At 50.0% G+C, this 116,008-nt stretch overlaps 5 protein-coding genes across 12 annotated transcripts; 1 reads left to right on the plus strand and 4 right to left on the minus strand.

Moving 5' to 3' along the window:
• The first annotated feature begins 7,968 nt into the window (after window positions 1-7,968).
• On the plus strand, window positions 7,969-65,217 carry FERMT2 (FERM domain containing kindlin 2). 8 transcript variants are annotated; one of them, XM_065063175.1, is made up of 17 exons: window positions 9,532-9,633; window positions 10,367-10,535; window positions 28,879-29,112; window positions 43,501-43,635; window positions 47,138-47,170; window positions 47,620-47,845; window positions 47,989-48,091; window positions 48,424-48,531; window positions 51,170-51,304; window positions 53,332-53,381; window positions 56,070-56,194; window positions 58,343-58,449; window positions 58,953-59,174; window positions 61,511-61,531; window positions 61,955-62,079; window positions 62,259-62,400; window positions 63,889-65,217. In XM_065063175.1, the coding sequence occupies exons 1-17, from the start codon at window positions 9,568-9,570 to the stop codon at window positions 64,060-64,062; spliced, it is 2,175 nt and encodes a 724-aa protein (XP_064919247.1). In that variant the 5' UTR covers window positions 9,532-9,567; the 3' UTR covers window positions 64,063-65,217. The 8 variants fall into 8 exon arrangements, with proteins under 8 accessions (XP_064919252.1, XP_064919247.1, XP_064919249.1 ...); XM_065063180.1 differs by lacking the exons at window positions 47,138-47,170; window positions 61,511-61,531 and adding an exon at window positions 7,969-8,294 and having other exon boundaries at window positions 9,568-9,633; XM_065063177.1 differs by lacking the exon at window positions 47,138-47,170.
• Window positions 65,218-80,421: 15,204 nt separating this feature from the next.
• LOC102098976 (inositol 1,4,5-trisphosphate receptor-interacting protein-like 1) lies at window positions 80,422-83,301 on the minus strand. Its single transcript, XM_005510286.3, has one exon. It carries the CDS (start codon window positions 83,178-83,180, stop codon window positions 81,069-81,071), a length of 2,112 nt encoding a protein of 703 aa, XP_005510343.2. The 5' UTR covers window positions 83,181-83,301; the 3' UTR covers window positions 80,422-81,068.
• Window positions 83,302-89,631: 6,330 nt separating this feature from the next.
• On the minus strand, window positions 89,632-92,491 carry LOC135579506 (inositol 1,4,5-trisphosphate receptor-interacting protein-like 1). The gene has a single exon (XM_065063181.1). It carries the CDS (start codon window positions 92,371-92,373, stop codon window positions 90,292-90,294), a length of 2,082 nt encoding a protein of 693 aa, XP_064919253.1. The 5' UTR covers window positions 92,374-92,491; the 3' UTR covers window positions 89,632-90,291.
• Window positions 92,492-98,838: 6,347 nt separating this feature from the next.
• Window positions 98,839-101,797, minus strand: LOC135579507 (inositol 1,4,5-trisphosphate receptor-interacting protein-like 1). Its single transcript, XM_065063182.1, has one exon. The coding sequence runs from the start codon at window positions 101,564-101,566 to the stop codon at window positions 99,485-99,487; it is 2,082 nt and encodes a 693-aa protein (XP_064919254.1). The 5' UTR covers window positions 101,567-101,797; the 3' UTR covers window positions 98,839-99,484.
• A 6,429-nt stretch (window positions 101,798-108,226) lies between these two features.
• LOC135579684 (inositol 1,4,5-trisphosphate receptor-interacting protein-like 1) lies at window positions 108,227-110,880 on the minus strand. Its single transcript, XM_065066511.1, has one exon. It carries the CDS (start codon window positions 110,757-110,759, stop codon window positions 108,678-108,680), a length of 2,082 nt encoding a protein of 693 aa, XP_064922583.1. The 5' UTR covers window positions 110,760-110,880; the 3' UTR covers window positions 108,227-108,677.
• Window positions 110,881-116,008: the final 5,128 nt, after the last annotated feature.

The following is a 116,008-nucleotide window of genomic DNA, read 5'->3' on the forward strand; positions in this document are numbered from 1 at the left end:
CACATCCAGCTCCTCAAGCGCTCTGATACTCTGCCATGTTTAAACGATCGTCACTTACAGTCAGCTCTCAATGCAGCGGGTTATTTTCTGGCTGATTTTCTTTTTTTCTTAAATTCTTTTCCAAACCCCAGCTGATTTCTGCAGTTTCTTACCCTAGTAACAGAGCCTGAGTCTTCACACTGAGTGCCTGCTCTGTGCATGCTGCACGGGAGCTGCAGCTTTAACCAGGCTGAAAAACATGCAACACAACCACATCTTGGCCTCTCTGTTCCCTGGGGAGCAGCAAGTACAAGATGTTACTGATCTTCTGCCATCGGTATCAGTCGAGGCTGGGGATGAAGGGCTGGAGAGCAGCCCTGCAGAGAGGGACTTGGGGGCACTGGGGGATGAAAGGTTGGACATGACCCAGCAATGTGCACTTGCAGCCCAGAAGCCAATGGAATCTTGGGCTGTGTCCCCAGCCCTGTGGGCAGCAGGTGGAGGGAGGTGACTCTGCCCCTCTGCCCCACTCTGGTGAGACCCCCCTGCAGTGCTGGTCCAGCTCTGGGTCCTCAGCACAGGACACACATGGACCTGCTGGAGAGGGGCCAGAGGAGCCACAGAAATGACCAGAGGCTGGAACAGCTCTGCTGGGAGGACAGGCTGAGAGAGTTGGGGTGTTCAGCTGGAGAAGAGAAGCTCCGGGGAGACCTTATTGTGGCTTTTGTGTAATTAAAAGGGCCCATAAGAAAGATGGGGACAGACTTTTTAGCAGGGCCTGTTGCAAAAGGACAAGAGGTGATGGTTTTAAACTAAAGGAGAGGAGATTCAGGCCAGGCTTGAGGAAGAAATGTTTGACACTGAGGTGGGTGGTGAGAGCCTGGCCCAGGTTGGCCAGAGAGGTGGTGGATGAACCATCCCTGGAGACATCCCAGGCCAGGCTGGACGGGGCTCTGAGCAACCTGAGCTGGTGAAGATGTCCCTGCTCATGGCAGGGGGCACTGGGGGAGCTGGGAAGGTCCCTTCCAATCCTAATAATTTGATGATTCTATGCCCATCCTGCTGCCCTCAGGAGCAGCTCCAGAACATCTTCCTATGGCACAACCCAGCAGTAGGGACAAAGGGTCCTCCTGTGTAAGCAATGAACTGCTGAAAACTTTCACTCATCAGAGAAGGTGAGAGAACCTCACTGGCACAGAGCGAGCACATTGACCATCCAGGATGCGTGTTTTCTGTCTCAGCTTTAAAAACCCCTGACGATGGTGATTCCCCTTCCTCTGCAGTCTTTTTCTCCCATAAACAGTCTCCCGAAGGAGCCAGCCTTAACTGTTTTCCAGGTCATTTGCCCATTGTTTTTTGCCTGTCCACTGTGGAAACGGGGGACAAAGCATTTGCTCCCTCTTCTCTTCCTCCCTCTTCAGAAAATCCCTGTTTTATCTACTTGAAGATGTTATCAGCTGTTATCTTTCTCCAGGGTAAACAGCCTAGATTCTTATAACTTTTCTTCATCAGTCATCATCCCATCTCACCAAAAACTACTGAGAAACCCAGAGCAGGGGTCCCCAGAGGGGATGTGATAGGGCCCATCTGTCCCCAGTTTGCAGGGGACAGGGAGCTGCACCAGAAACTGTGGGTGCACAGAAACACCCTTGGCTATAGACAACTTCTAGGGGCTCGCAAGTCACTGCTATTTCATGCTTCAGCGAGGATTTGGAGAAAGTCTCCCCACATTGCCCATTCCTGGCCAGCTGAGAGCCCAAATCTCCTTCCTGCAGGAGCTGCCCATCACTCAGACCACTCTGCTCGGAGGTGAAGTTCATCCCACCCGGCTGATTCAATAACATCTACCTTATTAAACCACTCTGCTCTGCTCTGTCTCTGTTTTTTCCAACACTAACTGCATTACCATCCCACTTGCATCTGACCTTTCCGGTGAAGAATGAAGCCGAAAAAGCACAAAACCATCCAGCTGTCTGGGCATCATCCGTCTCCAGCTTCCCCCGACACAACAAGCTCCCAAATGTAGCTGTTGCAGCTACACTAGGCATCTCATGTGTCTGAGAGGCAAGTAAAAGGTATCAACTCCCATCCCCCTTTAATAGATGTATTTGTTTTCTGTTTGATGTCCCACAGATCTCTTTATTCAGCTCAGAAAACTTCAGTGTATCACCAACAACCAATCCATAGCAGAGAGACATGCGTGTGGCTGGGAAATCCGAGCCCAGCATTCACCGGTTCACTAACCCTCCTGTTTCTCTGGAGCCTCCCGGTGTTATTTTCCCTGCAAAAGGAAGCAGTTTGGGGCTATTTTTGACCCAAATCTGCACACAGGGGCTGCTTTACTTTTCCACTGTATCACAACTCCAGCGGGGAGCTGCATCCTCAGTGGTTGTAAGTCACTGCCGTGTGTCCGGCCTCAGCCTCTGCACCAGTAAAATGGGGAGAAAATTATTGCAGTTTCCTTGGCTGCAGCTGTTTGTACCCACATTTGACAAGGAAAGTCCAGCAAACACTACAAACCCAGCAAGAAGAGCCAGGATACATTTGTGTTTGGTTAAAAACAAGACAGAGGAGCAGTCGGGGCGGCTGTGGGGAGCCCCACGGATGCCCAAGTGAAACAGTCATAGGAGATGATGCTGGGTCACTCCACCTGCACCCACAACCTGCAGTCTGGGGCAAATTTGAGTGATTTGCACCAGACGAAGTTGCCCTGCATGACAGCTTCATCAGGCCGTGCAGCCAAATGTGCCGCAGATGTCCCTGGCACCCACGTCATGTCGGTGCCTTTGCTCAGGTGCCTGTTATCAGCCTGGCTTTCACAGAGCTCTGATGTGTGTATCGATAGAAACGCTTGTTTGGGGCTTTTTGTTCTCCGATAGCTCATGAGCAAAGGCGGCCAAACCCCAGCGGCTCCATCCTCGGTGCCACTCTCCTCCTCCTCATCATCCTCCAGCCTTTGCAGCTTCACGCAGCAGGGCTGGGATTTATGGGGAGGGTGTGATTTATAGGATGGGTGTGATTTATGGGGCTGCTGCTATTCTTGTTTGGCCTTGGGGGCTTTGCAGCCTTGGGGAACTCCTGGCTCTCTGCATCAGCACAGCTGGCTTCGAGTCCCTTATTCTGCAAGATTTGGATGCTTTTGGGATCAGACAATGGGAATGAAGTGAGGGTATTTCTGGAGTGCTGTTGCTGATGCTCTTTTCTTCCTTCTGGCCAAGCTTGGGGACATTGGGCTGCTCCTCCCTGGGGAGCGTGGGGCCATGTGGCTCCTTCTTTCGATACCACACGAAGGGTGGGTATGGGGCTTTGGGGGCTAACTGATCCGTGAGGGTGTCCCAGCTGCCCACTGGTGTTTGCTTTCCACGTTGTACAAGGGTGTCTGGGTTTCTGCTGTTGTATCCCTGGTCATGGGAGATTAAGAATAAACCCATCTCCAGAGCATCCTTCTGAGGATCGTTGCCCAGGCTGGGATTTCTGGGGTTTCCACGGTGGGAAAATCATCTCAATCCCTTCCCACCCTCATGTCCCTTGAGCACTGCTGTACATCCAGTCCACAGGGCTGGATTTCCTATTCCATTTCACAATTTGGTGATTTTTGCAATGCTGTAGAGTCAAACAGTGCCCTGGGGAGTCCATCTTATGCTGAAAAAAATTTGCACAGGGTGGGGGGATTCAAGTAATGCTTGCAAAGATAAACTGGTGTGCTGGAACCCCAGGTTTGGGCAAGACATGGATCTGCAAGAGCTGGACTTTGCTTCTGATCCCTGCATGGCACACAAGCAGCTGAGAGACCGGGGGGGTTCAGCCTGGAGAACAGGAGCTGAGGGGAGACCTTCTGATCTCTGCATTGCCTGAAAGGAGGTTGGAGCATGGAGGGGGTTGGTCTCTTCTCCCAGGTAACAAGTGACAGGATGAGAGGAAATGGCTTCAAATTGCACCAGGGGAGATTTAGATTAGATATTAGAAAGAATTTCTTCCCAGAAATGGCTGTCAGGCATTGGAACAGGCTGCCCAGGCCAGTGGTGGAGTCACCATCCCTGGAGGGACTGAACAGATGTGGAGATGAGGTTCTTGTGGACATGGGTTAGTGTCAGGGTTGGGTTAATGGTTGGACTCAGTCTTGAGGGTCACTTCCAACCAAAATGATTCTATGATTCTATGTCTTGAGTTGATTTTGACCCCACTCCAGAGCACATCCATAGGGCTGGGAATGGTCCAGCATGCCTCGGGGATGCCCTACACCTCCACAGCCCTCGGGCCCCCTAATGAAACGCGACAGACGAGCTTCGCCTTGCTGCTCCCTGCACTGATAGAGGGAAAACCCATGGGCTGGGAGCCAGTTTCCCCAGACCGTTGGGGAGGGGAGAGCTGGGGCTGGAGAGATAACGGGAAACGCCGGTGCCAGGGCCCGGGGTGGGGAGTTGATGCTGGAGCGCTTGGTGATGCCGGCCACGAGGCTGCCGCTTTGCAAACACACAGGACAGATCTTAAAGGTCTTTTCCATGCAAAATGATTCTAGGACGGGGCTACACAGGGTGCGAGGTGCATTTTTCCTCCCCTCCTTCTCAGGCTGGGGAGATGTGCTGGGTGCCAGCATAGGGTGCTTTCCCGCAACTCCGCTTCCCAGCAAGCGGCTGCCCTGAAAGGGCCTGAATAGCAGCTGTGAATAATTGATGGTGTGATTTGGGGATTATTTTTTTTTGTCTCCACTGCTTCCCAGTAAATCACTTCCAAATAGACACTTTCTACTGTCTGGCTGGCTCTGCAGACGATGGTGTTGGAGCCATTGGATGAATTATTTGGGACTCTTGGGTTTTTTCCTTCTTGCTGACTAGCAGTGGATAAATGATAGTGGGTGTTTCCTCTAACAGCCCAGAGTCACCAGCTCCAGGGATGGTGATTGAGCATTGCGTGACATTTGGGTTTTCTTCAAGCCCCAGCTCCATGGGAGAAATTCAGCCTTCCAGCCTGTACTTTGTACTTGTAAAGGCAAATGAATAGGAGATCTTCTCGATATGGAGAAAAGCCAGAATGGGACCAGCAAAAACTAAAAAAATCTGATGGACAATAGAAGGCGGTTTAATATGTTGTATATTACAGGAGAAAAATGAGGATGTGAGATATTTGAGCCTTTGGGATGGAGTTACCCCCTGTCTCTTGGGCAAGTGCAAATCAGTAGTGTGGCAGCATAGCCTTTGAGGTCAGTTTCAGCCAAAAAACTCTACAGATTGATCGTGTTCAGGGATTAACTCATCAGAACATAGGATTTTCCATCTAGAATATAACTTAGAGTGACTGCTTGCTGACAGCACCACGTAAAGCATCCACATGTGAGCACCCTCTGAGAGCTGGTGTAAGTGGTCAGGGAAAGCTGCGTTTGGGACAGGTTTTGCTGAAAGAATTTGCAAACCTGGGCGGTGTGCTGGATGGAGGAATTGATCCGACATCCCTGGAGGTCCTGGGGCTGTTTGAGAGGCTGATGGGGATAGCAGCAGCTGAGATGGACATGTTCCTGCATCCCTGTGCAGCATTTCTGCCCCATCTTTTACTAAAACATGGGCTGTGCAGAGCTGCGTGATTTGCTGCTGGAAGTCTCCAGGTGACATTGAGTCCAAGGTGAGGATGACGAGTGGTACCAAACCCATGAGCCAGGCAACGGCGATGCAGAGGAAGATCAGGGACAAGAGTGGGGGCCTGGGCACAGCTGTTGTGAGACACTCAGGCACCGGGCAGGGAGCTGGAAGGAGAATTTACCTGGGATTTATCAAATTCTCCATCACATGGATTCAAACCTTCTGCTTACAACTCCTTCTGGCTAAAACAGATGTCAAGAGGGTGCTCCAGAACCCACCAGCCCCTTCAGACACAAAGTTCAAGGATCCTTCTGACCTTGGGGATGACTGGAGGCTGACTTGGGGCACGTTGCCTCCCTTTTGGGCCAAGGCAAGAGTCACGCTCAGTGGAGGTCACTCCTGGCAGCCGGAAACATCAGAAGGACAAAACTGCATGATAGAAAAAGGATAAATGATGGCGCAGGGAATAATGTCAACGGGAAACTAGTGCCTGATATGCCGAGTCAGGAGAGCCAGCAGAGTTATTTGTTATGAAGAGCTGATTGCAGAGGAAGAGGCTGGGGAACAAACCTCCCAGCCTGAGGCTTCCAGAGCTCAACTGAGCCCGGTTCCTGGAAAGAAGGGGACAAGGGGACAGAAAAGAGCCCTGCAGGGAGGTTTGCCCTGCAGCATAAGCCCAGCAGGCTCCAGCACACCGCAGATGATGACAGGCACATGCAGAATGGAAATGAGATGTGATTTTGTAGCTGTAGGGCAACAAAACCTTGGCTTGACTTAACAAGGGAGGAGCAGCTTGCTCTGGCTCCATGTCTCTTATCTGAGCATAGCTATCTCTTGCAAGCTCGGATTTCTTCCAGCTGCAGGGATGTACTTTATAACCTTTGAGCATGAAGGACCAAGCTGGATCGTTGTGATATAGTCTCAAATCTTGGTTCCTGGCTTCATCGCATGTGTCCTGGACCATCAGGAGGAGAGATCTGGACACTCGATGGCTCTCGCTTTGGGTAAGGATGCCCATCTTGGCACCAGTACTGCCAGATGTGTTTCCACATCAGGTTGCCTGAACTTCCCTTGGAGCAACCAGGACAAATGTCCCATCCTGAAGACGTGAGGACTTGAGCACACAGCCGTGTTCCTAGTCCTCAGACTCTGTGAGGATACACAGTGCTGCTGTATGTGTCCAACCCCGGACTCTACATACCACCCCAGCTCCGATACCTGCAGTCATCTCCTTTCTCCCCACAGCCGGTGGTACAACCCTAAGGCACCACAACAGCTATGAACAGCCCAAAGATGAGACAAACCCCTGGGAATTTCTCTGACCTCACTCACCAGGAGCAAACATCACATCCGGCTGAGACGATAAGCCTGGAGTAAGACTACGCACGAGCAAAGTAATGCAATTGCATCGCTGGAGTTGTGTCCTAAGGGGCATAAGCAAATTTTATGGAGGTATTAGTAAGGTATAGAAATGATGAATAATCTTTGGAAGATCACAAGATGGAATTACTACAGTCTAGAAAGACTGAACCTCCACATCTCAAGTGCTTCTTCAAAAACTTGATCCCAAATATGACCCGCCTTTTCATTACAATGATGCTGAATGAATGCACATTTGTACAACATGTAGCTGTAACAGCTTCATTACTCTGCATACACATTCAGAAAAATGAAAAAGCCAAGTCACACGGACATTTCCGAAATGACAAAATCAGGGAAGAATGAATGTGGCCGGGAATAAACAAGGAAGCAGAGTTACCCGGCATATTTCCTCTGCTGGGAGCGTGACCTTCTCTCTGCTGGGAAATGGTCATTTGTGACAAGCAAACCTTGGTGACATCCAAAAGTTGTTTGGAGGTGGAAGGAGATGAAGAGACACACAGGAAAAAACACCCAGGTGGTTTGGACCCCTCTCACCTGCTGTTGTGTGATGCTGGAGATGCGGGAGCGGGAGAGAAGTGGTTTGTGGTGTCCAGTCACTGACCAAGTTTACTTCTAGTAATGCATTTTAAAGGGACTCAAATAACGCTCCAGGTTCCACGTTGCTTAAGGGATGTATGTAAAGAGCTCAGAGTAAAACTGAGAGAGGAGTAAAGAAGCACGTAGGCAGGGAGGTGTTAGACCCAAAAAGTGCTGGGGAAAAACAAGCATCTGCATTTCTCCTTTTTTGGGGTTTTCTTTTGAAACTTTGCCCTTGTTAAGGAAGAAGCTGCAGATGGGGAATATCGAGACCCGGTGAACCCAAGGGGTGACAGGGGCTGAGCAGGGTCTGCCCACCCCCGGGTCAGAGCACACCGTGCTCAGCCACGCTGGAGCATTTGAGGAAACGGAGCTTTTGTTTACGTGGAGGTTTGGGGAATTTCTCTGCCTCTGCGTGTGCAGAGGGGCCCAGTGCTGAGTCCTGCTGTTTTCCTGCTCCAGTCACCCAGCTGAGGCACCCAAATGCACAGAGCAGATTTCCATGGCCGGTCACCCTGGAAAGAGCCAGTCTGACCGGCTTGCCCGGAGCAGCCGGGCAGGAAAACCAGCTGGTTCCAACAACCGCACAGTTTAAAAACCAAAAAAAAAAAAGGCAAAACAAGTCGAATAAACCCACGACAGGGAAGGGAAGGAGCCTCTCAGCTTCATCACTGATTTCCCAAAGATGCCCAACTGAGTCATTTCATCGGAAAAGCATCCTGGCTTCCACGGAGCAGAGGCAGAAGGAGCGTCGGGCCGGGAGCTGTGCTGCCGGCAGATCTGGTAGGTATCATCCCCGTCCCGATGGAAGCGGCCGTGTGTTTCGGCACCTTATTTGGCTATTGCTGCTTGTGCGGAGCGAGGACTTCTTGCAAACAGTGGGAAGAGCCGTGGGGATGCTTGGCTGCCTCTGACGCAAGAGGCTTGCCGGTGCATTTTTGACCTTGCTTTGAGTCTCAGCCGAGCGTTGGAGATGACGCTGCCCGCCTCTCCGCACACCCACCGCCGAGCCGCTGCGCTGGGAGGGACGGAGAGCCCCGGGGACGGCATTGCCCGGCCCCAGCTGGGACAGAGAGCGCCTTTCCCCATCCTCAGTTAAAAAGAAACTCCGCGAATGGTTTTAAGAGCATGAAAAACCAGTAGCTTCTACCCGACAGCGTGCAATCAGCTGTACTACAAGGTTACTAGCTCTGGAGGAGCCGTGTTGAATTGCATCAGCTGGGAACCTCATCCAAACCGTTTGGGTTGAGAGTAACCCTTTCTATTTATTGCCCTATTGTTTTGCCCTGGAAGAACACTGAGATACAATCTCTGAAAGCTTTATTGTTACAGATCAGCTTTTCCCTGGCCTCCCAAGTGGTCAACCTGTAAATTACACTCCTGCTTCCAAGTCTGAGAGGCTGAAATGGGGGTTACATTGACAGGGATTAAGGCCCCGGGAGGATTTGGTGGGAAAGGTCATCTGCTGCCCATCCTTCCAGCATTACCTAATTTCCCTATAGCAGCGTCAGCCACGCTAGCTCAAAGCCTCTGTGCTGTTTATATGTCAAACCTGGCTTATTGTGCTCAGAGGAACTTTTGGAAAGCTTTATTAATGTGTATGGGAAGACAGAGGAACAGCCCTTTATAAGTATCTCCATTATAACAGCAAAAGTGAAAAGGTGGCAGGACTTTAACATCCCCAGTAAGACGTTTTTGTTGTCTCCATGACGGCAAAGCTCCCGCTGCCATTCGCAGCAGAGAATGCGGGAATGGTGCTTGTGAGAAAGCTCTGGGCTGGCAGAGCCATCCTGGAGGGCGCAGTTTTGTCGGGATGTGGCTTCCCAACGCCCGGCACAGTATGGGACACATCCTGCCCACTGCCACCGACCACTGTGTCGGTCCCCAACACGCAGCTCCTCCTGCGTGACGGTTTTTCAGGAAGCCCGGTTGCCTTGGCGGGATGTATGTATCATTGGGTGGAGAGCTACAGGAAGCGGATAATACTTTTTTTTTCTCCATTTGTGCCGGTTCAGACTCTTTATTTGAAGACAGTTCCCATTTCCTACACTCACAGATGATACGGATGGAGGGAACCAGCCTCAGCGCGGGCACGGCGCAGGCCATGAACGGCGATGCTAAGGTAAGGGGGTTGCCTATGGAGAAATATTTTGCTGATGAATATGGGGCTTTTAAACACCCAGTGTTTCAAGAAAAACACCGTAAAGGCAGCAGAGTGGGCAAGGCTGCCACGGAAATGTGCTCGCAGCATCCACGCGTGTTCGGGACACGAGTTTTCACGGGACCTAGAGGATGCTGTGCGGGCCGGATCGGGGGTTCCTCCTCCGCACACCCCGGGAGCGCCGAACACCGCGCTGCGGGGGGAACGAGGCTCCACTGGCTGCGCCCTGAGGCGAGAGCCGAGGCGAGCCTTGCTGAGCCGAGCCGGGCCGAGCCTTGCTTTGCTGAGCCGAGCCGAGCCGAGCCGAGCCGGGCCGCCCCCCGGCGAGTCCCGGATGTTGGAGCGGCCCCCGCTTGCTCCGTCCTTCGCTTCCATAAAAGGCCAAGGGGCCCGGCTGCGCGGGGCGCGTTTTTCCTTTAATTACTATCCCCCTCCTCCTCCTCCTCCCTCTCCACCCTCCTCCTCCTCCCTCTACCCGCCCGCCCCTTCTCCTCCCGCGGCGGCCCCGCAGGCAGCGGCTGGGGGGCGGCTGGGCAGCGCTGCACCCCCCCGATCCCGCCCCACCGCGCCCCCATCCCACCCCCCCGGGGCGCGGAGGCGGGCTGAGCCGAGCCGTGCCGAGCCGAGCCGTGCTGAGCCGGGCTGAGCTGAGCCGAGCCGGCGGGCGGGCGCTGAGGCGCGGCTGGCGGCGCAGGAGGCCGGGGCCATGGCGCTGGACGGGATCCGCATGCCGGACGGCTGCTACGCCGATGGGACGTGGGAGCTGAGCGTCCATGTCACCGACCTGGGCCGCGACGTCACCCTTCGGGTCACCGGCGAGATCCACATCGGCGGTGTCATGCTGCGCCTCGTCGAGAAGCTCGGTGAGTGTCCCCGGCACCCCCCACCCAGCACAGCACCCTGCCCCAGCACCCCCAGCACCCTGCTCCGGGGCTGTGCTTGTGCACCTAGCACCCAGCACCCTACCAAAGTGCTGTGCTTGAGCACTCAGCACCTTGCCACAGTGCTGTGCTTGAGCACCCTGCCCCAGCACCCCAGACCCATCCCCAGCATCCAGCACCCTACCCCAGCGCTGTGCTTTGGTTTCCAGCACCCAGGACCCTGCACCAGTGCTGTGCTTGAGCACTCAGGACCCTGCTCCAGTGCTGTGCTTTAGTTCCCCGCATCCAAGACCCCATCCCAGTGCTGTGCATGAGCACTCTCTGCCCTGGCACCCAAAACCCTCCCCCACTGTTGTGCTTTAGCCCCCTGCATCCAGGACCCTGCCCCACTACCATGCTTCGGCTTCCAGCCCCCTCCCACAGCACGCAGGACCCCTTCACAGTGTAGTGCTGTAGTTCCCAGCACCCAGCATCCCACCCCAGTGCACTCAGCACCCTGCCCCAGTGCTGTGCTTTAGCTCCCAGCACCCAGCACCCTGCCCCAGTGCTGTGCTTTAGCTCCCAGCACCCAGCACCCTGCCCCAGTGCTGTGCTTTAGCTCTCAGCACCCAGCACCCTGCCCCAGTGCTGTGATTTAGCTCCCAGCACCCTGCCCCAGTGCTGTGCTTTAGCTCCCAGCACCCAGCACCCAGCACCCTGCCCCAGTGCTGTGCTTTAGCTCCCAGCACCCAGCACCCTGCCCCAGTGCTGTGCTTTAGCTCCCAGCACCCAGCACCCAGCACCCTGCCCCAGTGCTGTGCTTTAGCTCCCAGCACCCTGCCCCAGTGCTGTGCTTTAGCTCCCAGCACCCTCTCCAGCACCTAGGACCCTGCACCAGTGCTGTGCTTGAGCACCCAGGACCCTGCCACAGCACCCTATCCCAGTACTGTGCTTTAGTTCCTAGCCCCCTGTCCCAGCACTCTGCTTAGCACCCTGCCCTGGCGCACACACCCTGCCCTAGCACCCCATCCCAGCACCCTGCCCTAGCACCCCATCCCAGCCTGGGGCTGCCTATCCCCCCCATGCCCTACCCAGATACCCCTGCAGCCGCAGCACCCCCCATGCTCCCAGCCTGCGCCCTCCACTGCCACCTCTCAACTTGCCTCGGCCCAAAATCACCCAAAGTTTTACACCCCAGGGCTGGTTTGCCTGTGGCAGGGCCTCAGCCCCCGTCCACCAACTGCTTTGCATGGAGGATTTTGCCCCAAGCTGGGAAACATCTTCATTTATGGGGTGAGGGGGTTGGATTCTTATGGGCGCTCTCCAGTATACAGAAAAACTTAATTCTGAAGTTGTAGCTTGTGCGGCGCAGCTTTGGACGAGGGAAGCGCCTCCGAGGGCCCTTTGCGAGCATGGGGTGGTGAACGGGGCGGTGTGGGTGAGGGGAGCGGGGACACCGCGGTGTCCGATGGCTTTGGGTGCACCTGGACAAAGAGCCCGTTTGTCTGGGACGCGTGGGAACGCGCGGCCCGAGACGCCGGGGTGGCTTTGTGGCGGAGGAGCCAGCTCGGACGCGCTCCCCGCCGAAAGCGAGCACCCCAACTCGCCAGCCGTGGGGAGCCCCGTCCCGCCAAACCTTCCCCTTTTCTTTTATCAGCTCTTTAAGGCTCGGGTGTGTTTACTCAACGGTATAGTCCAGGCTGATTACTGTAATTGCTCAAATAAAATATTAATTGCGAGGTCCACGCGCGTGCCTGCGGCTGTGGGAGTAGCAGAGCTGTCAGCTGTGGGTCCCGTTTGAATGCAGAGCCCTTGTGCGGCTTTAAAAACGCCGTCTTCCACCATGCTTCGGTTTTGATTTATTAATTATCGGAAGTTAAAAGAAGGAAGAGACAGATATAAATATGCTTGTTTCGAAAGGAAGCAAGCGCTCCCATCAAAGGGTCTCGTGCTGGAGATAGCCTTCACTCTCTGAAAACTTGATTTTTGTGTGTGTGTGTATTATTTTTATGGTGGAGCTGCAGAAAGATTTGCCACAGTTGAGCGCTTGGTGGCTGGGTGAAAAAAAACACACATAGCTTTCTAGAAACGATAAAAAGTCAACCCATTGATCACAAATGAATAAGCGATGCTCCCCTCGGTTTCATGCTGCGCTGGGTGCCGGGACCAACTCGGGTGCTGAGAGCCGGACGCATGCATGGGGACGAAGCCCAGCGAGGACCTAAATTAGCGCCTGACGTAATGCATCCCCCCCCAAAAAGTGTCTGCCCGGATCCTTTCCACTTGTTAAATTAGGGATTGTATTAGAGGGAAGGAATGCAGCGGCCACAGTGCTGGAGGGGGGAGCAGGACGGTGCTCCCGGGGGGCTCAGCCCCAGACCCCCCTCCCCAGGACCATCAAGACCCGTGGATATCACCGGCTGTTGCCTTCCCTTTCCCCTTGGCTTTTGTCGCGGAGCCAAGCTATACGTATATAGTTCCTTTTAATCTTCCTGCGTGTCAGCTCTTCCAGCCCTCTCATTATTTTTATGGCTCTTCTTTGAGCTCCTGCCAGTTATCGGGGTCGGGTTTAGCAGAGCGGGGTGGGCCGGGACTCGCTCCTCATGTGCCTCCTCAATGCCGTCCTTCATCCAGCCTCTGCTTCATCTCCAGATATATTAATTTTGCAGTTTTTCCGTGTTGCAATCCTTTCCTTGCATTTTTAACCTGTTCCTCCCCAGTGTTAAAAAAATCATTCCTTCTTTGCGAAGCAGATTTTCTTTTTTCTGTGAATTTTAAGGAAATGCCTTTAAAAAGTTTCCTTGCAGATCCCCTATGGACTGCTGTGTTGTGGGTTTATCCCATCCTTTGGGATAAACCTTCTGGAGGGCAGGGAAAGCAGATTCTTGTGGCCTGCCCAGAGCTTCACAGAAGTTTAGGGCATCGCTTTGAATTTGCAGCAGACCAGCCCCATTCTGGTTGTGGGATGCTGGTAGAAGCTCTTCATTAATGAGAAGGGGGAGGTAAAAATGCCTTCCCTCCTCCCAAGCTTGGAAAAAGGGAAAATCTGGATTTATATTAGTATTTTCTTCTGTTTGTAGGAGAAAATCTGGTCAACTCAGTCCTTGCCTGTGCGGAGGGGCTGCAGTCGGACTGTTTGGGAAAAGGCAATTAAAATCTGTCATTAATGCAGGCAGGGATTTGGAAAAAACCCAAGCGGCAGATAGAGATTCTGGTTACTCAAGTGAATTGCAATGACCTGGTCGCTCCCCTGTTATTTATCACCCCGCTGGATTAAGCCACTTCATTAATTGAGCCGTGCCGTGTGCTTGGCAGAGTCCTCTCTGGAAAGCAGGCAGAAAAATGCTGAGGTTTTAAGAGCAGTAGTATTTAGCTGGTCTGTGGTGGTTGGGGTCTGTACTGGAAACTCCTGGTGCTCGCCCAGGGGTTTTTAGGAATTTTGCCACTATTGACTTACAAACAACAAAAAAATGAGGCTTAAAATCACTGGGAGCAGAGGAAGGAAGGAAGTGAACGCGGGTTATTGTTGTTGTCAACTTAAGGCAGTTTTAAACACATGCAAGAAAAAAACACTCTGCTTTTTTGAAATGCGCTTGGGAGGAGCTTTGTGGGATATGCGTTAAACGCAGGATTTGGGGGATGCTCTATATGGTAGTGGGAATAATGGATTAGCTGACAGAAATGGAGAAGGGGGGGACAAATGGTGGCTGGCAGAGGAATGGCTTAAGACAGATGACCTAAATGTGCACTGAGCAGATTCAGAAAGTCCGTGGATGGAAGTTTTGTAATGGAAAAGCAGATTTTTCTCTAGGTTTCTTTTACAGGCGGTATATGTGTGGCAGCCGGTTCCAGCTGCTTGCTGAGAGCGCTGGGGGAGGACCGAGCACCTTTAGGGGTTTGTGCTGAAGAAAATAAGTGAATGAAGCAAATAAAATCAGCTGGGTTTGGAATGAGGATAGTCCTTCTGGACTTGAAGGTGTTAACGCTTGCAGCATCACCCAGCCAAGGCAGCAGGACAGCTTGAGGTGCTGCGTCTCCTTTTTATCCAGCCAGGATGGATGCGGGGACCGCATCTGGGATAAATGTCAAAGCAGATCCCTTACCCTCCATAGAGAGCAGCTGATAACACCGGGCAGTGATTACATCTTCTAAGGCCTTGGGGTTGTTTTTGTGAATCACATCATCAGGGTTTGGGCAACTCCATTGTTCTGCTATCTCCTTTCCATCACTTGGGGGATGTCACCTGAGGACTGGCACAGGAGTTGTCACATGCAAAGTGTTTTGTTTTAGCACATGGAGCTCTTTCTTTTGCAGGTTTTAGCCTGCAAATGTGTCTGTGATTCACTGGAGGGGCTCTGTTCACCATGGGATGGACTCTGCCCTTGTTATCTTGCCAATGGCTTGAGCTGCACTCTTTTGCAAGATCGATTGAGAATATTAATGTTCTCTGTGTAAAGTCTCTTTTTCTTAATGGACCCCTTAAGAGGTTATCAATAAAATGCCAAGAAAGTGCAGCGTCATTGATTTCCCCAGGTTTGTGTTTGAGGTTTAGGTTTTGCAGTGCTTATAAATGCTCCAAGCTGTCGTGAGACTTGCTGGACAAATTCTTTGCCTTGAAACTGGAACGAACTCTTTGAAACAGCTTAAGGCTATGTAAGAGAAATGCAGAACCCTTGCCCCAGCCCATTTCTGTTGCAAACACGAGGCAGGATGAGTCTCTGGTGCTGTTTTGCAGGTGACTTGCTCTTTTTGCTGTGGACTGGTCCCAGGAGACTTGGGTAGGGGCGCACTAGGTGGCCACCTGTGCTTTGCTGTTAGAGAAGGCAAGAGAAATGGCTGAAGGCTACAGAGAAATAAAGGCAGGAGTTTTATTGTAGCCATACTTTCCAAAAATACTTATTTGAGCATCAGTGCCTGGCGTATGGTCCGGGCATTTCTCTGGTCCCTGCCACCAGGATGGCAATGAGCACCTTCATTTGCAAGATCTGCAGATACTTGTCTGGCTGTCAGTTGAGACAAGGAGGTTTTGCTTCAAAATCAGTGCTTGGTCACTCCTCAGTATTGCTTTTCAAGTCCATGACGTTCACGAGAGGACCCTGAGTGCCATTTAATATGCCGGCAGGCTTGCGAGGAGCTGTTTGCATTCCCTTTGAGGCAGCGCGGTGAGTGCTTGACTCAAACAACGTGATAAATGGTGACGGTGTTTGCTGCCGCATTTTTGGCAGGCGGGACCCCTCCAACACTCCTCACCGATCCCGCTCCAGATTTCCCCGGGAAACCTCATCCCAGGCTTTTAAACGGCAAAACCTGCACAGGTGGGATGGTGAGCACAGAGTCCAGAGAGATCTGGCACGCTGCTGGGCACAAAAGTCCTTCTGCTCCAGAAACAGGCAGTGATTTTGGGCCATTTTGAGGTAAAAGTGTTACCGTGGATGCTGCCCAGCAGAGATGCTCCAGGCAGGGATGCTCCTGCTTCAGCATCTTCAAGGAGACCAGCAGAGCTGCTAACGCACCCTGTATTTACATATCGCCACTTGATTAATATCTTTGCTAGTGACCTGTGCTGAATCTTTGTCCCCCGAATAACACATTTTTAATAGCAGTTAGGTGAGAATATCCAGGTGCCTGTTAACGCACTCTCCGGCCGTGCACATTGATCCATGCAGGGCCGGCTCTTTACATCCAGCTTTTGCCTCCAGGAAGCTTCTGCATAGGGCCTACACCAAATTACAGGATCGTGGCTCAAATAATGTCCTCTTTGTTAGCATAAGTGGAATATTCAGCTGAACTGCCAATGACCAGAGGAATTCGGGGTGGGGGTAGGTAAAATCCGTAGGCAGGCGGCTCCAAGCTGCGGTCACAGCAATTAATATTTCTACGTAGGGTGGCGGTGACTCTTTGGAAGCCAGAAATGAAACTGAAATTTTAAATGTTTGTTTGTTTATTTATTTATTTATGTTTAATTCTTTCGCTAGGAGTCATCTGGTGTGACTCGAAAGAGCGCGGCCGATGACACAGATCCCAGTCAGAGGGGGAAGAGGACGGGGTGGGAGGTGGCGGCAGCGGTGGCGTCCCCGCAAATACCAGAGCCTGGGTTTGTCATACCACAGACAGGAAATTGTTGGGTTTGCTGCTCCCACCCAGCCCAAATCAGTAGTTTCCTCTTCCAGCTCCCTCAGGTTTCGATTTGGCGTGAGGCGTGCGGGGAAGCCGGCGTGGGGAGCCGCGTCCACCACGCTCACGTCACTCCGAGAGAGCTAAAATTATAAAAATCATCACATTCACACATTTCCCTTCTTTTAAAAAAAAGATATATTTATTCCTTTTCCCCCATAGCCATCCTTTCCTTCTCCCCACCGCTCTCCATCAGTGCTTGCATTTCACCCAGGCATCTGGCCGAGTCTCTCTCACCCATATAAAAGCCCAAACAAATTGTACTCAAAATAGTTTAATATTTCTAGACAGAAGCCAAACGCCTCCGGGTGTTCCCTGGCAGGGATTTTTGAACCTTCTTTCAGTGCTGTTACGTGTGCGATGGTTGCATTCATGGCAGGCACCGTCCTTCTCTGGGTACGGGGGTAAAATCATGGCCCACCCCTGATTTTTGGTGTAGAAAAATGGCATTGGGTAGTTGTCACTCTGCAGCTTGCAGGCTGCTGCAGGTTTATGAGCGAATTCTTGCAAACCCACTATGGGACGTTATGAAAAGCAAACCAGGAACCTTGACTTTAACCCTTGGTTTCTGATTATGGCGGAAAAAAAAAGGATTGTGGACAAGTGCATGAAATTGTGGATGTGGGGAGTGTTTACCGAGTTGGGAAAGAGAAGAGGGAGTATTTGCACTGCAAACTTCAGTTGTTTCAACATCACTGGTGACACCACCACTGCGAGCTCCTATTTGGTGTGTTTAGGGGAATTTTATTTTTAAATTCTCTTTTTTTGGTGGTGGTGGTTTTCCTTAGAGACAAGGGGAATGGAAGGAGTTTTATGATGCTCTTGGCACACAGACTTCAGCCCAGTGTCCAGACCTGGGTGTGTTTGGGGGAGAAAGTGTGTTAAAACATCTTAAAGATGATGCATTTATTTGTTCTCGTTCTGAAATGTTAATTAACCAATAGCTTAGAAAGGGGCAGAAAAAACTGAGCAAAACTTCTCAGCTGCTGGGATTCAGTTCTGAATGTTCTCAGGGGCTTTCAAAGCTTTTCAGGTTTTATAATTTAGAAAAATACTGAACATCCCCAAATTTCTGCTGGATGGGGAAATAAAGAGTTTGAGCAGAATTGTTTTCTCACCCTGGTTTGCTTTTGCACATTGCTCTGGTTTTGATTGTCCGGCTGGAGCTTCCACCAGGTAGAAGTAATGGGGCAGGGTACGCAAAGTGCCCAGCAAACCAGTGGAAAGCTTGTTTATTTTCTGTTTTATTTTTGGAGAACTGTGCTGCTCGGCTTTTCTTGTGCTCACCGGGTTTCCCAGCGAGTTTGCAGCAGCTCTGGGTGCAGCTCACGCTTATTGACTATTCAAATACGATGCTTGGTCGGGAGCTGGTGCACGGGATGTCCCTGTGCTGGCATCAGTCCCTCTCCTGTGGACCAGGTGGGATCTTAGAGACCTCTAAATTTCGGTAAAATGTGGCTGAATTTGGAGAACATGTTTACAATGGGATTGGGAGGGGGTGCGTGTAGGCAAACAGACACAGCAGCAGTTGCATAAACCTTCCCCTTTATCATCTCAGCTGGGTTTTAGCTTGCAAAACCAGACAGCAAGCAAAAATTCATCTTGCCAATTATTACATTTTAAATCTCTTACCAGCCGATTATATGTTTGTTTGTGGTTGGTTTTTCCCCCCCACTTCTCCCTTCAGGCTTATGTACTTTTGGAAGAGTTAATTGCTGAAACTCCAAATTCAATTAGAAAGTCTGTGTTTTATGAAATTGCCTGGGAAGAGCTCTATCTCTGTCTTGCTGAGCTTCCCTTCCTTGCTGATAACATGCAGAGCTTTGCTCGGCACGACGTCTGCAGCTGCAGTTGTCCTCGCTGCCACCCGCGTGTCCTGCCCTGCCAGGGGTGGGTTAATGTTTGGACTCAATGTTCTCGAGGGTCTGTTCCAACCAAAATGATTCTGTGATCAATGAGCTTGGGCCAACATGCAGAAATAAGTAAGAAAAATGGTGAGGTTTCCTCCGCTCCCCTTGGCTCTGCAAAGGACCTAGAGCAGGGACCAACTCCTCATCCTCATCTTGCTTTGCTCCAGGAGTTCATCCCAAAACACATGCAAGGGAAGGCTGGTGGCACCTGAAGCACTTCTGGTTGTTGTCACTGCCGGGGTAGGACGAGGCTCCTTTCCCTTATGTTCTGCCCAGGGTGTTGCACTTTGGGTGAAACCTGGAAGATTTGGTGTCCCCCTCTTGCAGACCAGTGTCCTACCTGATCTCCAAGAGAGGAACAACGCTGGCTCGTAGTTTGGTGTGGGGTGAGGCTGCCCAAGGCATCACGAGGGCTGCAAACCTCACTTTCCAGGGGGATAAACTTATCAGAATAACCATCCTTAAGGCACACTTGGGGAATTGCCTGAATTATATGTGAAGCCTCAGCTGAGAAACCAGGAATTCAGGTTGCCTGTTTGGTCCTCCTTTATCTGCCATAGGGTCCCGCCAAATGTCCTCTGGCTCTGTTATGGGGTATGATGTCTTTTTGGCAGGGAAGGGTTCCCTTATGCCTTGCAGGTTCATTGGGGACGAGTCAGGGTTGCAAACTGCTGGCATCGTCACCCTGGGGCACTTTTCCTTGCTGGTGAGGGAAGGGAACAGGCTGGTAGTCAAGGCAGCTGAGTGCTCCCTGGAGAAGTGGTTTTCCTCCCTTCCTTCCTTCCTCTGCTGCTCTGTTGTGTCTGTGCTTCTTATTTTGTGCCGGATGAATCATGGAAACCACGCTTCTTAATTGAGTTTTCTGCCATTTCTAGTGGTTCCACAGGAGGCAGGGAGCAAGCCAGCGAAAGCCTCCTCTGGAGGGATGCTTGCTGCAAAATCAGCTTGTTAAGATCCGCATTATAAAATAAAATATAAAATAATAAAATAATAATCCACCCTTGCTTTCCTTTATTCCCTCCTGTAGAAAAATGAGCGAGCGGAATTGCTCTGGTGCAAGGACTGAAAGCAAATCTGCACGGTGCTTGCAAAGACCTTCCCAAGCCGATGGGTGCTTGTCAGTGTCGGGGTGTTGGGGAGTGGAGGTGGCCCCAGTTTTCGGCTCCTCCGGAGGGTTTTCTGACGGTTCAGCTGGGTTCAGCATCACTGCAAAACTGCTCAGAGGTTACAACAGCGTTGGGTATGGCTGCATCTCACAGGTGAGCAGCTTGGAGAAACCCATAGACCTTCTGCTGCAAGAGATGCTGAGGAACAAAGTAGATTTTGTTTTACATATGTGTATAATAAATGTATGCATAAAACCATAATAAAAGCCTGTAGGTACCTCTAGGGCAAACACCATATGCTCAGTTCATGGCTTGTGATACACGTCATCTGTGCCTTTTGTGTTTGTGGAGTAGTATCAGTGGTGTAAAGCAAATTTAAAGGGCGTTTTGCTGCTCTTTCTGCAGGTGAGTGGCGTCCATTCATGGAAAAGGTGCCTGTCAGCATGGCCATCATGAGATAAATCGTTTCGGCTCTAGTAGGAGGAGGTTTTTGTGTCGCAGCACAAGTAGTAGCTACTGCCATGGCATCTTAATAAATTAAATTTCCAAGTGGTAGTTGAGTGATCCTATTAACACTGAAAAGAGCTTCCTTCCTAGAGTTTACTCTAATAATAATAATAAAGAAAAAAGAGTAACTTTCAGTCTTGAAAGAGTAACTTTCAGGCTTGCCGGGATTGGCTTTTCTCCCCAAAGCCTGCGTGTGGACCCGGATCCAGCATCCCACAAGTTGAGCAGCTCGAACCCTGCAAAGATGCTCATTGATGCTGTTGGCTTGTAAATGCCTCCGTTGCGCACGTGGGTTGTAAAACACCACCGGTGGTTTAGAAAGCAAGCGGTAAAATGTCACCAAGTCTTTTGCGGTGCCTCGTTGCTGGGCTGTGTAGGTGGTGGCATCTTCAGGAGGAGATTTTGGTTTTGAGCAATGCAAAGATTGGCTGCTGCATTTTTTGGTCACCTCCTTGGCGCTTCATTTACTGTCCCTGCCCTGTCAAGATGTGGGTTTACCCTTGTAAACCGCATTTATAAACCAAATAAAAGGGCGCTTCTTTTTCCAGCAGCGTAGCAGCGCGTTTCTTCATTAGCAGAAGATGCTCTGTGATTTTTCTGAACAAGGACACATTGAACATCCACATTCAGCGTTGTGCCCTCGTATACTCAGTGTCCTCCATAGCTGTTGTTTTATTTTCTCCTCCTCCTTTTTTCATTGCTCTTGAATAGCTCTGTGAATACACAACATACTTTGACGTCTGTTTTTTGGGGTGGTGACCCATGTGTGTCCCCTGGCACGCTGGGACGAGAGGGAGGTCAAGCTCACGGGAACCACAGTGTTGGGAACAAGGCTGCTTTTGTCCTTTTTTTTTAATTATTATTATTATTTTATTTTTTAACAAGCCAAACTACTTTTCGTGCAAGAAATTATGCTCTTAAATCTAAATTGCTGCACGGGTCAGTTCTGTTTTGGACACCTCCATGGGTGTAGATGTGTAGATGTTCTCCTGAAAACAAAGCAGTATAAAATAGTGGTGAGGGTCGCCCACAGTGGTAAATAGGGGAGAATTCAAGGTACCACTTTGCATCCACCAGCGGGTCAAAGCCCTTTGGCAGTGTGGCTGCTGCACAAGGTATTTTTCATGTCTTAGGTGCATCTGGGGCACATGATTAAAAACTCCTATTAAGTCTCATTAGTACCAAGAACATCAGATTGTCATGGCTACAGCTTTATTGCAGCAGTCTGATTATAATTTTATAGGATGCTTATCTCCGCGTTTCAAAGTATCATTTTTCAAGTGTTGTGATAAGAGGCTGGAAGGATTTTTTTTTGTCTTTTTTTCCATTTTGTACTTTGCTCTGCAATTTAATCTGTTATTGGGGGGTGGAGGGGAGTCTATTCCAACGTGTGCCATACTCCAAACCACTCAAATCTGCACTAAAAAATAGATTCTGTCCCAAAACAGCATCCGTGTCACCCAGCAAAACACATCAGCATTTCTGTTGGACTCGAGATAAATGAAAACAGCTCTGGTTTGGGTTTTTTGTTTGGTTCGTGTTTTTTTTTCCCATAATTGTCCTAGAAGGAGTGGCTTTGGCATGTTTAAAGGAATCTGGGTTTAAAGAGGTCAGTCTGAGCAGCAAGGCAGTGGTGTCCTGTCCGCTGCATAGGGAGCAATGGGAGCTATATAGCTATATGTTTGTGGATATATATACATCCCCCCCCCACCCCCGTATTTTTATATACATTATTATTATTATTATTATTTTGATTCTAGCTTGTTTTTATTCTTTGCATTATTTTTGACCACAAGAACATTAGCTCAAAATGAGCTGGTCACCTTGGTGACGCTGTAGGGTCACAGAGCATCCTGGGCGCACCTATCTCATCAAATCCCAGTCCCTGCGCTGGTTGGGAGGACGTTGTAAAAGCAAGCGATGCTCCTTCAGCCATCCCCAGCAAACCATGCCGGTCTGGATCTGACCCGCTGAGATGCAGAAGCTGATCTCTGCACCAGTATCTGCACTGGGGAAAGGAAACACAGCGCTATTTAATGGCTGTATCAGGAGTTTCTGAAAAGTAAATAATATTAATGACCCACAAGAGCGGGCGCTGGCTGGAGTGGGACATTCAGCAGTGCTCTTGGCTGTAAAATACTGCTTTATCCTTGCCTTAACCCGGCACTTCTGTCCTGCTTCGTGTGCCGGATTAGCCGTTTTTTTTACTTCTGAACGTTTTGGGAACATTTGCTTTTTGTTTTTAGCAATGGGAAGATAACGCCTCTAGACCTCAAGGGCACGCACCGCTCGATAGTGCATGGAAAAACAAAACCTACCAATGCAACCACATGAGCTTACATGTGCTGATTTTTGGTGGTTCATTTAATTTTTTCTTTCCCCTCTGATTTACTTTGACTCCTAAATCGCTCTCCTTTCCATGTATTTAAACGTTTCTTGTTTTCCATGCCCGGTGGCTGTGCGGTGCATCCCGATGGGCTGGGAGGATGGAGGGAAGCTGCATCCCCTCCCAGGGCACACCAGGCACTCCCCAGCTATTTATTGCATTTTGAATGATCATCTTTTCCCCAGCAGCTTCCCCAGAGGGGTGTGTAACCAACCAACACCCACCCTCTGCCTTGCAAGCACCGGATTAATGCTTTATCAGCAGGTATTTGAGCTTAAAGGTACTTTAATCTCCCAGCCGCCTCTCAAGCCGACTGCAGTCAGGGTTCTAAATGTGCTGTCCGCTCCTGTGTTTGTTGTTTTCATTTTATTTTTATTTCTCAATAAAATGTGTACTGCATATTGTTTTTCTACGCGAAAGAGATGCCACCCACTTCTTTTTTTTCCCCTTTCTTCCTTATAAAAACGCTCAACCAATTTTGGCCCATATGCACCAAACACATTGAAAAGCTGGTAAGCTGTTTGGTGGGTTGGTTTGTGTTTCTCAGTAGATTACTGACTACAAAAATCACTTTTTGCAAGAGGAAATGGTGAGATTGTGAGTTAGTTTCAGTCCTTGCACCATATCGTTATATATAAAGCATTTATATGTGTTTGCAATGTGTTTGTATATGTGTGTATGAGGGTCTTTTCCAACCCAAGCAATTATATGATCCTATGTGTATACATATTATATATGCATGTAGTTTTATATGTGTGTATGTATATTTTATGCCTGCATATATTTTATATGTATATATTATGTAAATGAGTATAAAGCTACATTTATATACATCTTATATATATATATATGGATCAGTTTGAAGTATTGTGTGGGTAATGGCATTTTGCTATGTTGCCTTCCCGAGCGTGACTAGACCAGAGCAGGAGTAATCATCATTAAAGGCCTCCGCTAATTCTCCTCCCATGGAAAAACAACCCGTGGGATGGATGGGCTTTGCTTTGCCATGGTTTGTGCTGGAGGAGGATGGTCCTGTCGTATTGCTCCCCTGGGAGGGCTGAAGGCTTAAATCCGTTCTTCTAAAAGCCATCACTTATAATTAAGAAATGAACTGAAAGCTCCGCTTTGGCTGTATCTGCTGCTACTCCTAAGGTGAAGAGTATTGCAGGGAAACCCACTTCAGCTGCAAATCTTTATTTCCAAAAATCAAACAAATAAAAATATTATGCAAACCATACAGGCTTGTAGAAGTTCCCTGTGTACCTGCTCAAGCTTATGCAGGAGCTTTTTAATAATATGTGTCCGATGTGGAGGTGATGGAGGTTTAACCATGTGCCAGGAGGGGGGGAAAAAGAGGTTTATTTGGTTATCTGGAGGCTTTGTTGTCCTGAGTGGTGCACAGAAGGAGTGCCCATCTGTGATAGGGGATATCCCGAAATAACAAGGCAAACGCAGTGTTTATGTAACGCCGGAGACTTGTATACTACTGGTAGTAAGTCCTAAGCTCGCCCGGAGAGCCTGCCAAGTAACAGTAATGCTTTTGAAGAAGGGAGGTTCAATAGCTGCTGCAGAAGTGGAGCAGAAAAGGGACTTTTTTTCCACATCAAGTCCACGGAGATACAGTAGGAAAGTGTTCAGAGCAGGCACCAACTGGGATAAATGGGGCTGCCCCATCTTCTTTGCACTTGACCAACATTTGGCTTTGTTGCTTAAATGGTGATTGTGTATCTGTACCAAGCAAGTCCAGAACTAAAATACACTTCGTATGCATCTCAATTAAGACTTATTTTCTGCTACTTGAATTCTAGATGTGAATTTAGTGGTAGCGGGGGAATAAAAATCTGCAATTGTAATTGTGCTGGACAAGCTGATGTGTTGTGGCTGCAGCGAGGCACTGGCATGAATTGGAAGCTAAGGATTTTTAAGGTTTAAAACACTTTACTGAGCAGCCCTTCACCTCGTCTCATAATTTTCTGTCCTCACAGAGGTCTCTGCAGTCATCTGGGCAATTTAAGATGCCTCTTGCATTTGCAGGGCCGTCTGAACAGCTTTTCAAGGTGAAGAGCAGGCTTGTTCCGTGGGTTTTGCTGTACAAAATGCCCTCAGCATCATGCGTGGCACATCTCTTGGCACAGTTTTGGGAGACAAACACAATATCATGTTCTTCTTCCAAAAAAGTTATGTTAGGCTCCCAGGTTTCGGTTCGTGCTGCTCGGGGAGGTGGAGGAAGCGGGGAGCCGGGACTGTTTGTGATGCCGGGAAGGAAGTGCTGTGCTTCCCTTTCCCGCCAGGCGCCTGGAACTCCCCGTCCCCTCCAGTGTGACAGCTCCAGCCTCCCGGAAGGCCCCACAGCTGTCACTTGGACGGTTCCTCGCCTGGAAGGGGAGAATCCATGGCAGTGGTGTGCTCTGACCCTAGCAAATGTGTGCAGCTCATTTAAAGGAATCACAGAATCGTTATGGTTGAAAAAGACCCTTGAGATCATCGATTCCAACCATTAACCCACCCTTGGCACTAACCCATGTCCCTGAGAACTTCATCTCTGTTTAACCCCTCCATGGATGGTGACTCCACCACTGCCCTGGGCAGCCTGTTCCAATGCCCCACAGCCCTTTGGGGAAGAAATTGTTCTGAAGATCCAACCTAAATCTGCCCTGGTGCAACTTGAGGCCATTTCCACTCGTCCCATCACTTGGGACTTGGAAGAAGAGACCAACACCCCACCTGGCTCCAAGCTCCTTTCAGGCAGTTCAGAGATCAGAAGGTCTCCCCTCAGCTCCTGTTCTCCAGCTGAACCCCCCAGGTCCCTCAGCCACTCCCATCACATTTGTGCTCCAGCCCCTCACCAGCTCCGTTCCCTTCTCTCAACTCGCTCCAGCACTGCGTTGACTTGGATCCCTCTGTACTCTCCTTTGCCCAAGGCGACCATGATGGCAAGATGCTTTTTTATTGCACTGAGGACCGTAAATCCTGGTGGTTCTGGCATTCCTCCCCACCTGCCATTCCACAGCCAGGAATCAGCCCGATTTCGACTAATACGGCTGGATTTTCCCACCCCACTGTTTCTTTTGCTATTCGCTTCTATCGAGATGCTGATGAACACTTGCCAGTTCTGACCATTTCTTTGCCCGACAGCGTTGCTGTGAGGCTGGTGCACTTCACCGTTGGAAACAGCAGCTCAGGGATGTGCGAGTCGCATTGAGCAGCTCAGAAGCAGCTTCTGGATCTGCAGACGCCTCCACTGAGATTTGCAGCATGGCTTTGGACCTGTCGTAACCTTTTGAATTCGAGGTCTGGGGTCTCCAAAATGAGTTTGCAGTGCTCAGAGAGTTACCCAGGCTGTGGTAAATATGAAACGGCCAGTCCTGGCCGCAGTAAATGGGGAAGGACTGAGCCGAAATAATAAGCGTTGTCCTAAAGCTGTAAGCCCGACAAATCAGTAACTCGTGAATTGGGATCTTGGTGAAGATTTAGAAACCTTTGATCAGATTTAACCAGGCGGTTGGTGTTCCCCGGGGTGCGAGGATTGCTCCAAACCCTGGGTTGCAGCTTTGCAATGCACCAGAGGTTTCTTGTCAACGCATTAGTGTTAAACTCAACCCCACAATTCTGCTGCTAAACATTTGCCAGGCTCTTTTATATGTAACTACCCTGTGGGGTAGCCACGGACCTTTACCTTTCTGGGCATAGCCAACATCTCCCTGTTAATTCAAAGTGTTAATTACCCTCAGGCCAAACGAAGTGTTAATTACCCTCAGGCCAAAAGACGATGCTGTGCATATTCGTGCCATGGCCTGAAAGGTTAATCTGCAGCGTAAACCCAAATCCCTTTCTGTTAGTGATTCAAAATACCTTTCTTTTTCCCTCCTCTCAAACTTTCAGTGCCAATTTGTTCAACTTTCAGTAGAGCAGAAGTTGGAATTCATTACCAAAGTCCATTGTAATGATTTCTCAGATTTTTCTGAGAGTAGCCAAGGCTTGTGCAAGTTTGCATGCTTTTCTATATTTGGTTTTGTTTAATTTGATTGTACAAAGCTGTTGAAAAGTCTAGCTGAACATTTGCACTTTTCTGGCTGCGTGATTATACCATTATACCAAAGAAGAAAAAAAGCTTCTGCTGGGTTTTCTCAGTAACGCTGAGGTCAAGATCCCATTTTCAGATAGGGACAGAAAAAAGTTCATTTGTCACACTGTTCTCATCTTGATTAAGTTCACATGTGGCTCATGGGGATATTTGTCATGATGTCTGTCCTGGAGTGTGTTCCTTGGTACCTTTGGCCTGTTTGGTGCTGTGTCTGCTGGGGCTTCACCCCTCAGCCCTGCTGGGTTTGATTGAAGAAGGAGGTTTTGCAGTTTTAATCTGATGTTTCATGTTGGGAATCTGGGATCTGAGGAGGATGTGGAGCTGAAAACTGAATTATCTTGTTACTGGTGTCCTGGTGCACAGCAGGATGACCATGAGCCAGGACTGGGCCCTTATGGCCAGGAAGGCCAATGGTACCTGGGGTGGGTTAGAAGGGGGTGGTCAGTAGGTCAGAGAGGTTCTCCTGCCCCTCTGCTCTGCCCTGGGGAGACCACACCTGGAATATTGTGTCCAGTTGTGGCCCCTCAGTTCCAGCAGGACAGGGAACTGCTGGAGAGAGTCCAGCGCAGCCACCAAGATGCTGAAGGGAGTGGAGCATCTCCCGTGTGAGGAAAGGCTGAGGGAGCTGGGGCTCTGGAGCTGGACAAGAGGAGACTGAGGGGGGACTCATTCATGTTTACAGATAGATAAAGGGTGAGTGTCAGGAGGATGGAGCCAGCCTCTTCTCGGTGACAACCAGTGATAGGACAAGGGGTAATGGATACAAACCGGAACACAGGAGGTTCCACTTAAATATGAGAAGAAACTTCTTCTCAGTGAGGGTGCCAGAGCCTGGCCCAGGCTGCCCAGGGGGTTGTGGAGTCTCCTTCTGTGCAGACATTCCAACCCGCCTGGACACCTTCCTGTGTAACCTCATCTGGGTGTTCCTGCTCCATGGGGGGATTGCACTGGATGAGCTTTCCAGGTCCCTTCCAGTCCCTGACAATCTATGATTCTGTGGTGCCTTAACCTGGAAAGTACCATGCTTTTAAGCTTCTTTGTCTTTTTTTTACAAATGTTAAAATAATCATACAGAGTCCATAAGCTCAAAACCTACTGATAACTCTATCATTTGCAATATCGAGTGTCCCTGTAACTTGCCCTGCTGCCTCTCGAGGTTCTCGTGTGCTTGCCCAGATGACATCCTGCGGAAACATTTGGTTTTTCCTTTGAAACGAGTGCTTTGACTGTCGCTGTCGATGCTGACACAGGCACACACACAAACGCACACACACACACCCCGGTCAGTATTTTTTGAGAGTGAGAGTTTAAGCTAAACAAAGCTTTGTAAAACACAGCTGCAGCAGCTGGATCCTTCCCTTCCCTTCTTCCCTTTCTCCTGCGTGGTGGGGGGACATCACACCATTGATTCTGGTTGGTGGGTGTCAGGCTGGAAGATGCTCCACAGGAATGTCATGGGGCTGTGGGGAGGGCAGGTTTTAGTGACAAATATTCCAGATATTAGGGAAAATATTGCACGGTGTCTGTCTTTTGGAGTTATCACCATGCTTTGTTGGTCCACAAACGCTTCCCAACTTGGACTTGACCTTCAAGAAGTCCATGGTTACGTCCCTGCTGGAAGGAGACGTGACTGTTGGGTTTTGCACTGTTGTTCCTTTGGGAAGTAACTTTTAATTTCATGCGGGAATTTTCCAGCTTTGTGTGTAGAAACAGCAAGACCTGGAGAAGACACGGTGTTGAACTCTTCTTGACAACCTCCTTCTGGTTCTGCTTCCCATGTCGATTCACCTTTGGGTATCACATGTGTTTTACATGGTGGGGATGGGGAACCCAGGAATCGATATTTAAACCTAAAAACCTGTGTAAAGTCCCTCTCAGGGAAGGTGTCAGGTCATTCGCGACCCCTTGGCTTCGTGCTCCAGCCTCATCGCTGTGGGGCTGAGTGATCCATGGACATCGTGTCTCATCCTTGTTCCTCTTGGGTTCTTTCCAACTTTTATCTCCAAGGTGGCTTCTAGGTGATATTGAATACAAGCAATTATACGTATCTGAAAAGGGCTGCTGGCATTCTTGGATCAATAGTCACTTCTCGATGAAAAGCATTTAAACTTCTGCTTTTGTCTTTTGAAGGCTAATTCAGGCCCTGGTTTTAACTGGTAAAATGGTTTCTTTGTTCTAGATGTCAAGAAGGACTGGTCGGATCACGCGCTGTGGTGGGAAAAGAAGAAGACTTGGCTCCTTAAAACGCACTGGACGTTGGACAAATACGGGATACAGGCGGATGCCAAGCTCCAGTTCACACCTCAGCACAAGCTGCTTCGCCTTCAGCTGCCCAACATGAAGTACGTCAAGGTGAAGGTCAACTTCTCAGACAGGGTCTTCAAGGCGGTTTCCGACATCTGCAAAACGTTCAGTAAGTGGCGAGCGCTGAAAAGCTGCTGGTGGGGACGTTGTTGTTTGGTTACCTCACGTGTTTTCATCCACAAACTTATTAAATTAACATTATTTTCCAGCTTCAAACACCCAGCGGTCACCTGGGCACCAAGCAGGCTGGTTGTCCACTCTTTCTTCCCTTGCAAATCTAACCTTTTATGTGTAAATACTTAAATAACGGGACCGGTCGTACCGCAAATGTAAGAATATGGTTTTTTGTGCTGAATTTAGTTTCGTAGCAAGGCTGTTCTTGGTTTTACCTTAAGCTGTTGGTGTTAGGTCATGATTTTTTTTCCTGCAAATTTATGTGCGAGATGAAAAACAAACCCTGAAATAGGAAACCTGCCAGCTCTGTGCATTCTCTTCCAGTGGAAAATCATATTAGAGATTAAGTGATGATGCTTCACTGTATAACTGTCTGGTGGAGGGAAGGAATTGAGTCTCCTTCTGTTCTCCCCAATTCCCCTTCATGCTCCTTCCCTTGGCTGAGAAGAAGCCCCTGAAGAAAGGGTGGATCATTTCCTACCCGCTACACAGGGATTGTCCCAGGCTGCTGCTTTTGTGCCTCACTGTATACTCATCTTTACAGATTTCTCTGTGAAGATGAGTATATACAGATTTCTCATCCCAGAAGTTGGTGCTTCTTTCTCCCCCTCCTCAAAAAAAACCAACAAAAGAAACAAGAGATGGTAACTCTGCTCCAAGAAATTCAATTAGGTCCTCAGTGTGGGCTCTGTACCTATGTCTTTCTTGCTTTCTCCCCTCTGAAAGGATCCTGCAACCCGACCTTGGCTGTAGTAAATCTATTTCTGCTCTCAAAAGCATCCCGGGTTACTCTTGGCTGACCCAGTTATTTCATGAGACAGACAGAGCTCAGCTGTACGTGCGGTGTTACAGCGTGGCCTCCGGCACATCTGTGGTTAGCTCGGTATATATAGCTGATTATGAATCTTTGCTATTTCTTTCATGGGTTTTTTTTGTTGTTGTTTTTTTTTTTTTAAATATAAATATTGGGCAATTTCTCCTTAAAATAGAAAAGGCTTAGCCAGCATTATTTCCCAGCCGATTTTGCTTCCTCCCCTGTCTCCCGTTGCCATTTTTAATTTTGTGGTAGTCGGAGAGGTCGCAGGCGTCGCTTGGTCGCTGATGAGTCTTTCTAGCAGTGAGTCACGTCAGGAAATTCTGATGTAGTTAATCACGTAATAAGAGATGTTTCAGTGATGCCACAGAGCAGCCAGAACCTTACATGGGCCTGAAGCAGCTATGTATTCAACTCCAGTGCTCTTAGTGTATTTATGGACAAACTGGCAGAATAATGCTAATATTTAAAGATGTGGAAGGGGGATAAAGCCTCTTGGAGAGCTGCAGCCCAGCTGTGGTTGGAGCTCTCTGCAGCGTGCACATCTGTCCACGGTGGTTCTGACTTTCCTGATCCGCTGGAATAAATGTTCCCGATTTTGCAGAAAGCAGGATTTTCACTGGAAGCCTCACTCTGCTTTTAGTCACTCTTACCAACCCGAGCTGTTTGAGGACAGGCAGAAATTACGTGGCCGAATACAGCGATTAAATCTTGTTTAGCCCTTGTCTTTGTGTTTACTGGGAGCCAGATGTTCAGCAGAGCTACGGGGAAGATTGTCACATCGGCTCAACATCAGCTCGAGGGGATCGGGATGCAGGGAGGTGGCGATGCTGGAGCCACCTGGACCGCAGAGGTGTTAGGACACCTGTATAATAGATATTTGTACATTATACAGGTGTCCAAATGCCGCTATTTTTATAAGTAATAGAATATAATATCTAATATATTTTAATTTTATATCCATATTTTATATAAATAATATAGAGGTATTCTATTCATTGTATAGATATGTATAAATTTGTGCCCAAATAGCGCTATTTTATATACACACACACACACATATGTATGTATGATATAGATGTCCACATACGTCTCTGGTCCAGGGAAGAGCTTCCCAGTGGGAAGACATACATATATACATATACATATATACATATACACATATATACACATATATACACATATATACACATATATACACATATATATACATATATATATATATATATATATATATATATATATATATATATAGTTTGGTGCTTGCCCCAAGGAGGTGTTGGTTCATATACATATAGATATAGATATATGATCCAGAAGCTCGCTGGAGCAAACAGCGAGCCACTCCATGCAAATCCTGGTCACCACTTGTCCTTTCGTCCTCCACAGGTGACCTTTGGTGCTCGGAAATTTTCATGACTTCTGCAGCATCTCTGCACAGGTTGGCTGCAGAGAGCACTTGTAACCCCGTATTAATCACGCTAATTGTCTCCCCAAGGAAAACTGAGGAGGTGTTTCAAGGTAGAATGGGAAATAAGTAGTCAATGCCCTAATAGCAAAGCTCTTGTCTCTGCAAATCCCTCGATTTCTAGAGTTGGGTCCAATGTGTCCTAGACTAACATCCAGCAGAGAGAGCTGTGCTTGTGAGTTGCTTGTATTTTGGCTGTAAGTGTTTGCTGTCTTTACCCCTGGAGCATTTAATTACACACTTCAGTAATTTTAGCATATGTGGCATCATTAATGAGTAATGTAAGTAATTCCTTGTGTTACCAGGGCTCTAGCTGGTTGTGTTTATAAAATCCTCTATACACAAGCAGGAACGCACATGGATGAATTATTTAAGGTTTGTGCTTTGTCTTATAGTGGCTTTAAATTATACCCGGCCACGTCACCATTGCGGTGTGGGATCTCTGTTGTTGTGCAGAGCGAAGTTCTCGCAAGGGGCAGCTCTGGGGGGCAGCCGGGCGGTGGCTGTGGGGAGATGCTGGAGCCGCTCACACATCCCTCGCTTTCTCAGAGGTCGTGCGAAGCTGGAAAAAACCCGGATCTCATTCCTAGTGGCTGGATTACAGCTCCTCCATTCCCACAGCAACCGGCTAATGGCAGGGATTGACCCTGCCCGCTGTAGGAGGGTGGTGGGTGGGTCGGGCAGCCCATCACCAGAAGGGTGACCTGGAAAAGTGCCCGGAGCAGCTGCTGGCAGGCGACGTGGCCTGAAGGGCCAGCTTTGATCTGCAATTAAAGAGCAGAGAAACAGAAAGTAAAACTTCACTTCTCTTTTTTTTGTTTGTTTGTTTTTTGAGTGACAGGGATTTGTGCTGGGTGGGATGGGGTCTAGTTTGGGGGCTCCTGCGTGCCCTCCTCCTCTCATCATAGGGAGATATTTCTGCCCAGCAGACAGCCTGTCAGATATACAAATGCAATTTTCATGGGACTGAAATCAATGCCTTATTGGTGTGGGTGGGAATAAGCTCGTTGGAAAATGGAATTTTGGGAGGCAAGAGATGTGGCTGCATTGCAGAGCTCCACCTGACCCATCAGCACAGTATCACAGTATGTTTGGGATTGGAAGGGACCTCAAAAGATCATCTAGTCCAATCCCCCTGCTGGAGCAGGAACGCCCAGGTGAGGTCGCACAGGAACATGTCCAGGTGCGTTTTGAAAGTCTCCAGAGTAGGAGACTCAACATCCTCCCTGGGCAGCCTGTTCCAGTGTCTGTCACCCTTACTGAGAAGAAGTTTTTTCTCATATTTAAGCGGAACCTCCTGTGTTCCAGCTTGATCCCATTACCCCTTGTCCTATCATTGTTTGCCACCGAGAAGAGCCTGGCTCCATCCTCGTGGCACTCACCCTTTATATATTTATAAACATTAATAAGGTCACCCCTCAGTCTCCTCTTCTCCAAGCTAAAAAGCCCCAGCTCCCTCAGCCTTTCTTCATAAGGGAGATGCTCCACTCCCTTAATCATCTTTGTTGCCCTATGCTGGACTCTCTCCAGCAGTTCCCTGTCCTTCTTGAACTGAGGGGCCCAGAACTGGACACAATATTCCAGATGTGGTCTCACCAGGGTGGAGTAGAGGGGAAGGAGGACCTCTCTCGATCTACTAACCACTCCTCTTGTAATACACCCAAGGATGCCATTGGCCTTCCTGGCCACAAGGGCACAGTGCTGGCTCATGGTCATCCTGTTGTCCACCAGGACCCCCAGGTCCCTTTCCCCTACACTGCTCTCTAATATGTGATTTCCCAACCTATACTGGAACCTGGGGTTGTTCCTGCCCAGATGCAGGACTCTACACTTTCCCTTGTTAAATTTCATCATCCTACATAACAACGAGCAGAAAAATCCACTTTTCCTCCACAACAGTTGCATTGCAGAGCTCCTGCTAACCCATCATCCTATGAGCAGAAAAATCCTCTTTTCCTCCACAAGAGCTTCATTTAATTCCAGGACAGTGGACACCTTGCATCTGCTCATGCCTGTAAGCTGCTTCCTTGCAGCATTCCCTTTCTGCTGCCGCTGCCTCTATTTTTTTCCATGTGTCCTGGGAGCAGTAAGGGACTCCAGGCAGGAGCGTGAGCACGTGGGAGAGGAAAAGCAAACAGCAAGACGCGAGTGTGAAGGTTTTCTCCCATGCCTCGGCATTTCCTGCCCTGCTGATGCAGCTTCTCATGGGGAAACGGCATGTGTTGTGGAGCCACAGGGTGAGGGGAGATGCTGTGGTGGGGTAGAAGTTTGCATCCTTCTCCTTTTCTTCTGGCTGTGAAGATGTGGGACATATGCTGCCCTCCAGCCTGAGCAGAGGAGCAGGGATCATTCCAGTTGATGCTGGGAGCGCTGGGAGGAGGATGTGATGCCGGAGCTGGGAGGAGGAAGCTCCACAAAATTCATGACTGCTCCCTCCCTTACCCGCCCTGAGGCTGGGCAAGAGGCAGAAATTCCCTTCAAGGTCTTTTTTTTTCATTTTCCCCAGAGGCTTGTGGGGCATCACACCCAGCTCCTGCCTCCTAATGCTCAAAGAGCTCTGTGTGTTAATCACCTGTTTTGGAAAATGATGTCTGCGGAGCATCCTGTGTCGAGCAGCCGTGGTTTCTGTGCCTGCATCCCACAGGATCCCAGAATGTCAGGGATTGAAAGGGACCTCAAAAGCTCATCCAGTGCAGTCCCCCCATGGAGCAGGAACACCCAGATGAGGTTACACAGGAAGGTGTCCAGGCGGGTTGGAATGTCTGCAGAGAAGGAGACTCCACAACCCCCTGGGCAGCCTGGGCCAGGCTCTGCCACCCTCACTGGGAAGAAATTTCTTCTCATATTTAAGTGGAACCTCTTGTGTTCCAGTTTGTACCCATTACCCTTTGTCTTACCATTGGTTGTCATCCTGTCTCGCTCTGGTTCCCAGCTCCCCAGGGCGAGGGATGCTGAAAAATTGTGACCCCTTTTGCCTTGAGTAAGGGTGGTCCCATCGCTTGTGGGGCTGAGGGAGGAGGGACGGGATGTCCTATGAGGGTGACACGCTGGCCCCCTCCCCTCTCCTGCCCCAAAATGACGAGGTACCGAGGCTGTGCGACCCATGGGGAGGCAAGAGCCAGGCTTTACTGCGGCCTCCGGCCATCAAATGCAACCTGAGAGGAGGTGACAGTGGCATTTGGGAGCGGCGTGATGCAAGCCCAGCCCAAGCAAGGCGACACCATCCAGCAGTCTAGACATCGAATATGACCCTACCTTTTTTTTTTCTTTATAAATGGTCTCTGCTCCAGTACAGAACGTCCTCTGACTTCTGAAGTATTTGTAATATTTCCACGCCCTCAGTTGCCAAAAAAGCTTCTATAAAAAGCCGCTTTTTTTTTTTCTTGCAAAACTGAAACCCTTTGGTACTGCGAGATGCGCAGCATTCCCAGGGCTCTGCCCGTGCCCGTCAGCACGTGGATCCGCAGCCCTGCTACAGGTGCTTTCCAGGAGGCAAAGCTGTCTGAGTTCCTCCTCACCTCCTTAAACCTTTCTTTCTTTCTTTATGCCTCATTGGAAAATAAAGTAGCATTTTTCCTTAAATAGCAGGGCTGACATGAAGTCCTTGTAGATGCATATGAGCATTTCAGGGGTTATTTAGGGGGTGTCACCAGCATCTGGTGATGTCTCCAGATGCTCAGTAGCACCACAAAGATGCTTGGAGATGGATTCCGGGTACCAGCGCAGAGACAGACCCAGTGAAATCCCGAGGAAGGGTTTGCTGCCGTGAGCAGAGAGGTCTGGCAGTAGTGCAGCTATTTCTAAATATGTCTAGGGGATGGGTGGGGAAGGAAATCTTACCATTTAGAGAGTCGGCCAAATTGTAATGTACTCAGCTTTTTAAATTGCGAGGCCCAAGTGTGCCGCTGCCAACTTCTTCATTTCGCTCTTTTTCCTCTTTCATTGCTTGCCTAGATTTGGCTACAGCTGTTGTGTAGGATCCAGACGGACACCAGAAACTGGACTGGAAGGGAAATAACGAGATTCAATTGAAAAGTGACTGAAATGGAAAAAAAATATTCCCCTTTCTCCCCCCACTCCCCACCCTGGTCCCTGTTCTCCCTCTTGAGTAGCATCAGCCTGTATGTCACCGCGTGAGTCAGTGCATTTTTTCATCCTTACTCTGCTGTTGACAGAGACCCTTTAAATAGACTTTCATCCTGAAGACATTAGGAGATGCTGACAAACCCAGTGCCTTCCTTAAGATTGTTCTGAGTGCTCCTTATGGTCCGACACAGAGGGTGTAACTGGATATTTTATTTTTTCTCATGTTTGTGGTGCTTAATTTAATTGAGTTCAATTTGACTTCAGCTGCAGGTCAGACACTTCAGGGCCAAGGCTCAAAGTGCTGTCTGTGCTCTGAGAGGCATCCGGATGAGTGGAGTCTGGGGATTTCATCCCACTCGTGGAATAAAACATGGAAACATTCGGTGTTTGTTGACTCTTGTCTCCCTGATGACCCTTTTTATTCGCTTTGAATAACTCTTGGCACCATCACCACTGGCTGCCTCCTCCTGGATCCCAACCGATGGTTCCCGATTTCGGCTCCGGGTACCACTCACCCAGATGGTGTTTGCAAGCAGCAATCGCATCACAACAAACCCCACCGACCTCATTTTTTTGGGTGGTTTTGCAGATTGCTGCTGTTGTGGCGAGTCAGCAAGTCAACAGACACTTGGATTTTCCACGCTGGATTTGGGAAGGTTCTGGCAAAGCACCTGACAGGGTCAGCCCCAGGTTGCTTTGCACTTGTTGGGCATCTCAGGAGGTTTTGCAGGATGTCCTGACATAGCTGCATGGCCCAGGGCAGCAAGTGGAGAACTTGGCTTTTACCCAAATAAATATTTAAGCAACCAGGCAGCTGAAGAGCCCATAATAAAATGTTCTGAATGTAGGCGGGTGTGCAAACCTAGTAAATTGCTAAGGGGCTGAGGACCTGCTCCTCTATCAGATACTGCCCAGTGTCTACAGCCATGGTCTTATCTCCAAGCACTTCAAAAGTTATACAAGTCTTTGTATTTTTTTTCATTTTTGCCTCTGTTTTGCAAAACTTTATCTCAAGCGAACTTAAGTTGAAGATAAGTCATTCTGTAAACTTACACCGTGAAACGCAATCCACAGAATTTACTCATTCCAAAGAAAAACACTTTCTTTTCCTTCCTTCCTTCCTTCCTTCCTTCCTTCCTTCCTTCCTTCCTTCCTTCCTTCCTTCCTTCCTTCCTTCCTTCCTTCCTTCCTTCCTTTCTTTCTTTCTTTCTTTCTTTCTTTCTTTCTTTCTTTCTTTCTTTCTTTCTTTCTTTCTTTCTTTCTTTCTTTCTTTCTTTCTTTCTTTCTCTCTCTTTCTTTCTTTCTTTCTTTCTTTCTTTCTTTCTTTCTTTCTTTCTTCTTTCTTTCTTCCTTTCTTTCTTCCTTTCTTTCTTCCTTTCTTTCTTCCTTTCTTTCTTCCTTTCTTTCTTCCTTTCTTTCTTCCTTTCTTTCTTCCTTTCTTTCTTTCTTCCTTCCTTTCTTCCTTCCTTCCTTCCTTCCTTCCCTCCCTCCTTCCCTCCCTCCTTCCTCCCTCCCTTCCTTCCTCCCTCCCTCCTTCCTTCCTTCCTTCCTTCCTTCCTTCCTTCCTTCCTTCCTTCCTCCCTCCCTCCCTCCTCCCTTCCTTCCTTCCTTCCTTCCTTCCTTCCTTCCTTCCTTCCTCCCTCCCTCCTCCCTTCCTTCCTTCCTTCCTTCCTCCCTCCCTCCCTCCCTCCCTCCCTCCCTCCTTCCTTCCTTCCTTCCTTCCTTCCTTCCTTCCTTCCTTCCTTCCTTCCTTCCTTCCTTCCTTCCTTCCTTCCTTCCTTCCTTCCTTCCTTCCTCCTTCCCTCCTTCCTTCCTTCCTCCCTCCCTCCCTCCCTCCCTCCTTCCTTCCCTCCCTCCCTCCCTCCTTCCCTAGAAATGGGGTTTGCGGTCTCATTTTTCTAAGATCCATCATGGCGATGCGCACAGGCTGTAATTGTTGTGAGTCATTGCTCTGAGACAGCCGCAATCCAGTGCAGAGATATCCCACTTCAAAACACATTTCCTAGCAGAGAGTAACTGCATCAGCATTAAAGAGAGGATTTCCCCTAAATGCTGTCCGTGCTACAAGTAAAATTGTGGAGTTTTTATGCTTCAAGAGCTAATCAGGCGAACCAGCCCATTGACCTTTTAAGGGAGCCAGAAATTGAGTGGAAAAATGGATGTTAAGAGCTTCTTTGGATAATTATTTTTTCTTATATATCAAAACTGAATACTGAAACTAGTGTGATTTCCCATGATTTTAATTTTGGAGGAAGTTGGAACATACTCAGACAGCACTTCCAGTCGGTGCCGTGTTGCTTATGTAGGTGATGCAAGAAAACCATAAATCTGATTTCTTCTTGGGAGTGAGAGCGCTAAAATTGTCACTGTGTGTCCCCTGATCCCTTGGCATGATGCCGGGCAGGGTCTGGGGGGTCTTCGTCTTGGATGGGGAACAAAGCAGCAAAATCACCTCTTCTTCCATGCTGAGAGACGTGGATTTTATTCCCATCTCTGACTGCCGTGGTGGTTAAAGATGCAGCAGGTGCAAGATTTACTTGGTGGATTCAATGCAAAAGAGCATAAATTGTGAATTTTACACTCTGCCAGGCGGATATTTGTCTTTAAAGCCTGTTTTCTGAGCGCAGTTGGTGCGGTGTTCTGTGGAGAAGGAGGTTTCATCCCAGCTTTGCTGTTTGGCTCTGGGTGGGAGATAAATGGGCACAGCTGGGCTGGGTGAGCCGTGCAGGGTCTGGGCAAGAAATGAGGGATTACATGGGGAAAAAAAAGGCCATGGATTTGTTTTCAGCAGGAGACGGCACAGGCACAAGTGGGATCTTGCAGGCAGATGGAGAAGATGCTCTAGGGAGTAAAATGGCTTCATCCAACAGTTGGAAAAATTTTTCTTGGAGGTTGAAAACCACCTTCCTGGTCACATTTTTGAAATGTCACCTGTGAAATTTATATATGTGTGCTCCTCTCGTCAAAGGGCATTTCCCTCACTTGGTAACATCATAGAATCACAGAATGGTTTGGGTTGAAGGGACCTTCCCAGCTCCCCCAGTGCCCCCCCTGCCACGAGCAGGGACATCTTCACCAGCTCAGGTTGCTCAGAGCCCCGTCCAGCCTGGCCTGGGATGTCTCCAGGGATGGTTCATCCACCATCTCTCTGGGCAACAAATCCCCTAAATTCAACGAAGCCCTTGTGCTGGGATGAGGATGTGGAGCTGCAGCAATGTTGAGGCTCAGCCGCAACCACAGCTGGTCCAACATGGGCTGGAGGAGATGTCAATATATGAACGGTTCGGTTCCTGGTCAGATGCAGCTGAAAAAGGGTTTTGGACCAGATATTGGTCGGCGTTCTCCCCTCCATGCCACGTATCGTTGCAGATGGTTTCTCCTGGCAGCTGCCACCAGAGACACTCTGTAAGAGGCCGGATAGCTGCGTTTTCACCCACTTACACAATAAATACCAATAAAAGGCTAAAAGGATTATTTACAGTAATTTCTAGTAGACGTTGCCAGTGCCATCTGTTTTGTGTGCAGACAGGGAGTCTCTTCTAAAGCAAACACAGCCCTGACCAACACATCAGCTGAAGAGTCAACACATCAGCCTTGCTCAGAAGGTCACTTCTCCACCCGTGTCTCACTGACCCGTTTTCCTTTGAAGTGACCTTTGGTGGGAGCAGCCTGGCTTCAGCTGGAAAACGGGGATGAAGTAATTAACAGAGGGTTTCGAGGCTGAAGTCAAACCCTGGGGAGATGTTTTACCCCAGGCGAACAACTCCAGTAAATGGGCTTCTCCAAGTGCAGTGGCACTTAGTAAAAAGCCCAAACCTATATTGAGGACTTGAATTTTTTTGTACCACTTGGATACTTCAAGGATCTTTCTCTTATGACCAGAAAACAGGGGCTGGGGCTCTGGAGTGGTTCCTTGTCCTAGTTTCCAATTAACTGGAGCCCTACCATCTGCAAGCCCTTCCCTGCAAGCCCTGGAACAGGCTCTGCTTTAGCTTCAGTAGCTAAACACTGTGTTTATTAAGCCCAGCTCTATTCCATACATGCTTAAAGACCATTTGCAGTGGCAAACATTTTTTTCACCAGCAGTTTACTGAAAGATTGCAACGTGTGAGGTTCCTTCATGTTTTTTCTCTTATTCTGGGGTAATATATACAAACAACATTGTGCTCTTACTACTTTTCTGCTTCTCTGCTTTTTGGCACAATGGGGTTTATTTTTAATTTCTCTTGCAACCCTTAGTTGGTTTCCCTGGGTTTGTAAAGTCTTGGAGATCGTAGAATCATAGAATGATTTTCGTTGGAAGAGACGCTCAAGATCATCAATTCCAACTGTTAACACACCCCTGGCACTGCCCCATGTCCCCGAGAACCTCATCTCTGTCCAGCCCTCCAGGGATGGTGACTCCAGCACTGCCCTGGGCAGCCTGTTCCAATGCCCAACAGCCCTTTGGGGAAGAAATTGTTCCCAGGATCCAATCTAATGCTGGTATGTCCAGTGGATTGCTGTTCAGGATAAGTTTGCAGCTCATCGAGATGTGCTGGGCTGTGGGGAGCAGGGATGCTCCGGCATCGCGGGGATGCAGCTGTCCCGCGGCCGTGTGCCCTTTGGAAGCAGCTGCCGAAAAACTTGCCCGTATCCTTTGTAACCAGCCGATGGCATCACGAACCACTGAGGGACTATAAAAAGTCGCTTTGAAATCAGATGGTCAAGCTTTGGGCCGTTCTCCAACAGATTGCTGTCAGGAGCCGAGCTTGGCCCGGAGCCCTTCCCTTGGCCTCTCTGAATGGTTTCAGCTGAGCGGCTGTATCGGTTGCTAATGCACCATAAATAAACATCGGAGTATAAACCTTGCTAGCGAAATACCAGGGGAACTCCTCGTTTTAGGCTGTGCCTGCGTATTGTCCCTTGCGCATGACCCTGGTTGTCCCAGCGGATTTTTAATTCGTGAGGTAAGCTGGCTGTGATAAATGGGCACACAAATAGCCCGCTGGGTTCATACGCTAGGTATTTACTGCTAGAAATGGTCAAAAAGTTGAGCGGTGAAGCTAAGTGTTGGTTAGTGAGTGCAGGGAGGGAGTTTAGCGTGATAATGTGTACATAGTAATAATAAATCGGCGTTACATTAAAGCTGAAAAGTAGTAAAGCTTATATGTATACATAAAAATATACATATAGAAATAAATATATATTAATACATAGATTAAAGCTTAAATTAAAGCTTTGCTAGATGATGGTTTGGGATGGAGACACGCAATATTATTAAGGTTGGACTTGATGATTCTGAAGGTCTCTTCCAACTGAAGTGATTCTGTAATATGAGAGACGCTTAAATCCAGAGGTACCCAGCCTCTGGATTTGGGAACACTGAGGCTAGCAGGGTCTAAAATCAGCTAAAATCAGTCTCCCCAAATGTGATGGATGGGGCTGGTGGTGGTGCACAGGCTGTTATTTAAAATAGCAGAAAATAAATAAGAGAAAAGCACGGGTTGATTTTTAAAATAGCATCGCGGGGAGGCTGTCAGGGTGTCCTCCCCAGGAGGGGACAGCCCGTGATGCTCATCGCGTCTGCAAACAAGGAGATGAAGCCCAGGAATGTGACTTGTACTGTTTGTAATGGCAGCCATCCCCTAACAAATGTGGAAAAGCACTTCTGGTGAATCGGTGTGTCCCCGGATGGGGCGAGGGGGGAGCGGAGCTCGCTGCCAGCCCCACGTTTGCGGTTGGGAGATGCTGGTGCGGGCAGAAGCATCTGCCGTGGGGATGCGTCCTGTTCGGGTCACGTGTTGGGGACCAAATTCCAGTTTTAATTATAATCCTGCGCCTGGGAGTGTGCAGTAAACTCCCACTGCTGCCTGCCCGGTGGTGAGATATGAACTGTGTCGCTTCTCCTCATTAGGATAATGACTTATTTTCTTGTTCAGCATTCATCTTGGGGCGGGAATAAGCCTGGCTGTCACGCCACCAGCTCCTTCTCTGTATCCTGGTCCCCTGTGCAGCTCCAGGCTTCCCTGTGCAGCAGGGTTGGGACTGGGGCTGCTTTCCTAAGGGCATCGCAAATTTTGCATTTTCGGGTGATACATGCGAAAAACAGAATTATAGAAAAGCAACACAGGGGTTTGAACATGGACAACCAGCTGCAGAGAGCTGCGAAACTCATTCCTTCCAGGCTCAGTCATGACCCATCCAATCCAAGCTGTATTTCAGAGCTCCCTGAGCTTTTCGTGGCCTTTCATCCTTGCAGTGGGATGGCTTAGTGCCCCGGTGAATGCTTTTCCAGCTCAGTTCCCACATATCGACTGAGGACACTTCAGAGTCGATGGATTTTTCTGTTGGTTTTTTCCTCCACTCTTGGTTTTTGCACGACTGGCAAGGGACCCGTTTCGGTGGTACGAGGGACCTGTTTTGGTGGTACGATGGACCATGGGCTCCACTTTCCCTAAAAGCTCCTTCCCACTCAGAAGCGACTGCAGCAGGCAAAAGCAAAACCAAAACACCACTTTTGTGGGAAATGGCCCTAAAATTCTCTTTTTCATTAGCCCCCCCATACTCCCATGGCTTAAAACACACACGCACACACGGGGATGCTCTTTACTTTAAATAACATGGATGTTAAATTATTCTGGGCATGGAAATGGGAGAGGCTAGAGTTTTGCTATGAAGAGGAAACACTTGGGCCACGATCTCTTTAAAAAGTGGGTGTCTTAAATACAGGCTCTAAAATTTTCCAGCCGGATAAGTAAATAAATAGCTTGACTGTTGGAATGCTCCTACAGCCTTTTACCTGGGTGCCTGAATAGGGGTTTACATGCTGATTAATATATTTATATGTAGATTTATATCTATATATTTCTATCTATTTGTATTTGCATTTGCATTTGTATTTGCATTTATATTTATATTTATATTTATATTTATATTTATATTTATATTTATATTTATATTTATATTTATATTTATATTTATATTTATATTTATATTTATATTTATATTTATATTTATATTTATATTTATATTTATTATAAAGGGTGGGAAAGGTACTAGATTGTCTAGATTGTGGCCAGGAAGGCCAATGGTACCTGGGGTGGGTTAGAAGGGGGTGGTCAGTAGGTCAGAGAGGTTCTCCTGCCCCTCTGCTCTGCCCTGGGGAGACCACACCTGGAATATTGTGTCCAGTTGTGGCCCCTCAGTTCCAGCAGGACAGGGAACTGCTGGAGAGAGTCCAGCGCAGCCACCAAGATGCTGAAGGGAGTGGAGCATCTCCCGTGTGAGGAAAGGCTGAGGGAGCTGGGGCTCTGGAGCTGGACAAGAGGAGACTGAGGGGTGACCTCATTAATGTTTACAAATATATAAAGGGGGAGTGTCAGGAGGATGGAGCCAGGCTCTTCTCAATGACAGCCAATGGTAGGACAAGGGGTAATGGGGACAAACTGGAACACAGGAGGTTCTATTTAAATTTGAGATGAAACTTCTTCTCAGTGAGGGTGGCAGAGCCTGGCCCAGGCTGCCCAGGGGGGTTGTGGAGTCTCCTTCTGTGCAGACATTCCAACCCGCCTGGACACCTTCCTGTGTAACCTCATCTGGGTGTTCCTGCTCCATGGGGGGATTGCACTGCATGAGCTTTCCAGGGCCCTTCCATCCCTGACATTCTGTGATTCTGTGATTCTGTGTCTTGCACGGTCCAGCAGAGCTTTTTATTTGCATTTGAGCAACTGTGCCTGGGAAATTCTGCATTTTACCCACATGCTGTGTTACCTCTCCAGCCAAGGACAGTGCTTGTTTCCAACAGGCTTGCAGGGAAAATGTTCTCAACTTGATTTTTAACCATTGCAAAGCAGGAAAATGAGCCAAGGGAGGTATTTTACGTTGCTGAATGTTGTTCCTAAAGGAAGGATATTCCATTTTTTTATCCTTTTATTCCACCCTGCTGTTGTAAAAATGGTCTGTTTTCTCCCCAGACATCAGGCATCCAGAAGAGCTCTCGCTTTTGAGGAAACCCAGAGATCCGTCAAAGAAAAAAAAGAAGAAGCTGGATGATCAATGTGAAGACGACGCCTTCGAGCTGGAGGGTCCGCTGATCACGCCGGGGTCCGGTGAGCCAGGAATTGCTTTGTGAGGATGAGCTTGCCGGGCAGGGGTCGTCAGGAGGCAAACAGATAATAAAATGGGGGCGAAAATGACATAGGGGTACTGGTCTGACATAATTCCGCAAGAAACAGACTCCAAATAAATGTCACAAGTCCTGCAGGGCTGCAGCACTCGGTCGCGGTCGCACAGATGCATGCCTGGAGCTGTCACGCATAGAGGGGAGCAGAACAACGTCAGACCTTATAAAAGAAACCAGAACCCAAGTGTGACCACTTTAACACTCGGATTGTGTTGCTGAAAGGTTTTCTTACCCTATTAAGCAAGGAGTTAAATGGAAAATCGCTCCTAATGTCAAATTCCAGGTGTGTTTTAGGCAGTAACGTTGTTCTATTCCTTATTTATAGCCCAGCAAAACCGGTGTTTTATTAATTGCGTTAGCGTTCCCTTATGTTAAGGGTGTAGCTATAGATCGTAATGCTAAAAGAAACCCCAGCTTTTATAGCTAGGCGCTTAGTTTGCCAGTCTGGCTTACAGAACCACAGTAGCATTGGTAAGAGAGTCACTAACAGAGTAATATCGCTAACGGAGCAACGTCGCTGATGATGGAGTAACATCTCTATGGAGTAACGTCTCTGATGGAGTAACTTCTCTTGCCCCAGGCAGCAAATTGATGCCGAGAGGTGTGTGCTTGCAAGCAGAGAGGTTTTTGGAGGTTTGGTGTTTGAAAGCAAATGGCAGGAGCTTAAACCATCGATTTGGTCAAGCGGGAGCACTTTAGTGCAAGTGGATTTGTGGAGAAAGCCACAGGGATGCTTGGGGCCAGGCGGGTGAGACATGTCTGGCTGCCAAAGCTCTTGGTTTTAAATCCAGTGACAAGAAGGAAGCAGGGCAGCTTTAATTAAAAAAAAAAAATCTTGAGATTCAATAAACTTGTCTTAATTGGTCTTAAATTTACCGAAGTGCAAGTGCAGTGTGGTTAATGGCACTGGTGGCTCTGGGCTTGCATGGGTGAGGGTGATGGTGCCGAAGCCACGTGCACCACGGGCTCCACAGCAAACCGGGGTCATGGGTCTGTAGCAAGGGAAAAATAATCCTTCTTTTCCTCTGGTCTCACACCTTCTCCTCTCTGTTACTTAAAAATACTTGTGGGTTAGTCCTCTCCCACTCCTGGCTCAGGGAGTTTTCCTTGCATTGGGCAAGGCTCCAGTTCATTTTCATTTGGCATTTTCATCTTGAAAGTCCGTAATTTGCCTTTCCAAAAGTCAGTGTTCGCTGAGAGCATCTCTGTTAGATTAATAGGAAATACTTGGCCTGCCTTGAGGGAAACGTACGTCAAAGATTTTTTTATTTTACTTATTTATTGGTCTTTCAGTGAGTCACTTTGAACTGTCTCGCTGGTTTTGCTTTCCCTGTGAATGAAATTACTTTTTGCTGCGGGTTAAATTACTACAGCCACCTGCCATACTTAGGTGCTGTTAGGTAAAAGTCATGGTTTTAACCCGAATAAACTGTTTCAAGCATTGTTCCAAGTTGTAAAAAACAAGTTAATATTTCAGGACGTGCGTATTTCAGTGCACGTGGATTTAATGGTGGGTGTGTTTTGTCACTGAGCACCCTGTACCTGGCAGTGAAATCACTGAACTCACCATAGGCAGAGCCATCAATACACCCACAGCAAGCCTTGCCCAACACTTTCCATTAGAAGACCTGTATTCACTTGTTTATAAGTTAGCCAAATTTATAGCTATTTCATCTGGAACTTTTCATGACATTGCCTCGGGGAAAATTTTTATGGAAAACTTCTTCTGAGGTGTTTCAGGTGTTTGGAGAAGGTGGTGAGGAGAATATCCGAGGGGAAGCTTTGCTCCCTTGGAGCAGACACTCAAACAGAGGAATGTGGGGGGATGTCCATGGGAAAACCTGCCCGATTGGGGCAATAAGTGGGTTTTTGCTTTTGTTGGTGCAGTTAATGCTCAGCCCGGTCTGCTTCAGCCATGGGAAGGTTGAGGTTGCGAGGGTGGATGGGGAGGAGGCAAGAGCATCTTCAGGGGTGCGGTTTGTGGATGGTGATGGGGGTTTATCGCCCGTTCTTGTTGGGCTGATCTGCTCCAGTGTTACAACAGTCCATAGAGACAGCACGTTTCTGCTGCCTTTATAATCACAGAATCACAAAGTATTTCCAGTTGGAAGGAACCATAAGGATCATTGAGTCCAACTCCCAAATTATAATTATCTGGTATAAATACCTGGCCAGTCACCCCCAGCTTTCCCCTTGCAGGTGTGAAGTTTTAAGGTGGATATGTTCATCCCATCACCATTTCAGCTGCTTTTTTGCTCATGCCTGGTTTGCTGGGTCTATCTTGATGGCAGGTACCCACGGTCATTAATCCAGACCGGGATGCAGGCAAAACAAGCAGGAGGATTGAAAGCATCCTGGTGCTTTTCTTATTCAATGGTGACAGACGGTTTTCACTTCTGTTTTCCATGCTGTCAGGCAGTTTAGAATCACTTTTCTATATTATTTAAGTTTCCTAACCAAGACGTTGGCTGTCATTGGTGTTATGCTGCTGATTCAAACTGCTCCTTGAGATACCCATTGCAAAAAATGAGAGTTCTGGAAGGTTTGTCTGTTGTTTCAGTCTCAAGACTTTTCCAGATGTCTAGCTCAGCTTTCTGTCATTTCTTGGGCATTCAAAGAGGAGTCATTTGGACCAAGGAGCTGGAGGGTGGCACAGGAGACTCTGCTGCTGGCATCTCAACCCTGCCACTCATCCCTTCAACACCCTTAATAGTGCATATCTGAACAGGCTCGTGATTTTAAAAGAATGCAACTCTTTCCCAAAAAAGCCAGTTATTGGTCCTTCTCGATGCTGGTGTGCAGGTTTATGCCCAGCAAACGATGCTGAGCTCGTCGCTCAATGTACATACGCAGTGGAATTACTGACATTAGGATGCGGTGGTTGAACCTCCCATATTTTGAAAATCCAGATTTTATATTCTTAACGTAAAAATCAGTGCTCCTGTGAGGTGAATAGGAACTATTTAGCTCTGCATAGCTGGGTCCCCTTTATTCCCTTCATAGTTATAATTTTAAAAGGATGGGGGGGGGTTGTTTGCTTTGAGTCAGTACGAGCTGTAAAGCTTTACAAGGCCTGGGATTAGCGTGTGCTTTGGGATCGGTTTTGCACCAAATCGCACCACTTGCTCAGCATATTAATACCGAATTTGTTTGGCCATCTCAGCAAGCTTTTCCGTCCGTGAAATGCCATGTTTCCGTGTCTGGCTGTTCCTTGTAACGTGAATAAAATAACCATGGAGTCACTTCAGTTGCTTTGCCTGCTGAGTCCACCGGCGCTGCTGCAAAACACCCCGTTTGGGTGGTTAAACCTCACCTGTGCTATTCAGCCCTCATCCGAAAATGCCCATTTTTGGCTTCTGTCCTTTCCCACTCTCCCAATGACTTTCTCTCGCCTTCTCACTTCCCTCCTTTCTTTTCCCTCTCTATAGGCACCGATATTCTTTACATCGGCCCCGTCAAAGGTGAGCTCCACCTCAGTAGGACTTTTGTGCTCTGACCCTGGTCTCTTTGACTGCACCTTTAGTTTATTTTCCTGCTCCTCTAAAACTTTTGACTTCCAAAAATCTTTAAACGACAGGTAATACCGGTAAGTCGGGGGCCATTCGTGTCCTAGGTGACGCAGAAACCCCGGGCACAGGAGTTTCCCGGCGTGGGAGACCTGCGCCTTTTCCCATGGATTTGGGCTGGAATGATGAGTTTTCCATCAGTTCTGCTCTCGGAGAAAGAGCTGAGAGAGAGGGACAGCTTTTCATGGGAAAACAAGCAGCACAGTGTTTTCCAATTGCGGGACAAAAAAAAAGGGAAGGTTTTTCATCCGCTGGCTTCGGGTTTATGTCTGAGTTGGCTTGGTTGGGAGTGGGAGGGCTTGGCCGTGAGCTAATTCGTGTCTTTTTATTCCATTTACTGGTAGGAAACATATATTCAAGCCCAGGACTCTATAGCAAAACGATGACACCGACCTATGATGCTCACGACGGCAGTCCCCTGTCACCCACCTCGGCCTGGTTCGGTGACAGCGCCTTGTCGGAGGGGAACCCAGGCATCCTGGCCGTCAGCCAGCCCGTCACCTCCCCGGAGTCCTTAGCGAAAATGTACAAGCCACAGGCGCTGCTCGATAAAGCCAAAATCAACCAAGGGTGAGTTAAGGATTTGTCTTTCTGCTTTTTGCTTCTTCTTTTCTTTTTTTTCCAATATGCAGTTTTAAATTGCATTCTTGAAAGCATCATCGCAACTTCACCAGACCTTTTTGTGTGTGTTATCCCGTGTTGACAATTTACAGATGGCTGGATTCGTCCCGATCTCTTATGGAGCAAGAGGTGAAAGAAAACGAAGCTTTGCTGCTCCGGTTCAAGTACTACAGCTTTTTTGACCTGAATCCAAAGGTACAGAGCTATTTATTTTACTCGCATCCTGTAGGCAAAGGCTTTGAGCAAAAGGCTGCCTCTGTTTCTAATGTGCTTTTGTGTTGATAAATCCTCCACGGCTTTGGAAATTGATTTTGCAGGCATCAAACCTGGCTCTGTGTGCTCCCACGTAGCAGTTTGCTAATGCTTAGGTGTTGATAGGGATGCTCTCAGGGTTGCTTAGAGCCGCTCTGGCAGAGGCTTTACAGTCTTGGATTGAAGCATCTCATTGAAATCAAAGATGAGACGGTTTGTCTTGGACTCTGCATGTACATTTTACAACCAGTCGGTGTTCTTGCTCTGTGCCGTAGTATGACGCGATCCGGATCAACCAGCTGTACGAGCAGTCAAAATGGGCGATTCTGCTGGAGGAGATCGAGTGCACGGAGGAAGAAATGATGATGTTTGCGGCGCTGCAGGTGGGAGACAGCCCGAGACACTGAAATTTGTCGTTAAACTTGATTTTGTAGCTTTGCAGACTTCTCTGTTGGCAAATGCTGATTGACACGATCAGTGAGGTCTACAGTAATTGGTATTTTTAGCCTTTCCTTGTCTTCGGTGGGAGTTTGAACTTCTCGTGCTGGTAGAAGTCTTACTGTTTCCCATCTCTTAATCCTCACTTGAGCTTATTAGGTAACTTAAATATTTGCTGCTGATTGATTCTTATGAAAAGGAACTTGGCTTTCTTTTACTAAACATGTTTATGTCTATCTTAACTTTTAGTTTTGCCCTTCTTAAAAAACCCCAGCAAGTACACGAGGTTACTGAACTGTGCATTTCTGGCACGCTGCCCCCCCAAACAGCTGGTGATAATCTGTGGGTTTCCCAGAACTATTTATTTATCTGTTTTATGAAATACTCGGCGTGATTTGGCATAAATACTACACCTGCTATTGACTTCTGTAAGACGGATGGCAGGCTGTTTACTACATGTGGTCTGGCCTGCCTCATCGTTGTAGGATGCGGAAATATCCCCATCAAGAGCAGGGCCGTCTGCTGCTACGGCCCCTCTTAGGAAAGAAAGAGTGAGAACAGAAATATAAAGATTCAGTTGACCTCTCCGAGAAGTCCAGTATGAATTTGGCATGGTCCTTTCTGTGAGATTTTATGGATGTTTTGGTTTTCTGGGGTAAAAACAGATGTAGTGCATCCTCCCGAAGTGGGAGGAGTGGCTGGTACACCAGAAGGTTGTGCTGCCATCCAGAGGGACCTCAGCAGGCTGGAGAAGTGGGCCAACATGAACCTCATGAAGTTCAACGAGGGGCCAACATGAACCTCATGAAGTTCAACGAGGGGCCAACATGAACTTCACGAAGTTCAACAAGGGCGAGTGCAAAGTCCTGTCCCTGTGAGGAACAACCCCATGCACCAGTATATTCTGTGGGCCACCCTGCTGAGAAGCAGCTTGGCAGAAAAGGACACCAAGTTGAACATCAGCCAACAACGTGCCCTTGGGGCAAAGAGGGTGACTGGTGTCCTGGGCTGCATTGGGCAAAACAAGTCGAGGGAGGGGATCCTTCCCATGAATTTTTCACTGGTGAGGCCATACCTGGAGTACTGGGTCCAGTTCTGGGCTCCTCAGTGCAAGAGAGACATGGACCATAGTGGAGAGCCCAGTGAAGGGCCATGAGGATGATGAAGGTCCTGGAGCATCTCTCCTTTGAGGAAAGGCTGAGGGAGCTGGGACTGTTCAGCCTGGAAAAGAGAAGGCTCAGGGGATTCTTATTAATGTAAATAAATACCTGCTGGGAGGCTGTGAAGGAGATGGAGCCCAGCTCTTCTCAGTGGTGCCCAGTGAGAGGACCAGAGGCCATCGGCACAAACTGGAACACGGGAGGTTCCCTCTGAACATCAGGAAACACTTTTTTAATGGGCAGGTGACCAAGCGCTGGCACAGGTTGCTCAGAGAGGTTATGGAGCCTCCATCCTTGGAGATACTTAAAAGCCATCTGGACATGGTCCCAGGCAATCACAGAATCACGGAACAGTTCGGGTGGGAAGGGACTTTCAAAGCTCCCCCAGTGCCACCCCTGCCGTGAGCAGGGACATCTTCACCAGCTCAGGTTGCTCAGAGCCCCGTCCAGCCTGGCCTGGGATGTCTCCGGGGATGGTTCATCTACCACCTTTCTGGCCAACCTGGGCCAGGCTCTCACCACCCTCAGGAGCAACAATTTCTTCCTCATGTCAGGCTTGGATCTCCCTCCTTTAGTTTAAAACCATCGCCCCTTGTCCTATCATAGCACACCCTTCTAAAAGTCTGTCCCCAACAGCTGTAGGTGGCCCTGCTTGAGTGGTGGGTAGGACCACATGATCTCCAGAGGTCACTTTCAACCTCAACCAGTCTGTGATGCTGTGAGAAGCGTAGCTCGGCCCTGCGGGTTCCAGAGAGGTCCTTCAGGTATCGTACCTTCAGGGATCGTACCACCAGCTCTTTGGACTGGAAACAGCTGAGCTGGTCATTCCTGACTCCAGTTGTGGCCCCTCAGTTCCAGCAGGACAGGGAACTGCTGGAGAGAGTCCAGCGCAGCCACCGAGATGCTGAAGGGAGTGGAGCATCTCCCGTGTGAGGAAAGGCTGAGGGAGCTGGGGCTCTGGAGCTGGACAAGAGGAGACTGAGGGGGGACTCATTCCTGGGGATCAATATGGAAAGGGTGAGTGTCACGAGGATGGAGCCAGGCTCTTCTCGGTGACAACCAATGATAGGACAAGGGGCAATGGATACAAAATGGAACACCGGAGATTCCATTTACATTTGAGAAGGAACTTTTTCACGATGAGGGTGGCAGAGCCTGGCCCAGGCTGCCCAGGGGGTTGTGGAGTCTCCTTCTCTGCAGACATTCCAACCCGCCTGGACACCTTCCTGTGTAACCTCATCTGGGTGTTCCTGCTCCATGGGGGGATTGCACTGGATGAGCTTTCCAGGTTCCTTCCAACCCCTGACATTCTGGGATTCTGTGACTCGAGTGTCCTCAGGTCTCAGCACTTGGTGGGTTCAGCTGGGCCCTGCTGAGCCTGTAGCAGGAGCGTCCTGCTGAGACGCCGTGCCTTGCCTTTCAGTACCACATCAACAAGCTGTCCATCATGTCCTCGGAAAACCACCTGAACAACAGCGACAAGGACGTGGATGAGGTGGACGCTGCGCTCTCGGATCTGGAAATTACTCTGGAAGGTGGCAAAACGGCGACAATCCTGGTAAGGGGCTGCAGGCACAGGGTGGCAGGCTGATTTGTGTCCCCTCCTCGCCTCGCAGGAGTCAGGAATAATGATCCCAAGGTGGGAATTTTTCCAGGCATCCAACCTTTTTTTATTTCCTTCCTCTCCCTTTTTCTTTCTTTCTGCTCTTACAGCATCAGAAAGTTGCCCACAGCCCAGTGAAGCAACACAAAACATAGACCCCAGTAATATTTTCTTAAAAAAGGTATTTTTATTTAAATATCAAGGAGTGATTCTGGTAGGATGGGACCCTGGGAAGTGTCCGACACGGGGCCAGCACCGAGCTCTGCTCTGAGCCCACAAAAACCTCTTTGAGCACCTGCACATATTGAACCAAAGGCTTCATTTAGGCTATAGAACCACCTTCTACTTTTTGGGGTGTTTGCAGTTAATTTAGCAAAGAGAGCTCAGTGCTCATGCCCAGCTCTGCATTCCCACCGAACTCAAGCGCAATGTTGCTTTTTTCCTGCTGGTTCCATAAGAACAAATGGTGTTGGAGAAGTCCCAAAGGAGCCAAGATCTCACTGAACCACCCCCGCTGCACGAAACCACCTTCCTGGTCAAATCATGGAACAATAAATTAAAATTAATTGAGTTTCTGTTCCCTTCCAAAATACTGAATTCTTCACGCTGAGGTTTCTCTTCCACCATTTCTAATTCATGGCAAAGGTTGACAGTACCTAAAACAGCTGCCGCGATTTTCAGAAATAACTTACGCTTATGAAACTCTATTTTATTAGGCTGGATTTTAGCCTGGAGTGAGCCATGACTGTATTTCAGAGGATTTCATATTTTTTTCCCTGATACGCTGTTTTAACGCTGCTTTTCCACCTTTAAAAATGTAAAGCCCAAAAACTGCCGAAAAAGGAGCGAGTCTGGTCCAACTTGGCACAGCTCAGCTTTTCCAGGCATTTTGCACATTTATACCATCCCTGAGTTTCATTTTAAGTTCTTTCAAACCCTAAAATCCCTGAAATTTTCCAGTCTTACACTTCATATCATTTTTTTAAGTGTTTATGAACGGTCTTTTTGAAGTTAACATCCATACTTATCCTGCTTTACTGGTATTAGTAACTACAGAGGTTTACAGTATCAACCGCTTGCTGCAGGGAGAGCAGCGCTGCTTCAGTGATAATGACAAATTTCCATTGCTAAGAGATATTTTATAATTATATAATTTTATAATTTAAAGCACGGTATGAAGGAACAGTCCCCAACAGATGGAAGTGAAGACGACAATGATTCATCAGAAAACCTCCGTCCCTTTCCGTCGGGGTTGCGAGCAGTAGCCGTTTCCAGATGCATTCGAGTAATTGAATACGGATAATGGGCAATTACTGGATTGTTTGTTTAGGTTCTGCATTTTTTCCCCCTGGTATCTATAAACAGCGTTGCTCATTGCAGGCGGGAAGTAAGCTGGCGTGCTGCTGGAAGCTGTTGGAGCAGCTTTTGCTTTCGCTGTCTTTGGAAAACTCTTTAGCTGGAGCTCGTGGGAAATGCAAGTGCTGCCCTGTGTATTTTGTTCATGCAAAATGTGAAGATAAACTCAATATTAAAAAATCTGGGGGGAAAAAGCCTTTCTAGACAGTCAGAAATCCCTTTCCTAGTGCTCCGTGGAGGTGCAGAGCAGCATCTTTTTCCTTTTTATTTGGGAATAACGAAGGGAGGAGAAAAATGCCTGTGCGAGCAGGAGCCGGTGTGACCGCCGGTGACCTCGCGGGTGGGAATTGGCTCCAGCCGCAGCAGGAATTCCTCAAAGAAAAATAAAACCTTGTCTCTGGTTTCCAAACAGCACTTCTGCGCGATGGATTTTTCTCTGGTCGCTTCTCCCGTGAAGTGGATGAAGCTTTCTCAGGAGCGTTTTCCTGACCCCTGAGCCCCAGTGTTGGCTGATGAAGCTGATGTCAGCTTCCTCCCCGGTGCAGCTTCCCTCCCCTCCCGCACCCACCGTCCTGGCTCCACTCGATTCATTCACCCAAATGCAATGATCTTTATTTTATTTTCAGGGTGACATCACTTCCATCCCAGAGCTCGCCGACTACATTAAAGTCTTCAAGTAAGTGCTGATGGGAAGAGGTGCTTGTGAAACTGGTAATGTCTATGAATAATTAATGGTCCTACCGCCTAATATCCTGTTGGGCTTTTTTTTATTAATCTCTCTTTAAGATCTTGCTGTGCACCGCTACGTTATCTCGTGTGAAAAGCCGCTGCAGCTGTGTAATACCACAGCTCAGAGCATCCGCCCTCTCTTGCTATTAAAACATTAGGGCAACAAAGATGCTGAAGGGAGTGGAGCATCTCCCGTGTGAGGAAAGGCTGAGGGAGCTGGGGCTCTGGAGCTGGACAAGAGGAGACTGAGGGGTGACCTTATTCATGGTTATCAATATATAAAGGATGAGTGTCAGGAGGATGGAGCCAGGCTCTTCTCAGTGACAACCAGTGATAGGACAAGGAGTAATGGGTACAAACTGGAACACAAGAGGTTCCACTTAAATTTGAGAAGAAACTTCTTCTCAGTAAGGGTAACAGACACAGGACCAGGCTGCCCAGGGAGGTTGTGGAGTCTCCTTCTCTGCAGACATTCCAACCCGCCTGGACACCTTCCTGTGTAACCTCATCTGGGTGTTCCTGCTCCATGGGGGGATTGCACTGGATGAGCTTTCCAGGTTCCTTCCAACCCCTGACATTCTGCGATTCTGTGATTTTACTGCATAACCCCGTAGCACAGTCACTTAAGTATTTCACACTATTCAAAATATTTGATACTGAAGTCGATTGGTACTTAAATATAAAACACAGTGTGTTTCCCACTGTCACCACCCCGGGAGAATTTGCTGCATCCCATAGCCAGCAGCACATGCCAGGTTATTTCAGTAACACAATTCATACCCATTGGATAATCAAGCCATCCTAAAATTAGGAGCGAAACCTAGAAACCTTGCTCATATACTTCTCCTGCTTTGCAAGAGGCTTGATGAATTATAAACCGCCAGGATCGCGGTGTCTCTGCCTTGTCCTTGCCAAAAGGAGCAGGTTATGCTGACCGGGCTCCTCTTCCAGCTCGTTCAGGATTTAGTTGTTTTGGGTTTTTAATTTTGCTTTGGCTTGGCCGGTGTTACGTGGAAACCGGGAACAGCGGTGTCTGGACTTTAAGTAACATTTTGGCAGCCATGGCCGTCTTTTGCAATTTATTGCCTGCTGCGGCAAGGGTTATGGTGAAAGTTCTGGAAACTGGAAATAATGGTGAGATGTCCCAGCACAGCTATACAATAGAGGAGAAAAGCTGTAGGCAGCGAAATGGGTCTGGAACAAGCCGTGATTTTATTAATTATTTCATTCCGGAGCCAGAAGCTGCCACTTCTGCTCTGAGAAGCTCTTTCTCCCTCTCTGAAAGCGAATGAATATTTTGTCTGCATCCATCTGGGCTTGCAGCCTGTCTTAACTTGGGCAAAGTTTCAGCGCTGCAGCCTGTGCACTGCATCTGGGTGAACAGACAAAAAACTTGCTCTTTCTTTTCATGTGCTTGTTTTCTGAATAAAATTAGGCATGTATTGGGGAGCTAATCGCTTGCAAACTGGAGTGTCGGTTGGTAGGGCAGGAGATGGAGTAGCAACAAGCTGCTGGTTCCTCACCTGGTGCAGCCCTGAGCACTAAGGCTGGGATGTGAGACTGTCCTGTTGCCGTGAGGAAGCACAGAATTGCCTTTTGCCTCCTAAAAATGAGGGCCAGGAGGTATTTGACTGGCAGAATCCCAGCGTAAATGACGTGATGTTAGGAGCTGGTCCAGCTCTACGTGTGCCTCTTGTCGCACTTCACCAGGGAGGAGCTGCAATGTGAGTCTGCATAGATGAGGGTTGAGCAGCTATTTGAGGGTGGTGAGAGCCTGGCCCAGGTTGGCCAGAGAGGTGGTGGACGAACCATCCCTGGAGACATCCCAGGCCAGGCTGGACGGGGCTCTGAGCAACCTGAGCTGGTGAAGATGTCCCTGCTCATGGCAGGGGTGGCACTGGATGAGCTGGGAAGGTCCCTTCAACCCAAACCATTCTGTGATTCTGTTTCTGGGATGGAGATGTCAGAAATGCATTGCAGTGCGAGGCTGCAGATACAGCCTTTGGATAAGGTTTAAAAATGAGAAGGGGTTAAGAAAAAGCAGAGTCTTGCAGCTTTTTGGAGATCTTGGGCTCATGGTGGGATGATCAGGCTCAGGATGATGCTTTGCGTTGCTGTGGGTTTGCGGGGCCATCGCTGCTTCTGCAGTTGGGCAAGATCCAGGTTTTCCATGGGAAGGAACTGAACCTTTTCTGATGTGGAGTATTTAAAAAGAAAACAACAAGTGTACTCATACATGTGCTTGACTGACAAGTCTTAGGAGTACTGCATCTTTTCAGAGCTCGAGCAAAGACGTTCCAGTTTAAAGGAGCAGGTGGAGAGGAATATTTTCCAGCCGTTTATGGATATGTCCATTTTTATAATACAGTTATCTGCTCTGTCCTCCTCTCCCCCAATTAGTGGGAGCTCCCTGTGACTGAAGAGTCCAAACTTTCAATTATAGCTCAATTTCTTGACCCAACATGGCAGCGAAGGGCTGGCGAGCAGTGGCTCAGCTCCCAGGCAGGGATTATCCCAGGGTGGGCATATCCCAGGCTTCTAACACCACATTTTCAAGGGTGAAAGGAGCTTCCCTGTGCAGCAGCTTGGTTTAGGAACTTAAACCAAATGTCACATCTCTTAACGTGTCCGGCAGGCCCAAGAAGCTGACATTGAAAGGCTACAAGCCCTATTGGTGCACCTTCAAAGATACCTCCATCTCCTGCTACAAAAGCAAAGAGGAATCCAATGGGACCCCTGCACACCAGATGAACCTGAGAGGTGAGAGAAGCATAAGCACTGTCACATTTTAATTCAGTAATAACCTGTGCCTCTTGTATCTTGTTTTCCCATTGATTTATCTTCTTGGCATGCCATCCTGGGGTTGGGTAAAGACAAGTTGTCTCAAAAAGATGAACCCAACGTGTTACAATTACACAAAAATTTACAAATAGTTTAATGAGTGATCAAGTTTTAGTAATCTTTATATAAATGCTTCATGTTCCCTGCACCTGCTGTATGGACTGTAAGAGTTTCATTCGTGGTTGCAGAGATATAGTGATTTCAAATTGATTCCCTCTCTTTTAAACACCCTGTGTGTTTAAAGGACTGAGGGTGACAGGGTTTGATGTCATGGCATATACTTGGACTTTTAGACAGTAAGTGATATGTGTGACCCCAAGGAGAATCCTCGCCAGTTCCCCAAAACCATGGGCAGACAACTTGCCGTTCTCCTTGTTTCTGTATCTGTCCAAAAGAACTGAATAGAGAATAAGTTTGAGCTGGAGCGAACAGACCATTCTCTTTCTCCACTGCCTTTAATAATTATTGTTTCCTCCTCTCCCTGGTGCTGGTTGTGAGCAGCCCTGCTCAAGCTCTCCCTGCCAGCATTGCACATGAGATTTTAAATTCCTCTGGTTGCTGACTTCTCTTTTGTCGAGTTAAACATTCCTGCTCCGGCAGCCACCAAAATGCAAATAGCTCATTTTTTTCCCCCGTGGAGACAGGAGCAGATGTGATGCCAAGTGACCTCAGGCTGCGGTCGGAGCGAGGCCCGGCCCGCAGGACCTTTTCGGGAGCTTTTGACATATCTGCTGTGATGGCACTTTTAAAGAATCTTGGAGGCGGTGTTGAAGCGGCACCCGGGCTGACTTGGCTGCTTCGGTTCATCACCCCCGGTGTTTGTACAACTGCTTGTAGATCTGGGGTAATGGGTACAAACTGGAACACAAGAGGTTCCACTTAAATATGAGAAGAAACTTGTTCCCGGTGAGGGTGGCAGAGCCTGGCCCAGGCTGCCCAGGGAGGTTGTGGAGTCTCCTTCTGTGCAGACATTCCAACCCGCCTGGACACCTTCCTGTGTAACCTCATCTGGGTGTTCCTGCTCCATGGGGGGATTGCACTGGATGAGCTTTCCAGGTCCCTTCCAACCCCTGACATTCTGGGATGCTGTGATCTCTCCAGACACTGAGAGCGGGATGTTCACACTTCAGCACTGACTATAGCAGCCCAAAATAATGTATTATAGAGAGATTTCAGGGTCAGTGCCCATCCAGACACCTTTTCCTACACTTCCATGAAAATTTCAGGGCCATGGAGTGTTTGCCAACCACTGGGTCCATTTGCGAGGCCAGGCAGGGTCTATGAGATGAGTCCATTAGCTTTGCTTTCAGATCAGGTCTTGCTTTTTCCGCCGGTTTTCCTGTCACATGGAAAAAGAAACGCCTGACATGGGTTTTTTCCCTGCTATGTAGTGTGGACATGAGGTGCAAGAACTTTCAGCACTGAGATGCTGTTGGACACTCTTTAGTTGGAGTGCTTTGCCTTTCTTTTCTTTTCTCTTTTCTTTTCTTTTCTTTTCTTTTCTTTTCTTTTCTTTTCTTTTCTTTTCTTTTCTTTTCTTTTCTTTTCTTTTCTTTTCTTTTCTTTTCTTTTCTTTTCTTTTCTTTTCTTTTCTTTTCTTTTCTTTTTTCTTTTCTTTTCTTTTCTTTTCTTTTCTTTTCTTTTCTTTTCTTTTCTTTTCTTTTCTTTTCTTTTCTTTTCTTTTCTTTTCTTTTCTTTTCTTTTCTTTTCTTTTCTTTTCCTTTCTTTTCTTTTCTTTTCTTTTCTTTGCTTCCCTTCCCTTCCCTTCCCTTCCCTTCCCTTCCCTTCCCTTCCCTTCCCTTCCCTTCCCTTCCCTTCCCTTCCCTTCCCTTCCCTTCCCTTCCCTTCCCTTCCCTTCCCTTCCCTTCCCTTCCCTTCCCTTCCCTTCCCTTCCCTTCCCTTCCCTTCCCTTCCCTTCCCTTCCCTTCCCTTCCCTTCCCTTCCCTTCCCTTCCCTTCCCTTCCCTCTTCCTTTATTTTTTTCTTTCTCCTTTTTTCTTCCTCCTTTTTTCCATTTTTAAAGCATATTTCTTCACACCCCTGTTAAAAAACAGCTCCTTCTTTGCAGGATGTGAAGTTACCCCTGACGTGAACATCTCTGGTCAGAAGTTTAACATCAAACTTCTGATTCCAGTGGCAGAGGGAATGAACGAAATCTGGCTTCGCTGCGATAACGTAAGTTGATTGCTTGGACCAGCCATCTCTTCACTTACCCTTCACTTACACTTGGATGTACCGTGTACCTGGTGTTAATTAAAAAAATGTGCCTGGTCTCAGAGCATATGTGTGAATTTTGAGTAGAAAATAAAGGGCTGTGAGGCATTGAACAGGCTACCCAGGGCAGTGCTGGAGTCACCATCCCTGGAGGGGTTGAACAGACGTGGAGATGAGGTTCTCAGGGACATGGGGTAGTGCCAGTTAATGGTTGGACTCGATGATCTTCAGGGTCTCTTCCAACCCAAATGATTCAGTGCTTCTATGAAAATCAGCTCCTGCTCTTCCACGGCTTTGTCCCATGGTTATAGGCTACACATTGGCTGGGTTTCTGCCCATCTTTGTGTGTTCTTAAGTCTACTCCGGCTGGAAGGAAAATAGTATTTCCCTGAAGGCTTATTTGTTGGGGGAAAGGTGGCACCGCCACCATTCTGACGGGCCTGGGTCTCTCTTTTGGGGGGCAGGAGACGCAGTACGCCAGCTGGATGGCCGCCTGCCGCCTGGCCTCCAAGGGCAAGACGATGGCCGACAGCTCCTACGGCATGGAAGTGCAGAACATCCTCTCCTTCCTGAAAATGCAGCATTTGAACCCCGACCCGCAGCTCATCCCGGAACAGATCAACACCGACATCAATCCCGAGTGTCTGGTTTCTCCTCGCTACCTGAAAAAGTATAAGAACAAGCAGGTACGTGCTCACCCGCTCTCTCGGTGACATTGGTGCTGGTGTGACCGGGTTGGCCACGCACCTGTTTTGGCAGTCACCGGTATTTAACACCCCGTGGTTTGGATGTTGTCACTTAATCGGATGCACGCGGTTACTAAAACGAAACACCGACTGAAATATGTGGTTTCGATCCAGCACCTGGGGATGGCACCCACGACCTTAATTATGTTGTATATTATACGACGGTGCAAGTACACAGCCTCGGCGCTTTTTCTTTGCTTTGTTGCCGTTTGCTTTAAATACATTTTAAATTTATTTCCATTTGTTTTAAATACGTTTTGGGAATGGTTTTTGCCAAGCGACGGTGCAGCAAAGCAGGGGGCAGCTGCCCCCATCTCTCCCCACTCAGATGAGGCAAAATTAATCCCTGGTGCTGGGATTAAAACCCCTTCCCTTGCACAGAGCCCGTGCAGAAAATCCTCAGGATCAGCGGAGTTGCAGTTGCTTGCAGTGCTTTATCCCGACTTGGCTGTAATGCCGTTTGCATATTTCTCTCTTTGCTTTTTTCCACTACTTCCAAATGCCAGTCCTTGAAACGTTGCTTCATTTTTGAGTTGCTGTGACTTGCGCTTGAACTCCACGCTACATTCGATCCGTGCATGACAGGGCTGAACTGTTCTGCGCTGGAAATAAATGCATGGTTTTTCTGAAAGACATTATATGCCAGTACAGCGGCAAAAATAAGTAAGACATTGCTGCTTGGCCTTTCAGCTGTAGCTTCCAGCCTGTGTGCTCCAGGCTGGTTGTGGCTATATACAATTTCTCAAGACCCAGAAGAAGGCTGCAAGTCAGAGAAGCAGGAAAAATAGAACTTTTTATTGGCACAGCACGATGATTTCCTGGCAGCGGAGTTATATTTTATATAGCCCTTATTATTCTTCTGAATGAGCCTTTATGTCCACTTGGATGGAGGAGACGCTACATAAATATAACATTTTAACATATATAATACCTTCTAGGCTTGAACTCAGTAAAATGGAGGCACCTGGAAAAATAGTAGCTTGCAGAACTTGCTTACCGTGCAGGTATCTTTATTATAAAAATAACCTCCATAGATCCGTGGGGGCAGGCACAAGCTCTTGCCAGGCTGGATGCAAACATCGGGTCTCCTATAGACATCAAGTCCCCTATAGACATCGGCTAAAGAGAAGATTTAGTGTTTTCCTTTATGGCCAGAGGCAGAGCTTGCTGCAGTGGAGGATGTTTGCTGGTGGTGCTGGCACAGCTGGAAGGGACAGAGGGATGGAGACTGCGGGAATGCGAGGAATTCGGCCGAGAGGGTCCCTCTGCGCCCCAGCACTGGGGGAGGAGGAGGAGGTCACGCAGCCCACAAATGGTGCTGAAATGGGAACTGGCAGTGGGCCTGACCGGAGGATGTATAGAATCATAGAATCACAGGACGGCTTGGGATGGAAGGGACATTCGAAGCTCACCCAGTGCCACCCCTGCCATGAGCAGGGACATCTTCACCAGCTCAGGTTGCTCAGAGCCCCGTCCAGCCTGGCCTGGGATGTCTCCAGGGATGGTTCATCCACCACCTCTCTGGCCAACCTGGGCCAGGCTCTCACCACCCTCAGAGGCAACAATTTCTTCCTCATGTCCAGCCTGAATCTCCCTCCTTTAGTTTAAAACCATCACCCCTTGTGCTATCACAACAGGGTGTTACAGAGGCGCTGGATCCCAGCTGTTTGTCTCCACCACCCCTTGCAGCAGCGTTGGGTTGGTGAGCAACAAATCTTAAATGCAGTTTAAAAAAACACCCCAAAATAAGCATATTCACAGCTCTCCAGTGCCTGGCCGGGGTTCGGTGTCAGAGCCACATCCAGCCCTGGCAGGGACAGATGCGTCCTCAGGAAGCCCGGCTGATGTTCTCCTCCAGCTCCTTGTTACCCCGAGCAGCATCCCCGTCGTCTCTCTGTGTGTCTCAAATAAAAGGAGCTACTGAGCTTCCTATTGAGCTTCCTCTGCCAGTAAGGGGGCTTGAATTAGTGCAGAGGAGTGCGGGGACATGAATTCTCCTCTGAGACGGCAGCGTCACCCTCCCCTTCACCCACCAGCAGGACCAAAACCATCTCTGCACGATACCAGGGCCAGCACGAGGGGCAAATCTCTGCTTCCTTATGTTCACTTCAGCTGCTTTTCTGCCTAAGAAATTGTGCATGTGGTTTTGTTTTGCTTGAACTTTGGTTTGCAGTTAATTTACACTTTTTCTTTGCTTTATTGCCATATTTCTGATTGCCTTTTTTTCTTTCTGCCTCCTTTTCTTTTTTTTTATTTTTTCGCCTTGCCATCTACAGCCAGGCTATGTAAGAGACTTGGTAAGTGAGAGCAACAATAAAACTAAGATAAATTTAAGATAAAATAGTCTAGAACCCCTTTGGTTTGGAGTGCAATAATGAAAAAAACTAACAAAACCCACCCCCACCCTGAGAAACTTGGGCCCTGTTTGGTTTTTATACTGGTCCCCAATGATTTATGCTGCGGAACTAGAAACCCTACACCAGAAATTTATCCGGCTGTTTGCTCACATCCCGCGTCTTAAACTAAATGAACCCGAGCGGCTCTTCGCCCCCAGACAGCTCAGATCTATATTTGCTTTTTATACGTCTGGGGATGCGAAGCAAAAGCAGCTCGGGGTAGAAATTATCGATCGTCCGAGTCGTTAACCCGTTCGCGTGACGGTCGCGACGCCGCTAACGAACCCCCCGTCGTCTAAAGCCGGTGTGTCTCGCCACCCGCAGATCACGGCGCGCATCCTGGAAGCCCATCAGAACGTGGCCCAGATGAGCCTCATCGAGGCGAAGATGCGATTTATTCAAGCCTGGCAGTCGCTGCCGGAATTCGGCATCACGCATTTCATCGCAAGGTGGGTCCGCTGGGCGGGAATAAATATGCAGAGTATGTTAAATATGCAGCTGCGGAAGTTGCGCCAGACCTGAAATTAAAAGCATTAATCGCATCAGCTTGTAAAACCGATTTTATAAGTTAACTCTGATAACTGATTTAAGGCGCGTAGCTGTGTATTTATAAATCCCGGTGTTGCAGGTTCCAGGGAGGCAAAAAGGAGGAGCTGATCGGCATCGCCTACAACCGGCTGATCCGCATGGACGCCAGCACGGGCGACGCCGTCAAAACCTGGCGCTTCAGCAACATGAAGCAGTGGAACGTGAACTGGGAGATTAAAATGGTGAGAGGGGGTTGGACACCTCGGCCGCTCCCCCGCTCGTGTTATGCGAGATGGGCGATGCTCTGGGGTTTTTCTAAGTTAAATCGAAGTCAGGTTTTCACATCGCTGTTTTCTAAAGTGTGTCCCGTTAGCGTAATTAATGTAATGTAGTTTTTCCTCCTCGCTTTTCCACCCTCCTTGGAGGTCTAGCAGAGCTCATCCTAACTGCTGGGGGCGTTGAGTATGACCCCTATAAAAAGAAGAAAAAAACCCTGAATCTTTCTTTAATGCAGCCATTTACACACTTAATGCATTAACGATTTTCTCAGCCAAATAAAATCCAACTTCAGAACTGATGCTCAGGCTTGATACTAACCAGTAATATAAATGTACTGGGCCTTATCTGTATTAAAATTGGTTTTATTTGCAGTACAGCTCAGACTTTCATGCAACGTTTCGTGCAACTTTCAAAGCAACAGAAGCCCCTTCTCTAGGCTCCGATTTGGGCTTTTACCCAACCGTTCCGTTTGGATGCACAAACTTTTTGTGGTTCTTTTCAGCACAACAGTCGATGAAAATTACCAGGGATACATCAGGGCTGTTCTCCTGCGGAAAATACTCCGCTTGCCTTCTGCCTCAGTCTTTGTTTCGACCCAGTTGCAAGCCCCAATATCCCATTTATTCAGCTCAGATGTGCTGCTGAGAGCCCCCCTCCCTCCCACAGAGCTGTCACTGATGGGGGGACAAAAAAACACCAGGCATCAATAAATGGACAGTCTATTCAGTCACGCCAAAACGAGCCCCCTCCAGCCCCCATAAAGCATTTCTATGGCCAGACTTCAACTTATAAAGCCAGAATACACTTGCAGGGAAAACTGGGAAGAAATTCAGCCCTTGATAGTTCTGTGCCCTGTCTCTGTTTCTCTTGAAGCAAAGACAATGTTGCCGCGAGGTACAGAATTATCTCCAAGCCACAGCAGAACAAAAGGTGTAATGATAATTTTAAAAGATAGATAAATATAGATAAAATAGAACATTAATTTAAAATAATAATTTTTAAAAAAAATCTGTGTCTGAACATTTGAACAATAATAATTACGTCATAGAATGACAGAATATTTCAAGTTGGAAGACCTCAGGGTGCTCCTGGGAAGGTTGAGGTTGGATCTTAGGAACAATTCCTTCCCCAAAGGGCTGTGGGGCATTGGAACAGGCTGCCCAGGGCAGTGCTGGAGTCACCAGCCCTGGAGGGGTTGAACAGAGATGAGGTTCCCAGGGACATGGGGTAGTGCCAGGGGTCGGTTAACAGTTGGACTCGATGATCTTGAGGGTCTCTTCCAACCAAAATGTTTCTACGATCCATAAGGACCATTGAGTCCACATGATCACTGATTTTTTGCTTAGGCCGTGGAAAAGGCACCTGGTTTATCAGAAAAGAAAAACAAAAGGTAGACAGGAACCCCTTTGGGAAGCACCGGCGAGGTTAACCCCTGTGGTTTCGCCCTCCAGGTGACGGTGGAGTTTGCAGATGATGTCCGGGTGTCCTTCATTTGCACAGAGGTGGATTGCAAAGTGGTTCACGAGTTCATCGGCGGCTACATCTTCTTGTCGACGCGAGCGAAAGATCAGAACGAGAGTTTAGATGAAGAGATGTTCTACAAACTGACCAGTGGTTGGGTGTGAGGCCCACTTACTGTCCACTGAGAGGAAACCCCATGGCCATATTAATATTTAACTTTAAAAAGCTGTTCTTTGAAATATGCTGCTTAATAAAGTAAGCTTGAAATGTATCTTTTTTTTTTTTTTTTATCATGAAAATTTTTGCATTACCAGACCAGTTAATCTGTGTGCACTAATGAGCACTTCTGTTAATTTGCTATAACTGGGCCGCCGGCCTTTAGATACCAAATCTGATGGGCAGATCAGGATGAGATTTGACTGACTAAAAATAGCCAATTTTCTACGAGAACTCTAAGCCATCTTCTTGTAAAGCCATCCAGGGCTTAACCTATATGAAGTCTATTTATCATGTTTAATGCATGAGTGTTTTCTTGCTTTTTATTTCGTGTGTTTTTTATTCTGTACATTTGACCTGTTTTGAAGTCGTCCTACCCGCGTCCTCCTTTCACACTACACGCACCGGGACTGCTACAGGTGCCTAACATGACTTCTTTGAAAACAATTGCGTGTGGCCTCGAAGATGATCCTCTGTTAGTCTGTTATAGCTTTGTTTTATTTGTTAACTTGCCTTTTGATAATCATTTATATTGTCTTTTTTTTTTTTAATTTTATTTTATTTTTACACCGTATTGTATTATGACACTTTTAGTATTCACCAGCATAGTCACTGTTCTGCCTATGATATGCAAACTTTTTCATTACGATATGAAGTAAAGGTCTATGAAGTATAGGTTTTGTGTAACTAATGTAAAAAACACAAATTTTATAAAATTGTACAGTTTTTTTAACTAGTCTCACAAGCCAGCTAGAATATTGCATAGATCTGGTGTATCAGCATTAACTGTAGTGTGCCTGTAAGGGGTAAGGGGAGTAACCAAGAAACAAAAAACACCCCCAAAAAGTAATAATTTCAGTCCAGTGAATTTTTATCCAAGTTAAATGGGATTTCAGAGCTGCGCCACAGCACCCTCAATAACTGATACCCGGGGCCAGGACCTCCCCGTTCGTTAAGACAGCGCCTCGTTAACGCTAACGAGGAGGGATCTTCTGCCCCACCTAATGCCGAGGAATAACCAGTGTTGCATTCCTGTAGTCTGTGGTTTCAAGACTATGTACAAATGCATTTTATTTTAAATAAAAGTCAAATCTTTTATTTAATATTCAGCTGCCGCTCCTGGTTTTTGTGGTTCAACTGTGCTATGGGAGGCCTGTAAGTATTAGGTTGGTGCAAAGGTAATTGTGATTTTTGCCATATTCACCTGACTTCTCGCCAACCGATTACCATTTCTTCAAGCATCTCGACAGCTTTTTGCAGGGAAAACGCTTCCACAACCAGCAGGATGCAGAAAATGCTTTCCAAGAGTTCATTGAATCCCGAAGCACGGATTTTTATGCTACAGGAATAAACAAACTTGTTTCTTGTTGGCAAAAATGTGTTAACTGTAATGGTTCCTATTTTGATTAATAAAGATGTGTTTGAGCCTAGCTATAGTGATTTAAAATTCACGGTGCGAAACTGCAATTACTTTTGCACCAATCTAATAGATCCCAGATGGTGCAGCCACCCCGTGCCACCGCACCAGCCCGGGTGTAAAACTGTGCTCAAAACTGTGCTCAGTTATGTCAACGAGAAGGAAAATTGATCTATTTACAAGTTGGGCTTAAAATGTTGTATCTCAGCCCTTGAAGTGGTGGAGATGCTGCAGGGGAACGGGGATGCTGCCTGAGCAGAGGCACCGGCAAGGGATTCGTCCACCTGTTCCGTGCCCAAAAATGCCCCGAGAGAGGGGCTGGCCATGCTGCTTGGCCACCTCTGGTCTATCTATCAGTGTCAGGTTGTCCCATCCTCACATGGCACTGCGGCAGTGGGGATGGAAGGAGGTGATTTAGGACAGTAAAGCACCAGCAGCAGGCAAGGCTGGCAGCTTGATGGTGTCCTCAGGTCCTGGGGAGACAGAGAAGGGCGGTGACAGCAACACCTGCAGCATTTTCCCAGTTGTGAGCTGAGTTTGCTCCTTGTCCTAACTGCTGGGGGACCTTAAAAAGAAAACAAAGAGCTGAATCTTTCTTTAATGCAGCCAGTTATGCACCTAATGTGTAATGATTTTCTCAGCTAAATAAAATAGAATCACAGAACAGTTTGGTTGGAAGAGACATTCCAAGCTCCCTCAGTGCCACCCCTGCCATGAGCAGGGACATCTTCACCAGCTCAGGTTGCTCAGAGCCCCGTCCAGCCTGGCCTGGGATGTCTCCAGGGATGGTTCATCCACCACCTCTCTGGCCAACCTGGGCCAGGCTGTCACCACCCTCACTGCAAAAAATTTCTCAGAGGAAATAATGCATTTCCCCATTGCTGCCGCATTTCTGGAGCAATCCTCTGGTTTTTTGCACCACGTGCTCCCGTACAGGTCACACCCTTGCTCAATAAAACCAAGAGGACAGTGTGGCCAGATGGTGCCGGGCGATTCCTCCCGCTATTCCCACCACAAACGCAACTGCGACTGGAGCAGAGGTTTGCTCAGGACGTGCCAGGGATGTTCCCAACCCTGCCCCACGCCCGCGGGCATGTTTTTTGGGGTGCTGGCAGCTCCCGGCTGCCCGGCAAGTCCAGGCAGGACCGGCAGAGCGGCAGGCACGATCCTGGCAGGGATTTTGGCTGGATGCAGGAGAGGGTGAGGCCATAAGAACGTGCCTGGCCTGGAATAGCACGAAGCTGGGTGTGTGATGGGGTTGGCTTGCCGAAAAATATTCACCTCCTATTTCACAGCCTGAGATTATGCAGGCTGGGGAGGTGTAAAGTGTGGGGAGAAGATGCTCCCCCCACATCCATCCATCTCCATCTGCCTCTGCAGGGCTCTGCTACGCTGAATCGCGACCCAGTTTTGCAGCTGGGGGAATGGTAAGGCAGGAAACGCTGAGCAGAAGAACAGAGGAGGTCGGGGAAGGGGCGTGGGAAGGCAGAGGCTGCTTCCCACCGCAGCACTTCCCTGCACAGCCCCCGAGGATGAGGGACGGGAGGCGCTGGGTGAGACACGGGGTGCGATGTAGGCGCTTGCAGGAGGCTGGGGAGCAGTGGTGGGGTCACAAGAGGCTCTGAGGTGATCCAGAGGAGGCCGCTGAGTTTTCTAAAATGTCTTTCGTTCCTCCTCGGATGAAAAAATGCAAATAAAAATGAGCTGTGGGAGTGGAGGGGGCAGAGAGAATGAAAAACAATAATCTGTGGTTTACCTGAAGTCTGGAGAAACACCAGGTAAAATAGAGCGGGAAGATAATCTCAAGAGCCAAGATGGGAACTGCTGCACACCCAGGAGGGACACAGGGTGACGAAGAAGCCTGAGGAGCATGTTGCAAGATGGTTTGGGGAGGGAAGTGACAAGGACGGGATGGACAAGCCACCCCAGGGTCAGGCGGCAGCAGCAGAAGGACCGTAGGACAAGGAGGACCATAGTGTTTGTTCTGCTGCTCTTTCCATCATCATCAGACATCACTCATGGGGTGATGCTGAGCCAAAGGGAAACCAAGACTTGGTGCGTGCAGAGAGTTTCCAGCGATGTGCTGGGGTGAGGTGTCAGGAGCCCGGTGGCTTTGGGGGTGTTTGGGTATTAAAGGCAACAACGGTGGATGAGAAGGGTCCTGGAAAGCCGAGGTAACACAAACCCCAGTTCCCGCAGCATCAGGGAGGTTTGTTCTGCTGATGCAGTGAAATGTGGCTGCGGTCGGAACTTTTGGATAAACAAAAAGAAGTAAACTGAATTAAACAAAAAAAAAAAAGCAAACCCCAGCCTGTGGGTGTCCGCAGCCTTCTGGGGTGACTCAGCCTCGGGGAGGAAGAGCAGTAACCATCTGGCATCCATGAACTGGTGGCTGTCCTGGGGGAAAAGAAACTTATCTCCAACTATTTTGATAAGCACATGATGGGGAGGGAGGTTCAGAGCCAACAGGGCTGCTTCAACCCCAGTTTAACCAAAACATGCCTGAAGACAGGATTACTCCAGCCCTACAACAGCGAGCAGGGCCAGGGAGGTGGATGCTCCTCCCTCGCTGACCCTGCTTGAGGACCTTGAGAAGGAAAAAGGGAAAAAATAAATCACTCCACTGAAAGGTACTGATGCAAACCGGCTGCCAGGGCGAAAAACCCCTTTTCTTAACACAGGCAGGGGGTTTGCATGATATCTGAGCAAGGGACGGGCTGGGGTGTCGGCGAGGATTTGTACGGCTTTTTAAGCCCTAAGTAATTTAATATCGTGCAGATGGGCAAGTCACAGAGGGGTTTTAAAGAAGGAATGGCAGAGTTTTGTATGGGGGAGAGATTTGCAGACTTGGGGAGATTTAGACAAAAAAAAAACCCCACAAAACAAAGTAAAAGAGGAATATCTCCAAAACAAGGCTGTGTCCTGCAGCGAGCTGGGGTGCAGAGGCATATTCTGCTGCTGTGAATTGATGGAAGATGGACATTTGGAGAAGATGTTGGCTTTTTGGGTGGGCAATAAGACAAATGGACCCCAAGGAGGGATGTTGCCTGTGATGGGGACACAGAGGAGCACGGGGCCGGTTTCCAAGGGTGCCAAGGGAAAGATGTGTCCTACCCCAGACAGGGGATGAAGAAAGCTCATCAAATTAATCTGTAATACAACCAAGCCAAATGAGTCATTTTGGTGTCCCAGCCCAGCGTCCGCAGCATGTTTGGGAATTTCCAGCCTTCAGGCTGGGAAGGGGCTCCTGGTACCAGCTCCCCGGGATCAGCTGGGTGCAAAGACATCTCCCAAATTCCCGATGTTCACACCCTGCAGGGGTGCAAGCACCTTCCCCTGCCTCATCCAGCCCTCCAAGCCCCTCGCTTGGTCGAGCATCAGGGGCTGAAGTCCAGCAAACCCAGTGGGTTTGCAGCATCTTTCACCCTGACTTGCCGCATGTGCTGCTTGAGATGGGCCCTTGGCAACCCCATGGGCACTCGTGGCCACCGAGGATTTACCCAGCGTTGACCAGGGATGCAGGAAACCCAGACCAGGCGTCAGAAATGCCAAACAGGATCTGATCCAGAGACAAAACCACATTCGGATGTGAGTTACCTGCTTTGGCCCAGAGAAACCTTCACTTTGCCGGTGTATTAACCCTCATCTCTGATGCAGGAAAGGATGGTGAAGAGCCAAAGCCCTCAGCGACAGCACCAACTCGGACAGCACGAGCAGTTTCATCAGCCTAATTAAATTCAGACCGATCGGTGACCACACTCGCACGGCTCAAAACCTTTCTGGAAACCGTTGGGGGCTTTTATTTGTTTGCTTTAAGTATCATGAAAGCACTGTATGCTTTTATTTGTGGCACCGAGGCACTGAAGAGATAAAAGATCTATAAATATCTGCTGGATGTTATCGATTAAAAAGAATAAGTGTCTCTTTGCTTGCGTCTTTTCCCGTAAGCACCAGTGCAGTGCGGTCCGGGCAGCCCGGCCTCGCTCCTGCTCCCGTTCCGACTGGCATCCCAGCCTTTCCTTTGAAATCCTCTGCATCCCTCCAGCTGTTCCACATATTTCAGGCTTGAGTCTCCCCCTGCCCCAGAAACTGCTCTTTTGGTTTCTCTTAAGCTCCTCGTCTGGTTTTCATCACTGCAGAACGCAAATGGGGACTTTTCCCAGAGTGTTATTGAGGCCGTGGGGCTGTGATGCCCCAGGGATGCAAACCTGGACCTTCCCCACAACAGCAGCTGGAAACTCACCCAGGAAACACCATTTGAAGAACTATTAAAAAACCTAAATTCACCACAAAAAAAGCGGTTGGGGAACTCACATTGGTTTGATCAGGATTTTACGTGATCCGTGTAAGAGGCTGTTTACACTTTGGTGGGGAGGGTTCTTTTTTTAGCCTGACACAGGAGTATCAAAATATTTTCCTAGAGTCCAAGTGACTCAGAAAGGCCAAGCCCATATTTTACAGTGTAAAATATGTAAAAACCTGTCAGATACTGAAATCATTCAGAAAGTTTTCCCTTTGATCCATAGTTAAGACAAAGACCTGGAAGCAGAGCTGCCCCGCACTGTCGGCTCCCGGCGAGGCCGCAGATCCCTGGCTGGTGGGAAGCCTCCGGCTGGAGAACTCCCACTCCCCCTCCTCTGAGAAAGCAGCAGTTTGAGCAAACAATTAATGCATTTGCTCTGGGATTTTTTTTTTGTGGTGTGGTTTTTTTTTTGCTTCTGGTCAGCAGCTGGTCAGCCCCAAATGAGCAAACTGGGCTTTGATTTCCTGCCTGGGAAAGGGGGGTGTAAAAGAAACGGGAGAGGATATGGGTTAGAAATTCGACTCACGGCTGGGAATCACTCCCTTCATCGCGTGCCTGGGGACGTGTCCTAGCGGGAGGCACCAGATCGGCTCGGGGTCAAGAAGGATGGGAATTGCACTGAAGCCCCTTGGCCCCAGCCTGGCTGACATCACATGTCCCCTCAGTGTCCCCCAAACCAGCCTGGCACTGGCCAGGGCTCACAGACTGGGACAACAGCAGCTCTGTTATTCCTCTTGTGCAATTCCTAATCCCAGGGCAGAGCACTGCAGAATAAACTCATCTAAATCCTGCCCAAACCCTTCACCACCACATTTCCAGTTGGCTCTGCCTCCTGCTCGCCCAGGGCACAAAGCTGGGGGGCAAACCCAGCAGTGGGGATCCCACAAACAGCTCCCAGACATTACACCTCCCACATGGCTCCTCTCCATGCCTGCTTCTCTTCGGGCTTTGGCACGCACCGTGTCAAGCATTCTGAATGCGATCTGCAGCGCCTTACCCCAGCTAGGACAACCATTAACCCAGCCCTGGCACTGCCCCGTGTCCCTCAGAACCTCATCTCCACATCTTTTCAACCTCTCCAGGGATGGTGACTCCACCACTGCCCTGGGCAGGCTGTTCCAATGTCTGACAACCCTTTCTGGGAAGAAATTGTTCCCAAGATCCAACCTCAACCTCCCCTGGTGCAACTTGAGGTCGCTTCCTCTCATCCTATCACTTGCTACTCGGGAGAATAGACCAACCCCCTCCATGCTCCAACTTCCTTTCAGGCAGCTGCAGAGAGCGAGAAGGTCTCCACTCAGCCTCCTGTTCTCCAGTAATTGTCTGCATTGTCTCTCCCAGGTGACAAGGATGGCCAGACCTCACCTGGGACACTTGGGGAAAATCAGGTTCCTGGTTTCCCTGATGGCTCTCAGCAGATTTCAGCAGGAGAGCAAACAAAGAGCTGCTGTGTGCTAGCAGTGACCTTGAGGGAAGATTTTTGTGTGTTGTGCTTTTGCCTGCACAAGGCAGTGAGGGCGAGGAGGGCTCTGCGGAATGGCAAACCTGGAAAGCAGCAGCCCAGAAAGTCTTGGGAAGGCTCGAGGTGTAATGCTGGAAGCCAGGAGGAAACTGCAACAGGTCTGAGACCAAACACAACCCAAACAGGAGATGTCACTTCCTAGAGCCTGGGGACAATGAGACCAGCCTGTCCCCTCTGCCTGGCTTCCCTCACAATGACAAACACCCCCCAAAACAAACACACAGTAAAAACGTCCTCAGCTAGCCCAGACCCCAAAGTATCCCCATCCCTGCCTATCCTGTCAGAGGAACAGAGCTGCCCCGAGGCCACCTCCAGCCCCTCTCCATGCTGTATCCCATCCTGGGCGGCCATCTGAAGGGACCACATCTGATTCACATCGCCCCGCAGCTGAAAATCATGTGTCAGGCGCTTCAAAGGACACGGCCTGAGAGCCAAGGGGCTCCCCTTGAACTCAATGGTGACAGTCGCAGGGTCTGGGTGATGGCCAGGGGTGGCTGTTTTTATCTCCTGAATGTTTTTCCCCTTCCCATAAACAGGAGGAACGGATGGGAACATGTCTGAGACCAAAGGGGAAAAGATGAGGGGTGTTAAATCTTCAAAAGCACCCAAGTGCCAGATCCTGGAAGAGGTGCTGGGAGCAGGGAACGTCACTGGGCGGATAAAGGAGCTGAGCACCAGGGAGAGCACCAGGCGAGCACTTCTGACATTTTTCTCTTACGCAGTTGCTAAAAAAAAGAAAAATTAAATGCTTTCTATGACCTGAAAGATGAGTGGACCAACCCTCCCAGCCCTGCAACAGCAGCACATGGCAGAGATGAAGAGCCGGGGTACGCCGAGGGCCGAGTCCGACCCGACCGCCCCCCGGCACCCGCAGCCAAAGCCGGTGCTATCTCAGATGTCCACACGGCCTGGGAACAAGCACATCTGGAACTAGCGCCTCCCAAATCGTCCTTCAAATCCTCTGCAGCCAAGCCAATCCCAGCCGCTTAACGATGTTGCTAATTAATGCAGAGTTCAAAAATAGCTCTGCAGGATTTCCTGCCTCCCCTCCCTCCCCTCTAACTGCACTGCAAGGTAAGACGAAGGAGGAGAAGCTTGTAAAGCAGAATTAATGGAAGATGCTCCGCAGAGCCCATGGTACCTCCCTGCATTATTGCTCTCATTTCATTTGGAGCAGCCCCCGTCCTTCCCCTCCCCATGCCCACCCAAAGTACAGCTCGTCCTTCCCATCCCACACATGCAACCTGAAGGCGTAAACAGTCCAAAGCGTGCTGGGCTTCACTAAATTTAGGTTACTAAATTCCTGCCACCATCCCTGCTCAGAGAGCCCCCAACCAAAAGTCCTTTCCACCCCCAGCACCGATTGCCATTCACTGGTCTCACACACAAAATTCGTGACCATCCTACGGGCAATTCTCTGAGTCCTTTCCTTTTGCACTTCTGCATCGCTGAGTCCAGCTCCGACACACATGGACCTGCTGGAGAGGGGCCAGAGGAGCCTCAGAAATTATCCAAGGCTGGAACAGCTCTGCTGGGAGGACAGGCTGAGAGAGCTGGGGTGTTCAGCTGGAGAAGAGAAGCTCCAGGGAGACCTTAGTGTGGCCTTTCTGGACTTAAAAAGGGCCAATAAGAAAGATGGGGACAGACTTCTTAGCAGGGCTTGTCGTGATAGGACAAGGCTTGATGGTTTTAAACTAAAGGAGAGGAGATTCAGGCTGGACAAGAGGAAGAAATTGTTGCCCCTGAGGGTGTTGAGAGCCTGGCCCAGGTTGGCCAGAGAGGTGGTGGATGAACCATCCCTGGAGACATCCCAGGCCAGGCTGGACGGGGCTCTGAGCAACCTGAGCTGGTGAAGGTGTCCCTGCTCTTGGCAGGGGTGGCACTGGATGAGCTTTGAAGGTCCCTTCCAGCCCGAACTGCTCTGTGGTTCTCTGATGGAGAATGTGAATACATCCACATATGGAGGGATGGATGAAAGAATGGAAGGATGGATGGATGCTGGAAGGATCGATGATGGGTGGATGGGGTGGAGCCACTGGCACAAACTGTAATACTTTTTCCCAACAGTCACCAGCTGCCACAAGTTCTGGTTGGTGTCCAGGACCATTACCCAGCCAGGGAGGGGGGAGCATCACACATGAGCAGCCTCCTCCAGCACAGCCCGTGCTGAGCCCTTAGCAAACTATTGAAATTTGCACAGCATTGCTCACCCACTCCAGGCATGAGAAAGCCCCTGTGTTTTCTCCTCCTGCCCTTCCCAGGCCCTCATCTTCACCGACCAGCTGCTCAGCCTCTTTCCAGCTCCACAGGACTCCTGCCCACACTGTGCCAGCTCTGGGCACAGGAATCAACTGCTGTGTTGTTTTTTTTCCTCTCTAACCTTGGAAATTGGAGCCCAAAGGAACATCAGCTTCAGCTTCTGTTTAACAACCACCTCTTATCACTGCTCACACAGCGCAGCCTGGGCAGAAGATAAAGCATTTCCACCGCGTTGGATAAACAGAGATCAAGCCTGCCCAGCGGCTCGCACGGCAATACTGTCTCTGCCCGTCCAGCTGCCCAGATTCGGGGTGTGCTTCTTCCCAAGCGCCTCATTCCCCGACATGGTGCAAACTCTCAGCCCGTTGTTAATCACTTATTTCCAAATTATTGCACAGCTGAGGGAGCATCAAGGCTTTTCTGCTGGTCAGGGTGGCCACACTGAAGCTGCTGTGCTGGGACTCACATACAACCGAGGTGCAAGAGCTCCCTCCTGTGCGGCTCCTCTCCAAAGATCTCACTGCTCATCCCACCGGGCCATGATTTTGTCTTCAGGTTTCAGATGAAAAGGAAAAAATGTCTTCCTGGAAAGGGCTGTCGGGCATTGGAACAGGCTGCCCAGGGCAGTGGTGGAGTCACCATCCCTGGAGAGGTTTAAAAGACATGGAGATGAGGTTCTCAGGGACATGTGTTAGTGTCAGGGTTGGATTAATGGTTGGACTCGATGATCTTGAGGGTCTCTTCCAACTAAAATGATTCTATGACTCAAAAGACCCAAACCTCAGCTGCAGAAAGGCCAGTTTTGTCCCTTAAATGAACCCCCCAGCATGCATGGAAGGGGAGGACAAGAAATCAGGGCTGTATTTCCTTTGAGAAGGTTTCCATCCTGAATTTAATTGTGCTCAAAGAAATACAGCATTTGGGAAAGACAAGAAGGGCCGTCTTACCTGGCTTGTTGATGGGATGCGGGATGAGACAGCATGTTTGCAGAGACAATCACTAGCTAAATGCTGTTTTGGTGCCACCAGCTTGTATTTGGTGGAAGGGAAAAGAGCTAAAAGCTGTTATTTACTCACTAATCTACCCAGAAAAAATGGCTTATTTAATCCATGGAGTACTTATTTTGTACGGGAAGGCTGAGAAGATCTGTCACCTGCAGTACTCTGCCTGTGGTTGATGAGAAAATGTCCGTTTACTTAAAGGGACCATAAATCTGTGGAGTCACCTGCAATGCTTGCACCCTCATACCCACTCGGCACAGGCCCAGGACACTGTGGGATCAGAAGTACCATCTCGGTCACGTTCCTTATTTCTCAGCTTGAGGCGGGATCTCTGCTTGATCTCACTCCTTCTCTAATTTTTGGGGGTGATCTGGTGCTATTTTATATCTCACAAAATATCCACATCCAAAGGAGAGGATAAATAGGTTTCTTGCTGGAGCTGCTTTCACAGGTTTTTTAAGCCCTGACTCAGACTTTGAGCTGGGATGTTTGAGTATTAACGAGGCATGATGCTGTTCACCTCAGGTGGGGATTTAAAAACAAAAAATAATGTTTCTAGGCCATGGGCAGGAGAAAGAAGAAAACCTGAAGACATGAACAGGCACTTATTCTACCTTCTGCTTCCTTCTGAAAGTGATTGCTGGGGCAGGGGGATGTGTCACACCTGTGGTACCTAACACCTCCCCTGCAGTTAAATTACATTTACCTTCTTGGTTAAAGATGGGATAATTATTTCCAGCGAGGCACACATGTTCCAGATGCACTTCTCCTTTCAGAACTGCACTAATTCTGTCATAAACCCCAAAGAAATTCCATTTCCCAGGTCACAGGCAGCCATCTGGATGGCAGCAGAGCTTTGCCAAAGACTGCCAGGTTTTGCCGATGACTTTATTAATTTCTAGCAGGTATTTAGTTTCTCGTTATCCGCCCACAGGCAACGTTTGGGGAGAGACAGCAGCATCTTTCTTTCCTCTGGCAGACAGATGGGGGATAAGCGGACGCTGGGTCCTCTGCAAAATCCACGTGCCTGGAGGTGTTTTTTTCAGCTTTTCTGCAGATATTTCCACCACTCAGGATTTATTGGATACAGCCCAGTGCAGGAGAGGTCTAAAAGAATCAAAGCGGCTGGTCCCTGAGGTACATCGAGCCCCGAGGATCTGTTTCCAAAACAGAATGTAAACAATTTCATTGTGGCAAGGATTTATTCGTTCTTACTGCCTTGTGTCATGGAGCTAAAGGAAAGGAGAGCGCTTTTCCTCTCCTCATAAAGCAGGGTGTGTTTTGGATTCAGAATCTACATCAAGTGCATGGCTCCTTTCCCATCTTTCTGACTGTCCCGGAGTCACAAATTTGCAATTCACCTGCCTTGTGACTGCCTTGTTCCAGTGTTGGCAAATACTGAGCAGCCAGAGGATATCACTTTGCTTTTTTTGGTTTGTTTTGGTCTGTTTTGCTTCTTTTTTCCTCTGCAACAAAATACACCGGAGGGGAAACAGCAAAGAGATGAACGTATCCATGACACAAGTGGAAATGTGTTATTTCAACTTTTCCCCTGCTCTTCAGCAACCAAATTCCAGCCTCAGAGGTATCGAGGAGATTTATCTGTTGTCTGCTGTGAATCCTCACTGACCCTTAATAATTTGACCATTAAAAAGCCACTGGGTAGGACTTGGCGGTGCCTCCAGGAGATGTGAGAGCTCCTAGGTGGCCACGTACCTTTTTCCAAGCTTTCTGGTAAAAAACGGAGCCTGTTTTGTGCGTGGACTCTCAGGAGCCTTCCCCGGCCACCTCTTCTTCAAAAGCTCATAAGAGCATCACCATCTCCTTCCAGTGTGGTTAAAATTAGAGGGTTTTTTCCCTACAAATCATTTGCCTGCTCTGGTTTAGGCTCATACTGCTATGAAATCCACGTATCTGTTCTCAAGCCAAGCGGAAGTCAGTACCTGAAGCAGTAAATAGGACAGGACTGGTCTCCAGGACTGAGAAAAACAACACTGCAAGAGGTTTAATCAAACAAAGATCCTGATTTTGCTGTGGCAGAGTAGGAGCTCTGGAGGTCAGAAGCTGAGAATCACAGAGGACAGCACCGCTCAGCTATTACATACCACGGGACAGATGTACCTCCCAGGTCAGGATGTCCCTACACAGCAAATTGCCGTAAACTGGGAGGATTTATCTGGATAAGGCTTGTCCAAAATTCACCATATTCCCCATGTGGGTCCAGAACTTCTTCTCAGAGCCTCACTGGGGAGAACTGGGCTGACCCCATGTGGTCACTGCCTCGATATGGCACGATTTTGCTTCTAACAAGTCGTGAATTCTCAGAATTGCTTGGGTAAAACGCAAAATCTACCTCACATCCGTAAAATTTTTCCATCAAGCAAAAGGCACTGCGAAGGGAGTTTAGCTAAACCCCCATCTATCACTTTTCATGCAGTGGAAACGTGTCCGCGCTCCCGGTTTCCCTGTTTAACCAGCCAACCCAGCGCTTCCTCACTCCTTTTTGTGCACAGAAGAATATATTGTTCATTTTTTAGCACAGATGGGACTTTCCCACTCCTCTTAACCCCTCAAAACAAAGGAAATAGAGAAGGGACAGGAGGGGAGAAGCTCATACACAGTTTGTGCCTTTGCCTTGCAATAAAAGGTTAATAGTTGCAGGAACCCTCCCCCATGCAGCCCCCAGCCCCAGAGAAGTTCAGGGCGACTGTCGCCCCCAGATTTTGGGTGTGCCCGAGTCCAGGGAGGTTGGTGTGTGTCATCTGGTCACTCTGGGCCCGAAGAAGTAAAAACTAAGTAATGTTGATTGTTTCCACAGTAACAGAGAGTGATTCATTCTGAGGGTAAAGTAACAGGGGGGCAGAAACATGGAAAATGAAAATCATGTCTCAGGAGCACGCTGTACAATGATCTTGTTCAGCAGAAAGATTGTTCCAGGCTACATGTGGGCCCTGACCATGGCTTTTTATAAAACAGTACTCAAGAGGATCTCTAAGTTGTTTTTTCTTTTTCTTTTTTTATTAAAAAGGAAGAAAAACCCCTCAATAATGCCCCCCCACCAGCCTTGGAGGTTGAACAAGACTCGTCCCAGCACAGGACAGCGGGTCTTGTCCAAGGGGAGTGAAGGAGCCTCCAACAACAAAGCCCCGGAGATGAACATTCACAAAGCAAGAGACGCTTTCATGACAACAGCTGCTGCCACCTGCAATTCCTCAGGAGAAAAAGGAACCTTTGTACAACCCTTTTATCTGAGTTATCACTCCACGGGTACTCCTGAGCCCGTCCTGAGCTGCAGCTGGCTCCGGGTTAAAAGAAGCTGCCCTCCAAAACCACCAAGCAGCTTCCAGGAACTCCAGAGGCCAGACATCAGTGGAAACACGGGGAAATATATGTAGAAATGTATGCAATTGCACCCTCTGAGCTGCTGCTTCTGAAAATCATCATACGGACCTTTGGTGACTTCAGATGGCCTGGGCCTCAGTTTTACCTTTCTGCCAGAAAAAAAAACTATTACAGTCAGTCAAAAAAAATACCAAAATCCTCACAGGAAAAGCAGCTGGCTGAAAAAAAAAAAAAAAATAAAAAACCAAACACAAAACAAAACATCCAGCTGTAAAGAGAGAGCAGACATGGATGAGAGAAGGGTGTGATACAGCAAAGACTCCCCCATACACCCCATGGAACAAGGATTCACTCCTCATGCTAAAGGTCCCTTCCACCCGCCTCACTCCTGAGGGGACACTAGTTCTGGGAGACAGAGGGATTTTCCTTCAAGCATCAAAGTCCTGTCAGGAAAACTGCAAATGTCTCGGCCTTAGTGGCCCTGAGGTGGAGGGTGCTGGATCACGAGGCCCAGCCAGCCTCGCTGCCCTCACCCTGCTCCCAGCAGGGCCACCCCCGGGTGAAAGGGCCAAGGGGTTACGGAAAACTCACAGAATGTCAGGGATTGGAAGGGACCTCAAAAGCTCATCCAGTCAAATACCCCCCTGGAGTAGGAACACCCAGATGAGGTTACACAGGAAGGTGTCCAGGCGGGTTGGAATGTCTGCAGAGAAGGAGACTCCACAACCTCCCTGGGCAGCCTGGTCCTGTGTTCTGTCAGTCTCAATGGGAAGAAGTTTCTTCTCAAATTTAAATGGAACCTCCTGTGTTCCAGTTTGTACCCATTACCCCTTGTCCTATCATTGGTTGTCACCGAGAAGAGCCTGGCTCCATCCTCCTGACACTCACCCTTTACATATTTATAAACATAAATGAGGTCACCCCTCAGTCTCCTCTTGTCCAGCTCCAGAGCCCCAGCTCCCTCAGCCTTTCCTCACATGGGAGATGCTCCACTCCCTTCAGCATCTTGGTGGCTGCGCTGGACTCTCTCCAGCAGTTCCCTGTCCTGCTGGAACTGAGGGGCCCAGAACTGGACACAATATGCCAGAGGTAGTCTCACCAGGGCAGAGTAGAGGGGCAGGAGAACCTCTCTGACCTACTGACCACCCCCTTCTAACCCACCCCAGGTACCATTGGCCTTCCTGGCCACAAGGGCCCAGTGCTGACTCACGGTCACCCTGCTGTCCCTAGGACACCCAGGTCCCTTTCCCCTACACTGCTCTCCAAAAGTCGTTCCCCAACTTATACTGGAACCTGGGTTTATACAAATTACTTAGCACTTCAACAACATAAAAGACAGACTAGGATATCAGCTGAGGAGATTATTGGGATTTGACTACAAAGAACGACGAAAATCCATGGCTTGCATGCGTACACTCACCAGAAACCAAACTAGAAGTCTCTCACTCAAGGGTACCCAGAAGAAATATTTACTTGCCTGCGTTAGGCAAGGACTCAGTCAAGGGTGTATCCAGCAGAGAAAAACAACCACTCATCCAAGTGAGGAGGTCAGGCACTCTCAGTCACGGAAAGTCTCCTTAGACAGCGTCCCCATCTAAGGGGAGGGCTCCAGTTAACAGACCCACTGCTACAAGAAGGCCACTCAAAGAGGGGCTTTGACAGGGACCCCATCTTATGGCCTGGTCAGATCTGGCTGTGGGCATTACAACATGGTCCAGAAGCTTCTCAGCTTCTTTGTTGAGGACCTTGTCAATTGACCAAGGGTCCCACCCCTCCTGCCCCCTGAGCCAGGTGGAGGTGAAGTCTCCCTGCCCCCAGGTGTGGGGAGGATGGGACTGTCAGCACCATCCGAGATATGCACGTGGGCAAAGGCACAGTGGGGCACAAAGGGGCACAGCAGGTACTGAAGAGCCATCAAGTGTCCTATTGAAGTCTCTGCACCTCCTCAGGGGATGTGCAACTGCCACAAGGAAGCTGCAGACTGCAATGAGGTCACCCCTCAGCTTCTCTTCTCCAAGCTGAACAAGCCAAGTGACCCCAGCCGCTCCTCAGAAGTCTTGCCCTCAAGGCCTTGCATCATCCTGGTCGCCCTCCTTTGGACACACTCAAAGGGTTTGATGTCCTTCTGCCAAGACACAATGGTGACTCATCTTCAAGTTCCCATCAGCCCAAACCCCCACATCTCTTTCTGTTTGGCTGCTCTCCTGCCTTCTCTAGATTCAATGACCTTTTGTCTTTTCCCAACTTAAATGATTCTATGACTGTGTGATACAATTCGAAGCTTGCCCGGTGCAGAGTCAGGGATTGACGTACATGGTCCTCATGCGCTCCTTCCAAGCCCAGGTTGGACCAGATGATCTGTGTGGTCCCTTCCAAACTGATTTTCTGATTCTGAAGGGAAGCTGCTAAATTAACTCAGCACCCTATGCCCACAATCCCCACAAAAGTGATGCAAAAACTCACAACAAAATGTTTATTCAAACACAACACTTATTGGCAGCTTTGCACATGGTAAAGCTCCCAGAAGAAATGGAATGTGTCAACGTCAGGGGTGCAGTCAATGTCCGGTTGGTAACGGAGTCTCTGTCACAAGCCTCCTCGCGACGGCCTCTTCAGCTGCATCGGGTCCCACTCCCCAGCGTGTGGTTTTGCTGGGCAGGAACGTTTCCCGCTGCCGACTGATCAGCGTGTTCCTCGTGTCCAGCGCGCTCGGTTCTGTGGCACCAGCTCCCAAGAGAGTGTCTGGGGTGGGCAGAGTGTCCCCCAGGCCCCAGAGGTCACACTGAGGCACATGGAGCGGTGCCTGTCGCTTGGTCTCTGCCCCGCCGGAGCTCCCAGCAAGAGTATCTGGGCCAATGTGAAATCGCCACCAAGGCCCTGACAGTGAAAGTGGAGAGCAGGGTCACAATCCTCTTTGTCCTCACCGGCTGCTGCGCTGGGGAGACCATCGAGAGGGGAACGCTGCCACTTTTGGCGGAGGGCTGCTGCGCAGGGTGTTCCCTTTCCGTTCCATGCCCTGCATTCTCCTCTCTTTTTTCCTCCTGGAAGACGCGGTCGTCTGCCAGCAGCTGTGACCTGCGCAAACACAGCTCTGTGCGGGAAGACCTCCTTCAGCGTCCGCGGAGAAGCATTATATGAACCCGATTTAGCAGCTCCTCAAACTCAAGCTGTGCGTGCAGAAAGGCGTCAGGATTCTGTGTCAGGTGCTGGAAGAGGTTGACTGGTTGAGCCAATTGCAATTCCAGGGGCAAGTTGATCTCCTCAGGCACGTTCTCATTGCCAATGAAGAAGTGGTTCAGATGTTTCTTCTTCAGACATCTCTGCAGGTACTGCATGATGCCGTTCAGCCATTCCCAGAAATGCCCCCTGCGCCAGTTTGACAGCGGCATGGCGCTCAGCAGATGCATCACAACTGTCTTCATTGTATAGGTGGAAAAGTCTCTGCCCAGCAGGCAGCGGACACAGAGCTGCAGGCATCTGAGGTAGCAGGTGTCAGGCTGTGCATGTTTGGCGATATGACTGAAGAACTTCCTCTCTGCCACAGCGTAGGTCTCTGGCCACATCGTGCTAGGGGTGTAGGCAGCCTCTGTATACTGGCTGCTCACAAAGATGTCCGAGGCGCCTTCTTGCACCCCGAACATCAACTCAATTGAAAGCCTTTTCCCCCGCCGATTTGTCACACAGAATTTGCAGGAGCGGTCGGAGGGCAGCATTGTTAGGCGGCGAATGGCTGAAAGAGGCAGAGCCCTCCAGGAACGTCTCACGAACATCTGGAAATAGCGCGCAGTTTTCTGCACATCTAGGTAGGAGTCAGTGCAGAGGTCGTCTAGGGTGCTGAAGCTTGCATTCCTCCCCTGCTCTTGCTCGGGGTCGTGGAGGAAGCAACGTGTCTCTCCTGCCGGCTGCTCCGTCTCACAGGTGCACACCAACTCCACGCGGACGCGGAAGTTCCTCATTGGCCACACGGGGCCCGGCTCCAGGTGGAAGGTGTGTCCACGGGGGGGCTTCAAGGGCAAAAGCAGGCGGAAGGTGATGTCTTCCTCACGGGGACTCCACCCTTCAAAGGCACTGCCCACCCCGATAGCTTTTTCCAGCACTGGAAAACTAGTATTTGAGAATAAACGCTGGTAGACAAGGATGAAGATTTCCACAAGGCTCAGCACAGACGTGCAATCTCTGTCCAGGTGCTGAACTGGCCACTGTATGTCCTCCGCAAAAAACATTCCCGGGTCATTTGCATCATCATGCTCTTCTTCATCTTCATCGTCATCACCATTTTCTTCTTCGCCTTCATTCGCATCATCATGCCCTTCTTCATCTTCATTGTCATCACCATTTTCTTCTTCGCCTTCATTCGCATCATCATGCTCTTCTTCATCTTCATTGTTATCACCATTTTCTTCTTCGCCTTCATTTGCATCATCATACTCTTCTTCACCTTCATCGTCATCATCATTCTCTTCTTGATCTTCATTTGCATCATCATACTCTTCTTCACCTTCATCGTCACCATCATTCTCTTCTTGATCTTCATTTGCATCATCATTCTCTTCTTCAGCTCCATTTGCATCATCATGCTCTTCTTCAGCTCTATTTGCATTATCACTTCTTTCTTCGGCTTCATTTGCATCGTTATTCTCTTCTCTATGTCTCTCCTCCTCCACGTTGTTACCGGAGCTCTCCTCTTCTCTCTCTGGCTCATGGCTCCGTTTCCTGAGCCACCAGCAGAGCCCAAAGAGCAGGACCAGGACTGCAGCAATGGCCCAGAACTGCCAGCACTGCAAGGCGGAGAGGAGCAGGGATGCCCAAGCAAAGCCGCTCTGCTCCTGGTTCCTCTGCTCCTGGTTCATCCGCTCTACCTCCTGCCACAGCCGAGTCATCTCCCGGTTCAGCATCTGCGCACGCTGCTCCATGCGCTCGCGCGTCTCCTCATCCGGCTCATAGCCGACCGGCTGCACGTTCAGCGTAAGAATTTGCCAAAGTCCGAAGGCAACGTCCAAGAGAGCCATGGCCTGCACGAGAAGGGAGAGAAGGGGCTCAGTGGGGCTGTGCGAGAGGGAGGGGGCTGGTGGCTGGGGAGCGGGGCTGGGGGCCGCAGGGAGCTGGGGGCAGGTTAGGAGCGGGGCCGAGGCAGCTGGGAGGCAGCAAGGGCTGCCCCGGCCCCAGCGGCGGCGGCTCCGTGCCCTGGCCAAGGTGCTCCCGCGAGCGGCCGGGCCCTCCATGCAGGGTGAGAACCCACCCCCGGGGGCCGCGATTCTGCCCCGGCCCCGTCCAGCCCGGCCTCCCCCCGCCTGCGCACTCACCGCTGGCCCAGGCCGGACTGGGGCAGCGCTGCTGCTGGCGCCCCTGATAACCGCCCCGTGGGGACTCGTCCCCTGTGATGTCACAGGCGCCAGAGCACGTCACAGGCACGCCCGCCGGCCCTACCTGGTCCTGACCACCCCGGCCCAGCCACTCGCAGCTGCCCCTGGCAACCAAACACCAACCCTGACAATGTACGGACCCACCGAGCCTGACAGCACTCCCAAGGTTCTGTTTACAAAGCAGACACAAGCCCCCCACACCCTTCCCAGTTATAAAAATGGGTGATGTGACCCACGGATGTTTTGCTCCCTGACATCCTATCTCGTCAGATGGGATCAGCTCCCTTGCTGCTGGCCGCTGCTCTGGTGGTCACGGCTGGGCCCTTGTTGCCTCTGGGGTGGGTGATGGTGGAAATTGCGCTGGGAAGATGGGGCCTCTCCATGGCAGGACCTCTGTTCCTGCTGTGCCACTGCGAGAGGACATTGATTCCAAAGAGACAATTCCTAAGGGTGACGAGGGGGTGCAGGTGCAGTTTTCCCAGTGGGCAGCTCCCACTGCCGATAGAGCACTGGTTTCTCCACGTCCAGCACGTTCAGTTCTGTGGTACCAGCTCCCCGGAATGTGTCTGGGATCAGCAGAGTCTCCACCTGGACCCCAGCGAACACACGGAGACACATCAGCGGTGCCTATCGCTTGGTCCCGGTGCAGGTGGAGCTGCCAAGGAGTTTCTTTTCCCATGTGAAATCGCCGCCACATTTGTGAGAGTGTGACGGGAAAGCAGGGAAAAAATCATCTTTGTAGCCACCCTGGTCTCCACTCTGTGTCCCTGTGGGATGAAGTTGTCGCCTGCAGTCAGCTGTGAGCCTCGCAAACACAGCTCTGTGCATGAAGAGCTCTTTCAGAGCCTGTCTGGCGATGAGCAGTCTCGTGAGCGATCTCGCAGCTCCATGTCGTGGTGTAACTCCAGCCAGCAATAGAGCCGCCAGAGCCGCTTGTTGACTCCCCCGTCCTCCCATCCCCCAATAGGGGAGAGACATGAAAGGGAAGGGAGAAACTCGTGGAATGGCATAAACAGCGTTTCATAAAATAACAAAATATCACTAATACACCACTAGTAAAAATAATGTACATGAAATGGAAATAAAACACAAAAGGTACCCAGTGCAATTCCTCTTGAACTCTGCCTGCACCGAGCAGCCCGTCCCAGGAAGCAGCACCCTCGTCCAGAAGAACCGATCCCAGAGAGAGAAGACAGAAAAAGGCAGAAAGGCCCAGCGGCCTCTGCAAAACGGCAGAATGGCAAAAGACCGAAATAAAGAAACTCCCGAACAGAACTCCTCCAAACAGGTCTCCGTCCCAGCTCTGACACTAGCCAGAAGATCCCCACTCACCTTAAATATGAAGCGTGATGCTAATGACACGCAATATTCTAACTGATCGGTCTGGATTCTCGTGCCCCACCTGTGCCCCTTTCCTGGTGGCCTTGCTTCTAATGTGGGCAGTGGGTGGCTCAGCTTTCCTTGCTTGCCTTCTCCTGGATCCTGCCTGTTACACAGTGCTCTCAGTTCTCTAATCCCAGACAATCACACCTGCACCCTGGACTCTCTTTCACCTCTGTGAAACCCCCCAGTATCTGGCATCACAGATAAGTAACTGTAGGAAGAGCAGCTCCAGGGGTGTTTAGATCAAGAATCAGGCAGGTGGATGGTGATGGCACAGAATTCTAGCTGCTTTGCAACTTAGTAGTATGTGTGTGTTAAGTAGAGGTTGGACAAATCGTGTTGCACCTGAATGCTCGTGTGAAACCACAATTGGGGTGCTCCAGTTTGAATGAAATACCTCATGCGTGCCAGTAAAAAATTACTCCTGTAATTCTAGGCTTTGCATCCTTGCATCCCAGCCTCTCTCCTGGGCTGGCACGGGCCCGTTTAAAAGGTTTCCTGATGCTTCCCATGGCAGGAAGACACCGCGAGGACAGCCAGCAGCGCCCAACTCTCCCAAGGCCTGCTGGCCAGTCCCTTCCACACCCAGCCCAAGGGTGTCAGGGACACAGGCCTTATCTTGCAGCTGCTGATGGTTTGCAGCTGCGTTGTGTTCATTGAGCAGGTACAAGTTTGGTAAGTCGGAGCAGAATTTTCAACATGCGGTTTAAGATTTCAACAAATTTTGCTTACTAAGTAATGTGAAACAGACAGTGTATTAAAAATCATACAACCTTCTAATTCAAAGTGATTGGTTCTATTTCAAACGTACTTACTTAAGCTAAATGATTGATATAAACCTTCCATTGGGCTCAGCCAGTGACCTGTGATTAGTAAAAGACCATTACCATACAGCCGAGCTTGCACAGCAGAGACAGGTCAAAGTAGGCTCAACCAGGCTGCCATCTTGAAGGAATGAAATGCTTGGCTCGTGGTCAAGCTGCATAGAGTGGGGAAGGTCTGCAAGAGCCTCCTTGCACCCACAGCTTGTCGGTGTTCCGTGAGTCATTCTGCTTCCTTGTGGGTTTTCTAAAAGGGACCCCGGGCTCAGCTACAGCTCAGCCCTCTGCCTCCTTTGGGGCATGTACCATACTGCTGCTGGTTTGGTTGGGAAGAGTCAAGTGCATGCGTCACACCTGGGCATGTGCTTTCGAGGGCATTGGTGTTCCTAAGCGTTGGTGACTTTTTAAAAGCCGTTCCTTCAGAAGGCAGGACTGAGTAGCTACTATGTGTTGCAAATCAAACAAGAGGAGCAGAAGGCTGGCTTGTCTGGCCAGGGCTCTCTTTCAGGAACTCAGGCAGCAAACAGAAGTGGATGGGCTTAGGAAAGGGATCTGGGGGTTGTGCTTGATGTTAAGCTCAAGAGGAGACTACGATAATGTGCCCCGGCAGGCAAAAGAGCCAGCCGTCTCCCGGGGTGCATTACGCACAGTGTAGCCAGCCAGTTGCAAAAGGAGGCTGAGGGGAGACCTTATCACTGTGTCCAACTGCCTGAAAGGCGGTTGTGGTGAGGTGAGGGCTCGTCTCTTTTGCCAGGTAACAACTGATAGAAAGAGAGGAAATGGCCTCAAGTTTCTCCAGAGGAGGTGCAGATGGGCTATCAGGAAAAAGTTCTATATTGAAAGGGTTAACGAGCATTCCAAGAAGGTACCCAGGGAAGTGCTTGAGGCACCGTGGCTGGAGGTACCCAAAAGATGTGTAAACATGGCACTTAGGGATGTGGTTTGGTGGTGTTTTTGGCAGTGATAGGTTTGCAGCTGGACTCAATGAACTTAAGGGTCTTTCCCAACTTAAATCATTCTATGATTGCGTGATACAACTTGAAGCTTACCCGGTGCAGAGTCAGGGATTGGCCTACATGGTCCTCGTGTGCCCCTTCCGGGCCCAGGTTGGACCAGATGATCTGTGTGGTCCCTTCCAAACTGGTTTTCTGATTCTGAAGAGAAGCTGCTAAATTAATGTACACTGTAATTAAGTTACAAAAGACACACCCATCATTAACCAATTGACATGATAAATGCTTTCCGACCACCTGCAAAACCAGGGGATATTTTTCAAGTTATAGATCCTTCTGCACGACAAGAGGGAGACAGAAGATTAAGTAATAAATTGTTTAGAAGCAGAGTGCTTAGCTTATATTTAGCTAATAATTAATCGAGTTATTGTGAGTACGAAACTAACCAATTATAACTAACATCATCAATTCTTTTTGGTACAGATCTACTGTGTGTCAAAATTCCCGAACATTGTAATGCATGTGTATTAATTATAGGAATATAAGCAACACAAGAGCGTCCAGTCTTTGGAGCACTTATGGAGGATGATCCCCAGTGTTCCCCAGCACTGATGAAATAAAAGATGCCTGCTTAACAGTATAATTGACTCAGCTGTTAAGTTCATTTCTACCTTTCAATTCCATGTATTCTTTTCCTCTATATCCGTCAATAACCCCCTCCCAAAACACGGCAGTTCCTTTAAGTCTCCTCGAGGGCTAAGAAAAATCGACACCAACCCAGAAAGCCCACAGGAGCTCTGCTGCCTGTCTGAGCTTGTCCCTCGTGCAACAGGATCACGAGCAGGGTTTGCAGCAAAGTTGGTGGCAACTGCCGCTGAGAGTAGTCAGGTCTTCCATCTGTAACAGGCACAACCACCTGGCAGCAGAGCGGTTCCTTCCTCCTACACGTGAACCCATCAGGAGTGTGTCATGCTCTAAGGCAAGGCGGCAATAAACCGTGGCAGACGCTCCGTTAGCCCCTCACCTCCCGCCACCCACGTCCTGTACATCAGAGCGATGATAGGAAAGATAAGGAGGAAGGAAGAGAGACTCAGACTTCAAGTTGGAAGGTTTTAAAGGCTTTTACTAACGTTACCAATAGACAGAGAATATATACACAAAATATAAAAGCCCACCTCGAATGCTCAGTGTGCCGTTGGCGTCACTCAGCAGCAGAGCTGGGGCTGCGGGGCTGGCGGCTCCAGCAGCTGCAGCTCAGGCCCCGCGAGTCCCGGGCGGGACTGCACAGCAAACTGGAAACTGGTTGCGGGGATGCAGGGCCTGAGGGCTGTGGATCACAGGCAGACAGGCAGGGTCCTCTCCGGATGCCGGCCATGGGCGAAGAGAGAGTGACCCTCGTGTCACGGAGGCACCCCGTAGGTTAATTTAAGGGACAACAAGGTCCAAAACCAACTTTTATCAAACCGGCGAGAAACAGGGTTTTAGCACTCCAAAAGTGACTTAAATAAAGGTTCAGATGTCAGTTGAGGAAAATTATTGAGGCAGCACCTAAAACAACAGGCGGTCCACAGTGTGCACGCACGTGGCATCACCCAAAACAATGCCGGAGCCGGCCCTGAGTCCCGGAGAAGTACACACTTGCCTAAACACGGTGCAGGATTGTTTTTAAAGAGATACACGCGCTCGTAGTGAGTACGGGAAGTGTACACTTGCGATTGTGCGAGGGTAAATTTACAATACACCCGCAATCCTGCGAGAGTTAATTTACTTACACGCGCAAGTGTGCACGGAATCCTACATGTGTTTACGTGGAAGCACAGGAGGAAAATACACTCGCGATTGTGCGAGTATTAATTTTACACGCGCTCATATGGAGCACGGAAAGTTATACGTGCATGTGTGCACTAAAAGTATAAAGATACTCTCAATCCTGCGAGAAGGTTTACTCACACCCGTGGTGGCGAGGCAAGCGGAGTCCCCATCCCGGGGAGCGGGGCTCTCGGCGGCAGCATCTTGCTCGTGCTTCGAGAGACCCGCGACAATGGGCCGTGTCGACGAGAATCCCGTTTCTATCTGATCAGATCTGACTGTAGGCACTCTAGAAGCTTCTCTGCACCCCCACACTGTCTGCGGGTGCCCCTGAAGCCTCCAAACATCCCCCACACTGGGCGCGGCTCAGTGTGCCTCGGCACTCCCTTCTCCTAACGGCCCTGGCCAGGGTGCTCTGGGGCCAAACAAAAGAAGCTGTTAGCCTCAACTAGCAGAGAAAGAGGGAGATGTGCCCACTCCTTCCATACTGAAGGAGGGAGGGGGAGAGAGGGGGGGTTGCATTCTGCCACACCTCATGATCACCATCTTAATATAGGGGGTATGACGGTTACGGGATGGAATACTTAATTGGTCAATTTAAATCATCTGTTCCATCCACCCCTCCTCAAACACGCCCCTTTCACAACGGAACGTGGGAAAACTTACCAGTCCTTCTTGGCTACCATAGTAATAAATCTACACGTGAGCTTCTTTGGCATTCCCTTGGTCTCCTTATCAATGACTGGCTGCACTGGGAGGAAGAAACTCTTGAAGAAGAGCAATCTGAAAACATGGAGGAAGTCACCACTACTTCCTCTGCCACCTGGCACTTGCTGGCCATGTTCTGCACTGGATACTGAATGTGCTTTTCAAAAACCATGCTCAAATCACTATCATCACAACGATCTTCTTCACTTTCCTCTTCCTCGTGTTTCTCAACCCTGCCTCCTCTTCCTCCTCCTGCACTGTGCTGCTGCTGGATCTCTCCTCCTCACTGATACCCACATAGGCACAGCTCCTTTTCTCTAGCCACCAGCAGAGCCCAAAGAGCAGGAGAAGGACTAGACCTGCCACTGCTGCAAGGCAGAAAAGCACAGTGCTCCCAAGGCCACGCCACTCTGCTCCTGCATCCTCTCCTCCATCTGCTGCACTGGATGAACCACCTTCTGGAGGCTGATGAGTTATTCTCATTGCCCCAGTGAGGAAGCATGGACGCAAAGGGGAGCCAGATTTACAGAATCAGAGAGACCACAGCCCACCACATCAGATCTTCCGCAAAACGCTCCCTGACTCTGTGCCAGCTGAGCAGTCAGCACCCTATGCCCACGATCCCCACAAAAGTGATGCAAAAACTCACAACACAATGTTTATTCAAACACAACACTTATTGGCAGCTTTGCACATGGTAAAGCTCCCAGAAGAAACGGAATGTGTCAACGTCAGGGGTGCAGTCAATGTCCGGTTGGTAACGGAGTCCCTGTCACAAGCCTCCTCGCGACGGCCTCTTCAGCTGCATCGGGTCCCACTCCCCAGCGTGTGCTTTTGCTGGGCAGGAACGTTTCCCGCTGCCGACTGATCAGCGTGTTCCTCGTGTCCAGCGCGCTCGGTTCTGTGGCACCAGCTCCCAAGAGAGTGTCTGGGGTGGGCAGAGTGTCCCCCAGGCCCCAGAGGTCACACTGAGGCACATGGAGCGGTGCCTGTCGCTTGGTCCCTGCCCCGCCGCAGCTCCCAGCAAGAGTATCTGGGCCAATGTGAAATCGCCACCACGGCCCTGACAGTGAAAGTGGAGAGCAGGGTCACAATCCTCTTTGTCCTCACCGGCTGCTGCGCTGGGGAGACCATCGAGAGGGGAACGCTGCCACTTTGGGCGGAGGGCTGCTGCGCAGGGTGTTCCCTTTCCGTTCCGTGCCCTGCATTCTCCTCTCTTTTTTCCTCCTGGAAGACGCGGTCGTCTGCCAGCAGCTGTGACCTGCGCAAACACAGCTCTGTGCGGGAAGACCTCCTTCAGCGTCCGCGGAGAAGCATTATATGAACCCGATTTAGCAGCTCCTCAAACTCAAGCTGTGCGTGCAGAAAGGCGTCAGGATTCTGTGTCAGGTGCTGGAAGAGGTTGACTGGTTGAGCCAATTGCAATTCCAGGGGCAAGTTGATCTCCTCAGGCACGTTCTCATTGCCAATGAAGAAGTGGTTCAGGTGTTTCTTCTTCAGACATCTCTGCAGGTACTGCATGATGCTGTTCAGCCATTCCCAGAAATGCCCCCTGCGCCAGTTTGACAGCGGCATGGCGCTCAGCAGATGCATCACAACTGTCTTCATTGTATAGGTGGAAAAGTCTCTGCCCAGCAGGCAGCCGACACAGAGCTGCAGGCATCTGAGGTAGCCGGTGTCAGGCTGTGCATGTTTGGCGATATGACTGAAGAACTTCCTCTCTGCCACAGCGTAGGTCTCTGGCCACATCGTGCTAGGGGTGTAGGCAGCCTCTGTATACTGGCTGCTCACAAAGATGTCCGAGGCGCCTTCTTGCACCCCGAACATCAACTCAATTGAAAGCCTTTTCCCCCGGCGATTTGTCACACAGAATTTGCAGGAGCGGTCGGAGGGCAGCATTGTTAGGCGGCGAATGGCTGAAAGAGGCAGAGCCCTCCAGGAACGTCTCACGAACATCTGGAAATAGCGCGCAGTTTTCTGCACATCTAGGTAGGAGTCAGTGCAGAGGTCGTCTAGGGTGCTGAAGCTTGCATTCCTCCCCTGCTCTTGCTCGGGGTTGTGGAGGAAGCAACGTGTCTCTCCTGCCGGCTGCTCCGTCTCACAGGTACACACCAACTCCACGCGGACGCGGAAGTTCCTCATTGGCCACACGGGGCCCGGCTCCAGGTGGAAGGTGTGTCCACGGGGGGGCTTCAAGGGCAAAAGCAGGCGGTAGGTGATGTCTTCCTCACGGGGACTCCACCCTTCAAAGGCACTGCCCACCCCGATAGCTTTTTCCAGCACTGGAAAACTAGTATTTGAGAATAAACGCTGGTAGACAAGGATGAAGATTTCCACAAGGCTCAGCACAGACGTGCAATCTCTGTCCAGGTGCTGAACTGGCCACTGTATGCCCTCCGCAAAAAACACTCCCGGGTCATTTGCATCATCATGCTCTTCTTCATCTTCATCGTCATCACCATTTTCTCCTTCGCCTTCATTCGCATCATCATGCTCTTCTTCATCTTCATCGTCATCACCGTTTTCTTCTTCGCCTTCATTTGCATCATCATACTCTTCTTCATCTTCATCGTCATCACCATTTTCTTCTTCGCCTTCATTTGCATCATCATACTCTTCTTCATCTTCATTGTCATCATCATTCTCTTCTTGATCTTCATTTGCATCATCATTCTGTTCTTCAGCTTCGTTTGCATCATCATTCTCTTCTTCAGCTCCATTTGCATCGTCATGCTCTTCTTCAGCTCCATTTGCATTATCACTTCTTTCTTCGGCTTCATTTGCATCGTTATTCTCTTCTCTATGTCTCTCCTCCTCCACGTTGTTACCGGAGCTCTCCTCTTCTCTCTCTGGCTCATGGCTCCGTTTCCTGAGCCACCAGCAGAGCCCAAAGAGCAGGACCAGGACTGCAGCAATGGCCCAGAACTGCCAGCACTGCAAGGCGGAGAGGAGCAGGGATGCCCAAGCAAAGCCGCTCTGCTCCTGGTTCCTCTGCTCCTGGTTCATCCGCTCTACCTCCTGCCACAGCCGAGTCATCTCCCGGTTCAGCATCTGCGCACGCTGCTCCATGCGCTCGCGCGTCTCCTCATCCGGCTCATAGCCGACCGGCTGCACGTTCAGCGTAAGAATTTGCCAAAGTCCGAAGGCAACGTCCAAGAGAGCCATGGCCTGCACGAGAAGGGAGAGAAGGGGCTCAGTGGGGCTGTGCGAGAGGGAGGGGGCTGGTGGCTGGGGAGCGGGGCTGGGGGCCACAGGGAGCTGGGGGCAGGTTAGGAGCGGGGCCGAGGCAGCTGGGAGGCAGCAAGGGCTGCCCCGGCCCCAGCGGCGGCGGCTCCGTGCCCTGGCCAAGGTGCTCCCGCGAGCGGCCGGGCCCTCCATGCAGGGTGAGAACCCACCCCCGGGGGCCGCGTTTCTGCCCCGGCCCCGTCCAGCCCGGCCTCCCCCCGCCTGCGCACTCACCGCTGGCCCAGGCCGGACTGGGGCAGCGCTGCTGCTGGCGCCCCTGATAACCGCCCCATGGGGACTCGTCCCCTGTGATGTCACAGGCGCCAGAGCACGTCACAGGCACGCCCGCCGGCCCTACCTGGTCCTGACCACCCCGGCCCAGCCACTCGCAGCTGCCCCTGGCAACCAAACACCAACCCTGACAATGTACGGACCCACCGAGCCTGACAGCACTCCCAAGGTTCTGTTTACAAAGCAGACACAAGCCCCCCACACCCTTCCCAGTTATAAAAATGGGTGATGTGACCCACGGATGTTTTGCTCCCTGACATCCTATCCCATGAGATGGGATCAGCTCCCTTGCTGCTGGCCGCTGCTCTGGTGGTCACGGCTGGGCCCTTGTTGCCTCTGGGGTGGGTGATGGTGGAAATTGCGCTGGGAAGATGGGGCCTCTCCATGGCAGGACCTCTGTTCCTGCTGTGCCACTGCGAGAGGACATTGATTCCAAAGAGACAATTCCTAAGGGTGACGAGGGGGTGCAGGTGCAGTTTTCCCAGTGGGCAGCTCCCACTGCCGATAGAGCACTGGTTTCTCCACGTCCAGCACGTTCAGTTCTGTGGTACCAGCTCCCCGGAATGTGTCTGGGATCAGCAGAGTCTCCACCTGGACCCCAGCGAACACACGGAGACACATCAGCGGTGCCTATCGCTTGGTCCCGGTGCAGGTGGAGCTGCCAAGGAGTTTCTTTTCCCATGTGAAATCGCCGCCACATTTGTGAGAGTGTGACGGGAAAGCAGGGAAAAAATCATCTTTGTAGCCACCCTGGTCTCCACTCTGTGTCCCTGTGGGATGAAGTTGTCGCCTGCAGTCAGCTGTGAGCCTCGCAAACACAGCTCTGTGCATGAAGAGCTCTTTCAGAGCCTGTCTGGCGATGAGCAGTCTCGTGAGCGATCTCGCAGCTCCATGTCGTGGTGTAACTCCAGCCAGCAATAGAGCCGCCAGAGCCGCTTGTTGACTCCCCCGTCCTCCCATCCCCCAATAGGGGAGAGACAGGAAAGGGAAGGGAGAAACTCGTGGAATGGCATAAACAGCGTTTCATAAAATAACAAAATATCACTAATACACCACTAGTAAAAATAATGTACATGAAATGGAAATAAAACACAAAAGGTACCCAGTGCAATTCCTCTTGAACTCTGCCTGCACCGAGCAGCCCGTCCCAGGAAGCAGCACCCTCGTCCAGAAGAACCGATCCCAGAGAGAGAAGACAGAAAAAGGCAGAAAGGCCCAGCGGCCTCTGCAAAACGGCAGAATGGCAAAAGACCGAAATAAAGAAACTCCCGAACAGAACTCCTCCAAACAGGTCTCCGTCCCAGCTCTGACACTAGCCAGAAGATCCCCACTCACCTTAAATATGAAGCGTGATGCTAATGACACGCAATATTCTAACTGATCGGTCTGGATTCTCGTGCCCCACCTGTGCCCCTTTCCTGGTGGCCTTGCTTCTAATGTGGGCAGTGGGTGGCTCAGCTTTCCTTGCTTGCCTTCTCCTGGATCCTGCCTGTTACACAGTGCTCTCAGTTCTCTAATCCCAGACAATCACACCTGCACCCTGGACTCTCTTTCACCTCTGTGAAACCCCCCAGTATCTGGCATCACAGATAAGTAACTGTAGGAAGAGCAGCTCCAGGGGTGTTTAGATCAAGAATCAGGCAGGTGGATGGTGATGGCACAGAATTCTAGCTGCTTTGCAACTTAGTAGTATGTGTGTGTTAAGTAGAGGTTGGACAAATCGTGTTGCACCTGAATGCTCGTGTGAAACCACAATTGGGGTGCTCCAGTTTGAATGAAATACCTCATGCGTGCCAGTAAAAAATTACTCCTGTAATTCTAGGCTTTGCATCCTTGCATCCCAGCCTCTCTCCTGGGCTGGCACGGGCCCGTTTAAAAGGTTTCCTGATGCTTCCCATGGCAGGAAGACACCGCGAGGACAGCCAGCAGCGCCCAACTCTCCCAAGGCCTGCTGGCCAGTCCCTTCCACACCCAGCCCAAGGGTGTCAGGGACACAGGCCTTATCTTGCAGCTGCTGATGGTTTGCAGCTGCGTTGTGTTCATTGAGCAGGTACAAGTTTGGTAAGTCGGAGCAGAATTTTCAACATGCGGTTTAAGATTTCAACAAATTTTGCTTACTAAGTAATGTGAAACAGACAGTGTATTAAAAATCATACAACCTTCTAATTCAAAGTGATTGGTTCTATTTCAAACGTACTTACTTAAGCTAAATGATTGATATAAACCTTCCATTGGGCTCAGCCAGTGACCTGTGATTAGTAAAAGACCATTACCATACAGCCGAGCTTGCACAGCAGAGACAGGTCAAAGTAGGCTCAACCAGGCTGCCATCTTGAAGGAATGAAATGCTTGGCTCGTGGTCAAGCTGCATAGAGTGGGGAAGGTCTGCAAGAGCCTCCTTGCACCCACAGCTTGTCGGTGTTCCGTGAGTCATTCTGCTTCCTTGTGGGTTTTCTAAAAGGGACCCCGGGCTCAGCTACAGCTCAGCCCTCTGCCTCCTTTGGGGCATGTACCATACTGCTGCTGGTTTGGTTGGGAAGAGTCAAGTGCATGCGTCACACCTGGGCATGTGCTTTCGAGGGCATTGGTGTTCCTAAGCGTTGGTGACCTTTTAAAAGCCGTTCCTTCAGAAGGCAGGACTGAGTAGCTACCATGTGTTGCAAATCAAACAAGAGGAGCAGAAGGCTGGCTTGTCTGGCCAGGGCTCTCTTTCAGGAACTCAGGCAGCAAACAGAAGTGGATGGGCTTAGGAAAGGGATCTGGGGGTTGTGCTTGATGTTAAGCTCAAGAGGAGACTACGATAATGTGCCCCGGCAGGCAAAAGAGCCAGCCGTCTCCCGGGGTGCATTACGCACAGTGTAGCCAGCCAGTTGCAAAAGGAGGCTGAGGGGAGACCTTATCACTGTGTCCAACTGCCTGAAAGGCGGTTGTGGTGAGGTGAGGGCTCGTCTCTTTTGCCAGGTAACAACTGATAGAAAGAGAGGAAATGGCCTCAAGTTTCTCCAGAGGAGGTGCAGATGGGCTATCAGGAAAAAGTTCTATATTGAAAGGGTTAACGAGCATTCCAAGAAGGTACCCAGGGAAGTGCTTGAGGCACCGTGGCTGGAGGTACCCAAAAGATGTGTAAACATGGCACTTAGGGATGTGGTTTGGTGGTGTTTTTGGCAGTGATAGGTTTGCAGCTGGACTCAATGAACTTAAGGGTCTTTCCCAACTTAAATCATTCTATGATTGCGTGATACAACTTGAAGCTTACCCGGTGCAGAGTCAGGGATTGGCCTACATGGTCCTCGTGTGCCCCTTCCGGGCCCAGGTTGGACCAGATGATCTGTGTGGTCCCTTCCAAACTGGTTTTCTGATTCTGAAGAGAAGCTGCTAAATTAATGTACACTGTAATTAAGTTACAAAAGACACACCCATCATTAACCAATTGACATGATAAATGCTTTCCGACCACCTGCAAAACCAGGGGATATTTTTCAAGTTATAGATCCTTCTGCACGACAAGAGGGAGACAGAAGATTAAGTAATAAATTGTTTAGAAGCAGAGTGCTTAGCTTATATTTAGCTAATAATTAATCGAGTTATTGTGAGTACGAAACTAACCAATTATAACTAACATCATCAATTCTTTTTGGTACAGATCTACTGTGTGTCAAAATTCCCGAACATTGTAATGCATGTGTATTAATTATAGGAATATAAGCAACACAAGAGCGTCCAGTCTTTGGAGCACTTATGGAGGATGATCCCCAGTGTTCCCCAGCACTGATGAAATAAAAGATGCCTGCTTAACAGTATAATTGACTCAGCTGTTAAGTTCATTTCTCCCTTTCAATTCCATGTATTCTTTTCCTCTATATCCGTCAATAACCCCCTCCCAAAACACGGCAGTTCCTTTAAGTCTCCTCGAGGGCTAAGAAAAATCGACACCAACCCAGAAAGCCCACAGGAGCTCTGCTGCCTGTCTGAGCTTGTCCCTCGTGCAACAGGATCACGAGCAGGGTTTGCAGCAAAGTTGGTGGCAACTGCCGCTGAGAGTAGTCAGGTCTTCCATCTGTAACAGGCACAACCACCTGGCAGCAGAGCGGTTCCTTCCTCCTACACGTGAACCCATCAGGAGTGTGTCATGCTCTAAGGCAAGGCGGCAATAAACCGTGGCAGACGCTCCGTTAGCCCCTCACCTCCCGCCACCCACGTCCTGTACATCAGAGCGATGATAGGAAAGATAAGGAGGAAGGAAGAGAGACTCAGACTTCAAGTTGGAAGGTTTTAAAGGCTTTTACTAACGTTACCAATAGACAGAGAATATATACACAAAATATAAAAGCCCACCTCGAATGCTCAGTGTGCCGTTGGCGTCACTCAGCAGCAGAGCTGGGGCTGCGGGGCTGGCGGCTCCAGCAGCTGCAGCTCAGGCCCCGCGAGTCCCGGGCGGGACTGCACAGCAAACTGGAAACTGGTTGCGGGGATGCAGGGCCTGAGGGCTGTGGATCACAGGCAGACAGGCAGGGTCCTCTCCGGATGCCGGCCATGGGCGAAGAGAGAGTGACCCTCGTGTCACGGAGGCACCCCGTAGGTTAATTTAAGGGACAACAAGGTCCAAAACCAACTTTTATCAAACCGGCGAGAAACAGGGTTTTAGCACTCCAAAAGTGACTTAAATAAAGGTTCAGATGTCAGTTGAGGAAAATTATTGAGGCAGCACCTAAAACAACAGGCGGTCCACAGTGTGCACGCACGTGGCATCACCCAAAACAATGCCGGAGCCGGCCCTGAGTCCCGGAGAAGTACACACTTGCCTAAACACGGTGCAGGATTGTTTTTAAAGAGATACACGCGCTCGTAGTGAGTACGGGAAGTGTACACTTGCGATTGTGCGAGGGTAAATTTACAATACACCCGCAATCCTGCGAGAGTTAATTTACTTACACGCGCAAGTGTGCACGGAATCCTACATGTGTTTACGTGGAAGCACAGGAGGAAAATACACTCGCGATTGTGCGAGTATTAATTTTACACGCGCTCATATGGAGCACGGAAAGTTATACGTGCATGTGTGCACTAAAAGTATAAAGATACTCTCAATCCTGCGAGAAGGTTTACTCACACCCGTGGTGGCGAGGCAAGCGGAGTCCCCATCCCGGGGAGCGGGGCTCTCGGCGGCAGCATCTTGCTCGTGCTTCGAGAGACCCGCGACAATGGGCCGTGTCGACGAGAATCCCGTTTCTATCTGATCAGATCTGACTGTAGGCACTCTAGAAGCTTCTCTGCACCCCCACACTGTCTGCGGGTGCCCCTGAAGCCTCCAAACATCCCCCACACTGGGCGCGGCTCAGTGTGCCTCGGCACTCCCTTCTCCTAACGGCCCTGGCCAGGGTGCTCTGGGGCCAAACAAAAGAAGCTGTTAGCCTCAACTAGCAGAGAAAGAGGGAGATGTGCCCACTCCTTCCATACTGAAGGAGGGAGGGGGAGAGAGGGGGGGTTGCATTCTGCCACACCTCATGATCACCATCTTAATATAGGGGGTATGACGGTTACGGGATGGAATACTTAATTGGTCAATTTAAATCATCTGTTCCATCCACCCCTCCTCAAACACGCCCCTTTCACAACGGAACGTGGGAAAACTTACCAGTCCTTCTTGGCTACCATAGTAATAAATCTACACGTGAGCTTCTTTGGCATTCCCTTGGTCTCCTTATCAATGACTGGCTGCACTGGGAGGAAGAAACTCTTGAAGAAGAGCAATCTGAAAACATGGAGGAAGTCACCACTACTTCCTCTGCCACCTGGCACTTGCTGGCCATGTTCTGCACTGGATACTGAATGTGCTTTTCAAAAACCATGCTCAAATCACTATCATCACAACGATCTTCTTCACTTTCCTCTTCCTCGTGTTTCTCAACCCTGCCTCCTCTTCCTCCTCCTGCACTGTGCTGCTGCTGGATCTCTCCTCCTCACTGATACCCACATAGGCACAGCTCCTTTTCTCTAGCCACCAGCAGAGCCCAAAGAGCAGGAGAAGGACTAGACCTGCCACTGCTGCAAGGCAGAAAAGCACAGTGCTCCCAAGGCCACGCCACTCTGCTCCTGCATCCTCTCCTCCATCTGCTGCACTGGATGAACCACCTTCTGGAGGCTGATGAGTTATTCTCATTGCCCCAGTGAGGAAGCATGGACGCAAAGGGGAGCCAGATTTACAGAATCAGAGAGACCACAGCCCACCACATCAGATCTTCCGCAAAACGCTCCCTGACTCTGTGCCAGCTGAGCAGTCAGCACCCTATGCCCACGATCCCCACAAAAGTGATGCAAAAACTCACAACACAATGTTTATTCAAACACAACACTTATTGGCAGCTTTGCACATGGTAAAGCTCCCAGAAGAAACGGAATGTGTCAACGTCAGGGGTGCAGTCAATGTCCGGTTGGTAACGGAGTCCCTGTCACAAGCCTCCTCGCGACGGCCTCTTCAGCTGCATCGGGTCCCACTCCCCAGCGTGTGCTTTTGCTGGGCAGGAACGTTTCCCGCTGCCGACTGATCAGCGTGTTCCTCGTGTCCAGCGCGCTCGGTTCTGTGGCACCAGCTCCCAAGAGAGTGTCTGGGGTGGGCAGAGTGTCCCCCAGGCCCCAGAGGTCACACTGAGGCACATGGAGCGGTGCCTGTCGCTTGGTCCCTGCCCCGCCGGAGCTCCCAGCAAGAGTATCTGGGCCAATGTGAAATCGCCACCACGGCCCTGACAGTGAAAGTGGAGAGCAGGGTCACAATCCTCTTTGTCCTCACCGGCTGCTGCGCTGGGGAGACCATCGAGAGGGGAACGCTGCCACTTTGGGCGGAGGGCTGCTGCGCAGGGTGTTCCCTTTCCGTTCCGTGCCCTGCATTCTCCTCTCTTTTTTCCTCCTGGAAGACACGGTCGTCTGCCAGCAGCTGTGACCTGCGCAAACACAGCTCTGTGCGGGAAGACCTCCTTCAGCGTCCGCGGAGAAGCATTATATGAACCCGATTTAGCAGCTCCTCAAACTCAAGCTGTGCGTGCAGAAAGGCGTCAGGATTCTGTGTCAGGTGCTGGAAGAGGTTGACTGGTTGAGCCAATTGCAATTCCAGGGGCAAGTTGATCTCCTCAGGCACGTTCTCATTGCCAATGAAGAAGTGGTTCAGGTGTTTCTTCTTCAGACATCTCTGCAGGTACTGCATGATGCCGTTCAGCCATTCCCAGAAATGCCCCCTGCGCCAGTTTGACAGCGGCATGGCGCTCAGCAGATGCATCACAACTGTCTTCATTGTATAGGTGGAAAAGTCTCTGCCCAGCAGGCAGCCGACACAGAGCTGCAGGCATCTGAGGTAGCCGGTGTCAGGCTGTGCATGTTTGGCGATATGACTGAAGAACTTCCTCTCTGCCACAGCGTAGGTCTCTGGCCACATCGTGCTAGGGGTGTAGGCAGCCTCTGTATACTGGCTGCTCACAAAGATGTCCGAGGCGCCTTCTTGCACCCCGAACATCAACTCAATTGAAAGCCTTTTCCCCCGGCGATTTGTCACACAGAATTTGCAGGAGCGGTCGGAGGGCAGCATTGTTAGGCGGCGAATGGCTGAAAGAGGCAGAGCCCTCCAGGAACGTCTCACGAACATCTGGAAATAGCGCGCAGTTTTCTGCACATCTAGGTAGGAGTCAGTGCAGAGGTCGTCTAGGGTGCTGAAGCTTGCATTCCTCCCCTGCTCTTGCTCGGGGTCGTGGAGGAGGCAACGTGTCTCTCCTGCCGGCTGCTCCGTCTCACAGGTACACACCAACTCCACGCGGACGCGGAAGTTCCTCATTGGCCACACGGGGCCCGGCTCCAGGTGGAAGGTGTGTCCACGGGGGGGCTTCAAGGGCAAAAGCAGGCGGTAGGTGATGTCTTCCTCACGGGGACTCCACCCTTCAAAGGCACTGCCCACCCCGATAGCTTTTTCCAGCACTGGAAAACTAGTATTTGAGAATAAACGCTGGTAGACAAGGATGAAGATTTCCACAAGGCTCAGCACAGACGTGCAATCTCTGTCCAGGTGCTGAACTGGCCACTGTATGCCCTCCGCAAAAAACACTCCCGGGTCATTTGCATCATCATGCTCTTCTTCATCTTCATCGTCATCACCATTTTCTCCTTCGCCTTCATTCGCATCATCATGCTCTTCTTCATCTTCATCGTCATCACCGTTTTCTTCTTCGCCTTCATTTGCATCATCATACTCTTCTTCATCTTCATCGTCATCACCATTTTCTTCTTCGCCTTCATTTGCATCATCATACTCTTCTTCATCTTCATTGTCATCATCATTCTCTTCTTGATCTTCATTTGCATCATCATTCTGTTCTTCAGCTTCGTTTGCATCATCATTCTCTTCTTCAGCTCCATTTGCATCGTCATGCTCTTCTTCAGCTCCATTTGCATTATCACTTCTTTCTTCGGCTTCATTTGCATCGTTATTCTCTTCTCCATGTCTCTCCTCCTCCACGTTGTTACCGGAGCTCTCCTCTTCTCTCTCTGGCTCATGGCTCCGTTTCCTGAGCCACCAGCAGAGCCCAAAGAGCAGGACCAGGACTGCAGCAATGGCCCAGAACTGCCAGCACTGCAAGGCGGAGAGGAGCAGGGATGCCCAAGCAAAGCCGCTCTGCTCCTGGTTCCTCTGCTCCTGGTTCATCCGCTCTACCTCCTGCCACAGCCGAGTCATCTCCCGGTTCAGCATCTGCGCACGCTGCTCCATGCGCTCGCGCGTCTCCTCATCCGGCTCATAGCCGACCGGCTGCACGTTCAGCGTAAGAATTTGCCAAAGTCCGAAGGCAACGTCCAAGAGAGCCATGGCCTGCACGAGAAGGGAGAGAAGGGGCTCAGTGGGGCTGTGCGAGAGGGAGGGGGCTGGTGGCTGGGGAGCGGGGCTGGGGGCCGCAGGGAGCTGGGGGCAGGTTAGGAGCGGGGCCGAGGCAGCTGGGAGGCAGCAAGGGCTGCCCCGGCCCCAGCGGCGGCGGCTCCGTGCCCTGGCCAAGGTGCTCCCGCGAGCGGCCGGGCCCTCCATGCAGGGTGAGAACCCACCCCCGGGGGCCGCGTTTCTGCCCCGGCCCCGTCCAGCCCGGCCTCCCCCCGCCTGCGCACTCACCGCTGGCCCAGGCCGGACTGGGGCAGCGCTGCTGCTGGCGCCCCTGATAACCGCCCCGTGGGGACTCGTCCCCTGTGATGTCACAGGCGCCAGAGCACGTCACAGGCACGCCCGCCGGCCCTACCTGGTCCTGACCACCCCGGCCCAGCCACTCGCAGCTGCCCCTGGCAACCAAACACCAACCCTGACAATGTACGGACCCACCGAGCCTGACAGCACTCCCAAGGTTCTGTTTACAAAGCAGACACAAGCCCCCCACACCCTTCCCAGTTATAAAAATGGGTGATGTGACCCACGGATGTTTTGCTCCCTGACATCCTATCCCATGAGATGGGATCAGCTCCCTTGCTGCTGGCCGCTGCTCTGGTGGTCACGGCTGGGCCCTTGTTGCCTCTGGGGTGGGTGATGGTGGAAATTGCGCTGGGAAGATGGGGCCTCTCCATGGCAGGACCTCTGTTCCTGCTGTGCCACTGCGAGAGGACATTGATTCCAAAGAGACAATTCCTAAGGGTGACGAGGGGGTGCAGGTGCAGTTTTCCCAGTGGGCAGCTCCCACTGCCGATAGAGCACTGGTTTCTCCACGTCCAGCACGTTCAGTTCTGTGGTACCAGCTCCCCGGAATGTGTCTGGGATCAGCAGAGTCTCCACCTGGACCCCAGCGAACACACGGAGACACATCAGCGGTGCCTATCGCTTGGTCCCGGTGCAGGTGGAGCTGCCAAGGAGTTTCTTTTCCCATGTGAAATCGCCGCCACATTTGTGAGAGTGTGACGGGAAAGCAGGGAAAAAATCATCTTTGTAGCCACCCTGGTCTCCACTCTGTGTCCCTGTGGGATGAAGTTGTCGCCTGCAGTCAGCTGTGAGCCTCGCAAACACAGCTCTGTGCATGAAGAGCTCTTTCAGAGCCTGTCTGGCGATGAACAGTCTCGTGAGCGATCTCGCAGCTCCATGTCGTGGTGTAACTCCAGCCAGCAATAGAGCCGCCAGAGCCGCTTGTTGACTCCCCCGTCCTCCCATCCCCCAATAGGGGAGAGACAGGAAAGGGAAGGGAGAAACTCGTGGAATGGCATAAACAGCGTTTCATAAAATAACAAAATATCACTAATACACCACTAGTAAAAATAATGTACATGAAATGGAAATAAAACACAAAAGGTACCCAGTGCAATTCCTCTTGAACTCTGCCTGCACCGAGCAGCCCGTCCCAGGAAGCAGCACCCTCGTCCAGAAGAACCGATCCCAGAGAGAGAAGACAGAAAAAGGCAGAAAGGCCCAGCGGCCTCTGCAAAACGGCAGAATGGCAAAAGACCGAAATAAAGAAACTCCCGAACAGAACTCCTCCAAACAGGTCTCCGTCCCAGCTCTGACACTAGCCAGAAGATCCCCACTCACCTTAAATATGAAGCGTGATGCTAATGACACGCAATATTCTAACTGATCGGTCTGGATTCTCGTGCCCCACCTGTGCCCCTTTCCTGGTGGCCTTGCTTCTAATGTGGGCAGTGGGTGGCTCAGCTTTCCTTGCTTGCCTTCTCCTGGATCCTGCCTGTTACACAGTGCTCTCAGTTCTCTAATCCCAGACAATCACACCTGCACCCTGGACTCTCTTTCACCTCTGTGAAACCCCCCAGTATCTGGCATCACAGATAAGTAACTGTAGGAAGAGCAGCTCCAGGGGTGTTTAGATCAAGAATCAGGCAGGTGGATGGTGATGGCACAGAATTCTAGCTGCTTTGCAACTTAGTAGTATGTGTGTGTTAAGTAGAGGTTGGACAAATCGTGTTGCACCTGAATGCTCGTGTGAAACCACAATTGGGGTGCTCCAGTTTGAATGAAATACCTCATGCGTGCCAGTAAAAAATTACTCCTGTAATTCTAGGCTTTGCATCCTTGCATCCCAGCCTCTCTCCTGGGCTGGCACGGGCCCGTTTAAAAGGTTTCCTGATGCTTCCCATGGCAGGAAGACACCGCGAGGACAGCCAGCAGCGCCCAACTCTCCCAAGGCCTGCTGGCCAGTCCCTTCCACACCCAGCCCAAGGGTGTCAGGGACACAGGCCTTATCTTGCAGCTGCTGATGGTTTGCAGCTGCGTTGTGTTCATTGAGCAGGTACAAGTTTGGTAAGTCGGAGCAGAATTTTCAACATGCGGTTTAAGATTTCAACAAATTTTGCTTACTAAGTAATGTGAAACAGACAGTGTATTAAAAATCATACAACCTTCTAATTCAAAGTGATTGGTTCTATTTCAAACGTACTTACTTAAGCTAAATGATTGATATAAACCTTCCATTGGGCTCAGCCAGTGACCTGTGATTAGTAAAAGACCATTACCATACAGCCGAGCTTGCACAGCAGAGACAGGTCAAAGTAGGCTCAACCAGGCTGCCATCTTGAAGGAATGAAATGCTTGGCTCGTGGTCAAGCTGCATAGAGTGGGGAAGGTCTGCAAGAGCCTCCTTGCACCCACAGCTTGTCGGTGTTCCGTGAGTCATTCTGCTTCCTTGTGGGTTTTCTAAAAGGGACCCCGGGCTCAGCTACAGCTCAGCCCTCTGCCTCCTTTGGGGCATGTACCATACTGCTGCTGGTTTGGTTGGGAAGAGTCAAGTGCATGCGTCACACCTGGGCATGTGCTTTCGAGGGCATTGGTGTTCCTAAGCGTTGGTGACTTTTTAAAAGCCGTTCCTTCAGAAGGCAGGACTGAGTAGCTACTATGTGTTGCAAATCAAACAAGAGGAGCAGAAGGCTGGCTTGTCTGGCCAGGGCTCTCTTTCAGGAACTCAGGCAGCAAACAGAAGTGGATGGGCTTAGGAAAGGGATCTGGGGGTTGTGCTTGATGTTAAGCTCAAGAGGAGACTACGATAATGTGCCCCGGCAGGCAAAAGAGCCAGCCGTCTCCCGGGGTGCATTACGCACAGTGTAGCCAGCCAGTTGCAAAAGGAGGCTGAGGGGAGACCTTATCACTGTGTCCAACTGCCTGAAAGGCGGTTGTGGTGAGGTGAGGGCTTGTCTCTTTTGCCAGGTAACAACTGATAGAAAGAGAGGAAATGGCCTCAAGTTTCTCCAGAGGAGGTGCAGATGGGCTATCAGGAAAAAGTTCTATATTGAAAGGGTTAACGAGCATTCCAAGAAGGTACCCAGGGAAGTGCTTGAGGCACCGTGGCTGGAGGTACCCAAAAGATGTGTAAACATGGCACTTAGGGATGTGGTTTGGTGGTGTTTTTGGCAGTGATAGGTTTGCAGCTGGACTCAATGAACTTAAGGGTCTTTCCCAACTTAAATCATTCTATGATTGCGTGATACAACTTGAAGCTTACCCGGTGCAGAGTCAGGGATTGGCCTACATGGTCCTCGTGTGCCCCTTCCGGGCCCAGGTTGGACCAGATGATCTGTGTGGTCCCTTCCAAACTGGTTTTCTGATTCTGAAGAGAAGCTGCTAAATTAATGTACACTGTAATTAAGTTACAAAAGACACACCCATCATTAACCAATTGACATGATAAATGCTTTCCGACCACCTGCAAAACCAGGGGATATTTTTCAAGTTATAGATCCTTCTGCACGACAAGAGGGAGACAGAAGATTAAGTAATAAATTGTTTAGAAGCAGAGTGCTTAGCTTATATTTAGCTAATAATTAATCGAGTTATTGTGAGTACGAAACTAACCAATTATAACTAACATCATCAATTCTTTTTGGTACAGATCTACTGTGTGTCAAAATTCCCGAACATTGTAATGCATGTGTATTAATTATAGGAATATAAGCAACACAAGAGCGTCCAGTCTTTGGAGCACTTATGGAGGATGATCCCCAGTGTTCCCCAGCACTGATGAAATAAAAGATGCCTGCTTAACAGTATAATTGACTCAGCTGTTAAGTTCCTTTCTACCTTTCAATTCCATGTATTCTTTTCCTCTATATCCGTCAATAACCCCCTCCCAAAACACGGCAGTTCCTTTAAGTCTCCTCGAGGGCTAAGAAAAATCGACACCAACCCAGAAAGCCCACAGGAGCTCTGCTGCCTGTCTGAGCTTGTCCCTCGTGCAACAGGATCACGAGCAGGGTTTGCAGCAAAGTTGGTGGCAACTGCCGCTGAGAGTAGTCAGGTCTTCCATCTGTAACAGGCACAACCACCTGGCAGCAGAGCGGTTCCTTCCTCCTACACGTGAACCCATCAGGAGTGTGTCATGCTCTAAGGCAAGGCGGCAATAAACCGTGGCAGACGCTCCGTTAGCCCCTCACCTCCCGCCACCCACGTCCTGTACATCAGAGCGATGATAGGAAAGATAAGGAGGAAGGAAGAGAGACTCAGACTTCAAGTTGGAAGGTTTTAAAGGCTTTTACTAACGTTACCAATAGACAGAGAATATATACACAAAATATAAAAGCCCACCTCGAATGCTCAGTGTGCCGTTGGCGTCACTCAGCAGCAGAGCTGGGGCTGCGGGGCTGGCGGCTCCAGCAGCTGCAGCTCAGGCCCCGCGAGTCCCGGGCGGGACTGCACAGCAAACTGGAAACTGGTTGCGGGGATGCAGGGCCTGAGGGCTGTGGATCACAGGCAGACAGGCAGGGTCCTCTCCGGATGCCGGCCATGGGCGAAGAGAGAGTGACCCTCGTGTCACGGAGGCACCCCGTAGGTTAATTTAAGGGACAACAAGGTCCAAAACCAACTTTTATCAAACCGGCGAGAAACAGGGTTTTAGCACTCCAAAAGTGACTTAAATAAAGGTTCAGATGTCAGTTGAGGAAAATTATTGAGGCAGCACCTAAAACAACAGGCGGTCCACAGTGTGCACGCACGTGGCATCACCCAAAACAATGCCGGAGCCGGCCCTGAGTCCCGGAGAAGTACACACTTGCCTAAACACGGTGCAGGATTGTTTTTAAAGAGATACACGCGCTCGTAGTGAGTACGGGAAGTGTACACTTGCGATTGTGCGAGGGTAAATTTACAATACACCCGCAATCCTGCGAGAGTTAATTTACTTACACGCGCAAGTGTGCACGGAATCCTACATGTGTTTACGTGGAAGCACAGGAGGAAAATACACTCGCGATTGTGCGAGTATTAATTTTACACGCGCTCATATGGAGCACGGAAAGTTATACGTGCATGTGTGCACTAAAAGTATAAAGATACTCTCAATCCTGCGAGAAGGTTTACTCACACCCGTGGTGGCGAGGCAAGCGGAGTCCCCATCCCGGGGAGCGGGGCTCTCGGCGGCAGCATCTTGCTCGTGCTTCGAGAGACCCGCGACAATGGGCCGTGTCGACGAGAATCCCGTTTCTATCTGATCAGATCTGACTGTAGGCACTCTAGAAGCTTCTCTGCACCCCCACACTGTCTGCGGGTGCCCCTGAAGCCTCCAAACATCCCCCACACTGGGCGCGGCTCAGTGTGCCTCGGCACTCCCTTCTCCTAACGGCCCTGGCCAGGGTGCTCTGGGGCCAAACAAAAGAAGCTGTTAGCCTCAACTAGCAGAGAAAGAGGGAGATGTGCCCACTCCTTCCATACTGAAGGAGGGAGGGGGAGAGAGGGGGGGTTGCATTCTGCCACACCTCATGATCACCATCTTAATATAGGGGGTATGACGGTTACGGGATGGAATACTTAATTGGTCAATTTAAATCATCTGTTCCATCCACCCCTCCTCAAACACGCCCCTTTCACAACGGAACGTGGGAAAACTTACCAGTCCTTCTTGGCTACCATAGTAATAAATCTACACGTGAGCTTCTTTGGCATTCCCTTGGTCTCCTTATCAATGACTGGCTGCACTGGGAGGAAGAAACTCTTGAAGAAGAGCAATCTGAAAACATGGAGGAAGTCACCACTACTTCCTCTGCCACCTGGCACTTGCTGGCCATGTTCTGCACTGGATACTGAATGTGCTTTTCAAAAACCATGCTCAAATCACTATCATCACAACGATCTTCTTCACTTTCCTCTTCCTCGTGTTTCTCAACCCTGCCTCCTCTTCCTCCTCCTGCACTGTGCTGCTGCTGGATCTCTCCTCCTCACTGATACCCACATAGGCACAGCTCCTTTTCTCTAGCCACCAGCAGAGCCCAAAGAGCAGGAGAAGGACTAGACCTGCCACTGCTGCAAGGCAGAAAAGCACAGTGCTCCCAAGGCCACGCCACTCTGCTCCTGCATCCTCTCCTCCATCTGCTGCACTGGATGAACCACCTTCTGGAGGCTGATGAGTTATTCTCATTGCCCCGATGAGGAAGCATGGACGCAAAGGGGAGCCAGATTTACAGAATCAGAGAGACCACAGCCCACCACATCAGATCTTCCGCAAAACGCTCCCTGACTCTGTGCCAGCTGAGCAGTCAGCACCCTATGCCCACGATCCCCACAAAAGTGATGCAAAAACTCACAACACAATGTTTATTCAAACACAACACTTATTGGCAGCTTTGCACATGGTAAAGCTCCCAGAAGAAACGGAATGTGTCAATGTCAGGGGTGCAGTCAATGTCCGGTTGGTAACGGAGTCCCTGTCACAAGCCTCCTCGCGACGGCCTCTTCAGCTGCATCGGGTCCCACTCCCCAGCGCATGCTTTTGCTGGGCAGGAACGTTTCCCGCTGCCGACTGATCAGCGTGTTCCTCGTGTCCAGCGCGCTCGGTTCTGTGGCACCAGCTCCCAAGAGAGTGTCTGGGGTGGGCAGAGTGTCCCCCAGGCCCCAGAGGTCACACTGAGGCACATGGAGCGGTGCCTGTCGCTTGGTCCCTGCCCCGCCGCAGCTCCCAGCAAGAGTATCTGGGCCAATGTGAAATCGCCACCACGGCCCTGACAGTGAAAGTGGAGAGCAGGGTCACAATCCTCTTTGTCCTCACCGGCTGCTGCGCTGGGGAGACCATCGAGAGGGGAACGCTGCCACTTTTGGCGGAGGGCTGCTGCGCAGGGTGTTCCCTTTCCGTTCCGTGCCCTGCATTCTCCTCTCTTTTTTCCTCCTGGAAGACGCGGTCGTCTGCCAGCAGCTGTGACCTGCGCAAACACAGCTCTGTGCGGGAAGACCTCCTTCAGCGTCCGCGGAGAAGCATTATATGAACCCGATTTAGCAGCTCCTCAAACTCAAGCTGTGCGTGCAGAAAGGCGTCAGGATTCTGTGTCAGGTGCTGGAAGAGGTTGACTGGTTGAGCCAATTGCAATTCCAGGGGCAAGTTGATCTCCTCAGGCACGTTCTCATTGCCAATGAAGAAGTGGTTCAGGTGTTTCTTCTTCAGACATCTCTGCAGGTACTGCATGATGCTGTTCAGCCATTCCCAGAAATGCCCCCTGCGCCAGTTTGACAGCGGCATGGCGCTCAGCAGATGCATCACAACTGTCTTCATTGTATAGGTGGAAAAGTCTCTGCCCAGCAGGCAGCGGACACAGAGCTGCAGGCATCTGAGGTAGCCGGTGTCAGGCTGTGCATGTTTGGCGATATGACTGAAGAACTTCCTCTCTGCCACAGCGTAGGTCTCTGGCCACATCGTGCTAGGGGTGTAGGCAGCCTCTGTATACTGGCTGCTCACAAAGATGTCCGAGGCGCCTTCTTGCACCCCGAACATCAACTCAATTGAAAGCCTTTTCCCCCGGCGATTTGTCACACAGAATTTGCAGGAGCGGTCGGAGGGCAGCATTGTTAGGCGGCGAATGGCTGAAAGAGGCAGAGCCCTCCAGGAACGTCTCACGAACATCTGGAAATAGCGCGCAGTTTTCTGCACATCTAGGTAGGAGTCAGTGCAGAGGTCGTCTAGGGTGCTGAAGCTTGCATTCCTCCCCTGCTCTTGCTCGGGGTCGTGGAGGAGGCAACGTGTCTCTCCTGCCGGCTGCTCCGTCTCACAGGTGCACACCAACTCCACGCGGACGCGGAAGTTCCTCATTGGCCACACGGGGCCCGGCTCCAGGTGGAAGGTGTGTCCACGGGGGGGCTTCAAGGGCAAAAGCAGGCGGTAGGTGATGTCTTCCTCACGGGGACTCCACCCTTCAAAGGCACTGCCCACCCCGATAGCTTTTTCCAGCACTGGAAAACTAGTATTTGAGAATAAACGCTGGTAGACAAGGATGAAGATTTCCACAAGGCTCAGCACAGACGTGCAATCTCTGTCCAGGTGCTGAACTGGCCACTGTATGCCCTCCGCAAAAAACACTCCCGGGTCATTTGCATCATCATGCTCTTCTTCATCTTCATCGTCATCACCATTTTCTCCTTCGCCTTCATTCGCATCATCATGCTCTTCTTCATCTTCATCGTCATCACCGTTTTCTTCTTCGCCTTCATTTGCATCATCATACTCTTCTTCATCTTCATCGTCATCACCATTTTCTTCTTCGCCTTCATTTGCATCATCATACTCTTCTTCATCTTCATTGTCATCATCATTCTCTTCTTGATCTTCATTTGCATCATCATTCTGTTCTTCAGCTTCGTTTGCATCATCATTCTCTTCTTCAGCTCCATTTGCATCGTCATGCTCTTCTTCAGCTCCATTTGCATTATCACTTCTTTCTTCGGCTTCATTTGCATCGTTATTCTCTTCTCTATGTCTCTCCTCCTCCACGTTGTTACCGGAGCTCTCCTCTTCTCTCTCTGGCTCATGGCTCCGTTTCCTGAGCCACCAGCAGAGCCCAAAGAGCAGGACCAGGACTGCAGCAATGGCCCAGAACTGCCAGCACTGCAAGGCGGAGAGGAGCAGGGATGCCCAAGCAAAGCCGCTCTGCTCCTGGTTCCTCTGCTCCTGGTTCATCCGCTCTACCTCCTGCCACAGCCGAGTCATCTCCCGGTTCAGCATCTGCGCACGCTGCTCCATGCGCTCGCGCGTCTCCTCATCCGGCTCATAGCCGACCGGCTGCACGTTCAGCGTAAGAATTTGCCAAAGTCCGAAGGCAACGTCCAAGAGAGCCATGGCCTGCACGAGAAGGGAGAGAAGGGGCTCAGTGGGGCTGTGCGAGAGGGAGGGGGCTGGTGGCTGGGGAGCGGGGCTGGGGGCCGCAGGGAGCTGGGGGCAGGTTAGGAGCGGGGCCGAGGCAGCTGGGAGGCAGCAAGGGCTGCCCCGGCCCCAGCGGCGGCGGCTCCGTGCCCTGGCCAAGGTGCTCCCGCGAGCGGCCGGGCCCTCCATGCAGGGTGAGAACCCACCCCCGGGGGCCGCGATTCTGCCCCGGCCCCGTCCAGCCCGGCCTCCCCCCGCCTGCGCACTCACCGCTGGCCCAGGCCGGACTGGGGCAGCGCTGCTGCTGGCGCCCCTGATAACCGCCCCGTGGGGACTCGTCCCCTGTGATGTCACAGGCGCCAGAGCACGTCACAGGCACGCCCGCCGGCCCTACCTGGTCCTGACCACCCCGGCCCAGCCACTCGCAGCTGCCCCTGGCAACCAAACACCAACCCTGACAATGTACGGACCCACCGAGCCTGACAGCACTCCCAAGGTTCTGTTTACAAAGCAGACACAAGCCCCCCACACCCTTCCCAGTTATAAAAGTGGGTGATGTGACCCACGGATGTTTTGCTCCCTGACATCCTATCTCGTCAGATGGGATCAGCTCCCTTGCTGCTGGCCGCTGCTCTGGTGGTCACGGCTGGGCCCTTGTTGCCTCTGGGGTGGGTGATGGTGGAAATTGCGCTGGGAAGATGGGGCCTCTCCATGGCAGGACCTCTGTTCCTGCTGTGCCACTGCGAGAGGACATTGATTCCAAAGAGACAATTCCTAAGGGTGACGAGGGGGTGCAGGTGCAGTTTTCCCAGTGGGCAGCTCCCACTGCCGATAGAGCACTGGTTTCTCCACGTCCAGCACGTTCAGTTCTGTGGTACCAGCTCCCCGGAATGTGTCTGGGATCAGCAGAGTCTCCACCTGGACCCCAGCGAACACACGGAGACACATCAGCGGTGCCTATCGCTTGGTCCCGGTGCAGGTGGAGCTGCCAAGGAGTTTCTTTTCCCATGTGAAATCGCCGCCACATTTGTGAGAGTGTGACGGGAAAGCAGGGAAAAAATCATCTTTGTAGCCACCCTGGTCTCCACTCTGTGTCCCTGTGGGATGAAGTTGTCGCCTGCAGTCAGCTGTGAGCCTCGCAAACACAGCTCTGTGCATGAAGAGCTCTTTCAGAGCCTGTCTGGCGATGAGCAGTCTCGAGAGCGATCTCGCAGCTCCATGTCGTGGTGGAACTCCAGCCAGCAATAGAGCCGCCAGAGCCGCTTGTTGACTCCCCCGTCCTCCCATCCCCCAATAGGGGAGAGACAGGAAAGGGAAGGGAGAAACTCGTGGAATGGCATAAACAGAGTTTCATAAAATAACAAAATATCACTAATACACCACTAGTAAAAATAATGTACATGAAATGGAAATAAAACACAAAAGGTACCCAGTGCAATTCCTCTTGAACTCTGCCTGCACCGAGCAGCCCGTCCCAGGAAGCAGCACCCTCGTCCAGAAGAACCGATCCCAGAGAGAGAAGACAGAAAAAGGCAGAAAGGCCCAGCGGCCTCTGCAAAACGGCAGAATGGCAAAAGACCGAAATAAAGAAACTCCCGAACAGAACTCCTCCAAACAGGTCTCCGTCCCAGCTCTGACACTAGCCAGAAGATCCCCACTCACCTTAAATATGAAGCGTGATGCTAATGACACGCAATATTCTAACTGATCGGTCTGGATTCTCGTGCCCCACCTGTGCCCCTTTCCTGGTGGCCTTGCTTCTAATGTGGGCAGTGGGTGGCTCAGCTTTCCTTGCTTGCCTTCTCCTGGATCCTGCCTGTTACACAGTGCTCTCAGTTCTCTAATCCCAGACAATCACACCTGCACCCTGGACTCTCTTTCACCTCTGTGAAACCCCCCAGTATCTGGCATCACAGATAAGTAACTGTAGGAAGAGCAGCTCCAGGGGTGTTTAGATCAAGAATCAGGCAGGTGGATGGTGATGGCACAGAATTCTAGCTGCTTTGCAACTTAGTAGTATGTGTGTGTTAAGTAGAGGTTGGACAAATCGTGTTGCACCTGAATGCTCGTGTGAAACCACAATTGGGGTGCTCCAGTTTGAATGAAATACCTCATGCGTGCCAGTAAAAAATTACTCCTGTAATTCTAGGCTTTGCATCCTTGCATCCCAGCCTCTCTCCTGGGCTGGCACGGGCCCGTTTAAAAGGTTTCCTGATGCTTCCCATGGCAGGAAGACACCGCGAGGACAGCCAGCAGCGCCCAACTCTCCCAAGGCCTGCTGGCCAGTCCCTTCCACACCCAGCCCAAGGGTGTCAGGGACACAGGCCTTATCTTGCAGCTGCTGATGGTTTGCAGCTGCGTTGTGTTCATTGAGCAGGTACAAGTTTGGTAAGTCGGAGCAGAATTTTCAACATGCGGTTTAAGATTTCAACAAATTTTGCTTACTAAGTAATGGGAAACAGACAGTGTATTAAAAATCATACAACCTTCTAATTCAAAGTGATTGGTTCTATTTCAAACGTACTTACTTAAGCTAAATGATTGATATAAACCTTCCATTGGGCTCAGCCAGTGACCTGTGATTAGTAAAAGACCATTACCATACAGCCGAGCTTGCACAGCAGAGACAGGTCAAAGTAGGCTCAACCAGGCTGCCATCTTGAAGGAATGAAATGCTTGGCTCGTGGTCAAGCTGCATAGAGTGGGGAAGGTCTGCAAGAGCCTCCTTGCACCCACAGCTTGTCGGTGTTCCGTGAGTCATTCTGCTTCCTTGTGGGTTTTCTAAAAGGGACCCCGGGCTCAGCTACAGCTCAGCCCTCTGCCTCCTTTGGGGCATGTACCATACTGCTGCTGGTTTGGTTGGGAAGAGTCAAGTGCATGCGTCACACCTGGGCATGTGCTTTCGAGGGCATTGGTGTTCCTAAGCGTTGGTGACTTTTTAAAAGCCGTTCCTTCAGAAGGCAGGACTGAGTAGCTACTATGTGTTGCAAATCAAACAAGAGGAGCAGAAGGCTGGCTTGTCTGGCCAGGGCTCTCTTTCAGGAACTCAGGCAGCAAACAGAAGTGGATGGGCTTAGGAAAGGGATCTGGGGGTTGTGCTTGATGTTAAGCTCAAGAGGAGACTACGATAATGTGCCCCGGCAGGCAAAAGAGCCAGCCGTCTCCCGGGGTGCATTACGCACAGTGTAGCCAGCCAGTTGCAAAAGGAGGCTGAGGGGAGACCTTATCACTGTGTCCAACTGCCTGAAAGGCGGTTGTGGTGAGGTGAGGGCTCGTCTCTTTTGCCAGGTAACAACTGATAGAAAGAGAGGAAATGGCCTCAAGTTTCTCCAGAGGAGGTGCAGATGGGCTATCAGGAAAAAGTTCTATATTGAAAGGGTTAACGAGCATTCCAAGAAGGTACCCAGGGAAGTGCTTGAGGCACCGTGGCTGGAGGTACCCAAAAGATGTGTAAACATGGCACTTAGGGATGTGGTTTGGTGGTGTTTTTGGCAGTGATAGGTTTGCAGCTGGACTCAATGAACTTAAGGGTCTTTCCCAACTTAAATCATTCTATGATTGCGTGATACAACTTGAAGCTTACCCGGTGCAGAGTCAGGGATTGGCCTACATGGTCCTCGTGTGCCCCTTCCGGGCCCAGGTTGGACCAGATGATCTGTGTGGTCCCTTCCAAACTGGTTTTCTGATTCTGAAGAGAAGCTGCTAAATTAATGTACACTGTAATTAAGTTACAAAAGACACACCCATCATTAACCAATTGACATGATAAATGCTTTCCGACCACCTGCAAAACCAGGGGATATTTTTCAAGTTATAGATCCTTCTGCACGACAAGAGGGAGACAGAAGATTAAGTAATAAATTGTTTAGAAGCAGAGTGCTTAGCTTATATTTAGCTAATAATTAATCGAGTTATTGTGAGTACGAAACTAACCAATTATAACTAACATCATCAATTCTTTTTGGTACAGATCTACTGTGTGTCAAAATTCCCGAACATTGTAATGCATGTGTATTAATTATAGGAATATAAGCAACACAAGAGCGTCCAGTCTTTGGAGCACTTATGGAGGATGATCCCCAGTGTTCCCCAGCACTGATGAAATAAAAGATGCCTGCTTAACAGTATAATTGACTCAGCTGTTAAGTTCCTTTCTACCTTTCAATTCCATGTATTCTTTTCCTCTATATCCGTCAATAACCCCCTCCCAAAACACGGCAGTTCCTTTAAGTCTCCTCGAGGGCTAAGAAAAATCGACACCAACCCAGAAAGCCCACAGGAGCTCTGCTGCCTGTCTGAGCTTGTCCCTCGTGCAACAGGATCACGAGCAGGGTTTGCAGCAAAGTTGGTGGCAACTGCCGCTGAGAGTAGTCAGGTCTTCCATCTGTAACAGGCACAACCACCTGGCAGCAGAGCGGTTCCTTCCTCCTACACGTGAACCCATCAGGAGTGTGTCATGCTCTAAGGCAAGGCGGCAATAAACCGTGGCAGACGCTCCGTTAGCCCCTCACCTCCCGCCACCCACGTCCTGTACATCAGAGCGATGATAGGAAAGATAAGGAGGAAGGAAGAGAGACTCAGACTTCAAGTTGGAAGGTTTTAAAGGCTTTTACTAACGTTACCAATAGACAGAGAATATATACACAAAATATAAAAGCCCACCTCGAATGCTCAGTGTGCCGTTGGCGTCACTCAGCAGCAGAGCTGGGGCTGCGGGGCTGGCGGCTCCAGCAGCTGCAGCTCAGGCCCCGCGAGTCCCGGGCGGGACTGCACAGCAAACTGGAAACTGGTTGCGGGGATGCAGGGCCTGAGGGCTGTGGATCACAGGCAGACAGGCAGGGTCCTCTCCGGATGCCGGCCATGGGCGAAGAGAGAGTGACCCTCGTGTCACGGAGGCACCCCGTAGGTTAATTTAAGGGACAACAAGGTCCAAAACCAACTTTTATCAAACCGGCGAGAAACAGGGTTTTAGCACTCCAAAAGTGACTTAAATAAAGGTTCAGATGTCAGTTGAGGAAAATTATTGAGGCAGCACCTAAAACAACAGGCGGTCCACAGTGTGCACGCACGTGGCATCACCCAAAACAATGCCGGAGCCGGCCCTGAGTCCCGGAGAAGTACACACTTGCCTAAACACGGTGCAGGATTGTTTTTAAAGAGATACACGCGCTCGTAGTGAGTACGGGAAGTGTACACTTGCGATTGTGCGAGGGTAAATTTACAATACACCCGCAATCCTGCGAGAGTTAATTTACTTACACGCGCAAGTGTGCACGGAATCCTACATGTGTTTACGTGGAAGCACAGGAGGAAAATACACTCGCGATTGTGCGAGTATTAATTTTACACGCGCTCATATGGAGCACGGAAAGTTATACGTGCATGTGTGCACTAAAAGTATAAAGATACTCTCAATCCTGCGAGAAGGTTTACTCACA

This window comes from Columba livia, chromosome 5 (genome assembly GCF_036013475.1).
Source record: "Columba livia isolate bColLiv1 breed racing homer chromosome 5, bColLiv1.pat.W.v2, whole genome shotgun sequence".
NCBI lineage: Eukaryota > Metazoa > Chordata > Aves > Columbiformes > Columbidae > Columba > Columba livia.

Coding starts and splice junctions, on each gene's coding strand:
- FERMT2 (XM_065063175.1), top strand. CDS start 9,568: ATGATACGGATGGAGGGAACCAGCCTCAGCGCGGGCACGGCGCAGGCC. Junction 51,305..53,331: donor GCAAAACGGCGACAATCCTG/GTAAGGGGCTGC, acceptor TTTTATTTTCAG/GGTGACATCACTTCCATCCC. Junction 62,401..63,888: donor TGAACTGGGAGATTAAAATG/GTGAGAGGGGGT, acceptor TTCGCCCTCCAG/GTGACGGTGGAGTTTGCAGA.
- LOC102098976 (XM_005510286.3), bottom strand. CDS start 83,180: ATGGAGGGCCCGGCCGCTCGCGGGAGCACCTTGGCCAGGGCACGGAGC.
- LOC135579506 (XM_065063181.1), bottom strand. CDS start 92,373: ATGGAGGGCCCGGCCGCTCGCGGGAGCACCTTGGCCAGGGCACGGAGC.
- LOC135579507 (XM_065063182.1), bottom strand. CDS start 101,566: ATGGAGGGCCCGGCCGCTCGCGGGAGCACCTTGGCCAGGGCACGGAGC.
- LOC135579684 (XM_065066511.1), bottom strand. CDS start 110,759: ATGGAGGGCCCGGCCGCTCGCGGGAGCACCTTGGCCAGGGCACGGAGC.